Here is a 111,944-nt window from a genome sequence, read left to right as displayed (position 1 = left end):
TATTAATGACTTGGATATGAATGTAAAAGGTATGATCAGTAAGTACGCTGATGATACAAAAATTGGTAGGGTGGGAATAGCGAGGAGGATAGCCTCAGTCTGCTGGACGATATAGATGGGTTGGTCAGATGGGCGGAACAGTGGCAAATGGAATTTAACCCGGAAAGTGCGAGGTGATGCACTTTGGAGGGACTAACAAGGCAAGGGAATACACAATGAATGGGAGGACCCTAGGCAAGACAGAGGGTCAGAGGGATCTTGGTGTGCAAGTTCACAGATCCCTGAAGGCGGCGGAACAGGTAGATAAGGTGGTAAAGAAGGCATATGGGATACTTGCCTTTATTAGCCGAGGCATAGAATATAAGAGCAAGGAGGTTATGATGGAGCTGTATAAAACACTGGTTAGGCCACAGCTGGAGTACTGTGTGCAGTTCTGGTCGCCACACTACAGGAAGGATGTGATCGCTTTGGAGAGGGTGCAGAGGAGATTCACCAGGATGTTACCAGGGCTGGAGCGCTTCAGCTATGAAGAGAGACTGGGAAGATTGGGTTTGTTTTCCTTGGAGCAGAGGAGGCTGAGGGGGGACATGATTGAGGTGTACAAAATTATGAGGGACACAGATAGGATGGATACTAAGGAGCTTTTTCCCTTCGTTGAGGGTTCTATAACAAGGGGGCATAGATTCAAGGTAAAAGGCGGGAGGTTTAGCGGGGATTTGAGAAAGAACTTTTTCACCCAGAGGGTGGTTGGAGTCTGGAACTCACTGCCTGAAAGGGTTGTGGAGGCAGGAACCTCACAACATTCAAGAAGCATTTGGATGAGCACTTGAAATGCCATAGCATACAAGGCTACGGACCAAATGCTGGAATATGGGATTAGAGTAGACAGAGCTGATGGCCGGCGCGGACACGATGGGCCGAAGGGCCTCTATCCATGCTGGTATAAACTCTATGACTCTATGATTCATTCCTCCCCTTCTCCCCTCCCCATTCATTCCCTCTCCCCTCCCCATTCATTCCCTTCCATTCATTCCTCCCTCCTCCCTCCTCATTCATTCCCTCCCGCCTCCCCATTCATTCCCTCCCCTCTCTCCCCTCCCCATTCATTCCCTCCCCTCTCTCCCCTCCCCATTCATTGCCTCCCCTCGCCCCTCCCATTCATCCCCTCTCCCCTCCCCATTCATTCCCTCCCCTCTCTCCCCTCCCCATTCATTCCATCCCCCTCGCCCCTCCCCATTCATTCCCTCCTCCAACGCCTCTCCCCTCCCATTCATTCCCTCTCCCCTCCCCCTCCATTCCCCCCCACCCTCTCCCTCGCCCCCACTCCCTTTCCCCCCTCTCCCTCGCCCCCTCTCCTTTCCCCCCCCCACCTCTCCCTTTCCCCCCCCACCCTCTCCCTTTCCCCCCCATCCTCTCCCTTTCCCCATTTCCTCCTCTCTGTTCACTCTCCTAACCATTCCCTGGGGAAGCAGTGAGCGGCTCCCGTTCCCTTGCTGCCTCTCCCCGGCCCGCCCCATTGACAGGAGGCGCTGTCCCGGTTGCCCCATCGATCGGAGGCGTTTAGCGGCACACGAGCAATTCTCATAGAGATTCATAAGGAGATGCAGCAGCTCCACATCAGACACACTCAGACTACCCCGCAGGCGGGCCCAGCGGTCCCGGTCCCGGTCCCGGCTCTCCTCGGGGCCGCTCCCCATCCCAAACCACACAGGCTGGGCCGCTCCGCCCGACTCTTGAGGGGAACGAGCCGCGAAAAATCGACAACCGCCAACGTCGCCATCTCAAGGGAGCCGAGCTGAGGAGCGTCCAATCACCGAAGCGCTCTTGGTGCACACGTGGGGCGGGGCCGAACTCCGGTCCAATCACCGAGCGCTCTTGGTGCACACGTGGGGCGGGGCCGCACTGCGGTCCAATCAACGAGCGCTCTTGGTGCACACGGAGGGGGCAGGGCCGAACTCCCCTCCAATCACTGAGCGCTTTTGGTGCTCGTGCTGTGCGCGCGGGCGGGTTTGAACCTGGCGCGTGGCGGAGCAGCGGTTGAAACTCGCGCAGAGGTTTGAGGGAGAGGGGGGAGGAGGAAAAGGGGGGGGGAGGGGGAAAAGGGGGGGGAGGGGGAGGAGGGAGGAGGGGGGAGGGGAGGGGGGGGGGGGGAGGGGAGGGGGGGGGAGGGGGAGGGGGGGGGGGAGGGGGAGGGGGGGAGGGGGAGGGGAGGAGGAAAAGGGTGAGAGGGAAGGAAGGGGAAATTGGAAAGGGGTGAGGGGAAAGAGGAGGGGGAAGGAAGGGGAAATTGGAAAGGGGTGAGGGGAAAGAGGAGGGTGAGGGGAAAGAGGAGGGGGAAGGAAGGGGAAATTGGAAAGGGGTGAGGGGAAAGAGGAGGGGGCAGGAGTGGAGGAGGGGGGAGAGGAGGGGAGAGGAGGGGGGAGGAGGGGGGGAGAGGGGGGAAGGGAAAGGAAAGGAAAAAGGAGGGGGGAAGGGAGAGGGGGAAGAGGAGAGAGGGAAGGAAAATGGAGAGGGGGAGAGGAGTGGGAAGGAAAAAGGAGGGGAAGGGGAGGAGAGCATAAAGGTGAAAGGAGAGGGGGAGATGGGGAAGGATAAAGGAAAGGGAGATGGAAAAAGAAGAGGGGGAAGGAAAAGGAGTGGGGGAAAGAGGAGGAGAGGAAAAAGGAAGAGGGGGAAGGAAAAAGGAAGAGGGGGAAAGAAAGGAGAGGGAGAGGAAAAAAGGGGAAGGGCGAGGGAAAGAGGGTCCACAACTGGGAGACGGGGGCTGGGGGAAGAGGCACAGGAGCTGGGAGAAACCAGGCAACAGGTTGCACTGAATTAGTAGGTGGGCAGTAACAGACCCAGGCCATGTATCTAAGAGTGGGGTAGCAGAGCCAGCCTAATGGAAACATGGACTGCGAAGGGGAATTGAGATCTATCGGGCCGTGCCAGTGTCCATAGAATCATAGAAAGGTTACAGCACGGAAGGAGGCCATTCGACCCATTGAGTCTGCGCCAGCTCTATTCAAGAGTAATCCAGCTCGTCCCGCTCCCCCGTTGTCACACCTCTCAAAAGTGTAAGCTGAGTTTTGTAATAAATTTTCATGTTTATATTGACAGAAAGCAAATATGTGGAATTGAGTAATAGTAATATTAGTAATGTGTTATTGAGTAATGGTAATGTAATGAGTAATATTAGTAATGTGGTATTGAGTAAAGGTAATGTAATGAGTAATATTAATGTGGTAGGGTAATAATATGGTACTGAGTACATTAGTAAATGTATTGAGTAATAATAATATTGAGTCAGAGTAACGTGGCATTGAGTAATAATGGCAATGTGTTATTGAGTAAATGTGGTATTGAGTAATAGTAATGCAGTTTTGAGTAATGGTAATGTGTTATTGAGTAATAATGAGTAATATTAGTTATATACTGAGTAATAGCACTGTGATAGAGTAATAGCACTGTTATTGAGCAATATTAGTAATGTGGCATTGAGTAATAATAGCAATGTGGATTGAGTAATATTAGTAATGTATTGAGTAATAGCACTGTTATTGAACAATATTAGTACTGTGGTATTGAGTAATAAGTGAGAGTAATATTGGTAATGTGTTGAGTAAGAGTAATGTGGATTGAGTAATAGCACTGTGGTCTTGAGTAATATTAGTAATGTTGTAATTACTAATATTAATGTGGTATTGAGTAATAACAGAAATGTAGTATTGAGTAACAATGCAGTATTGAGTAATAATAATGCAGTATTGAGTAATAATGTGTTATTGAGTAATAATAATGTGATGGAGTAATAATAGTAATGTGTTTTATGATATTGCAATAAAGACTTGCATTGATATTGCTCCTTTCATGACCTCAGGACGTCCCAAAGCGCTTTACAGCCAGTCAGGTGGTATTGAGTAAAATTAGTACCTGGGAGTCCAAGTACACAAATCATTTAAAGCCTGTAGTCAGGTACAAAAAGGCGACTGGAATGTTGGTCTTTATCTCACTTAGGCTGGAATACAAAGGAGAGGAAGTTATACTTCAGTCGTACAGAGCTCTGGTCAGACGCCATCTGGAGATACTGTGTTCATTTCTGGGCATCGCATCTCAGGAAGGATATATTGGCCTTGGAGGAGGTGCAGTGCAGATTCACCAGAATGATATTGGGGCTAAAAGGGTAAAAATATGAGGACATGGAATAGAATCATAGAATGGTTACAGAAGGAGGCCACTTGGCTAGTCGAGCCCGTGCCAGCTCTCTAAGAGCAATCCAGCTAGTCCCACTCACCTCATCCCCGTAGCCCGGCAATTTTTTTTCCTTCAAGTACTTATCCAGTTCCCTTTTGAAAGCCACGTTTGAATCTGCCTCCACCACCCCCTCAGGCAGTGCATTCCAGATCATAACCACTCGCTGCGTAAAAAAGTTTTTCCTCATGTCACCTTTGGTTCTTTTGCCAATTACCTTAAATCTGTGTCCTCTGGTTCTCGTTGCATGTTGCATAAACTTGGCTTGTATTCCCTTGAGGACAGAAGATTGAGGGGTGATCTGATCGAGATGTTCAATATGTTATAAGGTATCTACCTTATCGAATCCTTTTATGAACCTTTATAAAACACTAGTTCGGCCACAACTGGAGTATTGTGTCCAGTTCTGGGCACTGCACTTCAGGAAAGATGTGAAGGCCTTAGAGAGGGTGCAGAAGAGATTTACTAGAATGATTCCAGGGATGAGGGACTTCAGTCACGTGGATAGACTGGAGAAGCTGGGGTTGTTCTCCTTGGAACAGAGACGGTTGCGAAGAGATTTGATAGAGGTATTCAAAATCATGAAGGGTCTAGACAGAGTAGATGGAGAGAAACTTTTCCCATTAGCGAAAGGGTCAAGGACCAGAGGACATAGATTTAAGGTGATTGGCAAAAGAAACAAAGGTGACATGAGGAAAAACTTTTTTACACAGCGAGTGGTTAGGATCTGCAATGTACTGCCCGAGGGGGTGGGTTGAGGCAGATTCAATCGTGGCTTTAAATTGGGAACTGGATAAGTACTTGAAAGGAAAACATTTGCAAGGCTGAGGGGATAGGGCAGGGGAGTGGAACTAGGTGGATTGCTGTTGCATAGAGCCGGCACGGACTCAATGGGCCAAATGGCCTCCTTCCGTGCTGTAACCTTTCGATGATGTAGCGTTTGGTGAGATCGGTCACGTGGTGAGCCTGGTGAGATCGGTCACGTGGTGAGCCTGGTGAGATCGGTCACGTGGTGAGCCTGGTGAGATCGGTCACGTGGTGACCCTGGTGAGATCGGTCACGTGGTGACCCTGGTGAGATCGGTCACGTGGTGACCCTGGTGAGATCGGTCACGTGGTGACCCTGGTGAGATCGGTCACGTGGTGACCCTGGTGAGATCGGTCACGTGGTGACCCTGGTGAGATCGGTCACGTGGTGACCCTGGTGAGATCGGTCACGTGGTGACCCTGGTGAGATCGGTCACGTGGTGACCCTGGTGAGATCGGTCACGTGGTGACCCTGGTGAGATCGGTCACGTGGTGACCCTGGTGAGATCGGTCACGTGGTGACCCTGGTGAGATCGGTCACGTGGTGACCCTGGTGAGATCGGTCACGTGGTGACCCTGGTGAGATCGGTCACGTGGTACTTTTCCTCGGGAGTTGTGAGCCTCTGAAATGCATTGCTGACTTGTGTGCTGACTCTCTCCATGTCTAAGAGGGTGCTGGATGGGTCCTTGGCTGGAGCAGAGATCACATCATATAAAAGGTAAGCAGATTCACAGTTAATGTACATATGGTCAATGTGATCTCCTGGACTGGTTTCGATCGCCTGAGGGGGTCGGACCGGGATTCTTCAGATTTATTTTTTCCCTTATTGGCCTTGGGTTTAATTAAAAGGGACAATCACAGACGATTCTAAGAGGCCCTGCAGCTCACACAAGCTGTCCATTCGCTCCCATCTCTCAGAGAGATCAAGATTTGACACAAGCTATGCTTAAAACAAGCTGATTTATTTGCCATAATCGAGCCTAGTTCTAGGGGTTATTAATATCTCCAGTAACAAAGCACAGCTACCATAGTGAACATGGTTCAGTCCCGGATGTGATGACAGTAGCACAATCGAATCACTGCAGTTAAACATGAACACGCTGGTGTTTGAGCATGTATGATGAGCGTGTGAATCCCTTCCCACACACGGAACAATGAAACGGCTTCTCTCCAGTGTGGACCCGCTGATGCTTCAACAGGTTGCAAGGCTGAGCGAATCCCTTTCCACACACGGAGCAGATGAACGGCCTCTCCCCGGTGTGAACACGGCGATGAATTTCAAGCTGTGACGGGTAATCGAATCCCTTCCCACACACAGAGCAGGTGAACGGGAGCTCACCATTGTGAAGGCGGCGGTGTGTATTTAGGCTGGAAGAGTAAGTGAATCCCTTTCCACATACGGAGCAGATGAACGGCCGCTCTCCAGTGTGAACACGTTGGTGTGTCAGTAGGTTGGACGATTGAGTGAATCCCTTCCCACACACGCAGCAGGTGAACGGGAGCTCCCCAGTGTGAATGCGCCGATGAGTTTCCAGCTCAGAAGGATAATTGAATCCCTTCCCACAGTCACCACATTTATACGGTTGCTCCCTGGTGTGGTTACGCTCATGTCTCACAAGGTTGGATGACCGGCTAAAGATGCGCCCACATACAGAGCAAGTGTACGGTTTTTCACCAGTGTGAATACGCTGATGATTTTTCAAGTCATGGGAGTGGTTAAACCTCTTTCCACATTCAGAACATTTAAACGGCCTCTCCCCAGTGCGGCTGCACCCGTGGGTTTCCAGCTCAGAGGAGTGACTGAATCCCTGCCCACACACGGAGCAGGTGAAGGGGAGCTTCCCAGTGTGGCTGCACCCATGGGTTTTCAGCTGGGACGGGTGACTGAATCCCTGCCCACACACGGAGCAGGTGTTCGGTTTCTCAGTGCTCTCAATGCACTGATCTATGTTCAGATCCTGTAACTGGAGGAAGCTCTTTCCGTCCTCTGCACAGTGGAATACTTTCATTCCTTCAATATTCAAAGGCTGATGACATTCAGGTCCAGGTGAATCGAGGGATTGCGTCACATCTTGATAGAATATTTCATTTGAGTTTCCTGACTGCAAATCCTCAACCTCTAATACTCTGTAAAACATGATTGCAGAAATCATGCAGTGGAAGAAGGTAAGAATATAAAGCCTGGTGAAAAAAGGCCCATGAAGACCAATCCAACCACAGCCCATGGATGACTAGTCCATCAAGAACTTCTTACCCCACCCCTGTTGATTCTCAACTTCAGTTCTCGTCCTCCATGGCTTCACCTCTCCCTATCTCTGTAACCTCCTCCAGCCCGACAACCCTCCAACATCTCTGCACTCCGCCAAATCTGGCCACTTGCGCATCCCTGACTTTCATCACTCCATTGGCGGCCATGCCTTCAGATACCTAGGCCTGAGGGATTCCCTCCCCAAACCTCTCTCCTCCATTAAGGCGCTCCTTAAAATCTACCTCTTTGACCAAGCTTTTGGTCACCTGTCCTAATATCTCTATGACTAGGTGTCCAATTGTGTCTGATACCTCCTGTGAAGCACCTGGGGACGTGAAAAGCAGCTTGTTGTTGTTGAGGGCTGTTGCAAGCTATATTTCAGAATGGACCTCACCATTGGTCTATTCAAGGACTATCATTTCTCATTTGTCGTCCAGTGCTCTTCATTGCCCCCAGACACTTGTCCTGTCCAGCGCTAAAGACTGATCACCTCACTCCCTCCCCTCTCCCCCATTCACTCTCCTCCCCATTCCCCTCCTCTACCGTTCACTCTCCCCCTTCCCCATTCCCCTCGCTCACTCACCTGGCCCGCTGGTCTCCCTGCTTCTCCTTGAGCGGCTCCCGTTCCCTTGCTGCCTCTCCCCGGCCCGCCCCATTGACAGGAGGCGCTGTCCCGGTTGCCCCATCGATCGGGAGGCGTTTAGCGGCACACGAGCAATTCTCATAGAGATTCATAAGGAGATGCAGCAGCTCCACATCAGACACACTCAGACTACCCCGCAGGCGGGCCCAGCGGTCCCGGTCCCGGCTCTCCTCGGGGCCGCTCCCCATCCCAAACCACACAGGCTGGGCCGCTCCGCCCGACTCTTGACGGGAACGAGCCGCGAAAATCGACACCGCCAACGTCGCCATCTCAAGGGAGCCGAGCTGAGGAGCGTCCAATCACCGAGCGCTCTTGGTGCGCACGTGGGGCGGGGCCGAACTCCGGTCCAATCACCGAGCGCTCTTGGTGCACACGTGGGGCGGGGCCGAACTCCGGTCCAATCACCGAGCGCTCTTGGTGCACACGTGGGGCGGGGCTGAACACCGGTCCAATCAACGAGCGTTCTTGGTGCAGACGTGGGGCGGGGCTGATCTCTGGTCCAATCAAACAGCGCGCTTGATGCACACGTGGGACGAGGCCGAACTCAGGTCGAATCACTGAGCGCTCATCAACTCCCCGAACGAGGCCATTCGACCGGTTGTGCCGGTGCCGGCTCTTTGAAAGAGCCGTCCAATTAGACCCAGTCCCCATCGCCCTGTGAATTTATCCAATTAGACCCACTCCCCATCGCCCTGTGAATTTATCCAATTAGACCCAGTCCCCATCGCCCTGTGAATTTATCCAATTAGTCCCAGTCCCCATCGCCCTGTGAATTTATCCAATTAGTCCCAGTCCCCATCGCCCTGTGAATTTATCCAATTAGACCCACTCCCCATCGCCCTGTGAATTTATCCAATTAGTCCCACTCCCCATCGCCCTGTGAATTTATCCAATTAGACCCAGTCCCCATCGCCCTGTGAATTTACCCAATTAGACCCACTCCCCATCGCCCTGTGAATTTATCTAATTCGACCCACTCCCCATCGCCCTGTGAATTTATCTAATTCGACCCACTCCCCATCGCCCTGTGAATTTATCCAATTAGTCCCAGTCCCCATCGCCCTGTGAATTTATCCAATGAGACCCACTCCCCATCGCCCTGTCAATTTACCCAATTAGACCCACTCCCCATCGCCCTGTCAATTTACCCAATTAGACCCAGTCCCCATCGCCCTGTGAATTTACCCAATTAGACCCAGTCCCCATCGCCCTGTGAATTTACCCAATTAGACCCACTCCCCATCGCCCTGTGAATTTACCCAATGAGACCCACTCCCCATCGCCCTGTGAATTTACCCAATTAGACCCAGTCCCCATCGCCCTGTGAATTTATCCAATTAGACCCAGTCCCCATCACCCTGTGAATTTATCCAATTAGACCCAGTCCCCATCGCCCTGTGAATTTATCCAATTAGACCCAGTCCCCATCGCCCTGTGAATTTATCCAATTAGACCCAGTCCCCATCGCCCTGTGAATTTACCCAATTAGACCCACTCCCCATCGCCCTGTGAATTTATCCAATTAGACCCAGTCCCCATCGCCCTGTGAATTTATCCAATTAGACCCAGTCCCCATCGCCCTGTGAAATTAACCAATTAGACCCAGTCCCCATCGCCCTGTGAATTTATCCAATTAGACCCAGTCCCCATCGCCCTGTGAATTTAACCAATTAGACCCACTCCCCATCGCCCTGTGAATTTATCTAATTAGACCCAGTCCCCATCGCCCTGTGAATTTACCCAATTGGACCCACTCCCCATCGCCCTGTGAATTTACCCAATTGGACCCACTCCCCATCGCCCTGTGAATTTACCCAATTGGACCCATTCCCCATCGCCCTGTGAATTTATCTAATTCGACCCACTCCCCATCGCCCTGTGAATTTACCCAATTGGACCCAGTCCCCATCGCCCTGTGAATTTATCTAATTCGACCCACTCCCCATCGCCCTGTGAATTTACCCAATTGGACCCACTCCCCATCGCCCTGTGAATTTATCTAATTCGACCCACTCCCCATCGCCCTGTGAATTTACCCAATTGGACCCACTCCCCATCGCCCTGTGAATTTATCCAATTAGACCCACTCCCCATCGCCCTGTGAATTTATCCAATTAGACCCACTCCCCATCGCCCTGTGAATTTATCCAATTCGACCCACTCCCCATCGCCCTGTGAATTTATCCAATTAGACCCAGTCCCCATCGCCCTGTGAATTTATCCAATTAGACCCAGTCCCCATCGCCCTGTGAATTTATCCAATTAGACCCAGTCCCCATCGCCCTGTGAATTTATCCAATTAGACCCAGTCCCCATCGCCCTGTGAATTTATCCAATTGGACCCAGTCCCCATCGCCCTGTGGATTTATCTAATTGGACCCACTCCCCATTTTCATGTGAATTTATCCAATTAGACGCACTCCCCATCGCCCTGTGAATTTATCCAATTTGACCCAGTCGCCATCGCCCTGTGAATTTATCCAATTGGACCCAGTTCCCATCGCCCTGTGAATTAATCCAATTGGACCAACTTCCCATCGCCCTGTGAATTTATCCAATTAGACCCACTCCCCAACGCCATGTAAATTTATCCAATTAGACCCAGTCCCCATCGCCCTGTGAATTTATCCAATTGGACCCACTCCCCATCGCCCTGTGAATTTATCCAATTGGACCCAGTCCCCATCGCCCTGTGAATTTATCCAATTCGACCTAGTCCCCATCGCCCTGTGAATTAATCCAATTGGACCCGCTCCCCATCGCCCTGTGAATTTATCCAATTCGACCTTGTCCCCATCGCCCTGTGAATTAATCCAATTGGACCCAGTCCCCATCGCCCTGTGAATTTATCCAATTCGACCTAGTCCCCATCGCCCTGTGGATTTATCTAATTGGACCCACTCCCCATCGTCCTGTGGATTTATCTAATTGGACCCAGTACCCATCGCCCTGTGAATTTATCCAATTGGACCCATTCCCCATTTTCATGTGAATTTATCCAATTAGACGCACTCCCCATCGCCCTGTGAATTGATCCAATTTGACCGAGTCGCCATCGCCCTGTGAATTTATCCAATTGGACCCAGTCCCCATCGCCCTGTGAATTTATCCAATTGGACCCACTCCCCATTGCCCTGTGAATTTATCCAATTAGACCCAGTCCCCATCGCCCTGTGGATTTATCGAATTGGACCCACTCCCCATCGTCCTGTGGATTTATCTAATTGGACCCAGTACCCATCGCCCTGTGAATTTATCCAATTAGACCCAGTCCCCATCGCCCTGTGAATTTATCTAATTGGACCCAGTACCCATCGCCCTGTGAATTTACCCAATTAAACCCACTCCCCATCGCCCTGTGAATTTATCCAATTGGACCCACTCCCCATCGCCCTGTGAATTTATCCAATTGGACCCACTCCCCATCGCCCTGTGAATTTACCCAATTAGACCCAGTGCGCATTGCCATTTGTATTTATCCAATGAGACCCAGTCCCCATCGCCCTGTGAATTTATCCAATTAGACCCACTCCCCATCGCCCTGTGAATTTATCCAATTGGACCCACTCCCCATCGCCCTGTGAATTTACCCAATTAGACCCAGTGCGCATTGCCATTTGTATTTATCCAATGAGACCCACTCCCCATCGCCCTCTGAATTTATCCAATTGGACCCACTCCCCATTAACCTGTGAATTTATCCAATTCGACCCACTCCCCATCGCCCTGTGAATTTACCCAATTCGACCCACTCCCCATCGCCCTGTGAATTTACCCAATTGGACCCAATCCCCATCGCCCTGTGAATTTTTCCAATTGGATCCACTCCCCAACGCCATGTGAATTTATCCAATTAGACACACTCCCCATCGCCCTGTGAATTTGTCCAATTAGACCCATTCCCCATTTTCACGTGAATTTATCCAATTAGACCCAGTTCCCATCGCCCTGTGAATTTATCCAATTGGACCCACTCCCCATCGCCCTGTCAATTTATCCAATTAGACCCATTCCCCATTTTCACGTGAATTTATCCAATTAGACCCAGTTCCCATCACCCTATGAATTTATCCAATTGGACCCACTCCCCATTGCCCTGTTAATTTATCCAATTAGACACACTCCCCATCACCATGTGAATTTATCCAACGAGACCCATTCCCCATCACCCTGTGAATTTATCCAATTGGACCCACTCCCCATCGCCCTGTGAATTTATCCAATTGGACACAATCCCCATCGCCCTGTGAATTTATCCAATTGGACCCACTCCCCATCGCCCTGTGAATTTATCCAATTGGACACAATCCCCATCGCCATGTGAATTTATCCAACGAGACCCATTCCGCATCGCTGTGTGAATTTACCCAATTAGACGCATTCCCCATCGCCCTGTGAATTCATCCAATTAGACCCAGTCCCCATCGCCCTGTGAATTCAGCCAATTAGACCCATTCCCCATTTTCATGTGAATTTATCCAATTTGACCCAGTCGCCATCGCCCTTTGAATTTATCCAACTGGACCCAGTTCCCATCGCCCTGTGAATTAATCCAATTGGACCAACTTCCCATCGCACTGTGAATTTATCCAATTAGACCCAGTCCCCATTGCCATGTGAATTTATCCAATTCGACAAAGTCCCTATCGCCCTGTGAATTTATCCAATTAGACCCAGTCCCCATTGCCCTGTGAATTTATCCAATTGGACCCAGTCCCCATCGCCCTGTGAATTTATCCAATTAGACCCCCTTCCCATCGCCCTGTGAATTTACCCAATTCGACCCACTCTCCATCGCCCTGTGAATTTACCCAATTGAACCCACTCCCCATCGCCCTGTGAATTTATCCAGTTGGACCCAGTCCCCATCGCCCTGTGAATTTATCCAATTAGACCCCCTTCCCATCGCCCTGTGAATTTACCCAATTCGACCCACTCCCCAACGCCATGTGAATTTATCCAATTAGACACACTCCCCATCGCCCTGTGAATTTGTCCAATTAGACCCATTCCCCATTTTCACGTGAATTTATCCAATTAGACCCAGTTCCCATCGCCCTGTGAATTTATCCAATTGGACCCACTCCCCATCGCCCTGTGAATTTATCCAATTAGACCCATTCCCCATTTTCACGTGAATTTATCCAATTAGACCCAGTTCCCATCACCCTATGAATTTATCCAATTGGACCCACTCCCCATCGCCCTGTTAATTTATCCAATTAGACACACTCCCCATCACCATGTGAATTTATCCAACGAGACCCATTCCTCATCACCCTGTGAATTTATCCAATTGGACCCACTCCCCATCGCCCTGTGAATTTATCCAATTGGACACAATCCCCATCGCCATGTTAATTTATCCAACGAGACCCATTCCCCATCGCTGTGTGAATTTACCCAATGAGACGCATTCCCCATCGCCCTGTGAATTCATCCAATTAGACCCAGTCCCCATCGCCCTGTGAATTCAGCCAATTAGACCCATTCCCCATTTTCATGTGAATTTATCCAATTTGACCCAGTCGCCATCGCCCTGTGAATTTATCCAACTGGACCCAGTTCCCATCGCCCTGTGAATTAATCCAATTGGACCAACTTCCCATCGCACTGTGAATTTATCCAATTAGGCCCAGTCCCCATTGCCATGTGAATTTATCCAATTCGACAAAGTCCCTATCGCCCTGTGAATTTATCCAATTAGACCCAGTCCCCATTGCCCTGTGAATTTATCCAATTAGACCCACTCCCCATCGCCCTGTGAATTTATCCAGTTGGACCCAGTCCCCATCGCCCTGTGAATTTATCCAATTAGACCCCCTTCCCATCGCCCTGTGAATTTACCCAATTCGACCCACTCTCCATCGCCCTGTGAATTTACCCAATTAAACCCACTCCCCATCGCCCTGTGAATTTATCCAGTTGGACCCAGTCCCCATCGCCCTGTGAATTTATCCAATTAGACCCCCTTCCCATCGCCCTGTGAATTTACCCAATTAGACCCAATCCCCATCGCCCTGTGAATTTATCCAATTGGACCCAGTCCCCATCGCCCTGTGAATTTATCCAATTGGACCCAGTCCCCATCGCCCTGTGAATTTACCCAATTGGACCCAGTGCGCATCGCCCTGTGAATTTATCCAATTAGACCCACTCCCCATCACCCTGTGAATTTACCCAATTCGACCCACACCCCATCGCCCTGTGAATTTATCCAATTGGACCCAGTCCCCATCGCCCTGTGAATTTACCCAATTAGACCCATTGCGCATTGCCATGTGAATTTACCCAATTAGACCCACTCCCCGTCACCCTGTGAATTTACCCAATTAGACCCAGTCCCCATCGCCCTGTGAATTTATCCAATTCGACCCAGGCCCCATCGCCCTGTGAATTTATCCAATTCGACCCACTCCCCATCGCCCTGTGAATTTATCCAATTGGACCCACTCCCCATCGCCCTCTGAATTTATCCAATTGGAACCACTCCCTATCGCCCTGTTAATTTATCCAATTCGACCCAGTTCCCATCCCCCTGTGAATTCATCCAATTAGATCCAGTCCCCATCGCAGTGTGAATTTATCTAATTAGGCCCAGTCCCCATCGCCCTGTGAATTTACCCACTTCGTCCCAGTCCCCGTCGCCATGTTAATTTATCCAATTGGACCGAGTCCCCATCGCCCTGTGAATTTACCCAATTGGACCCAGTCCCCATCGCCCTGTGAATTTATCCAATTGGACCCAGTCCCCATCGCCCTGTGAATTTATCCAATTGGACCCACTCCCCATTGCCCTGTGAATTTATCCAATTAGTCCCAGTCCCCATCGCCCTGTGACGATATCCAGTCAGACCCACTCCCCAACGCCATGTAAATTTATCCAATTAGACCCAGTCGCCATCGCCCTGTGAATTTATCCAATTGGACCCACTCCCCATCGCCCTGTGAATTTATCCAATTGGACTCACTCCCCATCGCCCTGTGAATTTATCGAATTCGACCAAGACCCATCGCCCTGTGAATTTACCCAATTAGACCCAGTGCGCATTGCCATTTGTATTTATCCAATGAGACCCATTCCCCATCGCCCTGTGAATTTATCCAATTGGACCCAGTCCCCATCGCCCTGTGAATTTATCCAATTGGACCCACTCCCCATTGCCCTGTGAATTTATCCAATTCGTCCCAGTCCCCATCGCCCTGTGACTATATCCAGTCAGACCCACTCCCCAACGGCATGTAAATTTATCCAATTAGACCCAGTCCCCATCGCCCTGTGAATTTATCCAATTGGACCCACTCCCCATCGCCCTGTGAATTTACCCAATTAGACCCACTCCCCATCGCCCTGTGAATTTACCCAATTCGACCCACACCCCATCGCCCTGTGAATTTACCCAATTAGACACACTCCCCATCGCCCTGTGGATTTATCTAATTGGACCCACTCCCCATCGTCCTGTGGATTTATCTAATTGGACCCAGTACCCATCGCCCTGTGAATTTATCCAATTGGACCCATTCCCCATTTTCATGTGAATTTATCCAATTAGACGCACTCCCCATCGCCCTGTGAATTTATCCAATTTGACCGAGTCGCCATCGCCCTGTGAATTTATCCAATTGGACCCAGTCCCCATCGCCCTGTGAATTTATCCAATTGGACCCACTCCCCATTGCCCTGTGAATTTATCCAATTAGACCCAGTCCCCATTGCCCTGTGGATTTATCTAATTGGACCCACTCCCCATCGTCCTGTGGATTTATCTAATTGGACCCAGTACCCATCGCCCTGTGAATTTATCCAATTAGACCCAGTCCCCATCGCCCTGTTAATTTATCTAATTGGACCCAGTACCCATCGCCATGTGAATTTACCCAATTAAACCCACTCCCCATCGCCCTGTGAATTTATCCAATTGGACCCACTCCCCATCGCCCTGTGAATTTATCCAATTGGACCCACTTCCCATCGCCCTGTGAATTTACCCAATTAGACCCAGTGCGCATTGCCATTTGTATTTATCCAATGAGACCCAGTCCCCATCGCCCTGTGAATTTATCCAATTAGACCCACTCCCCATCGCCCTGTGAATTTATCCAATTGGACCCACTCCCCATCGCCCTGTGAATTTACCCAATTAGACCCAGTGCGCATTGCCATTTGTATTTATCCAATGAGACCCACTCCCCATCGCCCTGTGAATTTACCCAATTGGACTCACTCCCCATCGCCCTCTGAATTTATCCAATTGGACCCACTCCCCATTAACCTGTGAATTTACCCAATTAGACCCACTCCCCATCGCCCTGTGAATTTACCCAATTCGACCCACTCCCCATCGCCCTGTGAATTTACCCAATTGGACCCAATCCCCATCGCCCTGTGAATTTTTCCAATTGGATCCACTCCCCAACGCCATGTGAATTTATCCAATTAGACACACTCCCCATCGCCCTGTGAATTTGTCCAATTAGACCCATTCCCCATTTTCACGTGAATTTATCCAATTAGACCCAGTTCCCATCGCCCTGTGAATTTATCCAATTGGACCCACTCCCCATCGCCCTGTGAATTTATCCAATTAGACCCATTCCCCATTTTCCCGTGAATTTATCCAATTAGACCCAGTTCCCATCACCCTGTGAATTTATCCAATTGGACCCACTCCCCATCGCCCTGTTAATTTATCCAATTAGACACACTCCCCATCACATTGTGAATTTATCCAACGAGACCCATTCCCCATCACCCTGTGAATTTATCCAATTGGACCCACTCCCCATCGCCCTGTGAATTTATCCAATTGGACACAATCCCCATCGCCATGTGAATTTATCCAACGAGACCCATTCCCCATCGCTGTGTGAATTTACCCAATTAGACGCATTCCCCATCGCCCTGTGAATTCATCCAATTAGACCCAGTCCCCATCGCCCTGTGAATTCAGCCAATTAGACCCATTCCCCATTTTCATGTGAATTTATCCAATTTGACCCAGTCGCCATCGCCCTGTGAATTTATCCAACTGGACCCAGTTCCCATCGCCCTGTGAATTAATCCAATTGGTCCAACTTCCCATCGCACTGTGAATTTATCCAATTAGACCCAGTCCGCATTGCCATGTGAATTTATCCAATTCGACAAAGTCCCTATCGCCCTGTGAATTTATCCAATTAGACCCAGTCCCCATTGCCCTGTGAATTTATCCAATTGGACCCACTCCCCATCGCCCTGTGAATTTATCCAGTTGGACCCAGTCCCCATCGCCCTGTGAATTTATCCAATTAGACCCCCTTCCCATCGCCCTGTGAATTTACCCAATTAGACCCACTCCCCATCGCCCTGTGAATTTACCCAATTAAACCCACTCCCCATCGCCCTGTGAATTTATCCAGTTGGACCCAGTCCCCATCGCCCTGTGAATTTATCCAATTAGACCCACTTCCCATCGCCCTGTGAATTTACCCAATTCGACCCACTCCCCAACGCCATGTGAATTTATCCAATTAGACACACTCCCCATCGCCCTGTGAATTTGTCCAATTAGACCCATTCCCCATTTTCACGTGAATTTATCCAATTAGACCCAGTTCCCATCGCCCTGTGAATTTATCCAATTGGACCCACTCCCCATCGCCCTGTGAATTTATCCAATTAGACCCATTCCCCATTTTCATGTGAATTTATCCAATTAGACCCAGTTCCCATCACCCTATGAATTTATCCAATTGGACCCACTCCCCATCGCCCTGTTAATTTATCCAATTAGACACACTCCCCATCACCATGTGAATTTATCCAACGAGACCCATTCCCCATCACCCTGTGAATTTATCCAATTGGACCCACTCCCCATCGCCCTGTGAATTTATCCAATTGGACACAATCCCCATCGCCATGTGAATTTATCCAACGAGACCCATTCCCCATCGCCCTGTGAATTTATCCAATTAAACCCACTCCCCATCGCCCTGTGAATTTATCCAATTGGACCCACTCCCCATCGCCCTGTGAATTTATCCAATTGGACCCACTTCCCATCGCCCTGTGAATTTACCCAATTAGACCCAGTGCGCATTGCCATTTGTATTTATCCAATGAGACCCAGTCCCCATCGCCCTGTGAATTTATCCAATTAGACCCACTCCCCATCGCCCTGTGAATTTATCCAATTGGACCCACTCCCCATCGCCCTGTGAATTTACCCAATTAGACCCAGTGCGCATTGCCATTTGTATTTATCCAATGAGACCCACTCCCCATCGCCCTGTGAATTTACCCAATTGGACTCACTCCCCATCGCCCTCTGAATTTATCCAATTGGACCCACTCCCCATTAACCTGTGAATTTACCCAATTAGACCCACTCCCCATCGCCCTGTGAATTTACCCAATTCGACCCACTCCCCATCGCCCTGTGAATTTACCCAATTGGACCCAATCCCCATCGCCCTGTGAATTTTTCCAATTGGATCCACTCCCCAACGCCATGTGAATTTATCCAATTAGACACACTCCCCATCGCCCTGTGAATTTGTCCAATTAGACCCATTCCCCATTTTCACGTGAATTTATCCAATTAGACCCAGTTCCCATCGCCCTGTGAATTTATCCAATTGGACCCACTCCCCATCGCCCTGTGAATTTATCCAATTAGACCCATTCCCCATTTTCCCGTGAATTTATCCAATTAGACCCAGTTCCCATCACCCTGTGAATTTATCCAATTGGACCCACTCCCCATCGCCCTGTTAATTTATCCAATTAGACACACTCCCCATCACATTGTGAATTTATCCAACGAGACCCATTCCCCATCACCCTGTGAATTTATCCAATTGGACCCACTCCCCATCGCCCTGTGAATTTATCCAATTGGACACAATCCCCATCGCCATGTGAATTTATCCAACGAGACCCATTCCCCATCGCTGTGTGAATTTACCCAATTAGACGCATTCCCCATCGCCCTGTGAATTCATCCAATTAGACCCAGTCCCCATCGCCCTGTGAATTCAGCCAATTAGACCCATTCCCCATTTTCATGTGAATTTATCCAATTTGACCCAGTCGCCATCGCCCTGTGAATTTATCCAACTGGACCCAGTTCCCATCGCCCTGTGAATTAATCCAATTGGTCCAACTTCCCATCGCACTGTGAATTTATCCAATTAGACCCAGTCCGCATTGCCATGTGAATTTATCCAATTCGACAAAGTCCCTATCGCCCTGTGAATTTATCCAATTAGACCCAGTCCCCATTGCCCTGTGAATTTATCCAATTGGACCCACTCCCCATCGCCCTGTGAATTTATCCAGTTGGACCCAGTCCCCATCGCCCTGTGAATTTACCCAATTAGACCCACTCCCCATCGCCCTGTGAATTTACCCAATTAAACCCACTCCCCATCGCCCTGTGAATTTATCCAGTTGGACCCAGTCCCCATCGCCCTGTGAATTTATCCAATTAGACCCCCTTCCCATCGCCCTGTGAATTTACCCAATTCGACCCACTCCCCAACGCCATGTGAATTTATCCAATTAGACACACTCCCCATCGCCCTGTGAATTTGTCCAATTAGACCCATTCCCCATTTTCACGTGAATTTATCCAATTAGACCCAGTTCCCATCGCCCTGTGAATTTATCCAATTGGACCCACTCCCCATCGCCCTGTGAATTTATCCAATTAGACCCATTCCCCATTTTCATGTGAATTTATCCAATTAGACCCAGTTCCCATCACCCTATGAATTTATCCAATTGGACCCACTCCCCATCGCCCTGTTAATTTATCCAATTAGACACACTCCCCATCACCATGTGAATTTATCCAACGAGACCCATTCCCCATCACCCTGTGAATTTATCCAATTGGACCCACTCCCCATCGCCCTGTGAATTTATCCAATTGGACACAATCCCCATCGCCATGTGAATTTATCCAACGAGACCCATTCCCCATCGCTGTGTGAATTTACCCAATTAGACGCATTCCCCATCGCCCTGTGAATTCATCCAATTAGGCCCAGTCCCCATCGCCCTGTGAATTCAGCCAATTAGACCCATTCCCCATTTTCATGTGAATTTATCCAATTTGACCCAGTCGCCATCGCCCTGTGAATTTATCCAACTGGACCCAGTTCCCATCGCCCTGTGAATTAATCCAATTGGACCAACTTCCCATCGCACTGTGAATTTATCCAATTAGGCCCAGTCCCCATTGCCATGTGAATTTATCCAATTCGACAAAGTCCCTATCGCCCTGTGAATTTATCCAATTAGACCCAGTCCCCATTGCCCTGTGAATTTATCCAATTAGACCCACTCCCCATCGCCCTGTGAATTTATCCATTTGGACCCAGTCCCCATCGCCCTGTGAATTTATCCAATTAGACCCCCTTCCCATCGCCCTGTGAATTTACCCAATTCGACCCACTCTCCATCGCCCTGTGAATTTACCTAATTAAACCCACTCCCCATCGCCCTGTGAATTTATCCAGTTGGACCCAGTCCCCATCGCCCTGTGAATTTATCCAATTAGACCCCCTTCCCATCGCCCTGTGAATTTACCCAATTCGACCCACTCCCCATCGCCCTGTGAATTTATCCCATTCGACCCAGTCCCCATCGCCCTGTGAATTTATCCAGTTGGACCCAGTCCCCATCGCCCTGTGAATTTATCCAGTTGGACCCAGTCCCCATCGCCCTGTGAATTTATCCAATTAGACCCAGTCCCCATCATCGTGTGAATTTATCTAATTAGGCCCAGTCCCCATCGCCCTGTGAATTTATCCAATTAGGCCCAGTCCCCATCGCCCTGTGAATTTACCCACTTCGTCCCAGTCCCCGTCGCCATGTTAATTTATCCAATTGGACCCAGTCCCCATCGCCCTGTGAATTTACCCAATTGGACCCAGTCCCCATCGCCCTGTGAATTTATCCAATTAGACCCAGTCCCCATCGCCGTGTGAATTTATCCAATTAGTCCCAGTCCCCATCGCCCTGTGACTATATCCAGTCAGACCCACTCCCCAACGCCATGTAAATTGATCCAATTAGACCCAGTCCCCATCGCCCTGTGAATTTATCCAATTGGACCCACTCCCCATCGCCCTGTGAATTTATCCAATTGGACCCACTCCCCATCGCCCTGTGAATTTATCCAATTCGACCTAGTCCCCATCGCCCTGTGAATTTATCCAATTGGACCCAGTCCCCATCGCCCTGTGAATTTACCAATTAGATCCAGTGCGCAATGCCATTTGTATTTATCCAATGAGACCCATTCCCTATCGCCCTGTGAATTTATCCAATTAGACCCTGTCCCCATCGCCCTGTGAATTTACCCACTTTGTCCCAGTCCCCGTCGCCATTTTAATTTATCCAATTAGACCCAGTCCCCATCGCCCTGTGGATTTATCTAATTGGACCCACTCCCCATCGTCCCGTGGATTTATCTAATTGGACCCAGTCCCCATCGCCCTGTGAATTTATCCAATTGGACCCATTCCCCATTTTCATGTGAATTTATCCAATTAGATGCACTCCCCATCGCCCTGTGAATTTATCCAATTTGACCCAGTCGCCATCGCCCTGTGAATTTATCCAATTGGACCCAGTCCCCATTGCCCTGTGAATTTATCCAATTGGACCCACTCCCCATTGCCCTGTGAATTTATCCAATTAGACCCACTCCCCATCGCCCTGTGACTATATCCAGTCAGACCCACTCCCCAACGCCATGTAAATTTATCCAATTAGACCCAGTCCCCATCGCCCTGTGAATTTATCCAATTGGACCCACTCCCCATCGCCCTGTGAATTTATCCAATTGGACCCACTCCCCATCGCCCTGTGAATTTATCCAATTCGACCGAGTCCCCATCGCCCTGTGAATTTATCCAATTAGATCCAGTCCCCATCGCCCTGTGAATTAATCCAATTGGACTCACTCCCCATCGCCCTGTGAATTTATCCAATTGGACCCAGTCCCCATCGCCATGTGAATTTACCCAATTGGACCCAGTCCCCATCGCCCTGTGAATTTATCCAATTAGACCCAGTGCGCATTGCCTTTTGAATTTATCCAATTAGACCCAGTCCCCATCGCCCTGTGAATTTATCCAATTGGACCCACTCCCCATCGCCCTGTGAATTTATCCAATTGGACCCACTCCCCATCGCCCTGTGAATTTATCCAATTCGACCGAGTCCCCATCGCCCTGTGAATTTATCCAATTAGATCCAGTCCCCATCGCCCTGTGAATTAATCCAATTGGACTCACTCCCCATCGCCCTGTGAATTTATCCAATTGGACCCAGTCCCCATCGCCATGTGAATTCACCCAATTGGACCCAGTCCCCATCGCCCTGTGAATTTACCCAATTAGACCCAGTGCGCATTGCCATTTGTATTTATCGAATGAGACCCCAGTCCCCATCGCCCTGTGAATTTATCCAATTGGACCCACTCCCCATCGCCCTGTGAATTTATCCAATTGGACCCACTCCCCATCACCCTCTGAATTTATCCAATTGGACCCAATCCCCATTAACCTGTGAATTTATCCAATTGGACTCACTCCCCATCGCCCTCTGAATTTATCCAATTGGACCCACTCCCCATTAACCTGTGAATTTATCCAATTGGACCCACTCCCCATCGCCCTGTGAATTTATCCAATTGGACCCACTCCCCATCGCCCTGTGAATTTATCCAATTGGACCCAGTCCCCATCGCCCTATGAATTTATCCAAATGGACCCAGTCCCCATCGCCCTGTGAATGTACCCAATTAGACCCAGTGCGCATTGCCATTTGTATTTATCCAATTAGACCCAGTCCCCATCGCCATGTGAATTTACCCAATTAGACCCACTCCCCATCGCCCTGTGAATTTCCCCAATTAGACACACTCACCATCGCCCTGTGAATTTATCCAATTCGACCCAGTCCCCATCGCCCTGTGAATTTACCCACTTCGTCCCAGTCCCAGTCGCCATGTTAATTTATCCAATTAGACCCAGTCCCCATCGCCCTGTGAATTTATCCAATTAGACCCAGTCCCCATCGCCCTGTGGATTTATCTAATTGGACCCACTCCCCATCGTCCTGTGGATTTATCCAATTGGACCCATTCCCCATTTTCATGTGAATTTATCCAATTCGACGCACTCCCCATCGCCGTGTGAATTGATCCAATTTGACCCAGTCGCCATCGCCCTGTGAATTTATCCAATTGGACCCAGTCCCCATCACCCTGTGAATTTATCCAATTGGACCCACTCCCCATTGCCCTGTGAATTTATCCAATTAGACCCACTCCCCATCGCCCTGTGACAAAATCCAGTCAGACCCACTCCCCAACGCCATGTAAATTTATCCAATTAGACCCAGTCCCCATCGCCCTGTGAATTTATCCAATTGGACCCACTCCCCATCGCCCTGTGAATTTATCCAATTGGACCCACTCCCCATCGCCCTGTGAATTTATCCAATTCGACCGAGTCCCCATCGCCCTGTGAATTTATCCAATTAGATCCAGTCCCCATTGCCCTGTGAATTAATCTAATTGGACTCACTCCCCATCGCCCTGTGAATTTATCCAATTGGACCCAGTCCCCATCGCCCTGTGAATTTACCCAATCAGACCCAGTGTGAATTGCCATTTGTATTGATCCAATGAGACCCACTCCCCATCGCCCTGTGAATTTATCCAATTGGACCCACTCCCCATCGCCCTGTGAATTTATCCAATTCGACCCACTCCCCATCGCCCTGTGAATTTACCCAATTAGACCCACTCCCCATCGCCCTCTGAATTTACCCAATTCGACCCACTCCCCATCGCCCTGTGAATTTACCCAATTGGACCCAATCCCCATCGCCCTGTGAATTTACCCAATTAGACCCACTCCCCATCGCCCTGTGAATTTATCCAATTAGACCCATTCCCCATCGCCCTGTGAATTTCTCCAATTAGACCCATTCCCCATTTTCACGTGAATTTATCCAATTAGACCCAGTTCCCATCACCCTGTGAATTTATCCAATTGGACCCACTCCCCATCGCCCTGTTAATTTATCCAATTAGACACACTCCCCATCGCCATGTGAATTTATCCAACGAGACCCATTCCCCATCGCTGTGTGAATTTACCCAATTAGACCCAGTCCCCATCGCCCTGTGAATTCAGCCAATTAGACCCACTCCCCAACGCCTTGTGAATTTATCCAATTAGTCCCATTCCCCATTTTCATGTGAATTTATCCAATTTGACCCAGTCGCGATCGCCCTGTGAATTTATCCAACTGGACCCATTCCCCATCGCTGTGTGAATTTACCCAATTAGACGCATTCCCCATCGCCCTGTGAATTAATCGAATTCGACCAAGACCCATCGCCCTGTGAATTTACCCAATTAGACCCAGTGCGCATTGCCATTTGTATTTATCCAATGAGACCCATTCCCCATCGCCCTGTGAATTTATCCAATTGGACCCAGTCCCCATCGCCCTGTGAATTTATCCAATTGGACCCACTCCCCATTGCCCTGTGAATTTATCCAATTCGTCCCAGTCCCCATCGCCCTGTGACTATATCCAGTCAGACCCACTCCCCAACGGCATGTAAATTTATCCAATTAGACCCAGTCCCCATCGCCCTGTGAATTTATCCAATTGGACCCACTCCCCATCGCCCTGTGAATTTACCCAATTAGACCCACTCCCCATCGCCCTGTGAATTTACCCAATTCGACCCACACCCCATCGCCCTGTGAATTTATCCAATTAGACACACTCCCCATCGCCATGTGAATTTATCCAACGAGACCCATTCCCCATCGCTGTGTGAATTTACCCAATTAGACCCAGTCCCCATCGCCCTGTGAATTCAGCCAATTAGACCCACTCCCCAACGCCTTGTGAATTTATCCAATTAGTCCCATTCCCCATTTTCATGTGAATTTATCCAATTTGACCCAGTCGCGATCGCCCTGTGAATTTATCCAACTGGACCCATTCCCCATCGCTGTGTGAATTTACCCAATTAGACGCATTCCCCATCGCCCTGTGAATTTATCCAATTCGACCCACTCCCCATCGCCCTGTGAATTTATCCAATTGGACCCACTCCCCATCGCCCTGTGAATTTACCCAATTAGACCCAGTGCGCATTGCCATTTGTATTTATCCAATGAGACCCACTCCCCATCGCCCTGTGAATTTACCCAATTGGACTCACTCCCCATCGCCCTCTGAATTTATCCAATTGGACCCACTCCCCATTAACCTGTGAATTTACCCAATTAGACCCACTCCCCATCGCCCTGTGAATTTACCCAATTCGACCCACTCCCCATCGCCCTGTGAATTTACCCAATTGGACCCAATCCCCATCGCCCTGTGAATTTTTCCAATTGGATCCACTCCCCAACGCCATGTGAATTTATCCAATTAGACACACTCCCCATCGCCCTGTGAATTTGTCCAATTAGACCCATTCCCCATTTTCACGTGAATTTATCCAATTAGACCCAGTTCCCATCACCCTGTGAATTTATCCAATTGGACCCACTCCCCATCGCCCTGTTAATTTATCCAATTAGACACACTCCCCATCGCCATGTGAATTTATCCAACGAGACCCATTCCCCATCGCTGTGTGAATTTACCCAATTAGACCCAGTCCCCATCGCCCTGTGAATTCAGCCAATTAGACCCACTCCCCAACGCCTTGTGAATTTATCCAATTCGTCCCATTCCCCATTTTCATGTGAATTTATCCAATTTGACCCAGTCGCGATCGCCCTGTGAATTTATCCAACTGGACCCATTCCCCATCGCTGTGTGAATTTACCCAATTAGACGCATTCCCCATCGCCCTGTGAATTAATCGAATTCGACCAAGACCCATCGCCCTGTGAATTTACCCAATTAGACCCAGTGCGCATTGCCATTTGTATTTATCCAATGAGACCCATTCCCCATCGCCCTGTGAATTTACCCAATTCGACCCACACCCCATCGCCCTGTGAATTTACCCAATTAGACACACTCCCCATCGCCCTGTGGATTTATCTAATTGGACCCACTCCCCATCGCCCTGTGAATTTACCCAATTAGACCCACTCCCCATCGCCCTGTGAATTTACCCAATTCGACCCACACCCCATCGCCCTGTGAATTTACCCAATTAGACACACTCCCCATCGCCCTGTGGATTTATCTAATTGGACCCACTCCCCATCGTCCTGTGGATTTATCTAATTGGACCCAGTACCCATCGCCCTGTGAATTTATCCAATTGGACCCATTCCCCATTTTCATGTGAATTTATCCAATTAGACGCACTCCCCATCGCCCTGTGAATTTATCCAATTTGACCGAGTCGCCATCGCCCTGTGAATTTATCCAATTGGACCCAGTCCCCATCGCCCTGTGAATTTATCCAATTGGACCCACTCCCCATTGCCCTGTGAATTTATCCAATTAGACCCAGTGCCCATTGCCCTGTGGATTTATCTAATTGGACCCACTCCCCATCGTCCTGTGGATTTATCTAATTGGACCCAGTACCCATCGCCCTGTGAATTTATCCAATTAGACCCAGTCCCCATCGCCCTGTTAATTTATCTAATTGGACCCAGTACCCATCGCCATGTGAATTTACCCAATTAAACCCACTCCCCATCGCCCTGTGAATTTATCCAATTGGACCCACTCCCCATCGCCCTGTGAATTTATCCAATTGGACCCACTTCCCATCGCCCTGTGAATTTACCCAATTAGACCCAGTGCGCATTGCCATTTGTATTTATCCAATGAGACCCAGTCCCCATCGCCCTGTGAATTTATCCAATTAGACCCACTCCCCATCGCCCTGTGAATTTATCCAATTGGACCCACTCCCCATCGCCCTGTGAATTTACCCAATTAGACCCAGTGCGCATTGCCATTTGTATTTATCCAATGAGACCCACTCCCCATCGCCCTGTGAATTTACCCAATTGGACTCACTCCCCATCGCCCTCTGAATTTATCCAATTGGACCCACTCCCCATTAACCTGTGAATTTACCCAATTAGACCCACTCCCCATCGCCCTGTGAATTTACCCAATTCGACCCACTCCCCATCGCCCTGTGAATTTACCCAATTGGACCCAATCCCCATCGCCCTGTGAATTTTTCCAATTGGATCCACTCCCCAACGCCATGTGAATTTATCCAATTAGACACACTCCCCATCGCCCTGTGAATTTGTCCAATTAGACCCATTCCCCATTTTCACGTGAATTTATCCAATTAGACCCAGTTCCCATCGCCCTGTGAATTTATCCAATTGGACCCACTCCCCATCGCCCTGTGAATTTATCCAATTAGACCCATTCCCCATTTTCCCGTGAATTTATCCAATTAGACCCAGTTCCCATCACCCTGTGAATTTATCCAATTGGACCCACTCCCCATCGCCCTGTTAATTTATCCAATTAGACACACTCCCCATCACCATGTGAATTTATCCAACGAGACCCATTCCCCATCACCCTGTGAATTTATCCAATTGGACCCACTCCCCATCGCCCTGTGAATTTATCCAATTGGACACAATCCCCATCGCCATGTGAATTTATCCAACGAGACCCATTCCCCATCGCTGTGTGAATTTACCCAATTAGACGCATTCCCCATCGCCCTGTGAATTCATCCAATTAGACCCAGTCCCCATCGCCCTGTGAATTCAGCCAATTAGACCCATTCCCCATTTTCATGTGAATTTATCCAATTTGACCCAGTCGCCATCGCCCTGTGAATTTATCCAACTGGACCCAGTTCCCATCGCCCTGTGAATTAATCCAATTGGTCCAACTTCCCATCGCACTGTGAATTTATCCAATTAGACCCAGTCCGCATTGCCATGTGAATTTATCCAATTCGACAAAGTCCCTATCGCCCTGTGAATTTATCCAATTAGACCCAGTCCCCATTGCCCTGTGAATTTATCCAATTGGACCCACTCCCCATCGCCCTGTGAATTTATCCAGTTGGACCCAGTCCCCATCGCCCTGTGAATTTATCCAATTAGACCCCCTTCCCATCGCCCTGTGAATTTACCCAATTCGACCCACTCTCCATCGCCCTGTGAATTTACCCAATTAAACCCACTCCCCATCGCCCTGTGAATTTATCCAGTTGGACCCAGTCCCCATCGCCCTGTGAATTTATCCAATTAGACCCCCTTCCCATCGCCCTGTGAATTTACCCAATTCGACCCACTCCCCAACGCCATGTGAATTTATCCAATTAGACACACTCCCCATCGCCCTGTGAATTTGTCCAATTAGACCCATTCCCCATTTTCACGTGAATTTATCCAATTAGACCCAGTTCCCATCGCCCTGTGAATTTATCCAATTGGACCCACTCCCCATCGCCCTGTGAATTTATCCAATTAGACCCATTCCCCATTTTCATGTGAATTTATCCAATTAGACCCAGTTCCCATCACCCTATGAATTTATCCAATTGGACCCACTCCCCATCGCCCTGTTAATTTATCCAATTAGACACACTCCCCATCACCATGTGAATTTATCCAACGAGACCCATTCCCCATCACCCTGTGAATTTATCCAATTGGACCCACTCCCCATCGCCCTGTGAATTTATCCAATTGGACACAATCCCCATCGCCATGTGAATTTATCCAACGAGACCCATTCCCCATCGCTGTGTGAATTTACCCAATTAGACGCATTCCCCATCGCCCTGTGAATTCATCCAATTAGGCCCAGTCCCCATCGCCCTGTGAATTCAGCCAATTAGACCCATTCCCCATTTTCATGTGAATTTATCCAATTTGACCCAGTCGCCATCGCCCTGTGAATTTATCCAACTGGACCCAGTTCCCATCGCCCTGTGAATTAATCCAATTGGAGCAACTTCCCATCGCACTGTGAATTTATCCAATTAGGCCCAGTCCCCATTGCCATGTGAATTTATCCAATTCGACAAAGTCCCTATCGCCCTGTGAATTTATCCAATTAGACCCAGTCCCCATTGCCCTGTGAATTTATCCAATTAGACCCACTCCCCATCGCCCTGTGAATTTATCCATTTGGACCCAGTCCCCATCGCCCTGTGAATTTATCCAATTAGACCCCCTTCCCATCGCCCTGTGAATTTACCCAATTCGACCCACTCTCCATCGCCCTGTGAATTTACCTAATTAAACCCACTCCCCATCGCCCTGTGAATTTATCCAGTTGGACCCAGTCCCCATCGCCCTGTGAATTTATCCAATTAGACCCCCTTCCCATCGCCCTGTGAATTTACCCAATTCGACCCACTCCCCATCGCCCTGTGAATTTATCCCATTCGACCCAGTCCCCATCGCCCTGTGAATTTATCCAGTTGGACCCAGTCCCCATCGCCCTGTGAATTTATCCAGTTGGACCCAGTCCCCATCGCCCTGTGAATTTATCCAATTAGACCCAGTCCCCATCATCGTGTGAATTTATCTAATTAGGCCCAGTCCCCATCGCCCTGTGAATTTATCCAATTAGGCCCAGTCCCCATCGCCCTGTGAATTTACCCACTTCGTCCCAGTCCCCGTCGCCATGTTAATTTATCCAATTGGACCCAGTCCCCATCGCCCTGTGAATTTACCCAATTGGACCCAGTCCCCATCGCCCTGTGAATTTATCCAATTAGACCCAGTCCCCATCGCCGTGTGAATTTATCCAATTAGTCCCAGTCCCCATCGCCCTGTGACTATATCCAGTCAGACCCACTCCCCAACGCCATGTAAATTGATCCAATTAGACCCAGTCCCCATCGCCCTGTGAATTTATCCAATTGGACCCACTCCCCATCGCCCTGTGAATTTATCCAATTGGACCCACTCCCCATCGCCCTGTGAATTTATCCAATTCGACCTAGTCCCCATCGCCCTGTGAATTTATCCAATTGGACCCAGTCCCCATCGCCCTGTGAATTTACCAATTAGATCCAGTGCGCAATGCCATTTGTATTTATCCAATGAGACCCATTCCCTATCGCCCTGTGAATTTATCCAATTAGACCCTGTCCCCATCGCCCTGTGAATTTACCCACTTTGTCCCAGTCCCCGTCGCCATTTTAATTTATCCAATTAGACCCAGTCCCCATCGCCCTGTGGATTTATCTAATTGGACCCACTCCCCATCGTCCCGTGGATTTATCTAATTGGACCCAGTCCCCATCGCCCTGTGAATTTATCCAATTGGACCCATTCCCCATTTTCATGTGAATTTATCCAATTAGATGCACTCCCCATCGCCCTGTGAATTTATCCAATTTGACCCAGTCGCCATCGCCCTGTGAATTTATCCAATTGGACCCAGTCCCCATTGCCCTGTGAATTTATCCAATTGGACCCACTCCCCATTGCCCTGTGAATTTATCCAATTAGACCCACTCCCCATCGCCCTGTGACTATATCCAGTCAGACCCACTCCCCAACGCCATGTAAATTTATCCAATTAGACCCAGTCCCCATCGCCCTGTGAATTTATCCAATTGGACCCACTCCCCATCGCCCTGTGAATTTATCCAATTGGACCCACTCCCCATCGCCCTGTGAATTTATCCAATTCGACCGAGTCCCCATCGCCCTGTGAATTTATCCAATTAGATCCAGTCCCCATCGCCCTGTGAATTAATCCAATTGGACTCACTCCCCATCGCCCTGTGAATTTATCCAATTGGACCCAGTCCCCATCGCCATGTGAATTTACCCAATTGGACCCAGTCCCCATCGCCCTGTGAATTTATCCAATTAGACCCAGTGCGCATTGCCTTTTGAATTTATCCAATTAGACCCAGTCCCCATCGCCCTGTGAATTTATCCAATTGGACCCACTCCCCATCGCCCTGTGAATTTATCCAATTGGACCCACTCCCCATCGCCCTGTGAATTTATCCAATTCGACCGAGTCCCCATCGCCCTGTGAATTTATCCAATTAGATCCAGTCCCCATCGCCCTGTGAATTAATCCAATTGGACTCACTCCCCATCGCCCTGTGAATTTATCCAATTGGACCCAGTCCCCATCGCCATGTGAATTCACCCAATTGGACCCAGTCCCCATCGCCCTGTGAATTTACCCAATTAGACCCAGTGCGCATTGCCATTTGTATTTATCGAATGAGACCCCAGTCCCCATCGCCCTGTGAATTTATCCAATTGGACCCACTCCCCATCGCCCTGTGAATTTATCCAATTGGACCCACTCCCCATCACCCTCTGAATTTATCCAATTGGACCCAATCCCCATTAACCTGTGAATTTATCCAATTGGACTCACTCCCCATCGCCCTCTGAATTTATCCAATTGGACCCACTCCCCATTAACCTGTGAATTTATCCAATTGGACCCACTCCCCATCGCCCTGTGAATTTATCCAATTGGACCCACTCCCCATCGCCCTGTGAATTTATCCAATTGGACCCAGTCCCCATCGCCCTATGAATTTATCCAAATGGACCCAGTCCCCATCGCCCTGTGAATGTACCCAATTAGACCCAGTGCGCATTGCCATTTGTATTTATCCAATTAGACCCAGTCCCCATCGCCATGTGAATTTACCCAATTAGACCCACTCCCCATCGCCCTGTGAATTTCCCCAATTAGACACACTCACCATCGCCCTGTGAATTTATCCAATTCGACCCAGTCCCCATCGCCCTGTGAATTTACCCACTTCGTCCCAGTCCCAGTCGCCATGTTAATTTATCCAATTAGACCCAGTCCCCATCGCCCTGTGAATTTATCCAATTAGACCCAGTCCCCATCGCCCTGTGGATTTATCTAATTGGACCCACTCCCCATCGTCCTGTGGATTTATCCAATTGGACCCATTCCCCATTTTCATGTGAATTTATCCAATTCGACGCACTCCCCATCGCCGTGTGAATTGATCCAATTTGACCCAGTCGCCATCGCCCTGTGAATTTATCCAATTGGACCCAGTCCCCATCACCCTGTGAATTTATCCAATTGGACCCACTCCCCATTGCCCTGTGAATTTATCCAATTAGACCCACTCCCCATCGCCCTGTGACAAAATCCAGTCAGACCCACTCCCCAACGCCATGTAAATTTATCCAATTAGACCCAGTCCCCATCGCCCTGTGAATTTATCCAATTGGACCCACTCCCCATCGCCCTGTGAATTTATCCAATTGGACCCACTCCCCATCGCCCTGTGAATTTATCCAATTCGACCGAGTCCCCATCGCCCTGTGAATTTATCCAATTAGATCCAGTCCCCATTGCCCTGTGAATTAATCTAATTGGACTCACTCCCCATCGCCCTGTGAATTTATCCAATTGGACCCAGTCCCCATCGCCCTGTGAATTTACCCAATCAGACCCAGTGTGAATTGCCATTTGTATTGATCCAATGAGACCCACTCCCCATCGCCCTGTGAATTTATCCAATTGGACCCACTCCCCATCGCCCTGTGAATTTATCCAATTCGACCCACTCCCCATCGCCCTGTGAATTTACCCAATTAGACCCACTCCCCATCGCCCTCTGAATTTACCCAATTCGACCCACTCCCCATCGCCCTGTGAATTTACCCAATTGGACCCAATCCCCATCGCCCTGTGAATTTACCCAATTAGACCCACTCCCCATCGCCCTGTGAATTTATCCAATTAGACCCATTCCCCATCGCCCTGTGAATTTCTCCAATTAGACCCATTCCCCATTTTCACGTGAATTTATCCAATTAGACCCAGTTCCCATCACCCTGTGAATTTATCCAATTGGACCCACTCCCCATCGCCCTGTTAATTTATCCAATTAGACACACTCCCCATCGCCATGTGAATTTATCCAACGAGACCCATTCCCCATCGCTGTGTGAATTTACCCAATTAGACCCAGTCCCCATCGCCCTGTGAATTCAGCCAATTAGACCCACTCCCCAACGCCTTGTGAATTTATCCAATTAGTCCCATTCCCCATTTTCATGTGAATTTATCCAATTTGACCCAGTCGCGATCGCCCTGTGAATTTATCCAACTGGACCCATTCCCCATCGCTGTGTGAATTTACCCAATTAGACGCATTCCCCATCGCCCTGTGAATTAATCCAATGAGACCCAGTACCCATCGCCCTGTGAATTCAGCCAATTGGACCCACTCCCCAACGCCTTGTGAATTTATCCAATTGGACCCACTCCCCAACGCCTTGTGAATTTATCCAATTAGACACACTCCCCATCGCCCTGTGACTTTATCCAATTTGACCCAGTCGCCATCGCCCTGTGAATTTATCCAATTGGACCCACTCCCCATCGCCCTGTGAATTTATCCAATTGGACCCACTCCCCATTGCCCTGTGAATTTATCCAATCAGACCCAGTCCCCATCGCCCTGTGAATTTATCCAATTGGACCCACTCCCCATTGCCCTGTGAATTTATCCAATTAGACCCAGTCCCCATTGCCCAGTGAATTTACCCAATTAGACCCACTCCCCATCGCCCTGTGAATTTATCCAATTGGACCCAGTCCCCATCGCCCTGTGAATTTATCCAATCAGACCCACTTCCCATCGCCCTGTGAATTTACCCAATTCGACCCACTCCCCATCGCCCTGTGAATTTACCTAATTAAACCCACTCCCCATCGCCCTGTAAATTTATCCAATTAGACCCAGTCCCCATCGCCCTGTGAATTTATCCAATTGGACCCACTCCCCATCGCCCTGTGAATTTATCCAATTGGACCCACTCCCCATCGCCCTGTGAATTTATCCAATTCGACCGAGTCCCCATCGCCCTGTGAATTTATCCAATTAGATCCAGTCCCCATTGCCCTGTGAATTAATCTAATTGGACTCACTCCCCATCGCCCTGTGAATTTATCCAATTGGACCCAGTCCCCATCGCCCTGTGAATTTACCCAATTAGACCCAGTGTGAATTGCCATTTGTATTGATCCAATGAGACCCACTCCCCATCGCCCTGTGAATTTATCCAATTGGACCCACTCCCCATCGCCCTGTGAATTTATCCAATTCGACCCACTCCCCATCGCCCTGTGAATTTACCCAATTAGACCCACTCCCCATCGCCCTCTGAATTTACCCAATTCGACCCACTCCCCATCGCCCTGTGAATTTACCCAATTGGACCCAATCCCCATCGCCCTGTGAATTTACCCAATTAGACCCACTCCCCATCGCCCTGTGAATTTATCCAATTAGACCCATTCCCCATCGCCCTGTGAATTTCTCCAATTAGACCCATTCCCCATTTTCACGTGAATTTATCCAATTAGACCCAGTTCCCATCACCCTGTGAATTTATCCAATTGGACCCACTCCCCATCGCCCTGTTAATTTATCCAATTAGACACACTCCCCATCGCCATGTGAATTTATCCAACGAGACCCATTCCCCATCGCTGTGTGAATTTACCCAATTAGACCCAGTCCCCATCGCCCTGTGAATTCAGCCAATTAGACCCACTCCCCAACGCCTTGTGAATTTATCCAATTAGTCCCATTCCCCATTTTCATGTGAATTTATCCAATTTGACCCAGTCGCGATCGCCCTGTGAATTTATCCAACTGGACCCATTCCCCATCGCTGTGTGAATTTACCCAATTAGACGCATTCCCGATCGCCCTGTGAATTAATCCAATTGGACCCAGTTCCTATCACCCTGTGTAATAATCCAATGAGACCCATTCCCCATCGCCCTGTGAATTTGCCCAATTAGACCCAGTCCCCATTGCCCAATGAATTTACCCAATTAGACCCACTCCCCATCGCCCTGTGAATTTATCCAATTGGACCCAGTCCCCATCGCCCTGTGAATTTATCCAATTGGACCCAGTTCCCATCGCCCTGTGAATTTACCCAATTCGACCCACTCCCCATCGCCCTGTGAATTTACCCAATTAAACCCACTCCCCATCGCCCTGTAAATTTATCCAATTGGACCCACTCCCCATCGCCCTGTGAATTTATCCAATGAGACCCAGTTCCTATCGCCCTGTGTATTTATCCAATTAGACCCAGTTCCTATCACCCTGTGAATTTATCCAATTAGACCCACTCCCCATCGCCCTGGGAATTTATCCAATTTGGCCCAGACCCCATCGCCCCGTGAATTCATCCAATTAGACTCACTCCCCATCGCCTTGTGAATTTATCCAATTAGACCCAGTCCCGATCGCCCTGCGAATTCATGCAATTGGACCCAGTCCCCATCGCCCTGTGATTTTATCCAATTAGACCCAGTTCCCATCACCCTGTGAATATATCCAGTCAGACCCACTCCCCAACGCCATGTACATTGATCCAATTTGACCCAGTCCCTATCGCCCTGTGAATTGATCCAATTTGACCCAGTTCCTATCGCCCTGTGGATTTATCCAATTAGACCCAGTTCCTATCACCCTGTGAATTTATCCAATTAGACCCACTCCCCATCGCCCTGGGAATTTATCCAATTCGGCCCAGTCCCCATCACCCTGTGAATTTATCCAATTGGACCCAGTCCCCATCGCCCTGTGAATTTATCCAATTGGACCCATTCCCCATCGCCTTGTGAATTTATCCAATTAGACCCACTCCCCATCGCCCTGTGAATTTATCCAATTAGACCCACTCCCCATCGCCCTGTGAATTCATCCAATTAGACTCACTCCCCATCGCCCTGTGCATTTATCCAATTCGACCCATTCCCCATCGCCCTGTGAATTCATCCAATTAGACTCACTCCCCATCGCCCTGTGAATTTATCCAATTCGCCCCAGTTCCCATCGCCCTGGGAATTCATCCAATTAGACTCACTCCTCATCTCCATGTGAATTTATGCAATTGGACCCAGTCCCCATCGCCCTGTGAATTTATCCAATTAGACCCACTCCCCATCGCCCTGTGAATTTACCCAATTAGACCGAGTCCCCATCGTCCTGTGAATTTACCCAATTGGACCCACTCCCCATCGCCTTGTGAATTTATCCAATCAGACCCAGTCCCCATCGCCCTGTGAATTTATCCAATTGGACCCATTCCCCATTTTCATATGAATTTATCCAATTAGACCCACTCCCCATCGCCCTGTGAATTCATCCAATTTGACCCAGTCGCCATCGCCCTGTGAATTTATCCAATTGGACCCAGTTCCCATCGCCCTGTGAATTAATCCAATTGGACCAACTCCCCATCGCCCTGTGACTATATCCAGTCAGACCCACTCCCCAACGCCATGTAAATTTATCCAATTAGACCCAGTCCCCATTGCCCTGTGAATTTATCCAATTAGACGCATTCCCCATCGTCATGTGAATTTATCCCATTCGACCCAGTCCCCATCGCCCTGTGAATTTATCCAATTAGAAACACTCCCCATCGCCCTGTGAATTTATCCAATTAGAACCACTCCCCATCGCCCTGTGAATTTATCCAATTCGACCCACTCCCCTTCGCCCTGTGAATTTATCCAATTGGACCCAGTCCCCATCGCCCTGTGAATTTATCCAATTAGACCCAGACCCATCGCTGTGTGAATTTATCAAATAAGACTCACTCCCCATCGCCCTGTGAATTTATCCAATGAGACCCAGTTCCTATCGCCCTGTGTATTTATCCAATGAGACCCACTCCCCATCGCCTTGTGAATTTATCCAATTGGACCCATTCCCCATTTTCATGTGAATTTATCCAATTAGACCCACTCCCCATCGCCCTGTGAGTTTATCCAATTAGACCCACTCCCCATCGCCCTGTGAATTTATCCAATTTGACCCACTCCCCATCGCCCTGTGAATTTATCCAATGAGACCCACTCCCCATCGCCCTGTGAGTTTATCCAATTAGACTCACTCCCCATCGCCCAGTCAATTGATCCAATTAGACCCACTCCCCATCGCCCTGTGAATTTATCCAATTAGACCCACTCCCCATCGCCCTGTGAATTTATCCAATTAGACCCAGTCCCCATCGCCCTGTGAATTTATCCAATTCGACCCACTCCCCATCGCCCTGTGAATTTATCCAATTTGACCCACTCCCCAACGCCATGTACATTTATCCAATTAGACCGAGTCCCTATCGCCCTGTGAATTGATCCAATTAGACCCAGTCCCCATCTCCCTGTGCATTTATCCAATTAGACCCAGTCCCCATTGCCCTGTGAATTTATCCAATTAGACCCAGTCCCCATTGCCTGTGAATTTATCCAATTAGACCCACTCCCCATCGCCCTCTGTATTTATCCAATTGGACCCAGTCCCCATCGCCCTGTGAATGTATCCAATTAGAGCCACTCCCCATCGCCCTGTGAATTTATCCAATTCGACCCAGTCCCCTTCGCCCTGTGAAGTTATCCAATTGCACCCAGTCCCCATCGCCCTGTGAATTTATCCAATTAGACCCAGACCCATCGCCATGTGCATTTATCAAATAAGACTCACTCCCCATCGCCCTGTGAATTTATCCAATGAGACCCAGTTCCTATCGCCCTGTGTATTTATCCAATTGGACCCACTCCCCATCGTCCTGTGAATTTATCCAATGAGACCAAGTTCCGATCACCCTGTGAATTTATCCGATTAGACCCACTCCCCATCGCCCTGTGAATTCATCCAATGAGACCCACTCCCCATCGCCTTGTGAATTTATCCAATTAGACCCAGTCCCCATCGCCCTGTGAATTTATGCAATTGGACCCAGTCCCCATCGCCCTGTGAATTTATCCAATTAGACCCACTCCCCATCGCCCTGTGAATTTATCCAATTAGACCCAGACCCATCGCCGTGTGAATTTATCCAATTAGACTCACTCCCCATCGCCCTGTGAATTTATCCAATTCGACCCACTCCCCATCGCCCTGTGAATTTATCCAATTCGACCCAGTCCCCATCGCCCTGTGAATTTATCCAATTAGACCCAGTCCCCATCGCCCTGTGAATTTATCCAATTCGACCCACTCCCCATCGCCCTGTGAATTTATCCAATTGGACCCAATCCCCATCGCCCTGTGAATTTATCCAATTGGACTCACTCCCCATCGCCCTGTGAATTTACCCAATTAGACCCACTCCCCATCGCCCTGTGAATTTATCCAATTCGACCCAGTCTCCTTCGCCCTGTGAATTTACCCAATTAGACCCACTCCCCATCGCCCTGTGAATTTATCCAATTCGACCCAGTCCCCTTCGCCCTGTGAATTTATCCAATTGGACCCAGTCCCCATCCCCCTGTGAATTTATCCAATTGGACCCAGACCCATCGCCGTGTGAATTTATCAAATAAGACTCACTCCCCATCGCCCTGTGAATTTATCCAATGAGACCCAGTTCCTATCACCCTGTGTATTTATCCAATGAGACCCACTCCCCATCGCCTTGTGAATTTATCCAATTCGACCCATTCCCCATTTTCATGTGAATTTATCCAATTGGACCCAGTCCCCATCGCCCTGTGAATTTATGCAATTGGACCCAGTCCCCATCGCCCTGTGAATTTATCCAATTAGACCCACTCCCCATCGCCCTGTGAGTTTATCCAATTAGACTCACTCCCCATCGCCCAGTCAATTGATCCAATTAGACCCACTCCCCATCGCCCTGTGAATTTATCCAATTCGACCCACTCCCCATCGCCCTGTGAATTTATCCAATTCGACCCAGTCCACATCGCCTCGTGAATTTATCCAATTAGACCCAATCCCCATCGCCCTGTGAATTTACCCAATTCGACCCACTCCCCATCGCCCTGTGAATTTACCCAATTAAACCCACTCCCCATCGCTCTGTGAATTTATCCAATTGGACCCACTCCCCATCGCCCTGTGAATTTATCCAATTCGACCCAGTCCCCATCGCCTCGTGAATTTATCCAACCAGACCCATTCCCCATTTTCATGTGAATTTATCCAATTAGACCCAATCCCCATCGCCCTGTGAATTTATCCAATTGGACCCCCTCCCCATCGCCCTGTGAATTTATCCAATTGGACCCAGTCCCCATCGCCCTGTGAATTTACCCAATTAGACCCAGTCCCCATCGCCCTGTGAATTTACCCAATTAGACCCATTCCCTATCGTCATGTGAATTTATCCCATTCGCCCCAGTCCCCATCGCTCTGTGAATTTATCCAATTCGACCCAGTCCCCTTCGCCCTGTGAATTTATCCAATTGGAGCCAGTCCCCATCGCCATGTGAATTTATCCAATTAGACCCAGACCCATCGCCATGTGAATTTATCAAATAAGACTCACTCCCCATCGCCCTGTGCATTTATCCAATTAGACCCATTCCCCATCGCCCTGTGAATTTATCCAATTCGACCCACTCCCCATCGCCCTGTGAATTTATCCAATTCGCCCCAGTCCCCATCGCCCTGTGAATTTATCCAATTAGACCTCGTCCCCATCGTCCTGTGAATTTACCCGATTGGACCCACTCCGCATCGCCTTGTGAATTTATCCAATTGGACCCATTCCCCATTTTCATATGAATTTATCCAATTAGACCCACTCCCCATCGCCATGTGAATTCATCCAATTTGACCCAGTCGCCATCGCCCTGTGAATTTATCCAATTGGACCCAGTTCCCATCGCCCTGTGAATTAATCCAATTGGACCAACTTCCCATCGCCCTGTGAATATATCCAGTCAGACCCACTCCCCAACGCCATGTAAATTTATCCAATTAGACCCAGTCCCCATCGCCCTGTGAATTTATCCAATAGGACCCATTCCCCATTTTCACGTGAATTTATCCAATTAGACCCAGTTCCCATCGCCCTGTGATTTTATCCAATTAGACCCAGTTCCCATCGCCCTGTGATTTTATCCAATGAGACCCACTCCCCATCGCCCTGTGAATATATCCAGTCAGACCCACTCCCCATCGCCATGTAAATTTATCCAATTGGACCCAGTCCCTATCGCCCTGTGAATTTATCCAATTGGACCCATTCCCCATTTTCATATGAATTTATCCAATTAGACCCACTCCCCATCGCCCTGTGAATTTATCCAATTGGACCCAGTCCCCATCGCCCTGTGAATTTATCCAATTCGACCCAGTTCCTATCACCCTGTGTATTTATCCAATTAGACCCAGTCCCTTTTGCCCTGTGAATTTATCCAATTAGACCCACTCCCCATCGCCCTGTGAATTTATCCAATTAGACCCAGTTCCTATCACCCTGTGTATTTATCCAATGAGACCCATTCTCCATCGCCCTGTGAATTTACCCAATTAGACGCATTCCCCATCGTCATGTGAATTTATCCCATTCGACCCAGTCCCCATCGCCCTGTGAATTTATCTAATTAGACCCACTCCCCATCGCCCTGTGAATTTATCCAATTCGACCCAGTCCCCTTCGCCCTGTGAATTTATCCAATTGGACCCAGTCCCCATCGCCCTGTGAATTTATCCAATGAGACCCAGTTCCTATCGCCCTGTGTATTTATCCAATTAGACCCAGTTCCTACCACCCTGTGTATTTATCCAATGAGACCCACTCCCCATCGCCTTGTGAATTTATCCAATTGGACCCATTCCCCATTTTCATGTGAATTTATCCAATTAGACCCACTCCCCATCGCCCTGTGAGTTTATCCAATTAGACCCACTCCCCATCGCCCTGTGAATTTATCCAATTTGACCCACTCCCCATCGCCCTGTGAATTTATCCAATGAGACCCACTCCCCATCGCCCTGTGAGTTTATCCAATTAGACTCACTCCCCATCGCCCAGTCAATTGATCCAATTAGACCCACTCCCCATCGCCCTGTGAATTTATCCAATTCGACCCACTGCCCATCGGCCTGTGAATTTATCCAATTAGACCCACTGCCCATCGCCCTGTGAATTTATCCAAATCGACCCACTCCCCATCGCCCTGTGAATTGATCCAATTAGACCCAGTTCCCATCGCCTCGTGAATTTATCCAACCAGACCCATTCCCCATTTTCATGTGAATTTATCCAATTAGACGCAATCCCCATCGCCCTGTGAATTTATCCAAATCGACCCACTCCCCATCGCCCTGTGAATTTATCCAATTAGACCCACTCCCCATCGCCCTGTGAATTCATCCAATTTGACCCAGTCACCATCGCCCTGTGAATTTATCCAATTGGACCCAGTTCCCATCGCCCTGTGAATTAATCCAATTGGACCAACTTCCCATCGCCCTGTGAATATATCCAGTCAGACCCACTCCCCAACGCCATGTAAATTTATCCAATTAGACCCAGTCCCCATCGCCCTGTGAATTTATCCAATTGGACCCATTCCCCATTTTCACGTGAATTTATCCAATTAGACCCAGTTCCCATCGCCCTGTGATTTTATCCAATTAGACCCAGTTCCCATCGCCCTGTGATTTTATCCAATGAGACCCACTCCCCATCGCCCTGTGAATATATCCAGTCAGACCCACTCCCCATCGCCATGTAAATTTATCCAATTGGACCCAGTCCCTATCGCCATGTGAATTTATCCAATTGGACCCAGTCCCCATCGCCCTGTGAATTTATCCAATTAGACCCACTCCCCATCGCCCTGTGAGTTTATCCAATTAGACTCACTCCCCATCGCCCAGTCAATTGATCCAATTAGACCCACTCCCCATCGCCCTGTGAATTTATCCAATTCGACCCACTCCCCATCGCCCTGTGAATTTATCCAATTCGACCCAGTCCACATCGCCTCGTGAATTTATCCAATTAGACCCAATCCCCATCGCCCTGTGAATTTACCCAATTCGACCCACTCCCCATCGCCCTGTGAATTTACCCAATTAAACCCACTCCCCATCGCTCTGTGAATTTATCCAATTGGACCCACTCCCCATCGCCCTGTGAATTTATCCAATTCGACCCAGTCCCCATCGCCTCGTGAATTTATCCAACCAGACCCATTCCCCATTTTCATGTGAATTTATCCAATTAGACCCAATCCCCATCGCCCTGTGAATTTATCCAATTGGACCCCCTCCCCATCGCCCTGTGAATTTATCCAATTGGACCCAGTCCCCATCGCCCTGTGAATTTACCCAATTAGACCCAGTCCCCATCGCCCTGTGAATTTACCCAATTAGACCCATTCCCTATCGTCATGTGAATTTATCCCATTCGCCCCAGTCCCCATCGCTCTGTGAATTTATCCAATTCGACCCAGTCCCCTTCGCCCTGTGAATTTATCCAATTCGACCCAGTCCCCTTCGCCCTGTGAATTTATCCAATTGGAGCCAGTCCCCATCGCCATGTGAATTTATCCAATGAGACCCAGACCCATCGCCATGTGAATTTATCAAATAAGACTCACTCCCCATCGCCCTGTGCATTTATCCAATTAGACCCATTCCCCATCGCCCTGTGAATTTATCCAATTCGACCCACTCCCCATCGCCCTGTGAATTTATCCAATTCGCCCCAGTCCCCATCGCCCTGTGAATTTATCCAATTAGACCTAGTCCCCATCGTCCTGTGAATTTACCCGATTGGACCCACTCCGCATCGCCTTGTGAATTTATCCAATTGGACCCATTCCCCATTTTCATATGAATTTATCCAATTAGACCCACTCCCCATCGCCATGTGAATTCATCCAATTTGACCCAGTCGCCATCGCCCTGTGAATTTATCCAATTGGACCCAGTTCCCATCGCCCTGTGAATTAATCCAATTGGACCAACTTCCCATCGCCCTGTGAATATATCCAGTCAGACCCACTCCCCAACGCCATGTAAATTTATCCAATTAGACCCAGTCCCCATTTTCACGTGAATTTATCCAATTAGACCCAGTTCCCATCGCCCTGTGATTTTATCCAATTAGACCCAGTTCCCATCGCCCTGTGATTTTATCCAATGAGACCCACTCCCCATCGCCCTGTGAATATATCCAGTCAGACCCACTCCCCATCGCCATGTAAATTTATCCAATTGGACCCAGTCCCTATCGCCCTGTGAATTTATCCAATTGGACCCATTCCCCATTTTCATATGAATTTATCCAATTAGACCCACTCCCCATCGCCCTGTGAATTTATCCAATTGGACCCAGTCCCCATCGCCCTGTGAATTTATCCAATTCAACCCAGTTCCTATCACCCTGTGTATTTATCCAATTAGACCCAGTCCCTTTTGCCCTGTGAATTTATCCAATTAGACCCACTCCCCATCGCCCTGTGAATTTATCCAATTAGACCCAGTTCCTATCACCCTGTGTATTTATCCAATGAGACCCATTCTCCATCGCCCTGTGAATTTACCCAATTAGACGCATTCCCCATCGTCATGTGAATTTATCCCATTCGACCCAGTCCCCATCGCCCTGTGAGTTTATCCAATTAGACCCACTCCCCATCGCCCTGTGAATTTATCCAATTTGACCCACTCCCCATCGCCCTGTGAATTTATCCAATGAGACCCACTCCCCATCGCCCTGTGAGTTTATCCAATTAGACTCACTCCCCATCGCCCAGTCAATTGATCCAATTAGACCCACTCCCCATCGCCCTGTGAATTTATCCAATTCGACCCACTGCCCATCGGCCTGTGAATTTATCCAATTAGACCCACTGCCCATCGCCCTGTGAATTTATCCAAATCGACCCACTCCCCATCGCCCTGTGAATTGATCCAATTAGACCCAGTTCCCATCGCCTCGTGAATTTATCCAACCAGACCCATTCCCCATTTTCATGTGAATTTATCCAATTAGACGCAATCCCCATCGCCCTGTGAATTTATCCAAATCGACCCACTCCCCATCGCCCTGTGAATTTATCCAATTAGACCCACTCCCCATCGCCCTGTGAATTCATCCAATTTGACCCAGTCGCCATCGCCCTGTGAATTTATCCAATTGGACCCAGTTCCCATCGCCCTGTGAATTAATCCAATTGGACCAACTTCCCATCGCCCTGTGAATATATCCAGTCAGACCCACTCCCCAACGCCATGTAAATTTATCCAATTAGACCCAGTCCCCATCGCCCTGTGAATTTATCCAATTGGACCCATTCCCCATTTTCACGTGAATTTATCCAATTCGACCCAGTTCCCATCGCCCTGTGAATTTATCCAATTGGACCCAGTCCCCATCGCCCTGTGAATTTATCCAATTAGACCCAGTTCCTATCACCCTGTGTATTTATCCAATTAGACCCAGTCCCTTTTGCCCTGTGAATTTATCCAATTAGACCCACTCCCCATCGCCCTGTGAATTTATCCAATTGGACCCAGTTCCTATCACCCTGTGTATTTATCCAATGAGACCCATTCCCCATCGCCCTGTGAATTTACCCAATTAGACGCATTCCCCATCGTCATGTGAATTTATCCCATTCGACCCAGTCCCCATCGCCCTGTGAATTTATCCAATTAGAACCACTCCCCATCGCCCTGTGAATTTATCCAATTGGAACCACTCCCCATCGCCCTGTGAATTTATCCAATTCGACCCAGTCCCCTTCGCCCTGTGAATTTATCCAATTGGACCCAGTCCCCATCGCCCTGTGAATTTATCCAATGAGACCCAGTTCCTATCGCCCTGTGTATTTATCCAATTAGACCCAGTTCCTATCACCCTGTGTATTTATCCAATGAGACCCACTCCCCATCGCCTTGTGAATTTATCCAATTGGACCCATTCCCCATTTTCATGTGAGTTTATCCAATTAGACCCACTCCCCATCGCCCTGTGAGTTTATCCAATTAGACCCACTCCCCATCGCCCTGTGAATTTATCCAATTTGACCCACTCCCCATCGCCCTGTGAATTTATCCAATGAGACCCACTCCCCATCGCCCTGTGAGTTTATCCAATTAGACTCACTCCCCATCGCCCAGTCAATTGATCCAATTAGACCCACTCCCCATCGCCCTGTGAATTTATCCAATTAGACCCACTCCCCATCGCCCTGTGAATTTATCCAATTAGACCCACTCCCCATCGCCCTGTGAATTTATCCAATTAGACCCAGTCCCCATCGCCCTGTGAATTTATCCAATTCGACCCACTGCCCATCGCCCTGTGAATTTATCCAATTAGACCCACTGCCCATCGCCCTGTGAATTGATCCAAATCGACCCACTCCCCATCGGCCTGTGAATTTATCCAATTAGACCCACTGCCCATCGCCCTGTGAATTTATCCAATTAGACCCACTCCCCATCGCCCTGTGAATATATCCAGTCAGACCCACTCCCCAACGCCATGTAAATTTATCCAATTAGACCCAAACCCATCGCCCTGTGAATTTATCCAATTGGACCCATTCCCCATTTTCACGTGAATTTATCCAATTGGACCCAGTTCCCATCGCCCTGTGATTTTATCCAATTAGACCCAGTTCCCATCGCCCTGTGATTTTATCCAATGAGACCCACTCCCCATCGCCCTGTGAATATATCCAGTCAGACCCACTCCCCATCGCCATGTAAATTTATCCAATTGGACCCAGTCCCTATCACCCTGTGAATTTATCCAATTGGACCCATTCCCCATTTTCATATGAATTTATCCAATTAGACCCACTCCCCATCGCCCTGTGAATTTATCCAATTGGACCCAGTCCCCATCGCCCTGTGAATTTATCCAATTAGACCCAGTTCCTATCACCCTGTGTATTTATCCAATTAGACCCAGTCCCTTTTGCCCTGTGAATTTATCCAATTAGACCCACTCCCCATCGCCCTGTGAATTTATCCAATTAGACCCAGTTCCTATCACCCTGTGTATTTATCCAATGAGACCCATTCCCCATCGCCCTGTGAATTTACCCAATTAGACGCATTCCCCATCGTCATGTGAATTTATCCCATTCGACCCAGTCCCCATCGCCCTGTGAATTTATCCAATTAGAACCACTCCCCATCGCCCTGTGAATTTATCCAATTAGAACCACTCCCCATCGCCCTGTGAATTTATCCAATTCGACCCAGTCCCCTTCGCCCTGTGAATTTATCCAATTGGACCCAGTCCCCATCGCCCTGTGAATTTATCCAATGAGACCCAGTTCCTATCGCCCTGTGTATTTATCCAATTAGACCCAGTTCCTATCACCCTGTGTATTTATCCAATGAGACCCACTCCCCATCGCCTTGTGAATTTATCCAATTGGACCCATTCCCCATTTTTATGTGAGTTTATCCAATTAGACCCACTCCCCATCGCCCTGTGAGTTTATCCAATTAGACCCACTCCCCATCGCCCTGTGAATTTATCCAATTTGACCCACTCCCCATCGCCCTGTGAATTTATCCAATGAGACCCACTCCCCATCGCCCTGTGAGTTTATCCAATGAGACTCACTCCCCATCGCCCAGTCAATTGATCCAATTAGACCCACTCCCCATCGCCCTGTGAATTTATCCAATTAGACCCACTCCCCATCGCCCTGTGAATTTATCCAATTAGACCCACTCCCCATCGCCCTGTGAATTTATCCAATTAGACCCACTCCCCATCGCCCTGTGAATTTATCCAATTGGACCCACTCCCCATCGCCCTGTGAATTTATCCAATTGGACTCACTCCCCATCGCCCTGTGAATTTATCCAATTAGATCCAGTCCCCATCGCCCTGTGAATTTATCCAATTCGTCCACTCCCCATCGCCCTGTGAATTTATCCAATTAGATCCAGTCCCCATCGCCCTGTGAATTTATCCAATTCGTCCACTCTCCATAGCCATTTGGCCCGTCATGCCTGTGCCGGCTCTTTGAAAGAGCTGTTCAATTTACCGCACCCCAGCTTTTTCCCCATAATCCTGCAAATTAGTCCTCTTCAAATGCATGTCCAACTGCTTTTTGAAAGTTCGAATGGAATCTGCTTCCACCACTCTTTCAGGTAGATGTTAACAACCCCTCCGCCTGAAAAAATTCTCCTAATTTCCACTCTCGTTCTTTTGCCAATTATTTTAAATCTATGATCTCTGGTTAACGACCTGCTTGCCAGAGGAAATGGTTTCTTCCTCCATGCTCTATTAAAACCCCTCAGAATTGTGAATACCTCTATTAGGTCTCCCCATAGCCTTCTCTGCTCTCAGGAGAATAATTCCAGCTTCTCCAATCTCTTCACATGATTGAAGTCTCTCATCCCTGGTATCATCCTGATCAACCTCCTCTGTACCCTGTCCAAGGCCTTGACATCCTTCCTGCAGTGTGGGGCCCAGAATTGTACACAATCCTCCAGCTGAGGCCTAACCAGTGATTTGTAAAGGTTTAACATGATGACTTATTTTAATTCAATGCCCCTATTTACAAAGCCAAGTATCCCATTTGCTTTCTTAACCGCCTTATCAATTTGACCTGCCTCCTTCAAAGATTTGTGAATTTGCACCCCCGGGTCCCTCTGCTCTTGCACCCCCTCAAAATAGTACCGTTTAGATTATACTGCCTCCCAAAGTTCATCACTTCACACTGATCCGCAATAAATTGCATCTCCCACGTGTCTGCCCATTTCACCAGTCTGTCTATGTCCTCATGAAGTCCGCTACTATCCTGCTCATTATTTACTAGATTGCTAAGTTTTGTATCATCCACAAACTTTGAAATTGTACTACCTATACCCAAGTCCAGGTGATTTATATATAACAAGAAAAGCAATGGCTCTAACACCAACCCCTTCTCTCCAGTCAGAAAAACATCCCTTCACCACTACTGTCTACCTCCTATCCCTTAGCCAATTATGTACCCAAGTTACCACCGTCCCTTTAATACCCATTTTCCGAATAAGTCTGTTACATCGTACTTCATCAAACACCTTTTGAAAATCCATATATACATCTACTGCACCACGTTCATCCACCTGAGGTGGTGCATTTTGGTAGGAAGAATAAGGAGGCCACATAATGCTTGTATAATAAGAGACTAAATGGGGGAGAGGAGCAAAGGGATCTAGAGGTACAGATATAGAAATCACTAAAAGTAGCAACGCAGGAGAAACTTCTGTACCGAAAGAATGGTAAGAATGTGGATCGCGCTACCACAAGTAGTTGACACAAATAGCACAGGTGCATTTAAGGGAAAGGTAGATAAGTAACGATGTTCCCCGTTACTATCTGTCTGCTCCTCACTCTGACCATTTGCAACGGTTTAACTGTGGCCAACAGGACCATCTGGTGGGGTGGGGGCGCTGCCAGAATGGTTTGAATGAAAGGGCGAAAGCCGAGGCTGCTGTGTGTTTGCAGCATTTGCAGCTTGTGTTCCTGTGCGAATAAAAGTAATTGGAAAGATTTGTTCCAGATTGAAGTGTTTCATTAAATTAAAAAAAGATGTTGGTTGTAATAAAGTAGGCAACAGAGATAGAGCATCATATCAAACCTCATTTAAGTTTAAAATGGTGAGCAAATTTATTAAATCGAACAGTTGTTTTGACTATTACAGTATGGGCCGAATGGCCTCCTTCTGTGCTGCATCATTCTGTGATACTATAGGTTTAAGGTAGAAAGTATGCTGTCTGACTCCTCAAGTGGACAAAATAACAGGAAGATCGCAACTCTCAGAACCAAGCTCATCTTTAACCATAATCTTTCCAATCCTTATAGTTTCTTCCTCCATGTATCTCTCACCAATGTGCAGGTTGCAATATTGGTTAAAGAAACAATTCCAGCTGTGAGGAGGGGTGATATGATAGACGGATCATCAAATGAGGCCATATGGGTTGAAGTGAAGAACAAAAAAGGGGCAATCACACTGCTGGGAGTGTACTATAGACCCCCAAACATTAAGAGTGAGACAGAACAGCAAATATGTAGGCAAATTTCTGAGAAGTGCAAAAACAAGAGGGCAGTAATAGTAGGGGATTTTAACTATCTTAATATTAACTGGGATAGAATCAGTGTAAAAGGTATAGAGGGCAGAGAATTTTTAAAATGCATTCACAGAATCATAGAATGGTTACCGCATGGAAGGAGGCCATTTGGCCCATCAAATCCATAGAACCATAGAAAAGATACAGCATAGAAGGGGGCCATTCGGCCCATTGTGTCTGCGCCGGCTCGAAGAATAACCAGGTGCCCATTCTAATCCCACCTTCCAGCACCTGGTCCATAGCCCTGCAGCTTACAGCACTTTAGGTGCAGCTCCAGGTATTTTTTTAAAGCGTTGAGGGTCCCTGCCTCTACCACCAATTCGGGCAGCGAATTCCATACATCCACCACCCTCTGGGTAAAAAAGTTTTTCCTTATGTCCCCTCTAATCCTTCTGCCGATCAGTTTAAATCTATGTCCTCTAGTTCTTGAACTTTCCGCTAGGGGAAACAGGTGCTTCCTGTCTACTCTATCTCGGCCCTTCATAATTTTGTACACCTCAATCAAGTCTCCCCTCAGCCTCCTCTGCTCCAAGGAAAACAACCCCAGCCTATCCAATCTCTCCTCGTAGCTGCAATTTTCAAGCCCTGGCAACATTCTTGTAAATCTTCTCTGCATTCTCTCCAGAGCAATTACGTCCTCCCTGTAATGTGGTGACCAGAACTGCGCACAATACTCCAGCTGTGGCCTTACCAGCATTTTATACAGATGCATCATTGCATCCCTGCTTTTGTATTCGATACCTCGGCTAATAACGGAGAGCATTCCGTATGCCTTCTTCACAACCTTATCTACCAGTACTGCCACCTTCAGGGACCTGTGCACATGTACTCCAAGGTCTCTCACGTCCTCCACCCCTCTCAATATATTCCCATTTACTGCGTATTCCCTTTTACTGTTTGCCCTCCCTAAGTGCATTACCTTACACTTCTCCGGGTTGAACTCCATTTTCCACCCACTCCACCAACCCATTGATATCTTCTTGGAATCTACAGCTATCCTCTTCACTATCAACTACACGGCCAATTTTTCTGTTGTCTGCAAATTTGCCAATCATGCCCCCTACATTCAAGTCTAAATCATTAATATATACCACAAACAGCAAGGGACCCAACACCGAGCCCCATGGCACACCACTGGAATCGGATTTCCATTCGCAAAGATATCCATCAACTTTTACCCTTTGTTTCCTGTTACTGAGCCAATTTTGGATCTAATTCGCCACATTTCCCTGTATCCCATGGGCTTTTACCTTTCTGACCAGTCTGCCATGTGGGACCTTGTCAAATGCCTTACTAAAATCCATGTAGACAACATCCACTGCACTACCCTCATCAATCCTCCTTGTCACTTCCTCAAAGAATTCAATCAGATTTATAAGGCATGACCTTCCCTGAACAAATCCATGCTGACTATCCCTGATTAAACCATGCCTTTCCAAGTGACAGTTTATCCTATCTCTCAGTATCGATTCTAATAGTTTGCCCACCACCGAGGTAAGACTGACCAGCCTATAATTGTTTGGCCTTTCCCTCGTACCCTTTTTAAACAATAGTACTATGTTTGCAGTCTTCCAGTCCTCCAGTACCTACCCTGTATCTAGTGAGGATTGGAAAATGATCCTCAGAGCATCCGCTATTTCCTCCCTGGCTTCCTTCAATAGCCGAGGAAACAATCCATCCGGTCCTGATGACTTATCAACTTTCAAGTATTCCAGTCCCTCTAGTACTTCCTCTCTCGTAATGTTTACCGTATCCAATATTTCACACCTCTCCTCTTTAACTACTACGTCCGGATCATCCCTTTCCCTTGTGAATACGGAGACAAAATATTAATTTAAAACCACAACCTCTGCTTCATCACACAAGTTACCCTCATCATCTCTGATAGGTCCGAACTTTTCCTTAGCGATCCTCTTGTTCTTAATGTACTGATAAAACATCTTTGGGTTTTCTTTAATCTTACTAGCTAATATTTTTTCATGCCCTCTCCTTGCTTTCCTTATTTCCTTTTTTACGTCATCCCTGTACTTTCTATACTCCTCTAGGCTTTCTGCGGTATTTAGTTTTTTGTGACAGTCATCAGCTTTCTTTTTCGGCTTTATCTTGCCTCGTATACTTCTAGACAACAAGGGGGCTCTAAATTTGGCAGTGCCACCCTTTTTCTTTGAGGGGACGTGTCTGCATTGTACCCATAGAATTTCACTTTTCAGTGCCTCCCACTGGCTTGCCACTGATTTCTCCTCAAGTAGTTGTGTCTAGTCCACTTCTGCCAAATCACCTCTTAGTTCTGTAAAATTTGCCTTCCCCCAATTTAAAACTACTCCTGATTTAACTCTGTCCTTTTCCATAATAATGCTAAAACTAACTGAATTGTGGTCACTATCCCCAATATGGTCACTCACTTGCCCATCTTCATTTCCCAGGACTAAATCTAGAATTGCATCCCCTCTTGTTGGGCTTGTCATGTACTGGCTAAAAATGTTCTCCTGGACACCGATCAAGAATCTTGCGCCCTCTGTGCCCCTCACACTGTTTGAATCCCAGTTGATGTTAGGGTTGTTAAAGTCCCCCACTATTATTGCCCTCTTATTTTTGCACGCAGAAATTTGCCTACAAATTTGTTCTTCTATCTCCCTTTCGCTATTCGGGGGTCTATAGTATACTCCTAGTAGTGTGCCTGCCCCTTTTTTATTTCTTAGCTCAACCCATATGGCCTTGATTGATGATCCATTTAGCACATCATCCCTTCTCACAACTGGAATTGATTCTTTAACCAATAATGCTACCCCACTCCTTTTTATTTTAAATCACCCACTCTATCCTGCCTGAAAACTCTATATCCAGGGATATTGAGCTGCCAATTATCCCCCTCTTTAAGCCAGGTTACCATTCTAGCAATGATATCATGCTGCCATGTGTCTGTCTGTGCCCTTAGCTCATCTGCTTTGTTTGTAATACTCCTTGCATTGAAGTATATACCCTTTAAACCCCGTCAAATTCCTGTGCTGAACACTATTTAACCTTTGCTTCTTTTGCTTTTCTGAGTCGCTAACTCCGTCACTATCTGCTTTTCTACTTCCCGTTTCCTGGTCTGAATTGTCCTATCTGTACCTACCCTTTGGTTCCCATCCCCCTGCCATGCTAGTTTAAACCCTTCCCAACAGAACTGGCAAATGCCCCCGCGAGGATATTGGTCCCGGTTCTGCTTGGGTGCAACCCGTCCAGCTTGAACAGGTCCCGCCTTTCCCAGAATCGGTCCCAATACCTCAGGAATTTAAAACCCTCCCTCCTACACCATCTCTCAAGCCACGCATTCATCTGGTCTATTCTCCTATTTCTGCTCTCGCTAGCACATGGCACTGGGAGTAATCCTGAGATTACTACCTTAGAGGTCCTGCTTTTTAATTTATTTCCTAACTCCTTATATTCTGCTTGCAGGACCTCATCCCTTTTTTTTAAACCAATGTCGTTGGTACCGATATGGACCACGACCTCTGGCTGTTCACCCTCCCCCTTCAGAATGTCCTGCAGCCGCTCCATGACACCCTTGACCCTAGCACCAGGGAGGCAACATACCATCCTGGAGTCACGTCTGCGGCCGCAGAAACGCCTATCTGTTCCCCTTACGATGGAATCCCCTGTCACTATTGCTCTCCCATTCACGAGAACTTTTTTTTAGCCAGTACGTAGCAAGCCCAACAAGAGGGGTTGCAGTTCTGGACTTAGTTTTAGGGAATGAAGCTGAGTAGGTGGAAGGGATATTAGTAGGAGAGCATTTTGGTGGGAGGGATCATAATTCAGTTAGATTTAGCGTAGTTATGTGAAAAGGACAAAGATAGACCAGGAGTAAAAGTTCTCAATTGAGGAAAGGCCAATTTTACTAAGCTGAAATGTAATTCAGCAAAAGCGGACTGGAAACAGCTACTTGAAGGTAAATCAGTGTCAGAGCAGTGGGAGGCATTCAAGGAGGAGATAGTGAGGGTTCAGAGCAAATATGTTCCCACAAAGAAAAAGGGTGGCACTCGCAAACCGAGAGCCTCCTGGATGTCAAGGAGCATATAGGGTATGGTAGCATAGTGGTTATGTTACTGGACGAGTAATCCAGAGGCCTGGACTAAAATCCAACGTCATGAGTTCAAATCCTGCCACGGCAGCTGGCGAATTTTTAAAAATTCAATTAATTAATTAAATAAAAATCTGGAATTAATATCCTAGTATCAGTAATGATGGCCATGAAACTACCGGATTGTCGTAAAAACCCATCTGGTTCACTAATGCCCTTTAGGAAAGGAAACCTGCCGTCCTTACCCAGTCTGGCCTATATGTAACTCCAGACCCACAGCAATGTGGTTGATTCTGAAATGGCCTAGCAAGCCACTCAGTTGTAAAATCTCGCTACGAAAAGTCATAATAAGAATAAAATCGGACGGACCACTAGGCACCGGACACGGCAACGGCAAACCAAGCCCAGTCGACCCTGCAAGGTCCTCCTCACTAACATCTGGGGACTTGTGCCAAAATTGGGAGAGCTGTCCCACAGACTAGTCAAGCAACAGCCGTACTCACAGAATCATACCTTTCAGCCAACGTCCCAAACTCTTCCATCACCATCCCTGGGTATGTTCTGTCCCACCGGCAGGACAGACCCACCAGAGGTGGTGGTACAGTGATATACAGTCAGGAGGGAGTGGCCCTGGGAGTCCTCAACATTGACTCTGGACCCCATGAAATCAGGTCAAACATGGGCAAGGAAAACCTCCTGCTGATTACCACCTACCGCCCTCCCTCAGCTGATGAATCAGTCCTCCTCCATGTTGAGCACCACTTGGAGGAAGCACTGAGGGTAGCAAGGGCACAAAATGTACTCTGGGTAGGGGACTTCAATGTCCATCATCAAGAGTGGCTCGGTAGCACCACTACTGACCGAGCTGGCCGAGTCCTGAAGGACATAGCTGCTAGACTGGGCCTGCAGCAGGTGGTGAGCGAACCAACACGAGGGAAAAACTTACTTGACTTCGTCTTCACCAATGCATCTGTCCACGACAGTATTGGTAGGAGCGACCACCGCACAGTCCTCGAGATGAAGTCCCGTCTTCGCACTGAGGACACCACCGTGCCAAATGGGATAGATTCAGAACAGATCCAGCAGCTCAAAACTGGGCATCCATGAGGCGCTGTGGGCCATCAACAGCAGCATTGTATTCCAGCACAATCTGTAACCTCATGGCCCGGCATATTCCTCACTCTACCATTATCAACCCTGGTTCAAAGAGGAGTGCAGAAGAGCATGCCAGGAGCAGCACCAGGCGTACCTAAAAATGAGGTGCCAACCTGGTGAAGCTACAACTCAGGACTACATGCACGCTAAACAGCAGAAGCAACATGCTATAGACAGAGCTAAGCGATTCCACAACCAACGGATCAGATCAAAGCTCTGCAGTCCTGCCACATCCAGTCGTGAATGGTGGTGGACAATTAAACAACTAACGGGAGGAGGACGCTCTGTAAACATCCCCATCCTCAATGATGGCAGAGTCCAGCAAGTGAGTGCAAAAGACAAGGCTGAAGCATTTGCAACCATCTTCAGCCAGAAGTGCCGAGTGGATGATCCATCTCGGCCTCCTCCTGATATCCCCACCACCACGGAAGCTAGTCTTCGGCCAATTCGATTCACTCCACGTGATATCAAGAAACGGCTGAGTGCACTGGATACAGCAAAGGCTATGGGCCTCGACAACATCCCAGCTGTAGTGCTGAAGACTTGTGCTCCAGAACTAGCTGCGCCTCTAGCCAAGCTGTTCCAGTACAGCTACAACACTGGCATCTACCCGACAATGTGGAAAATCGCCCAGGTATGTCCTGTCCACAAAAAGCAGGACAAATCCAATCCGGCCAATTACCGCCCCATCAGTCTACTCTCAATCATCAGCAAAGTGATGGAAGGTGTCGTCGACAGTGCTATCAAGCGGCACTTACTCACCAATAACCTGCTCACCGATGCTCAGTTTGGGTTCCGCCAGGACCACTCGGCTCCAGACCTCATTACAGCCTTGGTCCAAACATGGACAAAAGAGCTGAATTCCAGAGGTGAGGTGAGGTGAGAGTGACCGCCCTTGACATCAAGGCAGCATTTGACCGAGTGTGGCACCAAGGAGCCCTAGTAAAATTGAAGTCAATGGGAATCAGGGGGAAAACTCTCCAGTGGCTGGAGTCATACCTAGCACAAAGGAAGATGGTAGTGGTTGTTGGAGGCCAATCATCTCAGCCCCAGGACATTGCTGCAGGAGTTCCTCAGGGCAGTGTCCTAGGCCCAACCATCTTCAGCTGCTTCATCAATGACCTTCCCTCCATCATAAGCTCAGAAATGGGGATGTTCGCTGATGACTGCACAGTGTTCAGTTCCATTTGCAACCCCTCAAATAATGAAGCAGTCCGAGCCCGCATGCAGCAAGACCTGGACAACATCCAGGCTTGGGCTCATAAGTGGCAAGTAACATTCGCGCCAGATAAGTGCCAGGCAATGACCATCTCCAACAAGAGAGAGTCTAACCACCTCCCCTTGACATTCAATGGCATTATCATCGCCGAATCCCCCACCATCAACATCCTGGGGGTCACCATTGACCAGAAACTTAACTGGACCAGCCATATAAATACTGTGGCTACGAGAGCAGGTCAGAGGCTGGGTATTCTGCGGCGAGTGACTCACCTCCTGACTCCCCAAAGCCTTTCCACAAGTCAGGAGTGTGTTGGAATACTCTCCACTTGCTTGGATGAGTGCAGCTCCAACAACACTCAAGAAGCTCGACACCATCCAAGATAAAGCAGCCCGTTTGATTGGCACCCCATCCACCACCCTAAACATTCACTCCCTTCACCACCGGCGCACTGTGGCTGCAGTGTGTACCATCCACAGGATGCACTGCAGCAACTCGCCAAGGCTTCTTCGACAGCACCTCCCAAACCCGCGACCTCTACCACCTTGAAGGACAAGAGCAGCAGGCACATGGGAACAACACCACCTGCATGTTCCTCTCCAAGTCACACACCATCCCGACTTGGAAATATATCGCCGTTCCTTCATTGTCGCTGGGTCAAAATCCTGGAACTCCCTTCCTAACAGCACTGTGGGAGAACCGTCACCACATGGACTGTAGCGGTTCAAGAAGGCGGCTCACTACCACCTTCTCGAGGGCAATTAGGGATGGGCAATAAATGCTGGCCTCGCCAGCGACGCCCACATCCCATGAACGAATAAAAAAAAATACAGGTAAGATAAGGCAAAAAAGGGAAGCTTATGTCAGATACCGAGAGCTCAATACTGCAGAAAGCCTAGGGGAGTATAGAAAGTGCAAGAATGAAATTAAAAAGGAAATTAGGAAAACAAAGCGAGGGCATGAAAAATTACTGGCAAGTAAAATCAAGGAAAACCCAAAGATGTTTTATAAATACATAAAGAGCAATAGTATAACTAAGGAAAGAGTAGGGCCTATTAGAGACCCAAAAGGTATCCTGTGTGGAGGCGGAAGATGTTGGTATGGTTCTTAACAAATACTTTGCGTCTGTCTTCACAAAAGAGGGGGATGATACAGACATTGTAGTTAAGGAGGAGGAGTGTGAAATATTGGCTGGGATAAACATAGTGAAGGAGGAAATATTAAGGGGTTTAGCATCTTTGAAAGTAGATAAATCGTCAGGCCCGGATGAAATGTATCCCAGGCTGTTGAGAAGCAAAGGAGGAAATAGCGGAGGTTCTGACCATCATTTTCAAATCTTTTCTGGCTACAGGCATGATGTTGGAGGACTGGAGAACTGCTAATGTTGTACCATTGTTTAAAAAGGGAGAAAGGGATGGACTGAGTAATTACAGGCCAGTCAGCCTAACCTCAGAGCTGGGCAAATTATTGGAAACAATTCTGAGGGATGGTATAAATTGTCACTTAGAAAGGCACAAGGTAATCAAAGACAGTCAGCACAGATTTGTTGAGGGAAGGTCGTATCTGACTAACTTGATTTTTTTTTTTCGAGGAGGGTTGATGAGGGTAGCGCGTTTGATGTAGTCTACATGGATTTTAGCAAGTCTTTTGACAAAGTCCCACATGGCAGACTGGTCAGAAAAGTAAAAGCCCATGGGATCCAAGGGAAAGTGGCAAATTGGATCCAAAATTGGCTGTGGCAAGAAGCAAAGGGTAATGGTTGACGGGTGTTTTTGTGACTGGAAGGCTGTTTCCAGTGGGGTTCCGCAGGGCTCAGTACTAGGTCCCTTGCTTTTTGTGGTATTTATCAATGATTTAGACTTAAATGTAGGGGACATGATTAAGAAGTTTGCAGATGATACAAAAATTGGCCGTGTGGTTGATAGTGAGGAGGAAAGTTGTAGACTGCAGGAAGATATCATCGGACTGGTCAGGTGGGCAGAAAAGTGGCAAATGGAATTCAATCTGGAGAAGTGTGAGGTAATGCATTTGGGGAGGGCAAACAAGGCAAGGGAATACACAATAAATGGGAGGATGCTGAGAAGTGTAGAGGAAGAGAGGGACTTTGGAGTGCATGTCCACAGATCCCTGAAGGTAGCAGGACAGATAGATAAGGTGGTTAAGGCGGCATACTGGATACATTCCTTTATTAGCTGAGGCATAGAATATAAGAGCAGGGGGGGGGGTTATGCTCGTTAGGCCACAGCTAGAGTACTGCGTACAGTTCTGGTCTCCACGATAGGAAAGATGTGATTGCACTAGAGAGGGTACAGAGGAGATTTACGAGGATGTTGCCAGGACTGGAGAATTTTAGCTATTAGGAAAGATTGGATAGGCTGGGGTTGTTTTCTTTGGAACAAAAGAGGCCGAGGGGAGATTCAATTGAGGTGTATAAAATTATGAGGGGCCTAGAGAGAGTGGATGGGAAGGACCTATTTCCCTTGGCAGAGAGGTCAATAACCAGGGGGCATAGATTTAAAGTGATTGGTAGAAGGATTAGAGGGGAGTTGAGAAATTATTTTACCCAGAGGGTGGTGGGGATCTGGAACTCACTGCCTGAAGGAGTGGTAGAGGCAGAAACCCTCATTGCGTTTAAAGAGTACTTGGATGTGCACTTGAAGTGCCGTAACCTACAAGGCTACAGACCAAGAAATGGAAAGTGGGATTAGGCTGGATAGCTCTTTTTCGGCGGCACAGACACGATGGGCCGAATGGCCTCCATCTGTGCTGTAAAATTCTATGATGCCATATAGATTCTTCCTCCTCATGCATCTCACCACTGTGCAAGTCCTACATTGATATCAATTGCTTTTTGGAAAATTGAAAACACTTTTCTTCTTTGAAAAGATTTTCTAAGTTGATTCTTTGATCCAATCATCCCTTTTTCATGGATTCTTTGAATATTTGACAATTAAAAAAGAAATGTCAATCATAAAGAATCTTAACAGGTCACAAAGCATATTTTCAGTTTGAATTATTCCTCTCTACAGCCTGTAATCGGTGAAACATGCAACATTGTACAGAAATAAGCCCGCAGTTGTTTAGTTTAAAGTGTTTACTTACTATAATTGGATTGAAAGGAAGTGCCTCCAAACTAAGACCAGACAAAAATACCATGTTTTTGTCACAATAACATTTTCCCATGAATTAAAAATGGATAGTTTACCGAACCACCATCGATGTAACCAAGACAAACACCGACTGTACCAGGCTTGGTAGTCAGTGAATCTCTCTCCACACACGGAGCCGGTGAACGTCCTCTCCCCACTGCAAACACACTTGTGTGTCACCAGGTTTGGTGACTGAGGGAATCTCTATCCACACACGGAGCACACTATTACCCTCCACTGTGAACACACTCGTGTGTCACCAGGCTTGGTGTGGAGATGCCGGTGATGGACTGGGGTTGACAATTGTAAACAATTTTACAACACCAAGTTATAGTCCAGCAATTTTATTTTAAATTCACAAGCTTTCGGAGGCTTCCTCCTTCGTCATGTGAACGAAGGTTCACCTGAGGAAGGAGGAAGCCTCCGAAAGCTTGTGAATTTAAAATAAAATTGCTGGACTATAACTTGGTGTTGTAAAATTGTTTACAACCAGGCTTGGTGACTGAGGGAATCTCTATCCACATAGGGAGCACATTTACTCTCCAGTGTGAACACGCTCATGTGTCCTCAAGCTGGATAACTGAGTGAATCCCTTCCCACACACTGAGCAGGTGAACGGCCTCTCTCCAGTGTGAACAGGCTGGTGTTTCAGCAGGCTGGATGAATTGAGAAATCCCTTCCCACACAGGGAGCAAGTGAATGGCCTCTCATCAGCGTGAACGTGCTGGTGCCCATCTCCAGTGTGAATATGCTGGTGTTTCAGCAAGCGGGATGACTGAAAGAATCCCTTCCCACACTCGGAACAGCTGAATGGCCTCTCTCCAGTGTGAACCCGCTGGTGTGCCACCAGGTGTGATAACTGAATGAATTCCTTTCCACAAAGGGAACAGCTGAATGGCCTCTCCCCAGTGTGAATTCGCTGGTGTTTCAGCAGACTGAATGAACGAGTGAATCCCTTCCCACACACTGAGCAGGTGAATGGCCTCTCCCCAGTGTGAATACACTGGTGTTTCAGCAGGTGTGATGACTGAGTGAATCCTTTCCCACACTCGGAGCAGGTGAATGGCCTCTCCCCAGTGTGAATACGTTTGTGTGTCAGCAGATGGGATGAATTAGTGAATCCCTTTCCACACACACAGCACAGGAACGGCCTCTCCCCAGTGTGAATACGCTGGTGTATCCTTAAGCTGGATGACTGAGTGAATCCCTTCCCACATTCCGAGCAGCTAAACGGCCTCTCCCCAGTGTGAATTCGCTGGTGTGTTAGCAGGTGTGATGATTGAGTGAATCCCTTCCCACACTCAGAGCAGATGAACGGTCTCTCGCCAGTGTGAATACGCTGGTGTTCAAGTAGGCTGGATGAGTCAGTGAATCCCTTCCCACACTCGGAGCAGGGAAATGGCCTCACCCCAGTGTGAATAAGGCAATGCTTCTTTAAGCAGTCATTTCGATTAAAGGTCTTTCCACAGTCAGGGCACTGGAACACTCTCCCTCTGGTGTGTGTGTCTCGGTGCTTTTCCAGCCACAGTGAGGTCTTAAATCTTTTCCCACAGACAGAACATTCAAAGGGTTTGTCTTCTATATGGAAAGATTGCTGCTCTTTGGGTTCTGATGCATGGAGGGAGTTTGTCACATCCTGATGTGATGTTTGGTTTGAGCTTCCTGTTTGCAAATCTTCCATCTCTAATATTCTGTAAAACATGTTTACAAAAGTCAGAAGAACAGGTTGGAAATTCACAACAATTATACTTTCTATAGTAAATTATCTCCCCTCTTGTTCCTTCAAAACTGCAAATACAATGTGTATATCTGATGTGGAGATGCCGGTGATGGACTGGGGTTGACAATTGTAAACAATTTTACAACACCAAGTTATAGTCCAGCAATTTTATTTTAAATTCACAAGCTTTCGGAGATTTTCTCCTTCCTTGAAACATTTGCCTGAGGAAGGAGAAAATCTCCGAAAGCTTGTGAATTTAAAATAAAATTGCTGGACTATAACTTGGTGTTGTAAAATTGTTTACAAATGTGTATATCCTCGTCCTTCTCACTGGTTTGAAACCAAGATTCACTGCACTGTCTCCACTCCATATTTTGACCCAAGGGTATACAAGCCAATTTTGCAACACATCCACATCATTTAATGCTTGAAGGTCCATCTCCCCCCAGACCAGACCAGACCCACCTCCCCGTCCCCCTCCTCCCACAGACCAGCACCACCTCCCATCCCCCCAGGACCAGCCCCACCTCCCCGTCCCCCTCCTCCCACAGACCAGCACCACCTCCCATCCCCCCAGGACCAGCCCCACCTCCCCGTCCCCCTCCTCCCACAGACCAGCACCACCTCCCATCCCCCCAGGACCAGCCCCACCTCCCCGTCCCCCTCCTCCCACAGACCAGCACCACCTCCCATCCCCCCAGGACCAGCCCCATCTCCCCGTTCCCCTCCTCCCACAGACCAGCACCACCTCCCATCCCCCCAGGACCAGCCCCACCTCCCTCCTCCCACAGACCAGCACCACCTCCCATCCCCCCAGGACCAGCCCCACCTCCCCGTCCCCCTCCACCCACAGACCAGCACCACCTCCCATCCCCTCCAGAACCAGACCCACCTCCCCGTTCCCCCTCCTCCCACAGACCAGCACCACCTCCCATCCCCTCCAGAACCAGCCCCACCTCCCATCCCCTCCAGAACCAGCCCCACCTCCCCGTCCCCCTCCTCCCACAGACCAGCACCACCTCCCATCCCCCCCAGGACCAGCCCCACCTCCCCATCTCCCTCCTCCCACAGACCAGCACCACCTCCCATCCCCCCCAGGACCAGCCCCACCTCCCATCCCCCCCAGGACCAGCCCCACCTCCCATCCCCCCCAGGACCAGCCCCACCTCCCCATCCCCCTCCTCCCACAGACCAGCACCACCTCCCATCCCCCCCAGAACCAGCCCCACCTCCCCATCCCCCTCCTCCCCATTCCCCTCCTCCCACAGACCAGCACCACCTCCCATCCCCCCCAGGACCAGCCCCACCTCCCCATCCCCCTCCTCCCACAGACCAGCACCACCTCCCATCCCCTCCAGAACCAGCCCCACCTCCCCGTCCCCCTCCTCCCACAGACCAGCCCCACCTCCCATCCCCCCCAGGACCAGCCCCATCTCCCCGTTCCCCTCCTCCCACAGACCAGCACCACCTCCCATCCCCCCAGGACCAGCCCCATCTCCCCGTTCCCCTCCTCCCACAGACCAGCACCACCTCCCATCCCCCCCAGGACCAGCCCCATCTCCCCGTCCCCCTCCTCCCACAGACCAGCACCACCTCCCATCCCCCCCAGGACCAGCCCCACCTCCCCATCCCCCTCCTCCCACAGACCAGCACCACCTCCCATCCCCTCCAGAACCAGCCCCACCTCCCTCCTCCCACAGACCAGCACCACCTCCCATCCCCTCCAGAACCAGCCCCACCTCCCCGTCCCCCTCCTCCCACAGACCAGCCCCACCTCCCCATCCCCCTCCTCCCACAGACCAGCACCACCTCCCATCCCCCCCAGGACCAGCCCCACCTCCCCATCCCCCTCCTCCCACAGACCAGCACCACCTCCCATCCCCTCCAGAACCAGCCCCACCTCCCCGTCCCCCTCCTCCCACAGACCAGCCCCACCTCCCATCCCCTCCAGGACCAGCCCCACCTCCCATCCCCACCAGGACCAGCACCACCCCTCCAGAACCAGACCAACCTCCCTGTCCCCCTCCTCCCACAGATAGCACCACCTCCCATCCCATCCCACCCCACCCCACCCCCCAGGACCAGATCCACCTCCCGGCCACCTCCCCCAACCCCCAGGATCTACCCCACCTCCAGCTTCCCTGCCCCGCCTCTCCCCCTCCACAGACCATATCCGCCTCTCACCTTCCAGCCCCGCCTCTCCTCCCCCTCCAGCATCTCCCATCCCAACCCCACCTCTTGCCCCTCTCCCCCTCCACTCCAGCCCCTCCACACCTCAGCCCCGCCTCCCATGCCAGACCACATCCACCTCACCCCCGAGCCCCGCCTAACCGCTCCTCTTCCCTCCCCATCCCAGACTCTCCTCTCCCTCCTCCAGTCCCGCCCCCACTCTAGACCACACCCACCTCACCTCGGCCCACCACTCCCCCAAATGCCCATCCCAGCCTCTCCCCTCCACCTCAGCCACCACTAACCACGCCTACCTCTCATCCTCCCCTCCAGCCCCACTTTTCCCCCTCCACCCCTGACCGCACCCACCTCTCCCCTCGCCCCACCCCGTCCCCCCCCCCCACCCCCCAGCCTCGTCCCTCCTCCCCATCCCACCCCGGCCTCGTCCCTCCTCCCCACCTCACCCCCGGCCTCGTCCCTCCCCACCTCACCCCCGGCCTCGTCCCTCCTCCCCACCTCACCCCCGGCCTCGTCCCTCCCTCGCCGGCCTCGTCCAACCTCCCTCCGTCCTCTCCCCTCCCTCCCCCCGTCCTCCCCCCTCCCTCGTCCTTCCCCCTCCCCCCCGGCCTCGTCCTTCCCCCTCCTCCCCACTCAGAACATAGCCGGCGTCGCCCCCTCCCGCCTCTCTCCCCACCGCCCCCCCGCCCGCCCAGTCCCACCCCAGACCCGCCCTCTCCCCTCCACCCCAGACCCGCCTCTCGCCCCCAACCCAGTCCCCTCCACCCCAGACCCGCCTCTCGCCCCCAACCCAGTCCCCTCCACCCCAGACCCGCCTCTCGCCCCCAACCCAGTCCCCTCCACCCCAGACCCGCCTCTCCCCCCCAACCCAGTCCCCTCCACCCCAGACCCGCCCTCTCCCCTCCACCCCAGACCCGCCCTCTCCCCTCCACCCCAGACCCGCCTCTCCCCCCCAACCCAGTCCCCTCCACCCCAGACCCGCCCTCTCCCCTCCACCCCAGACCCGCCCTCTCCCCTCCACCCCAGACCCGCCCTCTCCCCCCCACCCAGTCCCGCCCCAGACCCGCCTCTCCCCACCCACCCAGTCCCGCCCCAGACCCGCCTCTCCCCACCCACCCAGTCCCGCCCCAGACCCGCCTCTCCCCCCCACCCAGTCCCGCCCCAGACCCGCCTCTCCCCACCCACCCAGTCCCGCCCCAGACCCGCCTCTCCCCACCCACCCAAGACCCACCTCTCCCCCGCCCTCTCCCCTCCACCCCAGACCCGCCTCTCCCCCCAACCCAGTCCCCTCCACCCCAACCCAGTCCCCTCCACCCCAACCCAGTCCCCTCCACCCCAACCCAGTCCCCTCCACCCCCGCATCTCTCCCCCCCCCCCCCAGACCCGCCTCTCTTTCCCCCCCCCCAGACCCACCTCTCTTCCCCCTCCCCCCAGACCCGCCTCTCTTCCCCCCCCCCCCAGACCCGCCTCTCTTCCCCCCCCCCCCCAGACCCGCCTCTCCCCCCCCAACCCAGACCCGCCTCTCTCCCCCCAACCCAGTCCCCTCCACCCCAGACCCAGTCCCCTCCACCCCAGACCCGCCTCTCCACCCCAGACCCAGTCCCCTCCACCCCAGACCCAGTCCCCTCCACCCCAGACCCGCCTCTCCCCCCTTCAGACCCGCCTCTCCCCCCTTCAGACCCGCCTCTCCCCCCTTCAGACCCGCCTCTCCCCCCCCAACCCAGAGCCGCCTCTCCCCCCCAACCCAGTCCCCTCCACCCCAGACCCGCCTCTCCCCCCTTCAGACCCGCCTCTCCCCCCTTCAGACCCGCCTCTCCCCCCCCAACCCAGAGCCGCCTCTCCCCCCCAACCCAGTCCCGCCTCTCCCCCCCCAACCCAGTCCCCTCCACTCCAGACCCGCCTCTCTCCCCCCCCACCCAGTCCCCTCCACTCCAGACCCGCCTCTCTCCCCCCCCCACCCAGTCCCCTCCACCCCAGACCCGCCCTCTCTCCCCCCCCCCCCCAGACCCGCCTCTCTCTTCCCCCCCCCCCACTCTCTCTTCCCCCCCCCCACTCTCTCTCTTCCCCCCCCCCCACTCTCTCTCTTCCCCCCCCCCCACTCTCTCTCTTCCCCCCCCCCCCCACTCTCTCTCTTCTCCCCCCCCCCCCCCCACTCTCTCTCTTCTCCCCCCCCCCCCCCACTCTCTCTCTTCCCCCCCCCCCACTCTCTCTCTTCCCCCCCCCCCACTCTCTCTCTTCCCCCCCCCCACTCACTCTCTCTTCCCCCCCCCCCACTCTCTCTCTTCCCCCCCCCCCACTCTCTCTCTTCCCCCCCCCCCACTCTCTCTCTTCCCCCCCCCCCCACTCTCTCTTCCCCCCCCCCCACTCTCTCTTCCCCCCCCCCCACTCTCTCTTCCCCCCCCCCCCCAGTCCAGTCCCGCCTCTCTCTCTTTCCCCCCCCCCAGTCCCGCCTCTCCCTCTTCCCCCCCCCAGTCCCGCCTCTCCCTCTTCCCCCCCCCAGTCCCGCCTCTCTCTCTTCCCCCCCCCCCAGTCCCGCCTCTCTCTCTTCCCCCCCCCCCCCCCCAGTCCAGTCCCGCCTCTCTCTCTTTTCCCCCCCCCCCCAGTCCAGTCCCGCCTCTCTCTCTTTCCCCCCCCCCCCCCAGTCCAGTCCCGCCTCTCTCTCTTTCCCCCCCCCCCCCCAGTCCAGTCCCGCCTCTCTCTCTTTCCCCCCCCCCCCAGTCCAGTCCCGCCTCTCTCTCTCTTTCCCCCCCCCCCCCAGTCCAGTCCCGCCTCTCTCTCTTTCCCCCCCCCCCCCCAGTCCAGTCCCGCCTCTCTCTCTTTCCCCCCCCCCCCCCCAGTCCAGTCCCGCCTCTCTCTCTTTTCCCCCCCCCCCCAGTCCAGTCCCGCCTCTCTCTCTTTTCCCCCCCCCCCCAGTCCAGTCCCGCCTCTCTCTCTTTCCCCCCCCCCCCCCCAGTCCAGTCCCGCCTCTCTCTCTTTCCCCCCCCCCCCCAGTCCAGTCCCGCCTCTCTCTCTTTTCCCCCCCCCCCCCAGTCCAGTCCCGCCTCTCTCTCTTTTCCCCCCCCCCCCAGTCCAGTCCCGCCTCTCTCTCTCTCCCCCCCCCCCCCCCAGTCCCGCCTCTCTCTCTCTCCCCCCCCCCCCCCCAGTCCCGCCTCTCTCTCTCTCTCCCCCCCCCAGTCCCGCCTCTCTCTCTCTCTCCCCCCCCCAGTCCCGCCTCTCTCTCTCTCTCTCCCCCCCCCCCCCCCAGTCCCGCCTCTCTCTCTCTCCCCCCCCCCCCCCCCAGTCCCGCCTCTCTCTCCCCCCCCCCCCAGTCCCGCCTCTCTCTCCCCCCCCCCCCCAGTCCCGCCTCTCTCTCCCCCCCCCCCCAGTCCCGCCTCTCTCTCCCCCCCCCCCCAGTCCCGCCTCTCTCTCCCCCCCCCCCAGTCCCGCCTCTCTCTCCCCCCCCCCCCAGTCCCGCCTCTCTCTCCCCCCCCCCCCCGTCCCGCCTCTCTCTTCCCCCCCCCCCCCGTCCCGCCTCTCTCTCCCCCCCCCCCCCGTCCCGCCTCTCTCTCCCCCCCCCCCCGTCCCGCCTCTCTCTCCCCCCCCCCCCCGTCCCGCCTCTCTCTCCCCCCCCCCCCCCGTCCCGCCTCTCTCTCCCCCCCCCCCCCCGTCCCGCCTCTCTCTCCCCCCCCCCCCCCGTCCCGCCTCTCTCTCCCCCCCCCCCCCCGTCCCGCCTCTCTCTCCCCCCCCCCCCCCAGTCCCGCCTCTCTCTCCCCCCCCCCCCAGTCCCGCCTCTCTCTCTCTCTCCCCCCCCCCCCCCCCCAGTCCCGCCTCTCTCTCTCTCTCCCCCCCCCCCCCCCCAGTCCCGCCTCTCTCTCTCTCTCCCCCCCCCCCCCCCCCCCAGTCCCGCCTCTCTCTCTCTCTCCCCCCCCCCCCCCCCCAGTCCCGCCTCTCTCTCTCTCTCCCCCCCCCCCCCAGTCCCGCCTCTCTCTCCCCCCCCCCCCCCAGTCCCGCCTCTCTCTCTCTCTCTCCCCCCCCCCCCCCCCCAGTCCCGCCTCTCTCTCTCTCTCCCCCCCCCCCCCCCCCAGTCCCGCCTCTCTCTCTCTCTCTCCCCCTCCCCCCCCCCCCCAGTCCCGCCTCTCTCTCTCTCTCCCCCCCCCCCCCCCCCCAGTCCCGCCTCTCTCTCTCTCTCCCCCCCCCCCCCCCCAGTCCCGCCTCTCTCTCTCTCTCTCCCCCTCCCCCCCCCCCCCAGTCCCGCCTCTCTCTCTCTCTCTCCCCCCCCCCCCCCCCAGTCCCGCCTCTCTCTCTCTCTCCCCCCCCCCCCCCCCCAGTCCCGCCTCTCTCTCTCTCTCTCCCCCTCCCCCCCCCCCCCAGTCCCGCCTCTCTCTCTCTCTCCCCCCCCCCCCCCCCCAGTCCCGCCTCTCTCTCTCTCTCCCCCCCCCCCCCCCCAGTCCCGCCTCTCTCTCTCTCTCCCCCCCCCCCCCCCAGTCCCGCCTCTCTCTCTCTCTCCCCCCCCCCCCCCCCAGTCCCGCCTCTCTCTCTCTCTCCCCCCCCCCCCCCCAGTCCCGCCTCTCTCTCTCTCTCCCCCCCCCCCCCCCCCCAGTCCCGCCTCTCTCTCTCTCCCCCCCCCCCCCCCCGTCCCGCCTCTCTCTCTCCCCCCGCCGACCTGCCCCTTGTCCCGTCTCACCCCAGACCCGCTCCCCAGGGGTGACGAGTCCCGACGGGCAGTAGCCGCAGTTTCAGGTTTAAAGGGCGGGAAGGTCCTGAGGAGCCGAGACTCCCCGGGCCGGTCCCTTGGTATTTAATCCGCCGCCTGGGCCCTGCTCTCGGCCTCTTACCTCCCGGCCGGACCTCCTTCTCATTCGTTGCAAATGGCGTCCGTCCCACAGAGTCTCGGCGCATGCGCGGTCGCTAACCCTGGACCAATAGAGCGGTTGCCGGGGCGCACGGAACTATGGGTAGGTATATCCGCCATTGAAACGGTCCCATATCTGCACTCTTCCTTAATGAAAGGTCTTTATTGATCAGTACAAGGGAATACCGGTAATGTTACTTAGAATGAAAGCAGAGAAACAGGCCAATCGGCCCAACAGATCCATACCAGTGTTCATGCTCCACACGAGCCTCCTCCCTCCCTTCTTCATATAACCCCATCAACATATCCTTCTATTCCCTACACCGCACCTCAGGAAGGATATATTGGCCTTGGAGGGGGTGCAGAGCAGATTCACCAGAATGATAATGAGGCTTAGAAGGTTAAATTATGAGGACAGGTTGCATAAACTCGTCTTGTATTCCCTCGAGAACAGAAGATTGGGAGGTAATCTGATTGAGGTGTTTAGAATGATAAAGGATTCGATAGGGTAGATAGAAACTATTTCCTCTGGTGGGGAAATCCAGAACAAGGGGCCATAATCTTAAAATTAGAGCCAGGCCATTCAGGAATGAAGTCAGGAAGCACTATTTCACAAAGGGTGGTGGAAATCTGGAACTCTCTTCCCCAAAAGGCTGTGGATGCTGGGGGACAATTGAAATGTTCAAGCCTGCGATCGATAGATTTTTGTTGGGTAAGGGTATGAAGGCATATGGAGAAAGGTGGGTAAATGGAGTTGAGATACAGAACAGCAATGAACTAACTGAATGGCAGAACAGGCGCAAGAGGCTAAATGGCCTCCTCCAGCGTTAGGCCCAACAGGTCCATGCCAGTGTTTGTACTCCATATGAGCCTCCTCCCACCTTACTTCAACTAACTATCAGCATATCCTTCTATTCCTTTCTCCTTCATGCACTTATCTAGCTCCCCCTTAAATGCATCTAAACTATTCGCCTCAACTACTCCTTGTGGTAGTGAGTTCCACATTCTCACCACTCTCCAGTTCCTTCTTGAAACCTATTAAGGTTTCATGGTCCACCACCTATTTTCTTTCACTCAACTGAATATCCTTCCCTGTGTCCCCCCCCTCCCCGCCGCAATAACTGAATATCCTTCCCTGTGTCCCCCCCCTCCCCGCCGCAATAACTGAATATCCTTCCCTGTGTCCACCCCCCCCCCCGCCGCAATAACTGAATATCCTTCCCTGTGTCCCCCCCCTCCCCGCCGCAATAACTGAATATCCTTCCCTGTGTCCACCCCCCCCCCCGCCGCAATAACTGAATATCCTTCCCTGTGTCCACCCCCCCCCCCCGCCGCAATAACTGAATATCCTTCCCTGTGTCCCCCCCCTCCCCGCCGCAATAACTGAATATCCTTCCCTGTGTCCACCCCCCCCCGCCGCAATAACTGAATATCCTTCCCTGTGTCCACCCCCCCCCCCGCCGCAATAACTGAATATCCTTCCCTGTGTCCCCCCCCCTCCCCGCCGCAATAACTGAATATCCTTCCCTGTGTCCACCCCCCCCCCCGCCGCAATAACTGAATATCCTTCCCTGTGTCCACCCCCCCCCCCGCCGCAATAACTGAATATCCTTCCCTGTGTCCCCCCCCCCCCGCCGCAATAACTGAATATCCTTCCCTGTGTCCCCCCCCCCCCCCCCGCCGCAATAACTGAATATCCTTCCCTGTGTCCCCCCCCCCGCCGCAATAACTGAATATCCTTCCCTGTGTCCCCCCCCCCCCCGCCGCAATAACTGAATATCCTTCCTGTGTCCCCCCCCCCCCCCGCCGCAATAACTGAATATCCTTCCCTGTGTCCCCCCCCCCCCCCGCCGCAATAACTGAATATCCTTCCCTGTGTCCCCCCCCCCCCGCCGCAATAACTGAATATCCTTCCCTGTGTCCCCCCCCCCCCCCCGCCGCAATAACTGAATATCCTTCCCTGTGTCCCCCCCCCCCCCGCCGCAATAACTGAATATCCTTCCCTGTGTCCCCCCACCAAATAACTGAATATCCATCTCTGCACCCCCTCCAATAACTGAATATCCATCTCTGTACCCCCTTCTATAACTGAATATCCATCTCTGTACCCCCTTCTATAACTGAATATCCATCTCTGTACCCCCTCCAATAACTGAATATCCATCTCTGCACCCCCTCCAATAACTGAATATCCATCTCTGTACCCCCTCCAATAACTGAATATCCATCTCTGCACCCCCTCCAATAACTGAATATCCATCTCTGCACCCCCTCCAATAACTGAATATCCTTCTCTGTACCCCCTTCTATAACTGAATATCCATCTCTGTACCCCCTCCAATATCTGAATATCCATCTCTGTACCCCCTCCAATAACTGAATATCCTTCTCTGCACCCCCTCCAATAACTGAACATCCATCTCTGTACCAACTCCAATAACTGAATATCCATCTCTGTACCCCCTCCAAAAACTGAATATCAATCTCTGTACCCCTCCAATAACTGAATATCCTACTCTGTACCCCCTCCAATAACTGAATATCCTTCTCTGTACCCCCTCCAAAAACTGAATATCAATCTCTGTACCTCCTCCAATAATTGAATATCCTTCTCTGTACCTCCTCCAATATCTGAATATCCATCTCTGTACCCCTCCAACAACTGAATATCCTTCTCTGCATCCCTCCAATAACTGAATATCCTTCTCTGTACCCCCTCCAACAACTGAATATCCTTCTCTGTACCCCCTACAATATCTGAATATCCTTCTCTGTACCCCCTCCAACAACTGAATATCCTTCTCTGTACCCCCTACAATATCTGAATATCCTTCTCTGAACCTCCTCCAATAAATGAATATCCTTCTCTGTACCCCCTCCAATATCTGAATATCCTTCTCTGAACCTTCTCCAATAACTGAATATCCATCTCTGCACTTCCTCCAATAACTGAATATCCTTCTCTGCACTTCCTCCAATAACTGAATATCCTTCTCTGCACTTCCTCCAATAACTGAATATCCTTCTCTGTACCCCCTCCAATATCTGAATATCCTTCTCTGCACTTCCTCCAATAACTGAATATCCTTCTCTGCACTTCCTCCAATAACTGAATATCCTTCTCTGCACTTCCTCCAATAACTGAATATCCTTCTCTGCACTTCCTCCAATAACTGAATATCCTTCTCTGCACTTCCTCCAATAACTGAATATCCATCTCTGTACCCCCTCCAATAACTGAATATCCTTCTCTGTACCCCCTCCAATATCTGAATATCCATCTCTGTTCCCCCTCCAATAACTGAATATCCTTCTCTGTTCCCCCTCCAATATCTGAATATCCTTCTCTGTACCCCCTCCAATCATTGAATATCCTTCTCTGAACCTCCTCCAATAAATGAATATCCATCTCTGTACCCCCTCCAATATCTGAATATCCTTCTCTGAACCTTCTCCAATAACTGAATATCCATCTCTGTACTTCCTCCAATAACTGAATATCCTTCTCTGCACTTCCTCCAATAACTGAATATCCTTCTCTGTACTTCCTCCAATATCTGAATATCCTTCTCTGTACCCCCTCCAATATCTGAATATCCTTCTCTGTTCCCCCTCCAATAACTGAATATCCTTCTCTGTACTTCCTCCAATAACTGAATATCCTTCTCTGCACTTCCTCCAATAACTGAATATCCTTCTCTGTACCTCCTCCAATAACTGAATATCCTTCTCTGTACCCCCTCCAATAACTGAATATCCTTCTCTGTACTTCCTCCAATAACTGAATATCCTTCTCTGTACCCCCTCCAATATCTGAATATCCTTCTCTGTACCTACACCAATATCTGAATATCCATCTCTGTACCCCCTCCAATATCTGAATATCCTTCTCTGTATCTCCTCCAATCTCTGAATATCCTTCTCTGTACCTCCTCCAATAACTGAATATCCTTCTCTGTACTTCCTTCAAGAACTGAATATCCTTCTCTGTACCTCCAACAATAACTGAATATCCTTCTCTGTTCCCCCTCCAATAACTGAATATCCTACTCTGTACCCCCTCCAATAACTGAATATCCTTCTCTGTACCCCCTCCAATAACTGAATACCCTTCTCTGTACCCCCTCCAATATCTGAATATCCTTCTCTGTACCCCCTCCAATAACTGAATATCCTTCTCTGTACCCCCTCCAATAACTGAATATCCTTCTCTGCACTTCCTCCAATAACTGAATATCCTTCTCTGTACCCCCTCCAATAACTGAATATCCTTCTCTGTACCCCCTCCAATATCTGAATATCCTTCTCTGTACCCCCTCCAATAACTGAATATCCTTCTCTGTACCCCCTCCAATAACTGAATATCCTTCTCTGCACTTCCTCCAATAACTGAATATCCTTCTCTGCACTTCCTCCAATAACTGAATATCCTTCTCTGCACTTCCTCCAATAACTGAATATCCATCTCTGTACCCCCTCCAATAACTGAATATCCTTCTCTGTACCCCCTCCAATATCTGAATATCCATCTCTGTTCCCCCTCCAATAACTGAATATCCTTCTCTGTTCCCCCTCCAATATCTGAATATCCTTCTCTGTACCCCCTCCAATCATTGAATATCCTTCTCTGAACCTCCTCCAATAAATGAATATCCATCTCTGTACCCCCTCCAATATCTGAATATCCTTCTCTGAACCTTCTCCAATAACTGAATATCCATCTCTGTACTTCCTCCAATAACTGAATATCCTTCTCTGCACTTCCTCCAATAACTGAATATCCTTCTCTGTACTTCCTCCAATAACTGAATATCCTTCTCTGTACCCCCTCCAATATCTGAATATCCTTCTCTGTTCCCCCTCCAATATCTGAATATCCTTCTCTGTTCCCCCTCCAATAACTGAATATCCTTCTCTGTACTTCCTCCAATAACTGAATATCCTTCTCTGCACCCCCTCCAATAACTGAATATCCTTCTCTGTACTTCCTCCAATAACTGAATATCCTTCTCTGTACCCCCTCCAATATCTGAATATCCTTCTCTGTTCCCCCTCCAATAACTGAATATCCTTCTCTGTACTTCCTCCAATAACTGAATATCCTTCTCTGCACTTCCTCCAATAACTGAATATCCTTCTCTGTACTTCCTCCAATAACTGAATATCCTTCTCTGTACCTACACCAATAACTGAATATCCTTCTCTGTACTTCCTCCAATAACTGAATATCCTTCTCTGTACCCCCTCCAATATCTGAATATCCTTCTCTGTTCCCCCTCCAATAACTGAATATCCTTCTCTGTACTTCCTCCAATAACTGAATATCCTTCTCTGCACTTCCTCCAATAACTGAATATCCTTCTCTGTACTTCCTCCAATAACTGAATATCCTACTCTGTACCTCCTCCAATAACTGAATATCCTTCTCTGTACCCCCTCCAATATCTGAATATCCTTCTCTGTTCCCCCTCCAATAACTGAATATCCTTCTCTGTACTTCCTCCAATAACTGAATATCCTTCTCTGCACTTCCTCCAATAACTGAATATCCTTCTCTGTACTTCCTCCAATAACTGAATATCCTTCTCTGTACCCCCTCCAATATCTGAATATCCTTCTCTGTACCTACACCAATATCTGAATATCCATCTCTGTACCCCCTCCAATATCTGAATATCCTTCTCTGTATCTCCTCCAATCTCTGAATATCCTTCTCTGTACCTCCTCCAATAACTGAATATCCTTCTCTGTACTTCCTTCAAGAACTGAATATCCTTCTCTGTACCTCCAACAATAACTGAATATCCTTCTCTGTTCCCCCTCCAATAACTGAATATCCTACTCTGTACCCCCTCCAATAACTGAATATCCTTCTCTGTACCCCCTCCAATAACTGAATACCCTTCTCTGTACCCCCTCCAATAACTGAATATCCTTCTCTGTACCCCCTCCAATATCTGAATATCCTTCTCTGTACCCCCTCCAATAACTGAATATCCTTCTCTGTACCTCCTCCAATAACTGAATATCCTTCTCTGTACCCCCTCCAATATCTGAATATCCTTCTCTGTACCCCCTCCAATATCTGAATATCCTTCTCTGTATCCCCTCCAATATCTGAATATCCTTCTCTGTACCCCCTCCAATAACTGAATATCCTTCTCTGTACCCCCTTCTATAACTGAATATCCTTCTCTGTACCCCCTTCTATAACTGAATATCCATCTCTGTACCCCCTGCAATCTCTGAATATCCTTCTCTGTACCCCCTCCAATAACTGAATATCCTTCTCTGTACCCCCTCCAATTACTGAATATCCTTCTCTGTACCCCCTCCAATAACTGAATATCCATCTCTGTACCCCCTGCAATAACTGAATATCCTTCTCTGTCCCTCCTCCAATTACTGAATATCCTTCTCTGTAGAAAAACAGAATATTTTTTAAATGGTGAGAAACTATTAAATGATGGTGTGCAGAGTCCTCGTATAAGAATGAGAAAAAGTTAGCATGCAGGTACAGCAAGCCATTAGGAAGGGAAATGGCATGTTGGCCTTTGTTGCAAGGGGGTTGGTGTACTTGAGTAAGAAAGTTTTGTACAGGGCTTTGGTGAGACCTCACCTGGAGCACTAATACAGTTTTGGTCTCCTTATCTCAGGAAGGATATACTTGCCTTCGAGGCTGTGCAACGAAGGTTCACTAGATTCATTCCTGGGATAAGAGAGTTGGCCTATGAGGACAGATTGAGTAGAATGGGCCGATACTCTCTGGAGTTTACAAGAATGAGAGGTGATCTCATTGAAGCATACAAGATTCTGAGGGGGCTTGACAGGGTAGATTCTGAGAGGTTGTTTCACCTGGCTGGAGAGTCTAGAACTAGGGGGCATAGTCTCAGGATAAGGGGTCGGCCATTTCAGACTGAGATGAGGAGGAATTTCTTCACTCACAGGGTTGTGCATCTTTGGAATTCTCTACCCCAGAGGGCTGTGGATGCTCAGTCGTTGAGTGTATTCAAGGCTGAGATGGATAGATTTTTGGACTCCAGGGGAATCAAGGGATATGGGGATCGGGCGGGAAAGTGGAGTTGGTCAAAGATCAGCCATGATCTGATTGAATGGCAGAGCAGGCCTGAGGGGCCGAATGGCCGACTCCTGCTCCTATTTGATATGTTCTAATTGGGTAAAGAAGTTTCTCCTGAATTCCCTATTGGATTTATTAGCGACTAATGTATATTTATATTACAACAGCTATTAATATTACAAGCCCTGATAAGGGCTGTGGGGAAACTGCAGGATGGACCAGGGCCGGGGGGAGGTGGGGGGAAATGGGACTAATTGGATAGCTCTTTCAAAGAGCTGGCACAGGCACAATGGGCCGAATGGCCTCCTCCTGTGCCGTACATACTATGATGAAAATTATAATTAACTTTGGCACCAACACTGGTTACTGGCTGCCAACTGGATACCTGGTTATGCAGTACTATTCATCATCTACCAAGAAACCATTTGCCAATCCATTTTAATACATAACCATAGTCTATTTTGTGGGACAGTGCTGTTTGGTCTTTTTTAACTTTGGTTAGATTTTTCAGGCCTTGTATCTTAGATCAGTAAAAGCATGTATTTAAAGTTACACAATTTACATGGTCAACTTCTCCGAAGACCTTTCCTGTTTTTTTTTAAAAACACCCTTAAGCTGACAGTACAAAATAATGGCGGCTCCCTTTCCCCAGTTCCCCCCGCGGCTGTGAAACCTCTCTATCCTTTGCACCGCCCCAGCCCGCGCATGCGCCGTGATGAAATGCGTAACCAGCGAAAAGAGGCTCACAGCTGGCCGCGTGGCCCCGCCCCCCACCGCGCAATCACATGGAGGCACGTGAGCGGAGAGTGCGGCTGGGGGGCCCGGTGTGTCAGGCGGCAGCCTGGAGACGGTAACGGTCATTTCCATTCCAATTTGTGGGACGGTTTTCCCGGGATGTGAAGATAACAGGCGGCCGCCCAGCGATGCTGCGTTTGCCGGTTCGCGCTTCCGGCCCAACCCGCTGACAAAAGGGCCCATTAGCGGGCGGTGCGCATGCGCCGTGCGGTACCGCGCCGAGAATAGGAGGGGTTCATCGCCGCGGGGTGCGGTGGGTAATGCCAGTCTCCATTACAGGGGGAGTGAAAATGAAGCAGCACTTTCTTGGTCATTTGAAGGCAGAAACTTCAAGACTTCCACATCTGATTCGACCTCGCTGCTACTTTCCTCCTTGTTATAGGATTGGAAATCCTGGAGGTGCCACAATGTCCGTCTATATAGGCAATATGGGAAGGCCAAAGCCACAAACTCCACTGAAGCAGGCTGTTCACAATTTTGGGTTTATATTTATCCTGAGCTGAGCTGCTCTGAATGGAATGGATCAATTACTAAACTTCTATCAATTACCAAGATTGTTTTCTATCACCTCTACCCCTACTTTAGGTCCTCTGGTGTTGAAGCCCATATAGATTCCTTTGTCTCTTCATACACGGATACTCCAGCATTCTGCTCAGTGGCGTCCCATCCTCCTCGCTTCAAAAAGTCCAACATTGCTGCCTGTCCTGCACCAAATCTCAGTTGTCCATCATTCCCCGACCTTACTGACCTTCATTAACTCCCTGTCAATAACATATTACATTTAAAGTGTTCATCCTCGTCCATACCTCCCACCGTCACCTTGCCCCATTGAATCTCTGCGAGCTTCTCCAGCCCTGTAAACCCTCCCAAATGCATTGCTCTGATTGAGTTCTTTTACACATCCACCCCGCCGCCACCCCCCCCCCCCCGCCGCTTCTCTTTGCCCCACTATTGGTGGTCCAGCCCTCCCTCTCTCTTCCACCTTTAAATTACTTATCAAGGCTTAACTCTTCAGCCAGGTTTTCTGACCCATTTTCCTCTCTTCTCCCTCTGGCTCAGTGCTCATTCCCAATTCCATCCTGTGGGATGTTTTCTACATTAAACCTGTTCATTTCCATAAGGCAGTAAATGGAACTTTAGTGTCTTGCTGCTGTTCCCAGGCTGTTGCGTGTCTCTGTTAAAGGGTAGGGGATGTTGTCAGTGGTGGAGCATTCGCTTTGCACGTGGCAGATCCTGGGCTGCAAACTGTCCATAATTCAGCACTCAGTATATAAAAGGAGGTGTGGAGGGTTGAGAGTGGCTAATGGAGCACTCGTGCTGGACAGGTGCTCTTCTGAGGTTGGAGGTAGAACACGTTGTTAGGCCTTCACTGTACTTGTGTGTATGATTCACAAGAGATATTATTGCTCCATTGCTGCCCAGAGGGATTGGGGACATTGATCGCTGAGGTGTATTTATTGAGTTGGGTTTTGTTTGTTCAGGTTTGGTAGATGGAGCTTGCTCAGACACGATAGAACGAAGGGTCACCATGGAAACTGAACTGTTGATAAATGACCAGCCGGGATCATCCGACACACCTGGACCCAGTCACCAGGTAGTAACCCCTCAGGAAGGGGTCGGCTTTCAATGTGCTGTGTGTGGAAAGGGGTTCAAGGGGCCCAGCCTTTTAAACAGACACCTGCGTGTTCACACCGGAGAGAAACCGTTTGAGTGCTCAGTGTGTAAAAAGAGATTTTGCACAACCAGTCACTTGATACAGCATCAGAGAACTCACGCCGGAGAGAAACTCTTTGAATGTGCCACCTGCGCCAAGCAGTTTGACACATCCAGTCACTTGTTACAGCATCAGCAGATTCACACTGGGGAGAAACCCTTCCAATGTGCAGTGTGCAAGAAGGGCTTTTGCACATCTCGTGAGCTGACTGTCCATCAGAGAACTCACACCGGGGAGAAACCCTTCCAATGTGCAGCATGTGGGAAGCGATTTGTCCAGTCCGGTAACTTGATCAATCATCAGCGAACTCACACAGGAGAGAGACCGTTCGAATGTGCCATGTGTCGAAAGAGATTTCGAACATACAGCAATTTAATGCAGCACCAACGAAGCCACACTGGAGAGAAACTGTTTGAATGCATGGTGTGTAAAAAGTGGTTTTGTACATCCCATGAGCTGATGGTGCATCAGCGAATTCACACTGGAGAGAGGCCGTTCCAGTGCTCAGTTTGTGCAAAACGGTTTGCCCAATCTGGTAATTTGATAAAGCACCAACGCATTCACACAGGAGAGAAACCCTTTGAATGTACAGTGTGTAAAAAGAGATTTTGTACATCCCATGAACTGACTGTCCATCAGAGAACTCACAGTGGGGAGAAACCGTTCCAATGTACAGTGTGTAAAAAATGCTTCATCCAGTCCAGTACATTGACTGTCCATCAGAGAACTCACAGTGGGGAGAAACCCTTTGAATGTACAGTGTGTAAAAAGCGATTTGCCCAGTCTGGCAACTTGACAATCCATCAGCGAGCTCACACCATGTAGAAACTCTTTGAACTCTTTTTGATATATATTAATGACCTGGACTTGGGTATAAAGGGCATAATTTCAAAGTTTGCAAATGACACGAAACTCGGGAATGTAGTAAACAACGAGAAGGATAGTAACAGACTTCAGGAGGACGTAGACAGATTGGTGAAATGAGCAGACACACGGCAGATGAAATTTAATGCAGAGAAGTGTGAACTGATTCATTTTGGTAGGAAGAATGAGGGGAGACAATATAAACGAAATGGTACAATTTTAAAGGGGTTGGAGGAACAGAGAGACCGGGGGTGTATGTACACAAATCGCTGATGGTGGCTGGACAAGTTGAGAAGCCTGTTAAAAAACCATATGGGATCCTGGGCTTTATAAATAGAGGCCTAGAGTACAAAAGCAAGGAAGTTATGCTAAACCTTTATAAAACACTGGTTAGGCCCCAGCTGGAGTATTGTGTTCAATTCTGGGCACCACACATTAGGAAGGATGTCAGAGAGTGCAGAAGAGATTTACTAGAATGGTACCAGGGATGAAAAACTTCAGTTATGTGGAGAAACTAGAGAGCCTGGGGTTGTTCTCCTTAGAGCAGAGAAGGTTAAGGAGAGATTTGATAGAATGGTTCAAATTCATGAAGGGTTTTGACAGAGTGAATAAGGGGAAAGTGTTTCCAGTGGTAAAAGGTTCAGTAACCAGAGGACACATATTTAAGGTAATTGGCAAAAGGACAATCGGGGAGATGAGGAGAAATGTTTTTACGCAGCAAGTTGTTATGATCTTGAATCCTGAAAGGGAGGTGGAAGCAGAATCAATAGTAACTTTCAAAAGGGAATAGGATAAATGCGTGAAACACTTGAGGGAGAAAGGAATAGAAGGATATGCTGATAGGGTTAAATGAAGTCGGGAGAGAGGAGGCTTGTGTGGCGCATAAACACTGGCATGAACCTGTTGGGCTGAATGGCCTGTTTCTGTGCTGTACAATCTATCGAATTCTATATCAGTAGCATTCATTTCTAGACTTATAGCACCAGCACTTGCTGAATGTGCTGAACATTCTCCCCCACAAGGCTGTGGATTCTGGGGGTCAACTGAAACTTTCAAGACTGAGATCGATAGATTTTTGTTGGGTAAGGGTATCAAGGGATATGGAACTCAGGCTTTTATCTCAGGGGGGCTGGATTACAAAGGGGAGGAAGTGACGCTTCAGTTGTACAGAGCCTTGGTCAGACCCCATAAGAAATAGGAGCAGGAGTAGGCCATTCGGCCCCTCGAGCCTGCTCCGCCATTCAATCAGATCATGGCTGATCTTCAACCTCAACTTCACTTTCCCACCCGATTCCCAAATACCTTGATTCTCCTCGAGTCCAGAAATCTATCGATCTCAGCCTTAAATACACTCAACGACTGAGCATCCACAGCTCTCTGGGGTAGAGAATTCCAAAGATTCACCACCCTCTGAGTGAAGAAATTCCTCCTTATCTCAGTCCTAAATGTCTGATGCCTTAACCTGAGACTATGTCCCCTAGTTCTAGACTCTCCAGCCATGGGAAACAGCCTCTCAGCATCTACCGCGTCAAGCCCTCTCAGAATCTTTTATGTTTCAAGAGTATTTCCACCTGGAGATACTGCGTTCATTTCTGGGCATCGCACCTCAGGAAGGATTTATTGGCCTTGGAGGGGGTGCAGTGCAGATTCACCAGAATGACACTGGGGCTAATAGGGTTAAATTATGAAGACAGGTTGTACAGACTAGGTTTGTATTCCCTCAATTATAGAGCATTGACAGCTGTGGGTGAGACCTTCAAGAAGGGGACAGGGCCATTGATTGGCTGTAATCTGTGACCAGGGTCATTGATTTGCTGAAGTCTGCACTGGTGACACCACTATTCCCAGTCACACTGTACTGGTGACACCACTATTCACGGTCACACTGTATTAGTGACACCACTATTCCCAGTCACACTATACTGGTGACACCACTATTCACGGTCACACTGTACTGGTGGCACCACTATTCACGGTCACACTGTACTGGTGACACCAGTATTCACGGTCACACTGTATTAATGACACTACTATTCACGGTCAGACTGTATTAGTGACACCACTATTCCCAGTCACACTGTATTAGTGACACCACTATTCCCAGTCACACTGTATTAGGGACAACACTATTCCCGAACAGACTGTATTAGTGACAACACTATTCCCGGACAGACTGTATTAGTGACAACACTATTCCCGGTCACACTGTATTAGTGACACCACTATTCCCAGTCACACTGTATTAGGGACAACACTATTCCCGAACAGATTGTATTAGTGACAACACTATTCCCAGTCAGACTGTATTAGTGACACTACTATTCACAGTCAAACTGTATTAGTGACAACACTATTCCCGGTCAGACTGTATTAGTGACACTACTATTCACGCTCAGGCTGTATTAGTGACACCACTATTCACGGTCATACTGCATTAATGACACTACTATTCACGGTCAGACTGTATTAGTGACGCCACCATTCCCAGACAGACTGTATTAGTGACACCACTATTCGCAGTCAGACTGTATTAGTGACACTACTATTTGCGGTCAGACTGTATTAGTGACTCTACTATTCATGGTCAGACTGTATTAGTGACACCACTATTCACGGTCAGACTGTATGAGCGATGCCACCATTCCCAGACAGACTGTATTAGTGACACTACTATTCACAGTCAGACTGTATTAGTGACAACACTATTCCCGGTCAGTCTGTATTAGTGACACCACTATTCACGGTCAGACTGTATTAGTGACACCACGATTCATGGTCAAACTATTAGTGACACCACTATTCACGGTCAGACTGTATTAGTGACTCTACTATTCATGGTCAGACTGTATTAGTGACACCACTATTCACGGTCAGACTGTATTAGTGACACCACTATCCACGGTCAGACTGTATTAGTGACACCACTATCCACGGTCAGACTGTATTAGTGACACCACTATTCACGGTCAGACTGTATTAGTGACACCACTATTCACGGTCAGACTGTATTCGTGAGACCACTATCCACGGTCAGACTGTATTAGTGACACCACTATTCACGGTCAGACTGTATTAGTGACACCACTATCCACGGTCAGACTGTATTAGTGACACCACTATCCACGGTCAGACTGTATTAGTGACACCACTGTTCACGGTCAGACTGTATTAGTGACACCACTGTTCACGGTCAGACTGTATTAGTGACACCACTGTTCACGGTCAGACTGTATTAGTGACAACACTGTTCCCGGTCAGACTGTATTAGTGACACCACTATTCACGGTCAGACTGTATTAGTGACACCACTATCCACGGTCAGACTGTATTAGTGACACCACTATTCACGGTCAGACTGTATTAGTGAGACCACTATTCACGGTCAGACTGTATTAGTGAGACCATTATCCACGGTCAGACCGTATTAGTGAGACCACTATTCACAGTCAGACTGTATTAGTGACACCACTATTCACGGTCAGACTGTATTAGTGAGACCACTATTCACGGTCAGACTGTATTAGTGACACCACTATTCACGGTCAGACTGTATTAGTGAGACCACTATCCACGGTCAGACTGTATTAGTGAGACCACTATTCACGGTCAGACTGTATTAGTGACACCACTATTCACGGTCAGACTGTATTAGTGACACCACTATTCACGGTCAGACTGTATTAGTGACACCACTATTCACGGTCAGACTGTATTAGTGAGACCACTATCCACGGTCAGACTGTATTAGTGAGACCACTATCCACGGTCAGACTGTATTAGTGACACCACTATTCACGGTCAGACTGTATTAGTGAGACCACTATCCACGGTCAGACTGTATTAGTGAGACCACTATCCACGGTCAGACTGTATTAGTGACACCACTATCCACGGTCAGACTGTATTAGTGACACCACTATCCAGGGTCAGACTGTATTAGTGACACCACTATCCACGGTCAGACTGTATTAGTGAGACCACTATCCATGGTCAGACTGCATTAATGACACCACTATTCACGGTCAGACTGTATTAGTGAGACCACTATTCACGGTCAGACTGTATTAGTGACACCACTATTCACGGTCAGACTGTATTAGTGACACCACTATTCAGGGTCAGACTGTATTAGTGAGACCACTATTCACGGTCAGACTGTATTAGTGACACCACTATCCACGGTCAGACTGTATTAGTGACACCACTATCCACGGTCAGACTGTATTAGTGACACCACTATTCACGGTCAGACTGTATTAGTGACACCACTATTCACGGTCAGACTGTATTAGTGACACCACTATTCACGGTCAGACTGTATTAGTGAGACCACTATTCACGGTCAGACTGTATTAATGACACCACTATTCACGGTCTGACTGTATTAGTGAGACCACTATTCACGGTCAGACTGTATTAATGATACCACTATTCACGGTCAGACTGTATTAGTGACACCACTATTCACGGTCAGACTGTATTAGTGACACCACTATCCACGGTCAGACTGTATTAGTGACACCACTATCCACGGTCAGACTGTATTAGTGACACCACTATTCACGGTCAGACTGTATTAGTGACACCACTATTCACGGTCAGACTGTATTAGTGACACCACTATTCACGGTCAGACTGTATTAGTGAGACCACTATTCACGGTCAGACTGTATTAATGACACCACTATTCACGGTCAGACTGTATTAGTGACACCACTATTCACGGTCAGACTGTATTAGTGACACCACTATTCACGGTCAGACTGTATTAGTGACACCACTATTCACGGTCAGACTGTATTAGTGACACCACTATTCACGGTCAGACTGTATTAGTGACACCACTATTCATGGTCAGACTGTATTAGTGAGACCACTATTCACGGTCAGACTGTATTAATGACACCACTATTCACGGTCAGACTGTATTAGTGAGACCACTATTCACGGTCAGACTGTATTAATGACACCACTATTCACGGTCAGACTGTATTAGTGACACCACTATTCACGGTCAGACTGTATTAGTGACACCACTATCCACGGTCAGACTGTATTAGTGACACCACTATCCACGGTCAGACTGTATTAGTGACACCACTATTCACGGTCAGACTGTATTAGTGACACCACTATTCACGGTCAGACTGTATTAGTGACACCACTATTCACGGTCAGACTGTATTAGTGAGACCACTATTCACGGTCAGACTGTATTAATGACACCACTATTCACGGTCAGACTGTATTAGTGACACCACTATTCACGGTCAGACTGTATTAGTGACACCACTATCCACGGTCAGACTGTATTAGTGACACCACTATCCACGGTCAGACTGTATTAGTGACACCACTATTCACGGTCAGACTGTATTAGTGAGACCACTATTCACGGTCAGACTGTATTAATGACACCACTATTCACGGTCAGACTGTATTAGTGAGACCACTATTCACGGTCAGACTGTATTAATGACACCACTATTCACGGTCAGACTGTATTAGTGACACCACTATCCACGGTCAGACTGTATTAGTGACACCACTATCCACGGTCAGACTGTATTAGTGACACCACTATTCACGGTCAGACTGTATTAGTGACACCACTATTCACGGTCAGACTGTATTAGTGACACCACTATTCACGGTCAGACTGTATTAATGACACCACTATTCACGGTCAGACTGTATTAGTGACACCACTATTCACGGTCAGACTGTATTAGTGACACCACTATTCACGGTCAGACTGTATTAGTGAGACCACTATTCACGGTCAGACTGTATTAGTGACACCACTATTCACGGTCAGACTGTATTAGTGACACCACTATTCACGGTCAGACTGTATTGGTGAGACCACTATTCACGGTCAGACTGTATTAGTGACACCACTATTCACGGTCAGACTGTATTAGTGACACCACTATTCACAGTCAGACTGTATTAGTGACACCACTATTCACGGTCAGACTGTATTAGTGACACCACTATTCACGGTCAGACTGTATTAGTGAGACCACTATTCACAGTCAGACTGTATTAGTGACACCACTATTCACGGTCAGACCGTATTAGTGAGACCACTATTCACGGTCAGACCGTATTAGTGAGACCACTATTCACGGTCAGACTGTATTAGTGACACCACTATTCACGGTCAGACTGTATTAGTGAGACCACTATTCACGGTCAGACCGTATTAGTGAGACCACTATTCACGGTCAGACTGTATTAGTGACACCACTATTCACAGTCAGACTGTATTAGTGACACCACTATTCACGGTCAGACTGTATTAGTGAGACCACTATTCACGGTCAGACTGTATTAGTGACACCACTATTCACGGTCAGACTGTATTAGTGACACCACTATCCACGGTCAGACTGTATTAATGACACCACTATTCACGGTCAGACTGTATTAGTGAGACCACTATTCACGGTCAGACTGTATTAGTGACACCACTATTCACGGTCCGACTGTATTAGTGACAACACTATTCACGGTCAGACTGTATTAGTGACACCACTATTCACGGTCAGACTGTATTAGTGACACCACTATTCACGGTCAGACTGTATTAGTGACACCACTATTCACGGTCAGACTGTATTAGTGAGACCACTATCCACGGTCAGACTGTATTAGTGACACCACTATCCACGGTCAGACTGTATTAGGGACACCACTATTCACGGTCAGACTGTATTAGTGACACCACTATTCACGGTCAGACTGTATTAGTGACACCACTATTCACGGTCAGACTGTATTAGTGAGACCACTATTCACGGTCAGACTGTATTAGTGAGACCACTATTCACGGTCAGACTGTATTAGTGAGACCACTATTCACGGTCAGACTGTATTGGTGACACCACTATTCACGGTCAGACTGTATTGGTGACACCACTATTCACGGTCAGACTGTATTAGTGAGACCACTATTCACGGTCAGACTGTATTGGTGACACCACTATTCACGGTCAGACTGTATTAGTGACACCACTATTCACGGTCAGACTGTATTAGTGACACCACTATTCACGGTCAGACTGTATTAGTGACACCACTATTCACGGTCAGACTGTATTAGTGACACCACTATTCACGGTCAGACTGTATTAGTGACACCACTATTCACGGTCAGACTGTATTAGTGAGACCACTATTCACAGTCAGACTGTATTAGTGACACCACTATTCACGGTCAGACTGTATTAGTGACACCACTATCCACGGTCAGACTGTATTAGTGACACCACTATCCACGGTCAGACTGTATTAGTGACACCACTATTCACGGTCAGACTGTATTGGTGACACCACTATTCACGGTCAGACTGTATTGGTGAGACCACTATTCACGGTCAGACTGTATTAGTGACACCACTATTCACGGTCAGACTGTATCAGTGACACCACTATCCACGGTCAGACTGTATTAGTGAGACCACTATTCACAGTCAGACTGTATTAGTGACACCACTATTCACGGTCAGACTGTATTAGTGAGACCACTATTCACAGTCAGACTGTATTAGTGACACCACTATTCACGGTCAGACTGTATTAGTGAGACCACTATTCACAGTCAGACTGTATTAGTGACACCACTATTCACGGTCAGACTGTATTAGTGACACCACTATCCACGGTCAGACTGTATTAGTGAGACCACTATTCACAGTCAGACTGTATTAGTGACACCACTATTCACGGTCAGACTGTATTAGTGAGACCACTATTCACAGTCAGACTGTATTAGTGACACCACTATTCACGGTCAGACTGTATTAGTGAGACCACTATTCACAGTCAGACTGTATTAGTGACACCACTATTCACGGTCAGACTGTATTAGTGACACCACTATTCACGGTCAGACTGTATTAGTGACACCACTATTCACAGTCAGACTGTATTAGTGACACCACTATTCACAGTCAGACTGTATTAATGACACCACTATCCACGGTCAGACTGTATTAGTGACACCACTATTCACGGTCAGACTGTATTAGTGACACCACTATTCACAGTCAGACTGTATTAGTGACACCACTATTCACAGTCAGACTGTATTAATGACACCACTATCCACGGTCAGACTGTATTAGTGACACCACTATTCACGGTCAGACTGTATTAGTGACACCACTATTCACAGTCAGACTGTATTAATGACACCACTATTCACGGTCAGACCGTATTAGTGACACCACTATTCACGGTCAGACCGTATTAGTGACACCACTATTCACGGTCAGACTGTATTAGTGACACCACTATTCACGGTCAGACAGTATTAGTGACACCACTATTCACGGTCAGACCGTATTAGTGACACCACTATTCACGGTCAGACTGTATTAGTGACACCACTATCCACGGTCAGACTGTATTAGTGACACCACTATCCACGGTCAGACTGTATTAGTGAGACCACTATTCACGGTCAGACTGTATTAGTGAGACCACTATTCACGGTCAGACTGTATTAGTGACACCACTATTCACGGTCAGACTGTATTCGTGAGACCACTATTCACGGTCAGACTGTATTAGTGAGACCACTATCCACGGTCAGACTGTATTAGTGACACCACTATTCACGGTCAGACTGTATTCGTGAGACCACTATTCACGGTCAGACTGTATTAGTGAGACCACTATTCACGGTCAGACTGTATTAGTGACACCACTATTCACGGTCAGACTGTATTCGTGAGACCACTATTCACGGTCAGACTGTATTAGTGAGACCACTATTCACGGTCAGACTGTATTAGTGAGACCACTATTCACGGTCAGACTGTATTAGTGAGACCACTATCCACGGTCAGACTGTATTAGTGACACCACTATTCACGGTCAGACTGTATTCGTGAGACCACTATTCACGGTCAGACTGTATTAGTGAGACCACTATTCACGGTCAGACTGTATTAGTGACACCACTATTCACGGTCAGACTGTATTAGTGACACCACTATTCACGGTCAGACTGTATTAGTGACACCACTATTCACGGTCAGACTGTATTAGTGACACCACTATTCACGGTCAGACTGTATTCGTGAGACCACTATTCACGGTCAGACTGTATTAGTGAGACCACTATTCACGGTCAGACTGTATTAGTGAGACCACTATTCACGGTCAGACTGTATTAGTGAGACCACTATTCACGGTCAGACTGTATTAGTGAGACCACTATTCACGGTCAGACTGTATTAGTGAGACCACTATCCACGGTCAGACTGTATTAGTGACACCACTATTCACGGTCAGACTGTATTAGTGACACCACTATTCACGGTCAGACTGTATTAGTGAGACCACTATTCACGGTCAGACTGTATTAGTGAGACCACTATTCACGGTCAGACTGTATTAATGACACCACTATCCACGGTCAGACTGTATTAATGACACCACTATTCACGGTCAGACTGTATTAGTGACACCACTATTCACGGTCAGACTGTATTAGTGACACCACTATTCACGGTCAGACTGTATTAGTGACACCACTATCCACGGTCAGACTGTATTAATGACACCACTATTCACGGTCAGACTGTATTAGTGAGACCACTATTCACGGTCAGACTGTATTAGTGAGACCACTATTCACGGTCAGACTGTATTAGTGAGACCACTATTCACGGTCAGACTGTATTAGTGACACCACTATTCACGGTCAGACTGTATTAGTGAGACCACTATTCACGGTCAGACTGTATTAGTGACACCACTATTCACGGTCAGACTGTATTAGTGAGACCACTATTCACGGTCAGACTGTATTAGTGAGACCACTATTCACGGTCAGACTGTATTAGTGACACCACTATTCACGGTCCGACTGTATTAGTGACAACACTATTCACGGTCAGACTGTATTAGTGACACCACTATTCACGGTCAGACTGTATTAGTGACACCACTATTCACGGTCAGACTGTATTAGTGACACCACTATTCACGGTCAGACTGTATTAGTGAGACCACTATCCACGGTCAGACTGTATTAGTGACACCACTATCCACGGTCAGACTGTATTAGGGACACCACTATTCACGGTCAGACTGTATTAGTGACACCACTATTCACGGTCAGACTGTATTAGTGACACCACTATTCACGGTCAGACTGTATTAGTGAGACCACTATTCACGGTCAGACTGTATTAGTGAGACCACTATTCACGGTCAGACTGTATTAGTGAGACCACTATTCACGGTCAGACTGTATTGGTGACACCACTATTCACGGTCAGACTGTATTGGTGACACCACTATTCACGGTCAGACTGTATTAGTGAGACCACTATTCACGGTCAGACTGTATTGGTGACACCACTATTCACGGTCAGACTGTATTAGTGACACCACTATTCACGGTCAGACTGTATTAGTGACACCACTATTCACGGTCAGACTGTATTAGTGACACCACTATTCACGGTCAGACTGTATTAGTGACACCACTATTCACGGTCAGACTGTATTAGTGACACCACTATTCACGGTCAGACTGTATTAGTGAGACCACTATTCACAGTCAGACTGTATTAGTGACACCACTATTCACGGTCAGACTGTATTAGTGACACCACTATCCACGGTCAGACTGTATTAGTGACACCACTATCCACGGTCAGACTGTATTAGTGACACCACTATTCACGGTCAGACTGTATTGGTGACACCACTATTCACGGTCAGACTGTATTGGTGAGACCACTATTCACGGTCAGACTGTATTAGTGACACCACTATTCACGGTCAGACTGTATCAGTGACACCACTATCCACGGTCAGACTGTATTAGTGAGACCACTATTCACAGTCAGACTGTATTAGTGACACCACTATTCACGGTCAGACTGTATTAGTGAGACCACTATTCACAGTCAGACTGTATTAGTGACACCACTATTCACGGTCAGACTGTATTAGTGAGACCACTATTCACAGTCAGACTGTATTAGTGACACCACTATTCACGGTCAGACTGTATTAGTGACACCACTATCCACGGTCAGACTGTATTAGTGAGACCACTATTCACAGTCAGACTGTATTAGTGACACCACTATTCACGGTCAGACTGTATTAGTGAGACCACTATTCACAGTCAGACTGTATTAGTGACACCACTATTCACGGTCAGACTGTATTAGTGAGACCACTATTCACAGTCAGACTGTATTAGTGACACCACTATTCACGGTCAGACTGTATTAGTGACACCACTATTCACGGTCAGACTGTATTAGTGACACCACTATTCACAGTCAGACTGTATTAGTGACACCACTATTCACAGTCAGACTGTATTAATGACACCACTATCCACGGTCAGACTGTATTAGTGACACCACTATTCACGGTCAGACTGTATTAGTGACACCACTATTCACAGTCAGACTGTATTAGTGACACCACTATTCACAGTCAGACTGTATTAATGACACCACTATCCACGGTCAGACTGTATTAGTGACACCACTATTCACGGTCAGACTGTATTAGTGACACCACTATTCACAGTCAGACTGTATTAATGACACCACTATTCACGGTCAGACCGTATTAGTGACACCACTATTCACGGTCAGACCGTATTAGTGACACCACTATTCACGGTCAGACTGTATTAGTGACACCACTATTCACGGTCAGACAGTATTAGTGACACCACTATTCACGGTCAGACCGTATTAGTGACACCACTATTCACGGTCAGACTGTATTAGTGACACCACTATCCACGGTCAGACTGTATTAGTGACACCACTATCCACGGTCAGACTGTATTAGTGAGACCACTATTCACGGTCAGACTGTATTAGTGAGACCACTATTCACGGTCAGACTGTATTAGTGACACCACTATTCACGGTCAGACTGTATTCGTGAGACCACTATTCACGGTCAGACTGTATTAGTGAGACCACTATCCACGGTCAGACTGTATTAGTGACACCACTATTCACGGTCAGACTGTATTCGTGAGACCACTATTCACGGTCAGACTGTATTAGTGAGACCACTATTCACGGTCAGACTGTATTAGTGACACCACTATTCACGGTCAGACTGTATTCGTGAGACCACTATTCACGGTCAGACTGTATTAGTGAGACCACTATTCACGGTCAGACTGTATTAGTGAGACCACTATTCACGGTCAGACTGTATTAGTGAGACCACTATCCACGGTCAGACTGTATTAGTGACACCACTATTCACGGTCAGACTGTATTCGTGAGACCACTATTCACGGTCAGACTGTATTAGTGAGACCACTATTCACGGTCAGACTGTATTAGTGACACCACTATTCACGGTCAGACTGTATTAGTGACACCACTATTCACGGTCAGACTGTATTAGTGACACCACTATTCACGGTCAGACTGTATTAGTGACACCACTATTCACGGTCAGACTGTATTCGTGAGACCACTATTCACGGTCAGACTGTATTAGTGAGACCACTATTCACGGTCAGACTGTATTAGTGAGACCACTATTCACGGTCAGACTGTATTAGTGAGACCACTATTCACGGTCAGACTGTATTAGTGAGACCACTATTCACGGTCAGACTGTATTAGTGAGACCACTATCCACGGTCAGACTGTATTAGTGACACCACTATTCACGGTCAGACTGTATTAGTGACACCACTATTCACGGTCAGACTGTATTAGTGAGACCACTATTCACGGTCAGACTGTATTAGTGAGACCACTATTCACGGTCAGACTGTATTAATGACACCACTATCCACGGTCAGACTGTATTAATGACACCACTATTCACGGTCAGACTGTATTAGTGACACCACTATTCACGGTCAGACTGTATTAGTGACACCACTATTCACGGTCAGACTGTATTAGTGACACCACTATCCACGGTCAGACTGTATTAATGACACCACTATTCACGGTCAGACTGTATTAGTGAGACCACTATTCACGGTCAGACTGTATTAGTGAGACCACTATTCACGGTCAGACTGTATTAGTGAGACCACTATTCACGGTCAGACTGTATTAGTGACACCACTATTCACGGTCAGACTGTATTAGTGAGACCACTATTCACGGTCAGACTGTATTAGTGACACCACTATTCACGGTCAGACTGTATTAGTGAGACCACTATTCACGGTCAGACTGTATTAGTGAGACCACTATTCACGGTCAGACTGTATTAGTGACACCACTATTCACGGTCAGACTGTATTAGTGAGACCACTATTCACGGTCAGACTGTATTAGTGAGACCACTATTCACGGTCAGACTGTATTAGTGAGACCACTATTCACGGTCAGACTGTATTAGTGAGACCACTATTCACGGTCAGACTGTATTAGTGACACCACTATTCACGGTCAGACTGTATTAGTGAGACCACTATTCACGGTCAGACTGTATTAGTGAGACCACTATTCACGGTCAGACTGTATTCGTGAGACCACTATTCACGGTCAGACTGTATTAGTGAGACCACTATTCACGGTCAGACTGTATTAGTGAGACCACTATTCACGGTCAGACTGTATTAGTGAGACCACTATTCACGGTCAGACTGTATTAGTGAGACCACTATTCACGGTCAGACTGTATTAGTGAGACCACTATTCACGGTCAGACTGTATTCGGCGTGGTGGAGATCCGGCGAATGTGAGTTTCATTGTTCACTCTTTCAGTCAATGTCTGATGTGAATAAAAGCATTGGGATCAGTGCCTGACTCTTGGATTATTCGTGTTTTGGGCCGGGGTGGTTGGCGGTGGAAACTGGGGCGGGAGCAGGAGGGGGAGGCCGGGAATTGCGGGGGGGGAGGGGGAGGCCGGGAATTGCGGGGGGGGGGGGGGGGAGGGGGAGGCCGGGAATTGCGGCGGGGAGGAGGGGGAGGCCGGGAATTGCGGGGGGGGAGGGGGAGGCCGGGAATTGCGGGGGGGGAGGGGGAGGCCGGGAATTGCGGGGGGGGGGGGGGGGAGGGGGAGGCCGGGAATTGCGGCGGGGAGGAGGGGGAGGCCGGGAATTGCGGGGGGGGAGGGGGAGGCCGGGAATTGCGGGGGGGGAGGGGGAGGCCGGGAATTGCGGGGGGGGAGGGGGAGGCCGGGAATTGCGGGGGGGGAGGGGGAGGCCGGGAGCGTGTTTCCGGGGCGGGCCGACGGAGGCGGAAGGGAAACTGAGTCCAGGCCCTGATAGCGAGGCCGATAAACACCGCGTGAAGGTACCTGAGGGACCCGGGATTGAGAGCGGGGACCCGGGTGGCTGAGAGCGGGGACCCGGGGGGCTGAGAGCGGGGACCCGGGTGGCTGAGAGCGGGGACCCGGGATTGAGAGCGGGGACCCGGGATTGAGAGCGGGGAGCCGGGGGGCTGAGAGCGGGGACCCGGGGGGCTGAGAGCGGGGAGCGGGGGGGCTGAGAGCGGGGACCCGGGGGGCTGAGAGCGGGGAGCGGGGGGGCTGAGAGCGGGGACCCGGGGGGCTGAGAGCGGGGAGCCGGGGGGCTGAGAGCGGGGAGCGGGGGGGCTGAGAGCGGGGAGCCGGGGGGCTGAGAGCGGGGAGCCGGGGGGCTGAGAGCGGGGACCCGGGGGGCTGAGAGCGGGGAGCCGGGATTGAGAGCGGGGACCCGGGGTCTGAGAGCGGGGACCCGGGGTCTGAGAGCGGGGACCCGGGGTCTGAGAGCGGGGACCCGGGGGGCTGAGGGCGGGGAGCCGGGGGGCTGAGGGCGGGGAGCCGGGGGGCTGAGGGCGGGGACCCGGGGGGCTGAGAGCGGGGACCCCGGGGCTGAGAGCGGGGAGCCGGGGGGCTGAGAGCGGGGAGCCGGGGGGCTGAGAGCGGGGAGCCGGGGGGCTGAGAGCGGGGACCCGGGGGGCTGAGAGCGGGGACCCGGGATTGAGAGCGGGGACCCGGGGGGCTGAGAGCGGGGACCCGGGGGGCTGAGAGCGGGGACCCGGGATTGAGAGCGGGGACCCGGGGGGCTGAGAGCGGGGACCCGGGATTGAGAGCGGGGACCCGGGGGGCTGAGAGCGGGGACCCGGGGGGCTGAGAGCGGGGACCCGGGGGGCTGAGAGCGGGGACCCGGGGGGCTGAGAGCGGGGACCCGGGGGGCTGAGAGCGGGGACCCGGGGGGCTGAGAGCGGGGACCCGGGGGGCTGAGAGCGGGGAGCCGGGGGGCTGAGAGCGGGGAGCCGGGGGGCTGAGAGCGGGGACCCGGGGGCTGAGAGCGGGGAGCCGGGGGGCTGAGAGCGGGGACCCGGGATTGAGAGCGGGGACCCGGGGGGCTGAGAGCGGGGACCCGGGGGGCTGAGAGCGGGGACCCGGGGGGCTGAGAGCGGGGACCCGGGGGGCTGAGAGCGGGGACCCGGGGGGCTGAGAGCGGGGACCCGGGGGGCTGAGAGCGGGGACCCGGGGGGCTGAGAGCGGGGACCCGGGGGGCTGAGAGCGGGGACCCGGGGGGCTGAGAGCGGGGAGCCGGGGGGCTGAGAGCGGGGAGCCGGGGGGCTGAGAGCGGGGAGCCGGGGGGCTGAGAGCGGGGAGCCGGGGGGCTGAGAGCGGGGAGCCGGGGGGCTGAGAGCGGGGAGCCGGGGGGCTGAGAGCGGGGAGCCGGGGGGCTGAGAGCGGGGAGCCGGGGGGCTGAGAGCGGGGAGCCGGGGGGCTGAGAGCGGGGAGCCGGGGGGCTGAGAGCGGGGAGCCGGGGGGCTGAGAGCGGGGAGCCGGGGGGCTGAGAGCGGGGAGCCGGGGGGCTGAGAGCGGGGAGCCGGGGGGCTGAGAGCGGGGAGCCGGGGGGCTGAGAGCGGGGAGCCGGGGGGCTGAGAGCGGGGAGCCGGGGGGCTGAGAGCGGGGAGCCGGGGGGCTGAGAGCGGGGAGCCGGGGGGCTGAGAGCGGGGACCCGGGGGGCTGAGAGCGGGGACCCGGGGGGCTGAGAGCGGGGACCCGGGGGGCTGAGAGCGGGGACCCGGGGGGCTGAGAGCGGGGACCCGGGGGGCTGAGAGCGGGGACCCGGGGGGCTGAGAGCGGGGACCCGGGGGGCTGAGAGCGGGGACCCGGGGGGCTGAGAGCGGGGACCCGGGGGGCTGAGAGCGGGGACCCGGGGGGCTGAGAGCGGGGACCCGGGGGGCTGAGAGCGGGGACCCGGGGGGCTGAGAGCGGGGACCCGGGGGGCTGAGAGCGGGGACCCGGGGGGCTGAGAGCGGGGACCCGGGGGGCTGAGAGCGGGGAGCCGGGGGGCTGAGAGCGGGGACCCGGGGGGCTGAGAGCGGGGACCCGGGGGGCTGAGAGCGGGGAGCCGGACCCGATCTTGGACCGGCCTCCCCCTCTTCCATAAACTTCCGCTCATCCAAAACTCTTGCCGCCCCCCCCCCCCGTTCACCACCTGTGCTCGCTGGACATAACATCGGCTCCTGGTCTGGGAACGCCTTGATTTTAAAATTCTGCTCCTCCTGTTCAAATCCCTCCATGACCCTCGCCCCCCCTCCCTATCTCTGTAACCTCCTCCAGCCCCTACAATTCTCATCCTCCTGTTCAAATCCCTCCATGGCCCTCACCCCCCTCCCTATCTCTGTAACCTCCTCCAGCCCCTACAATTCTCACCCTCCTGTTCAAATCCCTCCATGACCCTCGCCCCCCCTCCCTATCTCTGTAACCTCCTCCAGCCCCTACAATCCTCATCCTCCTGTTCAAATCCCTCCATGACCCTCGCCCCCCCTCCCTATCTCTGTAACCTCCTCCAGCCCCGACAATTCTCATCCTCCTGTTCAAATCCCTCCATGGCCCTCGCCCCCCCCTCCCTATCTCTGTAACCTCCTCCAGCCCCTACAATTCTCATCCTCCTGTTCAAATCCCTCCATGGCCCTCGCCCCCCCCCTCCCTATCTCTGTAACCTCCTCCAGCCCCTACAATTCTCATCCTCCTGTTCAAATCCCTCCATGGCCCTCGCCCCCCCCTCCCTATCTCTGTAACCTCCTCCAGCCCCTACAATTCTCATCCTCCTGTTCAAATCCCTCCATGGCCCTCGCCCCCCTCCCTATCTCTGTAACCTCCTCTTGCCCTAAAATTCTCTCAGATCTCTGCGCTCCTCCAATTCTTGCCTCTTGTCCATCCCCCGATTTTAATCGCTCCACCATTGGCGGCCGTGCCTTCAGCTGCCTGGGCCCTAAGCTCTGGAATTCCCTCCCTAAATCTCTCCGCCTCTCTCTCCTCCTTTAAGACTCTTCTTTTCACCTCCCTCTTTGACCAAGCTTTTGGTCACCTGTCCTAATATCTCCTTACGTGGATTGGTGTAAATTTTTGTTTGATAATCACTCCTGTGAAGCATCTTGGGACGTTTTACTACATTTAAGGCGCTGTATAAATTTGTTACACATTTGATAATCGGAAAATCATAAATAAAATCTGATTGTTTGAAAATGTTGATGTGTGTTGCTTTTGTTTTCAGGAATAAAGGAGTATCTGGAGTTTGGCCATGAGGAGCTGAATCGTTGTGTGGATGGAAGGTTCAAAGCACAAGATCTGCAGACAGAGCCCACAGATCCCCCAGTGATCAGACTGTTCTCCAGATGGTTCAGGAGATCGCTATGACTCCAATCAAGGCTGAGCACAGGCGGTTGGGACCTACGGACAGGGCCTTTGAGTGCTGTGTGTGTGGGATGAGGTGCAGCACCTCCTCGAACCTGGATCAGCACCGGCGCAGTCACTGGGGGAAGAAAACTTTTGCCTGTCCCGTGTGCGGGCGCAGATTCAAGCGCTCATTCAATCTGGTGACCCACCAGCGGATCCATAGTGGAGAGAGACCCTTCGGGTGCACAGAGTGCGGGAAACACTTCACCCAGTCATCCAACCTGGGCAGGCACCGGCGCAGCCACACTCGGGAGAAGAGCTTCACCTGCCCCGCGTGTGGCAAGAGCTTCTCTCAGTCCTGTTACCTAGCCCGGCACCAGCGTGTTCACACCCAGGGGAGGTCCTCCAGTTTGCCCAGGTGGGGGAAGACCTGGCCTGACCTGGGCACCCCCACAGGGGGGCAGAGAGTGAGGCGCACCGACCCAGATTCCCCGGGGGTCCCTCAGCCTCGCCCCAACAGCGTTGAGTTATCCGACTTCGCCAGTCACCAGCAGCTCCACCTGAACGAACCATCAGGAGGCGTCCCTCACCAGCACCATCCCAGGGACAGGAGATCATTGGCCAGCCCTGGACCCGGGGACCGATTGGAGTGGTTCTGTGACCCGGTGACCAATGGGCGGGTCGGCTGTGCAGTGGGCGGTAAAGCGAGTGGTTCCCCGATCCGTGTAGCTCAGTGTGACCTTACCCTGGTGAGAAGACGAGAAGCGGCCGACACTCCCCAGCTCCAGGTTACTGGCAGAGAACCTTTCACTTGCACCTCGTGTGGGAAGATGTTTAAGCGACTCTGGAACTTGGTGACCCACCGGCAGATCGGTGGCGAGGGCCAGACGTTCAGGTGCCCGGTGTGTGGGAAGGGCTTTAACCAGTCGTCCAACCTGGCTCGTCACCGACCCACCCACACCACAGGAGCCAAGCCAGCCATTGACCAATTGGATGAGAAACCCTCGACTTGGCCCCTCTGTGGAGAAAACTTCAACCAATCGATCCATCGATGCCCTCAGGATGGGGAGAGACCGTCCACACCCGGGAAGGGCTTTAACCAGCTGTTCAACCAGGACAGTCACACAGGAGAGAGACCATCCACACCTGGGAAGGGCTTTAACCAGCTGTTCAACCAGGACAGTCACACAGAAGAGAGACCATCCACACCTGGGAAGGGCTTTAACCAGCTGTTCAACCGGGACAGTCAGGCTGGGGAGAGACTGTTCACCTGTCCCGTGTGCAGCAAAGGCTTCTCGCAGTCCTGTCACCTCATCCGGCACCAGCTCCTCCACGTCCAGGACACGCCGTTCAAATGCTGGGAGTGTAGCGTGGAATTCGCAGCCTCCTCCGACCTGGCACAGCACCAGTGCCCCCGGCGCACAGGACCCAACCTCTTCAACTGCAGCCTCTGCAGGAAGAGCTTCACCCGCTCATCCTACCTGCTGATCCACCAGCGGGTGCACACGGGCGAGAAACCCTTCACGTGTGCCACCTGTGGGAGGAGCTTCAGTCAGTCGTCAAACCTCACCCGTCACCAACGGATCCACGTGGGGAATTGCAGACACACCGCACCGAGCATCACGGCCAGACTGTATTAGTGACACCACTATTCATGGTCAGACTGTATTAGTGACACCACTATTCACGGTCAGACTATTAGTGACACCACTATTCATGGTCAGACTGTATTAGTGACACCACTATTCACGGTCAGACTGTATTGGTGACACCACTATTCATGGTCAGACTGTATTAGTGACAACACTATTCATGGTCAGACTGTATTAGTGACACCACTATCCACGGTCAGACTGTATTAGTGACACCACTATTCACGGTCAGACTGTATTGGTGACACCACTATTCATGGTCAGACTGTATTAGTGACAACACTATTCATGGTCAGACTGTATTAGTGACACCACTATTCATGGTCAGACTGTATTAGTGACAACACTATTCATGGTCAGACTGTATTAGTGACACCACTATTCATGGTCAGACTGTATTAGTGACACCACTATTCATGGTCAGACTGTATTGGTGACACCACTATTCATGGTCAGACTGTATTAGTGACAACACTATTCATGGTCAGACTGTATTAGTGACAACACTATTCATGGTCAGACTGTATTAGTGACACCACTATTCATGGTCAGACTGTATTAGTGACAACACTATTCATGGTCAGACTGTATTAGTGACACCACTATTCATGGTCAGACTGTATTAGTGACACCACTATTCACGGTCAGACTGTATTAGTGACACCACTATTCACGGTCAGACTGTATTAGTGACACCACTATTCACGGTCAGACTGTATTAGTGACACCACTATTCACGGTCAGACTGTATTAGTGACACCACTATTCACGGTCAGACTGTATTAGTGACACCACTATTCACGGTCAGACTGTATTAGTGACACCACTATTCACGGTCAGACTGTATTAGTGACACCACTATTCACGGTCAGACTGTATTAGTGACACCACTATTCACGGTCAGACTGTATTAGTGACACCACTATTCACGGTCAGACTGTATTAGTGACACCACTATTCACGGTCAGACTGTATTAGTGACACCACTATTCACGGTCAGACTGTATTAGTGACACCACTATTCACGGTCAGACTGTATTAGTGACACCACTATTCACGGTCAGACTTTATTAGTGACACCACTATTCACGGTCAGACTTTATTAGTGACACCACTATTCACGGTCAGACTGTATTAGTGACACCACTATTCACGGTCAGACTGTATTAGTGACACCACTATTCCCGGTCAGACTGTATTAGTGACACCACTATTCACGGTCAAACTGTATTAGTGACACCACTATTCATGGTCAAACTGTATTAGTGACACCACTATTCCCGGTCAGACTGTATTAGTGACACCACTATTCACGGTCAGACTGTATTAGTGACACCACTATTCACGGTCAGACTGTATTAGTGACACCACTATTCACGGTCAGACTTTATTCGTGACACCACTATTCCCGGTGGAATTGTAGACACATCCAATCCGGCCAATTACCGCCCCATCAGTCTACTCTCAATCATCAGCAAAGTGATGGAAGGTGTCGTCGACAGTGCTATCAAGCGGCACTTACTCACCAATAACCTGCTCACCGATGCTCAGTTTGGGTTCCGCCAGGACCACTCGGCTCCAGATCTCATTACAGCCTTGGTCCAAACAGGGACAAAAGAGCTGAATTCCAGAGGTGAGGTGAGAGTGACTGCCCTTGACATCAAGGCAGCATTTGACCGAGTGTGGCACCAAGGAGCCCTAGTGAACTTGAAGTCAGTGGGAATCAGGGGGAAAATTCTCCAATGGCTGGAGTCATACCTAGCACAAAGGAAGATGGTCCTGGTTGTTGGAGGCCAATCATCTCAGCCCCAGGACATTGCTGCAGGAGTTCCTCAGGGCAGTGTCCTCGGCCCAACCATCTTCAGCTGCTTCATCAATGATCTACCCTCCATCATAAGGTCAGAAATGGGGATGTTCACTGATGATTGCACTGTGTTCAGTTCCATTCACAACCCTCAGATAATGAAGCAGTCCGTGCCCGCGTGCAGCAAGACCTGGACAACATTCGTACCAGACAAGTGCCAAGCAATGACCATCTCCAACAAGAGAGAGTCTAACCACCTCCCCTTGACAGTCAACGGCATTACCATCGCCAAATCCCCCACCATCAATATCCTGGGGGTCACCATTGACCAGAAACTTAACTGGACCAGCCACATAAATACTGTGGCTACAAGAGCAGGTCAGAGGGTGGGTACCCTGCAGCGAGTGACTCACCTCCTGACTCCCCAAAGCCTTTCCACCACCTACAAGGCACAAGTCAGGAGTGTGATGGAATACTCTCCACTTGTCTGAATGAGTGCAGCTCCAACAACACTCGAGAAGCTCGACACTATTCAGGACAAAGCAGCCCGCTTGATTGGCGCCCCATCTACCACCCTAAACATTCACTCCCTTCACCACCGGCGCACTGTGGCTGCAGAGTGTAACATCTACAGGATGCACTGCATCAACTCGCCAAGGCTTCTTCGACAGCACCTCCCAAACCCGCGACCTCTACCACCTAGAAGGACAAGAGCAGCAGGCACATGGGAACAACACCACCTGCACGTTCCCCTCCAAGTCACACACCATCCCGACTTGGAAATATATCGCCGTTCCTTCATTGTCGCTGGGTCAAAATCCTGAAACTCCCTTCCTAACAGCACTGTGGGAGAACCGTCACCACACGGACTGTAGCGGTTCAAGAAGGCGGCTCACCACCACCTTCTCAAGGGCAATTAGGGATGGGCAATAAATGCTGGCCTCGCTAGCGATGCCCACATCCCATGAACGAATAATAAAAATATATTGCACCCAGGGTCACAGAGCCTGACATCAATAAACAGTCTCTGAAAACAAATGGGGCAACTTTTGTCCTGCCATGTTTTAAATTGGTTCCCATCTTGCTTCGTTCTTCATTCTATTCCAGGCTCTCTTCTGCTACTCGATCAGGGACTTATCCACCATGCCCCCGCAGGGCTGGAACTCTTATTTTTGCTTCTTAAATAGAACTTCATGTTTTGCAAATTAAACGGGAGGACACTTTTTCATCAAGATTGAGTTTGAAGTCAGACCTGGAGTTTCTATGCACTCTGACAAGTTGATTGGAAGAACTTCAGACACAATCAACAAGAATTACTCCCATTCATACAGCGCTTTTAACGTAGTAAAACCTCCCAAGGTGCATCACAGGAGTGTAAATGAGACATTTGTCACCGAGCCACATAAGGAGACATTCGGACAGGTGAACAAAAGCTTGGTCAAAGAGGCAAATTTTAAGGAGTGTCATTCGACCCAACTGGTCTGTGCCGGTGTTTATGCTCCACATGAGCCTCCTCCCTTCCTACTTCATCTCACTCTATCAGCATATCCTTCTATTCCTTTCTCCCCCATGTGTTTGTATGGCTTCTCTTTAAATGCATCTATGCTATTCACCTCAAACTACTCCTTGTGGTAGCGAGTTCCACATTCTCACCACTCTCTGGGTAAAGAAGTTTCTCCTGAACTCCTTATTGGATTTATTAGTGACTATCTTATATTTATGGCCCCCTAGTTCTGGACTCCCCCACATGTGGAAACATCTTCTCTACATCTACCCTATCAAACTCTTTCATAATCTTAATGACCTCTTATCAGGTCACCCCTCAGTCCATTTTCTAGAGAAAAGAGCCCCAGTCTGTTCAATCTTTCCTGATAAGTAGAACCTCTCAGTTCTGGTATCAGGAGGCGAGAGATGCAGAGGTTTAGGGAGGGAATTCCAGAGCTTAGGACCTAGGCAGCTGAAGACGTGGTGGGCAATGTTGGGGCAAAGGCAGCGGGGGATGGACAAGAGGCCGGAGTTGGAGGTTAGGGTGATAGCTCAATGCTATTTCCACTCATGTCGCGAGCTGTTAGCGCCCTGAACACAGAGATGCTGAGACTAATTGTAGCCTTTACCGCTGCCCAGCCAACTTCTGACGAAAGGTCTTCGACCTGAAACGTTAACTCTTTTTCTTTCTCCACAGATGCTGCTTGACTTGCTGAGCTTCTCCAGCACTTTCTGTTTTTATTTCAGATTTCCAGCATCCGCAGTATTTTGCTTTCGACTCACGATAGACCTGGGATCTCCCTGGTTTGTATGTGTCAGAGCTGGAGACTTCCTCTCTGTGTCATTGGGCTGGTGAATGTGATAGAATTGCAGTGCAATCATACTGCAGCACTTTTGAAACCGAACATCTCGTTCCCTTGCCAGCAAGAGAATATCCAGAGGGTGATCACCTAACTTAGACACTCGCCATAATCCTGCACCTGTCTCGAGCAATGTTCGGTATTTATTAAATGCCGTCATTGTAGCTCATGCACCATTTATAAGTTTCATATCTCTGTACGGTTCAGAGGCTGTTAAGATAGCATCTAAACATCGACTAATCTGACCCTAAAAAGGCAACTGAGAAACAAAGTTCGAAGCACAAAACTTGGAAGCGTAGTAGTGAGGAGGATAGTAGCAGACTTCAGGAGGACATAGACTGGTGAAATGGGCAGACACGTGGCAGATGCAATTTATCGCGGATCAGTGTGAAGTGATGAACTTTGGGAGGCAGTATAATCTAAACGGTACTATTTTGAGGGGGTGCAAGAGCAGAGAACCTGGAGGGGTACATATTCACAAATCTTTGAAGGAGGCAGGTCAAGTTGATAAGGCGGTTAAGAAAGCAAATGGGATACTTGGCTTTGTAAATAGGGGCATTGAATTCAAAAATAAGTCATCATGTTAAACCTTTACAAATCACTGGTTAGGCCTCAGCTGGAGGATTGTGTACAATTCTGGGCCCCACACTGCAGGAAGGATGTCAAGGCCTTGGACAGGGTACAGAGGAGGTTTACCAGAATGATACCAGGGATGAGGGACTTCAATCATGTGAAGAGATTGGAGAAGCTGGAATTATTCTCCTTAGAGCAGAGAAGGCTATGGGGAGACCTAATAGAGGTATTCACAATTCTGAGGGGTTTTAATAGAGCAAGAAGGAAGAAACTGTTTCCTCTGGCAAGTAGGTCGGTAACCAGAGATCATAGATTTAAAATAATTGGCAAAAGAACGAGAGTGGAAATGAGGAGAATTTTTTCAGGCAGAGGGGTTGTTGAGATCTACCTGAAAGAGTGGTGGAAGCAGATTCCATTGGAACTTTCAAAAGGCAGTTGGACATGCATTTGAAGAGGACTAATTTGCAGGATTATGGGGAAAAAGCTGGGGTGTGGGACCAGATTGGAGAGCTCTTTCAAAGAGTCGGCACAGGCATGACGGGCCAAATGGCCTCCTTCTGTGTGGTAAGGTTCTATGATGCTAAATCTCTGAAGGTGGCAGGACAAGTTGAGAAAGCTGCTCAAACGGCATACGGGATCCCGGGCTTTATAAGTAGAGTACAAAAGCAAGGAAGCTATGCTAAACCTTTATAAAACACCGATTAGGCCCCAGTTGCAGTATTGTGTTCAATTCTGGGCACCACATTTTAGGAAGGATGTCAAGGCCTTCGAGAAGGTGTAGAGCAGATTTACTAGAATGGTACCAGGGATGAAAGACTTCAGTTATGTGGAGAGACTGGAGAAATTGGGTTGTTCACCTTAGGGCAAAGAAGGTTAAGGGGAGATTTAATAGAGGTGTTCAAGATCATGAAGGGTTTTGATAGAGTAAATAAAGAGAAACTGTTTCCAGTGGTAAAAAGGTCGTTAACCAGAGGACACAGATTTAAGGTAATTTGCAAAAGAGCCAGAGGCAACATGAGGGGGAAAAAAATTCCGCAGCGAGTGGTTCTGATCTGGAATGCGCTCCATGAAGCAGGTTCAGGAACAACTTTCAAAAGGGAATTGGATAAATACTCGAAGGGGAAAAATTGACAGGGCTATGGGGAAAGGGCAGGGGAAGAGAACGAATTGGATATTTCTTTCAAAGAGCCCTCACAGACACAATGGGCCAAATAGCCTCCTTCTGTGCCGGATCATTTTTTGGACACCATGGGAATCAAGTGATATGGGGATCGGGCGGGAAAGTGGAGTTGAGGTCAAAGATCAGCAATGATCTTATTGAATGGCAGAGCAGGCTCGAATGGCCTACTCCTGCTCCTAATTCTTATGTTCTTATCATTCTATGATTCTGATTCTATGTTAAAATATGTATATACTGTCAATGCCTATCAGCCAAAAACTAGTCAGGGTTTGTAATGTTTACGACCACATCCAGCCAAGGACCACCATCCTTTGAGGAAGTCCTGGCTGAGATAGAGGATGATCTATCCAGGATCCCATCAGATTAAGAAGGACCATAACCATGTAAAGTGAATCGTGAAACTAGTGCCACAGTCAATGGCTCAGCTGAATTTTCTGAAATTGAACCCAGCTAATATTGTGTTGTAATTATGACACCAAGTTATGTTTATGACGATTATGTTAAGAAATGTGTTTCCTTTTTGACTGCATAAAAGTGGTGAAATAAAATAGCTGCTCATAGTGAAATCAAATCGTGTTCAGTTCAGTACATGATGAATCTCATTTTGCTTGATCTCCACTGGGTAATTTGGCCGAAATTCAACTGAAGCAAAAGGTTTCTGCCTTTTATATTGAGGCATTTGTTGCACATCTCAGTCTCAGCTGTGGCTCAGTGGCAGCACTCTCGCCTCCGAGTTCAAATCCCACTCCAGAGACTTGAGCCCATAATCTAGGCTGACACTCCCAGTACAGTACTGAGGGAGCGCCGCACTGTCGGAGGGTCCGTACTGAGGGAGCGCCGCACTGTCGGAGGGTCAGGACTGAGGGAGCGCCGCACTGTCGGAGGGTCAGGACTGAGGGAGCGCCGCACTGTCGGAGGGTCAGGACTGAGGGAGCGCCGCACTGTCGGAGGGTCAGTACTGAGGGAGCGCCGCACTGTCGGAGGGTCAGGACTGAGGGAGCGCCGCACTGTCGGAGGGTCCGTACTGAGGGAGCGCCGCACTGTCGGAGGGTCCGTACTGAGGGAACGCCGCACTGTCGGTGGGTCCGTACTGAGGGAGCGCCGCACTGTCGGAGGGTCCGTACTGAGGGAACGCCGCACTGTCGGTGGGTCCGTACTGAGGGAGCGCCGCACTGTCGGAGGGTCAGTACTGAGGGAGCGCCGCACTGTCGGAGGGTCAGGACTGAGGGAGCGCCGCACTGTCGGAGGGTCAGTACTGAGGGAGCGCCGCACTGTCGGAGGGTCCGTACTGAGGGAACGCCGCACTGTCGGTGGGTCCGTACTGAGGGAGCGCCGCACTGTCGGAGGGTCAGTACTGAGGGAGCGCCGCACTGTCGGAGGGTCAGTACTGAGGGAGCGCCGCACTGTCGGAGGGTCAGGACTGAGGGAGCGCCGCACTGTCGGAGGGTCAGTACTGAGGGAGCGCCGCACTGTCGGAGGGTCAGGACTGAGGGAGCGCCGCACTGTCGGAGGGTCAGTACTGAGGGAGCGCCGCACTGTCGGAGGGTCAGGACTGAAGGAGCGCCGCACTGTCGGAGGGTCAGTACTGAGGGAGCGCCGCACTGTCGGAGGGTCAGGACTGAGGGAGCGCCGCACTGTCGGAGGGTCCGTACTGAGGGAGCGCCGCACTGTCGGAGGGTCCGTACTGAGGGAACGCCGCACTGTCGGTGGGTCCGTACTGAGGGAGCGCCGCACTGTCGGAGGGTCAGTACTGAGGGAGCGCCGCACTGTCGGAGGGTCAGGACTGAGGGAGCGCCGCACTGTCGGAGGGTCCGTACTGAGGGAGCGCCGCACTGTTAAAAGGTCAGTGCTGTCAGCTGTGGCTCAGTGGTAGGACTTTCGCCCGAGTCGGAAGATTGTGAGTTCAAATCCCACTCTCTCAGTACTGACCCTCCGACAGTGCAGCGCTCCCTCAGTACTGACCCTCCGACAGTGCAGCACCCCCTCAGTACTGACCCTCCGACAGTGAAGCATCCCCTCAATACTGACCCTCCGACAGTGCGGCGCTCCCTCAGTACTGCCCCTCCCGACAGTGCGGCGTTCCCTCAGTACTGCCCTCCAACAGTGCAGCGCGCCCTCAGTACTGACCCTCCGACAGTGCAGCGCGCCCTCAGTACTGACCCTCCGATAGTGCAGCGCGCCCTCAGTACTGACCCTCTGCCAGTGCAGCGCGCCCTCAGTACTGACCCTCCCGATATGAGGTGCATCCTGCCTGTATGTTAAAGGGCCACCTTGTTACATTCCCCAGCATGTTGACCTGGTGTGTTAACCTGATTTGTGACTTGTAGCATGTCTGTGATGAAGAGGCTCAACTTCATGCACCATAGAAGTTAAATCAATTCACAAAACTTTCTATTTTAATATTTCAAACAATTTTAATTGTGATATATAGAGCAATTTAGAGAACATGTCCAACTTCTTATAACAATCCCATCCCCAGCTTTGAGAAGGAATTGGACAGTAACATGGAAATGATTTGTAGTGTCTCTGACTTGTGTCTCATTTCTAAGCAATGGCGATAGATGGCTGGCTGTTCGTTACAAGGTAATAATCTCTGGCCGTCAGATCACAAGAGCAAAGCTTGCTTGGTTTATTGATGTCTGCAGAACGGAGATTGAATCATGCCGTTAAATTGAGCTATAACAATTGATGTTTCAGTTCCTCAGGCACAGTTTCTTCCTAAACCTTGCAAATCCAACCAAAAGCTAGAGCCATGATGGTTCTACCCTTAGTCCTTCATCTGGGACCATTAATTTCTCTAAGCTGAACTTCCTGCTCCTCCATCGTTCAAGCTGCTTCAAAGTTTAGTTTCCTCTTTCGAACCAATTTGTTGTCTTCCTAAAGCCGAAGACTTGATGACCATATCTGGTAACGTTCTTCTACCACTTTACACGCAAGTCCAGACAATGCTGTAGGACTGTGACAGACATCATCTTGCCCTCACACTACATCCAGCAGAAGTAACAGGTGAGTTATTGGGACTGAGAATCCCCTTTTCCCAGCCCAGGGCAGCAAATACCCTAAGTGAGTATCACTCTTATCATTGAAAGTCCTCTGATATCAACATAAGAAAGATTGACACTGAGTTCAATACTGGGTAAAGCCTTAAAACAGATACATCTGTGTACTGATGTTCAGTCCTGTAAATGAGCAAAATCTACATCGACAGTAAGATGAATAATGCTCCAACATTTTAAAGTGTGATGGGCTGTCTATGTTTCTGTGCTAATAACCATGACTGGGCCTGTAACCATATCATTCCTCATGGCTCGAGTTACAAACTCTCACAATGGACGTGGGGGGAAAGAAAGAGGAGACATGTTCTCTTAGTGTGCCCAATACTAAAATAATCAGAAACTCGAAGGGTAAAAGAACTAGAACTAAATACACTTCACATTACAGCACTGACCTGAACAAGAACACATCTGAAACAGCTGATACATACAATGATTAAATAATGCTTCGTCCCAGCAATTTATTCTACGGTTAACCCTTTGAGCATTAATTAAAATGAAATGTACTGAGCCACAGAGTTAGTCGAGCTGGGATTTGCATGCACACAGTGCCCAAACACTGAGGTCTATTAGCGATGGCAAAATCAACAATGTCACACTGCCTAATGCTCTGAGTCATTTACAAATTAGTTAACTTAAGCACATGAGGGAGAAAGGAATAGAAGGATATACTGATAGGTGAGATGAAGTAGGGAGGGAGGAGGCTCGTGTGGAGCCTGTTTCTGTGCTGTAAATCCAGTGAGATTAGCCGAGCTTTACAAACCAGTAAGGCCCTAGGTTTGATCTCCATCATGTGCTGGATAATCTCATCCCAGTGGAGTGAAGTTAGGCTGCTACAATCAGCCTGCATTGCTGGGCTAGGCTGGAATCATTTAAAAATAAACAGAAGAGTTTCCGCTTTTGACATCCAGAGGTCACCATGTGCAAACAAGTGTTTGATAAACCTCCTCTTCCTGTCTGTGACACAGTACTTCCAAACACAGCCACACAGGATTTTTGGTCTAAAACTTCAGCCAGCAGTTGTTATGGACACAAATACTAGGGGTCAGTGCACAGGGATTGACACACTAACTGAGAATTAGTCTGTAGTGGATCTGCAGGAAGTTCCATGTCCCTTGTACCAACTGTTGTACAGATCCAGATTCTCAGGCTATTCTCAGGACTCTCCGCCATCAGTAAAGACATACATTGATCCTTAATGGAAATGATTCAGTCCATCTGCATACAATAGGCAACTGCACGCAAACATGTTGTCTAACAATGCAAAAACACATAAAGCAACTACATCAAAAAATGAGTGAAGAAAATTTACATTACATTTTTCTATATACATTTAGATTTACAGTTGCAGTACTAGATAGATTAGCAGAAACTGGGAAACTAGACAAGTTCATTTAATACAGCACTAATTTCATTGTTAGAATTAACCTTTGATCAAAGTTTGAGAGTGGAGAGAAGGAAGTTGAAATTTCACAATCCTCCATCATTGTAATGATTGTGACGATAACATTCGTCGATGAACTCCAGCAGCTTTGCTGGTTATACCAACAATCCACAACAAAGATTATCCTCAGATTGTGGCCCATTCTTAAACAGCAACATTAACCTCTTTTTTTCACTGGATATCAAAAGCATTGGATCAACACACCAGTATAGTTAAAGAACTTGGAAAACTTCTTGCAATCTTTCTGTAGCTGAAACATTTCCTCGTCCTTTTGAAGATGAGCTTGGGCACTAGAAGACTGGTGTCCCACCTACATCTCTTCCTGCAGAATCTGTGAAAGCTTTAACTTCTGCTTCAGTATACTCTTCAAATTGTACACGTCGAAGGCAGTAAATTGCTTCTACAGATTGAAGACAGCACTTGGAGCAGTTGCTTCAGTTGTGACATGATGGATGTGTAGGAAAGCAAGTCATTGAAAGCCCTGTGCAGCTTGATGCGCTGGTTAAGGAAAACTAGTTGGGTCTTTCCATAAATACCAATGTTTGAAAAGGACCTTCCCCCCCCCCCCCCCCCCACTTCTATGACTAATGATGGGAGGATAAGGAGAAGCAAAGATTCACAAGTGTTCGTCACTGGGGTAAAGATGGCTCCAAGCCAAAGGTGTTACCAGGACTTCCATCGCAGTTGGCTCAATCTCTCACATCAAAGGGCAAGAGACATCCTTAAATCTACAGGACAAACAAGATCCACGTGAGGCTGAAGACTTTCACACAGCCTTTGATCTGAATCTCAATATTCTTCCAGATTTTTCCAGTCATGTCTTGCGCAAGACGACGATAAAGATTAAATTCTCAATTACATTACTTAAGACTTGTGATCAAATACATCAGATCAGATCAGAATCCCCTGTGTTCAATACGAGGACTCAGTGTCAGACACTGACCCTAAATACATCAGATCAGATCAGAATCCCCTGTGTTCAATACGAGGACTCAGTGTCAGACACTGACCCTAAATACATCAGATCAGAATCCCCTCAGTGTTCGATACGAGGACTCAGTGTCAGACACTGACCCGAAATACATCAGATCAGAATCCCCTCAGTGTTCGATTCGAGGATTCAGTTTCAGACACTGACCCGAAATACATCAGATCAGATCAGAATCCCCTCAGTGTTCGATACGAGGACTCAGCGTCAGACACTGACCCTAAATACATCAAATCAGATTCCCCTCAGTGTTCGATACGAGGACTCAGCATCAGACACTGACCCTAAATACATCAGATCAGATCAGAATCCCCTCAGTGTTCGATACGAGGACTCAGCGTCAGACACTGACCCTAAATACATCAGATCAGATCAGAATCCCCTCAGTGTTCGATACGAGGACTCAGCGTCAGAAACTGACCCTAAATACATCAGATCAGAATCCCCTCAGTGTTCGATACGAGGACTCAGTTTCAGACACTGACCCTAAATACATCAGATCAGATTCCCCTCAGTGTTCGATACGAGGACTCAGTTTCAGACACTGACCCTAAATACATCAGATCAGATCAGAATCCCCTCAGTGTTCGATACGAGGACTCAGTGTCAGACATTGGCCCTAAATACATCAGATCAGATTCCCCTCAGTGTTCGATACGAGGACTCAGTTTCAGACACTGACCCTAAATACATCAGATCAGATCAGAATCCCCTCAGTGTTCGATACGAGGACTCAGCGTCAGACACTGGCCCTAAATACATCAGATCAGATTCCCCTCAGTGTTCGATACGAGGACTCAGCGTCAGACACTGACCCTAAATACATCAGATCAGATCAGAATCCCCTCAGTGTTCGATACGAGGACTCAGTGTCAGACACTGACCCTAAATACATCAGATCAGATCAGAATCCCCTCAGTGTTCGATACGAGGACTCAGTTTCAGACACTGACCCTAAATACATCAGATCAGATCAGAATCCCCTCAGTGTTCGATACGAGGACTCAGTGTCAGACACTGACCCTAAATACATCAGATCAGAATCCACTCAGTGTTCGATACGAGGACTCAGCGTCAGACACTGACTCTAAATACATCAGATCAGAATCCCCTCAGTGTTCGATACGAGGATTCAGTGTCAGACACTGACCCTAAATACATCAGATCAGAATCCCCTCAGTGTTCGATACGAGGACTCAGTTTCAGACACTGACCCGAAATACATCAGATCAGATCAGAATCCCCTCAGTGTTCGATACGAGGACTCAGTGTCAGACACTGACCCTAAATACATCAGATCAGAATCCACTCAGTGTTCGATACGAGGACTCAGCGTCAGACACTGACCCTAAATACATCAGATCAGAATCCCCTCAGTGTTCGATACGAGGATTCAGTGTCAAACATTGACCCCTGATAGAGATTTTTGATGAGGTAACAGAGAGGGTTGATGTGGTGTGTATGGGCTTTCAAAAGGCGTTTGATAAAGTGCCACGTAATAGGTTTGTCATCAAGATTGAAGCCCATGGAATAAATGGGGCAGTGGCAGCATGGATAAAAAATTGGCTAAGTAACGAAGCAGAAAGTAGTGGTGAATGGTTGTTTTTCATACTGGAGGGAGGTGTACAGTGGTGTTCCCCAGGAGTCGGTACTAGGACCATTGCTTATTTTGATATATATTAATGACTTGGACTTGGGTGTACAAGGCACAATTTCCAAATTTGCAGATGACACAAAACTTGGAAGGTTAGTGAAGAGTGAGGAGGATAGTGATAGACTTCAAGAGGATAGAGACAGGCTGGTGGAATGGGCGGACACGTGGCAGATGAAATTTAACACAGAAAAATGCGAAGTGATACATTTTGGTAGGAGGAACGAGGAGAGGCAATATAAACTAGAGGGCACAAATTCTAAAAGGGGTACAGGAACAGAGAGATCTGGGGGGTATATGTGCACAAATCGTTGAAAGTGGCAGGGTAGGTTGAGAAAGTGGTTAAAAGAGCAAATGAGATCCTGGGCTTTATAAATAGAGGCATAGAGTACAAAAGTATGGAAGTTTTGATGAACCTTTATAAAACACTGGTGTGACCATGACTGGAGTATTGCGTCCAGTTCTGGGCCCCGCACTTTAGGAAAGATGTGAAGGCCTTAGCGAGGGTGCAGAAGGGATTTACTGGAATGGTTCCAAGGATGAGGGACTTTAGTTTCATGGATAGACTGGAGAAGCTGGGGTTGTTTTCCTTGGAACAGAGAAGGTTGAGAGGAGATTTGATAGAGGTATTCAAAATCATGAAGGGTCAAGACAGAGTAGATAGAGAGAAACTGTTCCCATTGGTGGACGAATCAAGAACCAGAGGACATGGATTTAAGATGATTGGCAAAAGAACCAAAGGTGACTTGGGGAAAAACTTTTTTACACAGCGAGTGGTTATGATCTGGAATGCACTGCCCGAGGGGGTGGTGGAGGCAGATTCAATCATGGCCTTCAAAAGGGAACTGGATAAGTACTTGAAAGGAAAAAATTTGCAAGGCTGTGGAGATAGGGTGGGGGAGTGGGACTAGCTGGATTGCTCTTGCATAGAGTCGGCACGGACTCTATGGGCCGAATAGCCTCCTTCCGTGCTGTAATCTTTCTATCTTTCTATGATTCGAAATACATCAGATCAGAATCCCTTCAGTGTTCGATACCAGGATTCAGTGTCAAATAAACACTGACCCTAAATACATCAGATCAGATCAGAATCCCGTGTTCAATACGAGGACTCAGTGTCAGACATACACTGACCCAGGGCAGTGATAGATTCTCTAATGTTTGCAATATCTGGCATGTTATACACATTACAGAAACAAGCTCACTTTTCTTCCTTTGAAACTAAGTGCTGAATGTTTTTTTTTTGCAGGTACCTGACAGTAGCCTACATTGAAGGATTGATTCAGATGATAGCCAAGGCTTCACGACACCATGAAATTTCGGGTGTACCACCACCTTGCTTGTGGGTATTTCCATTTTATGACATAGCAGTACTAACTACACTAGACTTGAGAGGAAACAGACCCAAAATACCTTCCTCAATCAAAACTTTAAATACCCGCAGGATGAGTGAACACGAGTTAACTCAGTGTTCATCATCCCTCCAGGGGAAAAGGTCTCATCATGGCATCCAACAGCACTTTGAATAACTCGACTCGTTCTGCTTCCATTACCTTGCTGGGTAGATTGTATCACTCAACTAAATCACTTTTAATCCAATATATCTGATCTAATTTCCCATTTATATCTTGAAATTGTACTTGGTGTACTTTAAATTAATATTCTGGCTTCATCTTATCTACCAATTAATAATATTTTTTACACTTCAAAGAGGTTCCCCAGCACCTTCAGTCCCATTGCTGTTTCCTTTACCCTTTCCAATGCAAGTATATATTTTATATGATTAAAAACACTGGAAATTACATAAAACCAGATAATGCTGAAAATACACATTATATCCAGCAGCAGGTTAATACTTTAGGTGTGGGCGCCTTGTAAGAACGTAATTTTTCCAATTCTGAAAGACTCGGTGTGTATTTCCAGCATTTTATGTTTTTTTTTGTTGTGATGTAACGATTAAAATTAAACACAACAGTCTAAGGTGTGAGGCCTCGGAGAGGGTGCAGAGGAGATTTACCAGAATGGTACCAGGGATGCGGGACTTCAGTTGCGTGGCGAGACTGGAGA

At 49.6% G+C, this 111,944-nt stretch overlaps 4 protein-coding genes across 4 annotated transcripts; 3 read left to right on the top strand and 1 right to left on the bottom strand.

Moving 5' to 3' along the window:
* Positions 1–5,995: 5,995 nt before the first annotated feature.
* Positions 5,996–67,167, bottom strand: LOC137312612 (zinc finger protein 585A-like). The gene is made up of 5 exons (XM_067979136.1): positions 67,110–67,167; positions 58,928–60,079; positions 50,818–50,920; positions 7,869–8,212; positions 5,996–7,164 (listed from the first exon to the last, which is right to left on the bottom strand). The coding sequence occupies exons 2-5, from the start codon at positions 60,067–60,069 to the stop codon at positions 6,123–6,125; spliced, it is 2,631 nt and encodes an 876-aa protein (XP_067835237.1). The 5' UTR covers positions 60,070–60,079; positions 67,110–67,167; the 3' UTR covers positions 5,996–6,122.
* On the top strand, positions 65,522–66,608 carry LOC137312610 (actin nucleation-promoting factor WASL-like; the record flags this gene model as incomplete). The annotated part of the gene is made up of 2 exons (XM_067979135.1): positions 65,522–65,581; positions 66,297–66,608. Coding segments are annotated over 2 exons (372 nt in total), but the record flags the coding sequence as incomplete, so codon positions are not given.
* A 7,825-nt stretch (positions 67,168–74,992) lies between the features above and the next one.
* LOC137312637 (zinc finger protein 180-like) lies at positions 74,993–77,628 on the top strand. The gene is made up of 2 exons (XM_067979159.1): positions 74,993–75,054; positions 76,481–77,628. The coding sequence occupies exon 2, from the start codon at positions 76,528–76,530 to the stop codon at positions 77,536–77,538; it is 1,011 nt and encodes a 336-aa protein (XP_067835260.1). The 5' UTR covers positions 74,993–75,054; positions 76,481–76,527; the 3' UTR covers positions 77,539–77,628.
* Positions 77,629–91,795: 14,167 nt separating this feature from the next.
* On the top strand, positions 91,796–97,615 carry LOC137312635 (zinc finger protein 420-like). The gene is made up of 2 exons (XM_067979155.1): positions 91,796–91,856; positions 95,066–97,615. Exon 2 carries the CDS (start codon positions 95,187–95,189, stop codon positions 96,825–96,827), a length of 1,641 nt encoding a protein of 546 aa, XP_067835256.1. The 5' UTR covers positions 91,796–91,856; positions 95,066–95,186; the 3' UTR covers positions 96,828–97,615.
* Positions 97,616–111,944: the final 14,329 nt, after the last annotated feature.

Source organism: Heptranchias perlo, unplaced genomic scaffold (assembly GCF_035084215.1).
Source record: "Heptranchias perlo isolate sHepPer1 unplaced genomic scaffold, sHepPer1.hap1 HAP1_SCAFFOLD_43, whole genome shotgun sequence".
Lineage (NCBI taxonomy): Eukaryota > Metazoa > Chordata > Chondrichthyes > Hexanchiformes > Hexanchidae > Heptranchias > Heptranchias perlo.
Note: the sequence above shows the minus strand (reverse complement) of the source record. Positions and strands in the feature narration are given on the sequence as shown.

Coding starts and splice junctions, on each gene's coding strand:
- LOC137312612 (XM_067979136.1), bottom strand. CDS start 60,069: ATGGAAGATTTGCAAACAGGAAGCTCAAACCAAACATCACATCAGGAT. Junction 8,213..50,817: donor ATAGAAAGTACAGGGATGAC/GTAAAAAAGGAA, acceptor GACGCTCCTCAG/CTCGGCTCCCTTGAGATGGC. Junction 7,165..7,868: donor CAGGGAGACCAGCGGGCCAG/GTGAGTGAGCGA, acceptor CATGTTTTACAG/AGTATTAGAGGTTGAGGATT.
- LOC137312637 (XM_067979159.1), top strand. CDS start 76,528: ATGGAAACTGAACTGTTGATAAATGACCAGCCGGGATCATCCGACACA.
- LOC137312635 (XM_067979155.1), top strand. CDS start 95,187: ATGGTTCAGGAGATCGCTATGACTCCAATCAAGGCTGAGCACAGGCGG.